The sequence below is a fragment of the Sphaerodactylus townsendi genome, linkage group LG03, assembly GCF_021028975.2.
Source record: "Sphaerodactylus townsendi isolate TG3544 linkage group LG03, MPM_Stown_v2.3, whole genome shotgun sequence".
In the NCBI taxonomy this organism is placed as follows: Eukaryota; Metazoa; Chordata; class Lepidosauria; order Squamata; family Sphaerodactylidae; genus Sphaerodactylus; species Sphaerodactylus townsendi.
Genome location: NC_059427.1, coordinates 122,689,433 through 122,820,450, shown reverse-complemented (window position 1 = coordinate 122,820,450; position 131,018 = coordinate 122,689,433). Strand labels below are relative to the sequence as shown.

General features: G+C 43.4%; 2 protein-coding genes across 5 annotated transcripts; one reads left to right on the top strand and one right to left on the bottom strand.

Annotated features, from left to right (window-relative positions):
* Nucleotides 1-9,338: 9,338 nt before the first annotated feature.
* XYLT2 (xylosyltransferase 2) lies at nucleotides 9,339-72,172 on the bottom strand. 4 transcript variants are annotated; one of them, XM_048490715.1, is made up of 12 exons: nucleotides 71,957-72,172; nucleotides 30,535-31,009; nucleotides 29,327-29,502; nucleotides 27,005-27,207; nucleotides 25,662-25,742; nucleotides 24,086-24,302; nucleotides 19,445-19,522; nucleotides 19,157-19,333; nucleotides 17,073-17,335; nucleotides 15,609-15,804; nucleotides 13,495-13,828; nucleotides 9,339-11,846 (listed from the first exon to the last, which is right to left on the bottom strand). In XM_048490715.1, the coding sequence occupies exons 1-12, from the start codon at nucleotides 72,095-72,097 to the stop codon at nucleotides 11,524-11,526; spliced, it is 2,664 nt and encodes an 887-aa protein (XP_048346672.1). In that variant the 5' UTR covers nucleotides 72,098-72,172; the 3' UTR covers nucleotides 9,339-11,523. The 4 variants fall into 4 exon arrangements, with proteins under 4 accessions (XP_048346672.1, XP_048346674.1, XP_048346675.1 ...); XM_048490717.1 differs by having other exon boundaries at nucleotides 30,535-31,006; XM_048490718.1 differs by lacking the exon at nucleotides 19,445-19,522.
* Nucleotides 72,173-87,596: 15,424 nt separating this feature from the next.
* Nucleotides 87,597-121,247, top strand: HEATR9 (HEAT repeat containing 9). The gene is made up of 15 exons (XM_048492251.1): nucleotides 87,597-87,620; nucleotides 88,391-88,560; nucleotides 93,732-93,828; nucleotides 95,599-95,655; nucleotides 99,346-99,402; nucleotides 104,258-104,318; nucleotides 106,333-106,466; nucleotides 106,617-106,802; nucleotides 111,146-111,238; nucleotides 112,197-112,316; nucleotides 115,727-115,800; nucleotides 116,622-116,673; nucleotides 120,090-120,176; nucleotides 120,277-120,368; nucleotides 121,163-121,247. Exons 1-15 carry the CDS (start codon nucleotides 87,597-87,599, stop codon nucleotides 121,245-121,247), a joined length of 1,389 nt encoding a protein of 462 aa, XP_048348208.1.
* Nucleotides 121,248-131,018: the final 9,771 nt, after the last annotated feature.

The following is a 131,018-nucleotide window of genomic DNA, read 5'->3' as shown; positions in this document are numbered from 1 at the left end:
CATCCCCCTGGGTTATCGGCTCCTGGCAGCGAGAGAAACAAAACCGTCCCGGCGCGCGAACTTTCTCCGAAACGATCACGAGGGGCCTCTCCAACCGAATATTAAAAAATACTCGCAGGGCGCAAAGACGGCGTAGACATCTCCCAACAGTACATCCCCGTCAATTCCGCACAGCAGATTTATAACGAGTTGCGATCGTTATAAATGAACTCGTTTTCCCTTAAAGGGCTCGTTCACGTGCAGTGGATTCTGCACGGCAGCCTCTTTATAACGAGTCGCGATCGTTATAAATGCAAACGTTTCCCCTTAAGGAAATTGTCCCGTTTATTGTGAACTCGTTGCTATATGCATTTGAGTGAAACGGTGCTCGCAGTCACTGCCAAGGGGAGAAAACATGTTTGGGGGATGTTTCTGAAATGACAGGCTATCACACTGGTCGGCATCCTAGCAGAAACGAAATTGACAAGATGTAAGGCAGGAGAATGGGCGGCAGGACAGAAAAAAATTAAGCAGTTTGGTGCCTGTGCCCTTCCCACTGAAGCTGGTTCAACCAGGTGTACATATATATTTTTTAAAAGAGTGATTTTGGCATTTTTTTTAAACGGTTGAGGGAAATATAGTGGGTCAATCCCACTTTGAGGAAGGGACCCATGCGAAGTTCCTGTCCAAACTGGGATATTTCCCTTTGTCAACCCATTATATTTGTACTATGAAGAATCAGACCAGCTGGATTTCCCAGATCCTAGCCCAATACAATAACACCTACATCACCTGAGTTCATCCCTGCTTTTCCTTTGAGCTTTATTCAATCTCTTCTCTTTCTACTGTAAATATTAATAAATTACTTCCTAGAACTGTTACCAGTGAGTGTGTATAGAATCTGTCGGTCCCTGACTGTAATTTGCTTGTCTTTGACTGTAATAAATTGGAATTGAAATACCAGTGAGTGCAACAGGTAGCATAAAACACTCAGCATCAACCAGCTGTATGTGTGTGTATATTTAGTCACATCTATTCTTATTTAGTAACATCCATGTTATTGCTAGACTCTATATGATTTGTCTTCCCAGTTCTTGTTTTTAGTAGTCACAATGGATGCCCAAAGTATAGCACAATGGGTCTTTGCGCCAAGCAATTTACAATCTGAAACCTGAGACTGGGGAAACAATAGGGGGAGAAGGAGGTGGAGGACCGTGTTTGCGTTCACTTTCATGCTTGTTTAGCTGGGGATTAAGGGATGAGGCCTGATTTTTCATTTGTGAATAAAGTGTATTTTAAAAAATACCTGGCCCTGAAATTGCAAAACCCACACCTACAAAAGGCATGACTGGGATGATTAAAAGAAAGGATTCAAAAATTTACAGGCTATGACCAGTTTCCAATGAAAATGGGATTTTAGTCAGCCGTAACTTGCTGAAATTTGGCAAGTGTGGAATCAAGCCAAATAATTATAGTTCTATTTTATGTTAATTGCAGAACAATTTTCACTACAGTGCAGTCTTCTAACCAGTTTTATAAGGAAAATTTAATTGTGAACATACAATTTTGCTTCCTATCAACTCGGGGGGGTGGGGGGTGTCATCTCCTTAAAGCATTTCTCATAAATTGTGTCAGTGGTGGGTGTTACTTTTCCAGACAGTCTAAAATTCTGGTCTTGATGAAATCTCCTGCTGCACTGATGAAAGTAATTAAGATCCCTCACTCAAATTTCAACTCTTCATAAAAGAAAATGCACCATCTGAGTAGACGTAGGACATGGTGATTTATTTTTAATTAAAATATTTATATCAAATCTTTTCAAAGGCATTGAAACAATAACAGGCCAATGGGCAAAAAGAATACAATTAAAATTACAAAAACATAAAATAATATAATTTTGGGATTGTACAGGAAAGGCTCTTTTCTGACCTAACACCTTCAAACAGCCCAACAATTTCAGTTGAAAGCCCTTTGAAATAAGATAGTCTTGCTCATCTTCTTAATGATCAGCCAACTGAAGACAAGTGGACCTCCTCAACTAGGTTCTTCCAGAAAACTGGCCCAATTCCTTAGACTGAGAATGAAGATATCTAGTAGAAAGTGACCAGAGAAATGTAATTGTTTTATTTGAGGAGATGGCAGTCCTTTAGACAGAGTTTCTTTTTCCTGTCACATATCTAAGTCCATTAACATTGAGAACTTGTGAAGATGCCCCAACAGGTCAACTTTCACAAAGATAAAATGGCATCTTTCTCCTGCCTTTTGCTTATGCAACAATTATCAGTCTGAAGTTATAAAGAGCTGCACTGAGGTTTCCTTCCTGAAATATCAGTCAATTCACATTAGTTCTTGAGCCCTACTAGAGGATATTTGCAATTAGTACCACTAAGTACTTGATTTACTACTGCCTACAAGAGGAGCTTTCATGATTCCTATCTGTTCCTCAGAAAACTTGTATGGAATCAGTGACTGAGTAAATAAATGCACATAATACCAGTGGTGTTTGATTCTGTATATTAGAACTATAGTGCAGTAGTGTGTAAGTATTGAGAGAAAGGGTTTGCAACAATCCAGCCATTTTACCTTCCTCTGTTAAGGTAGACATTTAAGTTCAGAGAACTTGGCAAACCAGGCTGTACTGGTCTTAGGACCTCTGGAAGAGAGGGAAATTCCTTTAGTGCATCATTCAGGTGTCACTTTGGTTCTGCAACTGTGACACTCCTACCATAAGCACATCTGCCAGTGGTACTTATTTGAATGTAGCAGTTGCAGTCTCAGGCAGATTCTGCATGGGCCAAAAACACTGGTGTGAAAACAGTATAAACCCTTTTACACCGTTTTAAACCATTTTACACCATTTTACAGCCACTGTCTTTGGCCCATGCGGAATCCGCTTTAGAGAGGTTGCAGGAAATCCTTCTCCTGTTTCTGCTACACCCATATTCAGAATCAAATGATGACCTGCAGATCACCTGTTTATTTGCTTTGCAAATCCCCCCCCCCCCCAGCATCTTCTGCACAGCATGAAACTTGAACTTGCCTGTAGAAATGACACAGGACATTCTAGTAGAGTATACTGGGGAAAATTTCTCAACTTACAATGATCGTGATTGGATAAGGTGGAAAAGAATTAAAGCCTTATAGATTTGTCCTTATCGAGCATATCTTGATTTTATGTATTGATGAAACATAATGCACCATAATTCTTCTCATCCTTTGCCTGTAGCAAAGTGAATTTTACAATATAGGATAGCATAAAGACAGACCCTCACCTGCAGGCCATCTCCTTCCACTGACTGAATTGCTGTGAAACTATTCACGAGCACTTCAACTTCTCAAGGGGAAAGGGCAAAGCAATAGAATGTTAACAGAGACAATTTTACAAAGGGACTTGAAGGTCAGTTTGGCAAGGGAAAAAATCTCCCAAATTGATAGGGACAGAAAAGAATTGTTGGTTGCAATAATGGGAGCAGAGGGGCTGTGGAATGGAAAGTTGAAGGAAATAAGTAGCAGATGCATAGGGGCAAGGCAGTGAATAGAAGGGGAGCAATGGAGAAAGGCCTGCAAAACTGTAATCTGAGAGAAGGGAGAGGAAAGTGTTAAAGAGAAAATTTACATTGGAAGAGCTGTGTCCTATGGTCAGTAATGGAGTGGATACATAAGGGAGTTTTGGCAAGAGGAAAGCTGTGTTCTGATTCACATTTAGAAGTCCTTATGCAAACATTCCTTAAGTTCAGTGCAAGGAGTTAGCTCATTTGCAAGCTAAACAGTGTTGTGATTGAAGGCCTATGTGCATTTTAATAGTGCAGTCCTAAACAAAGTTACACTTTTTAAAGTCCACTGACAGATATGGCTAGACATGTAGCAGTAAAATGGCCAATCTCCAGATGGGGCCTAGAGACCTCCAGGAATCACAACTGATCTACAGACAACAGAAATCAGTTGACCCGGAGAAAAGGGATGCTTTGGAAGGTGGACTCTATGCTATTATTCACCACTGAGATCCCTCCTCTCCACAAACTCCTGCCCTTTGCAAGCTCCATCCCCAAAGCTCTAGAGATTTCCCAAGCTGAGTTTGGCAAACTTAGTGAGCTGGTTTTGACTAAGAAGATCATGGAAGATGCATCAACAGGCCAAAATCAGGGCTGGTCTGGTGTCTTAGTTAAATATGCTAAACAGAATAGAGCGGTCTTGGATAGTAGGAAACAAAGGAGTAATAGACTAATATGGCCATCTCAATGGATGCCCTAGAGTGATAAATGTTTGGGAATGGCAAAAATTCCCAAATACATACAAAAGTTAAAAAAATAAGATATAATACTTGGGTCCGACAGATGTACGAGAACTTGTAATAATTATTTTTAATATTGTGTGTTGCAATAAAAAGTAGGAAGAAAAGTAGGAAGGTTCTCATATATTGTAAGAACCAATTTGATAGTATAGGCAACTTTGTATGGTAGTTGAAGTTATGAGATTATTAGCCAAGACTATATGTGACCTATCAGGTGGGACAGCTACCTATTGCTGTGGAATGATTTTGAAAACTTATAAACTTGGGAGAAAGAACTGATCTGGGGCATCTTTGAAGATGCTCCTTGCTTGAAACCGCCTTACTATTTGTAAGAAATAATTAATAGGTTCAAATAATTGTTTTCCTTCAATGATCTATGCAATATCATATTTAGAAAGTCAATATTAAAGATATGGTAATGTTTTAATTTTAAAAATGGAGACAAGATTCTCTGATAATATTTTTACTAGTGTACTGGACCTAAAATAAACAAAAATGCTGTCGTAGTATACCTCTTGCCAGGAGATTAATGGTCTAATATAGGAAACTTAACTAGAGGCCAAGGGCTTCTTAAGAACCCCCCTATATCTGAAATCATGATTAACCAGATAAATCTGGAACTCTTCAATGGACTTAGAAGGACACAGTGTACTTCGTATTGCACATGAGTCACACAGGTGGATAGTTAGCTGCTTTGACACATACCTTGTTTCACTATAAGGCTCAGCATTCTATAAGATTTTGATTCCTTTCACCAGTAAAGATTGCTCTTTTTCAGAATGTATTCAAGAAACTATTTCATACTGCACTTAAGAGATCTAATAGGCAGCTTTAAGAGTGACCAGAATGCTCCATTATCTCCATAAGCCTAATTATGCTGAAAGCTCAATAATAGCAACAATACATCTGGAACACCAAAGAAAGAAAATTGCGACTGCAAAACCCTGGGGCACTAGATGCACATTATAATAAGCCATGGAGAGAATATCAGTCAAATAAAAAGCACGGCACATGATCATGTATGCAAGGTGACATAAGAATTTGTTTTGCTACAGTTACTGAGATGGATTAGCAACAGACAGATGGACTGCCAGTTTTGTGCATGAAATTAACATGCCATACTCCATCTACCACACATCACCTGCTTTTGTCAGCATCAAGGTGATCAGCCTGCAAGGAAAATGTTATATGCAACCTTCATATCCCATGTTAAATCTGCTATCACAAGAGCAGTTGGTGTACACTTTTAATTTAGAATATCACCAAATGCCCCAGGATTGTGATTAATCCGAATGCTGACAAAACTCCCAAATATCCTGGTGCATCTGGAGATATGCCAGTGCCCCCAAGTGGTACCACTGTGAAAACAACAGTGTCAGTGGCATATCTAGAACAGAGAAGGGTTTAGTTTGCATTGAAACCGTGCTCAGCCTGCATCAATCCCTAGCATTGGCAACATGCCACCAATAACTCGGATGTATCTTTTACAAATCCCATTATAACACATGGCGAATAAAATATAAGCTTTGGCTTATATTTGGCAATATGCATATATATATTGGTTTTGGCTCCCCATTTGTCCCCAAACTCAAATGCAGTATAGGATTCTAACTGTGCAGCCATTCCCAGCCCTCATATTCAATATAAAACGCTCAACCAAACACTCATAACTCACAATAGGACGCAAGCCATGAGTCCATCTCTCTTTGGCTTCATGTTTTGCACACTTAAAACATATGGGGGTCTTATGTAAAGGGAACTCTAGAGAAAGGGGATTTTGCACAAGGGAGCACTGTGCATGACCAGGCAAAGGTGAAACCAAACATTGTTGCAGTGTATATTTAACACTTCTCTGCTTAATTCCTTTGTGGCATTCCACCTCTTTAAAGAAATACCCAAGGGGAGCATCTACTTCTCTCACTAGGATGTAAGGACATTTCACTCCATACAGGTAAGCTGTACCTGCACATTTCCACCGCTCTGTGCCTTTATTCGCACTCCTCCCTGCCATGATCTGTTCTACTGGGGGACTCTTAATGCCCTGTGTTGTATCTGGTTCCTGTATGGTCAGTTGGGTTTGGGTTAGAGGATTGCTCCTGAGCACATGCAATGCGTGTTCCAATCTGACCTATTTCATTGAGGTAATTGGCCTATTGGTGGCCAAAAAGTGGGCTTTGCCTTCTTGGTGGCATCTTCCCTTAGTGGGATTCAAACTCTGTATTTCTTTGCCTGGGAAAAGACTGGTATTCCTTAGCTGCCACCCCAAGGCTTGAACCTCATGCCGAAAAGGTCTTTGGCATTTTCTCTGGGCTGCCAAATGGCAAGGTGGCTGCAGAGGCAAGGAGTGCTGTGGCTAGATTTTTCACTCTGTGTGTGCACCTGTCCATAGTAAGTGGTGAAAAAGCTGGAGATGTTCCTACTAGAATACCTTCAGGTCATGTCATGGCCCTTGTGTGTGTGTGTGTGGGTGTGTGTGGGGGTGCATTGTGTTCCCTCCCTTTGTTTTATTCTGCATGTGGGTAAAAGCTGGTCACGGCATGTTTGCTAACTGGCTAACTGTCCTGGGGCTTGGTGTTCCATGGCTGGTAGGTGCCGTGGGCACTCCATGGACTGTTGCTATGTTTTCAGCACATACTTGTAAGGACTATAATACCTCTCCTGCAGAGCAGGCCTACCATAGTAACATCAGCATTGGAGGTCCTAAGATGAGACTGCCAGCAACGTGTAATCATTCTTTCTGAGTCTCTCCTCAAAACAGGAATTCAGCAACACGCGCACATTCTTTCATGCTGCTTTATAGTGAAGGGAAAATAATCCCTCAGTAAATCCCCAAATGGAGTTTGATCAATCTGACTAATGAGAATTACCCAAATCATCCAATACTCTGTGACACAAAATTGACAGACCAATTGCCGCCATTAATTTCAAACATGTGTGCGCATGCAAACAGTTGTGCAATATAGCCCAATTAAGATCTTTCCAGGCCTGTAATTTACATGGAATCAATTAATTTAGAACAAGGATGGCTAATTTCCTACACCTGTAGGTAAAAACCTCTTTCCAGCCAAGCTGCTGGGGGACCAGAACACCCCCAGGTGTGACAGTCTTAGGAACGGACTATGAGGAGAGGGGAAAGATGGCTTTAATGTCCTCCTCTATCCTTGCATCTCCTTTGAGTACTTCTATGAGCTGCCAGGATGAAGGAAGCCAGGAGGATGCTGAGGTAGCCCTTCTGCCATTACTCAGGTACACCATTACTCAACTTTCCCTCATCTTCCCTTCTAGATCACACTCCATGTTGTTTTTCTACACACTTCGATTATGGCATGCGGGGCAGAAGAGAAAACAAAAGTATTTCCTTCACACATGGCCAGTTCTGACATGTCCCTCAAAACACGGTCTCAAGTAGGAAGGGCTGGACACAGATCCACTGGCAGGTCTAAAGGTGACAAGAAGCATTAACTGTCCTTTCCTGGATGGAAAAAAATGATCACTATGTAGGCCCCAGAGAATTAAACTGTTACTGGGCAAAAGAAGGCATTGTAGCACACCTGTGCCTACCCAGCGTTAAGCAAAAATGTACAAAATACAGAAGCTGTTTTTATTTAACACCCCCCTCTTATTTACCAATAAAAAGAGGCAATCTCTCTGGAGCCGTTACAAAATCTATTTGCTGAATTGGCTTTGGAAAAGTGCCACATTTACTTGATCAGCCCTCATTAGGCTCATTAAAAGATGGTTATAATATCTGAGCGTAGGCAGCCTTGCTCGACCCCCCGGAGTGCAGCAGTGTGCAGGTGGGTAATAAAGGCGATATGGAGAGGTTAATCGCCCTTGACAGTGCTACACCAGTTTTTTATGCAAGGCACCTCAAAGCACTTTGCAAAGATTAATTTGTTCATTTCCTGCACAATGGAGTGGCGACAATCTCATTCACTACTTGTGAACACTTGCTGTGAATCAGTCCAGAACACATCAGTGATGTAGTGAAGAGAACCACAATTCCTGCACCATCTCTTTCATATACTCCTTTCCATCTGTACCCAGCATATCTGCCACTTACCTGTAGACCAGAGTTGGATTTATTTGACACTGAAGATGCATACATTTAGTGTTCTGTTGTTTTGAGCTGGATTTCAAGCCTGTCCCATTCCAAGGGCTCAGGGCAGGTAATAAACAAAAGGGCATGGCCCATCTCATCTGATCACTGTTAATCGTGCCCAAGTTCTACTTCTGAGAGGCACACGTTTTCCACAATCACCATAACTAAAAATCTTCCACTAATTAAAAGCAGAGTGTGTACCCGGAAATTTGATGTTAGGCATCTCCATTCTGTATCGTCAGTGCGAATATAAAACATTACAGTGAAGTTTGTAGCAACAATTTGCTGTGAATTTGAGGAACTGGTGACAAGCCATAGGGGATAATAATATTGCAGATATTTTTAAGGGTATATCCCCCTTACACCCTTCAGGGTAGCAAGCTAAGCTTCAGTACAAGGTAACAAAGTGGTTTACACTTGGGGCCGTATGAATTTTTCACCAAAATGCCCCAAATTTTACAAAATAGGAAATTCAGATTCTAAACTGAGAATACAAACGGATATTAAAATATGTTTAATTTGTATAGTGAAGCTAAGGAAGTTGTATTACCTGTGGAATTTGGGTAGGCAATGTGGGCAAAGAATTGGAAATGTTGGAATCAAGATGAGAGAGCTATGAAGCCCCAGCTAGGAGTTACTCTCGAGCTGGAGAAAGGGGAATGAATGGAACTGCACCTCTCTTTCCCATTCTCAACCACAAAGATTGCGTGGACCCCAAAGAACTTATACTGGAAGTGGTACTGAGTCCGAGACAATATCCAAGTCTCTTCCAGTGAATGAAAAGACAGCTCAGATCAATTGAAGCTGATTTTGACCAGAGGAATCTCTTCCCACAGTATCTTATTCTAGTAGCATGATGCCAACAGGCTGGTTTTCCTCTAGACCATACCATCAGAATGAACTCATTTGGGGGTCTTAAGCATACTTGGCAAAAAAGGAATTGGCTCCAAGAATTCACACTCTTCACACTGTAGAGATATAGATATATTTGTGTTGCATATTTCAGACAACTTTACATAATGCTTCTGACACAAAGCTTTCAGCACTCATTCTTTGGAACAGGTTTTATGCCCTGCCTAGTACTGCCCCTGGATCAGAACACAGAACACGTATCAAGAGTCCACTTTCTAAAGGCGGGGCAAAACACCCTTCATTCCGTGCTATTATTGAAAACAGGGGGTAGTATCCGGTGGGAAGGGGCTTTGGTCCTATGCAGAGATCATGTCAAAGAACCAATCTTCTTCTTTTTCTTCATATAGGAGTTATGGATCTGTCAAACTCCATTCCAAAAGATCACCAATCACTTAAAAATGTTAGCACCACCCAAGCCATCTTGAAGCAAAGGCCAGAGATTGTTTATGATCTAAATGTCTGACCTAGAAAACACTCACGTTTTGAGGAAATGCAGGCAAGCCCTTTCTCATGAAAGGGTCAGTCCAAGCCCTGAGATCCAAACATTCTTAAAATCTTGCCAGGTCTACATCGGAACTCTGAACCTGAGGCCCAAGCTCAATTGAAAATAAAGAGCCATTTTCTAATCTCCTTTGCAGAGGCAGCAACAACAATTCATCTTCATGTCAAGTAGTCTTCGAAGTATTCACTTTGAAATTCGATATGGCACATGTAGTGGGGGGGGGGAGTTGCCCCAGGGGAGTCTCTTTTCTCTTAACACTTTTGTTTCATAACCACTGTTAGCAAAAAGACAATGCCCCCCAGACACTGCTGTCCCCAGTTCAACTGGGGGGGGGGGTGGTTCACTCAGCAACTGGGATGCACATGAAAGATCATATGATTATACACTGGACAACATTAAACACAGAACAGGGACAATGCCAGTAGACAAAAACACTGTTTCTGCATGGAAAGCATTCAGCTTTAGAGCTGGTATGGGGTAGGGGGATAGAGAACACACGAATTATGACTTATTTAACAATGTAAAAAATGAAAACCAAAGCACAGCCAGCAGACTGAGGGAAAGTAGGGGATGGGGAAGTCAGGGTTGACTATTTAATGTGGCAACAATGGCAGGTGCAGAGAGACCTTGGCAACCCAGTGGCAAGAGAATTCATCCTGAAAGTAGTGGAACATAGTGCTTAGCTACAGACATTCCCCACTACCCATTGGACAGGACAGGCACAGCCAGGACCGAGCACTGCGAGAGGCCACCAAATACAGTACCAGTCAGGTTTCAGGCTAACAAAACGAGGAAGAACCAGGTGGGTTTTGAGACATTGTCAAAGGAGCTTGAACAGATACAAAGATTTGGCAGCTCTGTTATTGGGGAGCCTTGACACAGCAGCTGGAGAGACCTGATTCCCCCCAGCATCTAGGTATGTATGTGAGGAGCGGAGGGAGCGACCTTGGGACGGACAAAAAGTGAGAGTCTCCCTCTCTCATCTAATTGTCTTTCGCAAGAGCCAAGCAGTGAGTACCATTGGGATAAGTATTCCACCTCTTCACATGCCTGCAGAATCACCAAGGACAACAAGGGATGTTACAGTATAAAAAAAGAAAATGGAGATATCGAAATCCTCCCTTGGGTAGGGGAGGGGGTGTGGAAATGACTGTGGTTTCTATTGCACTTTGATTTATACATACACATAACATTTATTTAGAAAAATACAAACTAAAAGGACGGGGCAGGAAGATGGGAAATGAATGCCAAGCCAGCACCAGCTGCTCAGAGGACACAGACCCAGCAAATGGCAGCCTGACCGCCTGCATTCCCCACCTACCCTCCCCCATTTCCCAGAATCCTCTGCCAGCAACCATTTGGGAACAAAGAGTCCTGATTTTGTAGGTCATCATCCATGGTTGGGAAGAGCGTGTTGGAGCCTGGCAGCTCACCTGCCAGATCAAAGTTTCCACTGCTTGGACTTGTGAACTGATAAGCTCCTCCCATCCACATGTTCTCGCTGGCCAATCCTGAGAATGGTGGGTGGGACCTCCATCTTTACATCATCTGTGCACCACAGACAAATGAGAGAGCTGTCTTTTGGGAGTCCACTCTTGCATTGCCCAAGTGCATAATCACGGGATGATGTCATTTAGAGTTTTCCCCGTGTGTGTGTTTGCATGGGCAGGGGAACGTACGCCCACCTGCTGTGCGGATGCTTCCTTGCTCCCAGCAATGTGCTGCTGGCTGCCCCTGCTACCTCAGTCGCCCATCAGGCTTGATGGCTCCCAGTTCTGATTTGGGGTCTGGGGACAGTGAACTCCATGAGGTTTTGCTACACAGCTCCAGGGTGGAGCAACTGGAAGGGCTTGCCACGCAGAGGCCAGCTACCGACCAGAAACTGCTGATGCTGCTGTCTGTCCAGTTCTCTAGAGCCTTGCCCGCCAGCGGTGTGTGCTGATAGGCGGCTCGCTCTGTTTCGTCCAATCGTGGCAGGCTCAAGATTCCAGCCAGGCCCTGGAAATTCTGCTCCATGTACTCGTTGCGGGGAGGACCGGAGTGCAGCCATCTGCCGTCATCTGAGCCAGAACACAGAAGGAGAGGTGATTAGAGAGCTCAACTGGGTCCCTGCCCCATGTTTCCCAACTGGAACAGGACAGTTTTATTTTCCCCTTACTAGAATCACCCCCTCCTGTTGTATAATATTAACAGCCCTGCTGAGGGATTTGGGAGAGAAAGCACCCTGTTTTCAAATGGATTTTTACATTTTCTAATCGATTTTTGGGAAAAATGGAAACAAAACAAAATAAATAATTAAAAAAACCAATATTAGAAATAGAATTTAACTTCCTGGGAGTCATAATTTTCATTTTAAAACAGAAATCGATGTCCTTAAAAGAAATGGATCACAGTCATGCTTGTACAGTTGCAAAGAAAGATAGGTAGACAGGTATTGCTTATTGAAGACTCAGAACCCTCTTGTTGTTAACAATACTAACAATATCCCAAGAACAACACCACTACCTTCTGTAACTAGAACTGTGTAGGCCTTCCAGTGTTCAAAGGGTAAGAACAATGTCCTGTTACTAAGAGCAGAAGAATAAGAGGAGAACTAAAACAGATTCAGATTTGCTTAATTTATCTAGATAATATGTTTGAACTTCATTTTTGGTGCAGTGTTTTTTTCCTTAGGGCTGAATACACATACACAGACCTGAAAACATCTACCACATCCTGCAATAAATCCCTTATAAGAAACTTATAGAATTCAACTGTGTCATTAACAATACTATTTTTTAATAATAAATGTAATAGTATTGTTAAATTTTCCAGCATAGGTTAACGACACAGGTTGTTTCTAGAATTTCTTCTGTTTCACCTTTTAGGGTTGCAATCTCTTTCTTGTTTTATGTAATAAAAACTCAATAGGAAAAAAAAAGAACTTCCACTAAGGATTCTGCATCTCAAAAATGAAACCCTTTATGACAATCATACCTAATCTTTTTGATTCTGTGGCCCCCTTGGAATTCCGATGCAACATGGTAGGCCACACACAAAATGGCTACCAACCACAAAGTGTCAAGAAATGAGGCATGCGTAGGCTCTAATAGTAACTCTGCGATGTTTCAGGCAGAAGTTTAATAGGATGCCTTTTAAAATGAACATATCGTTTTAAAATATTTTCTTGCATACTAAAAGTTTATCTTCAGTCACACAGTCAAGGTTTTTAGGCTTTTGGTGACAGTTGCTGTAAACACAACTTCTTTAGAACCTGCACAGCCAATTAGATCTCTATTTACCAATCAGAAACCCTGCTGGGCAAAAGTTCTACCTGGCTTCACGCACTTCCTGAAAACCCTTGGCAGGCAAGAAAAGGTATCAGCAGGCACCATGGTGTCCACAGGCTGGGGACCTTTGCCTCAAAGATTGGCAAATTTTGCCTTGTTTTCCATGAGTGGATTAAAAAAAACCTCATACCCTGTTTTCTAGGCATACAAGGAAGATTTTTGAAAGTCAGTCAAGCGTATATTTTGGATAAATGGGTACATTTATCACAGAGCCAGGACTGGCTGGTACTACCTGTTGAATACACCTCTGGTGGCAAACGTTAAGCTTGTTGCCAGCGAATGTGCCAAAAGGTCCAGCACCTTTAGTGCTAAAGATCTTGCCACCCGGCCCATGAATAGCTGCCAGGTGACAGCTCCATTCTTAGCACAGTCCGCTCACCATTCCTGAGAGGCTGTTTGCGATTGAAGGTCTGTGGGACCACCAAGAACTGGCTCTCTCCCAGGGGTTCCCAGAACTGGAGGAGACGGATGGTCCACACACCAGGGCGAAGGGGCCGATTCAGGGGTGGCTTGTACTGTGTGAACTCTGCCTCTGCGTCGACAGTGATATCGTACGATGTAGCAATGATGTAGGTGGGATCAATCCAAACCACAGTGGCTGTGAGGTTGGGGCCCCGTGACCATTTCTGCATAGCCACTGGCTCATCAAAAGGCCCAATCAGACCACCAAAGTTGCGGAAGATCCTCTCCTTGGGATCCCACTCGGTCCCGACCTGTGGGAGGAAAGAGAGAGAAGAAAACAGGCACTCAAGCTAGGAAAGAACAGACGGTCCAGTGTAGAAAATATTAAAACCTGCTGTTTTCAGCTTACTCTTGTAGATCTTCCAGGATGTTCTCTTTTCATCAAATGAGAACTAGGGGTAGCTAACCTTTTGGGCCAAGTGCTAGAGAAATACAACATTCACTTGTGATGATGTTGACGTGCCAGCAAACAAAATTGGGGGGAGGGGGATGATTACTGTACTTGGTTGAATGTGCTTATAGCGACTCAAGCCCCACTGGTGCTGCAAGCATCTTGGGGATTTGCCTTGAGTTTGGCTAGTGGTTGTGATGGTATGGTAGGTGAAGCAGGCATAAGCCATACTTGTTGCCCTCTCCCTCACATACTGGTCCTAGCAGCATTGCCAGAGCCTCAATTGCTTAGGCACAGATCTGGCCATGAGAGTCAAGCAAAATGGCCTGCAGTGCCACTGTCAGCACATGTGCCTGGAGTGGTCCACCCTAGATTTAGAACTAATTTTGCTATAAGGGTATGGGACTAAAAACATAGCTGGCTACTCAAAAATACCCATTCAAAAACACATTTTATGCCAAAATATGTTACACCAAACCACTTCCTAAGCCATACCAAATGCTTCGTGGGAATTCTTGATCTTATCAGGAAGACAGTCTTTCCCTGAAATTCTCTTCCGCACGCTCAAAAAGTAATTTCTCCACGATTCTCTTCAATTGTGGGTATTTTTCACTGAGTTCATTTTTACTAGTCATATTTATTACATATTTATTACATATTTATTACAACATTGTTTTGATAGATTCCCCCTTACAAAGCCAAAAAGGAGACTTTAAAACCTTAGACTTGGCTAGATATAATCAGGAGACATCACTCTTGTTATCTCTATTTAAAAAGAAAGGACTATAAAGAGCTTATGAAGCCTTTCACTATCGGAAGGACCTCTTCCTATCAACCTATTAACTAGCTTAGGTTCTCCCACCAGTAGTTACTTGCAATGTCCTGTTTTATGTGGTCCCCCATGGCTAAATTTTGGCTCTCAGTGATGGTCCCTACACTGCAGAATAGTTTTCCAAAGGAGATCCATAGGATACCCTCGTTGCTAGCCTTCCAGAAGTAGAGTGAGACAGTCTCTGATTCAGAGTGTATTTGCAGGACAAACTTAGTTTAAGTCCCGGAGTTTGCATTTTGTGGCTAGTGCACTGAATTTTAATGGGATGGCTGTCCTCTAATCGTTGGATTATAGATCACTGTTATAGGGTTTTTTTGTACTGTAAACTGCTTTGAACAAATAAGTTGGACATAATTTTGTATTAAATGAATGGAAGCAATCTCCTAGGAATTTCAGGACCAAATTCTTTCAGAAAAAGTTCCACCTAATCTGGCAGACAGAATTGGCACACAATTGTCTCCAGGAGCCAGTTAATACAATCTGTCCCATGATGCACTCTGAAACTTTGATAAAGGGCTAACACCACTTTATCCGTAAGAGGAAGTGCTGCAAATTCTGAGGCCATGAGGAACTCTACAGCTTGCTCAGTAGCTTCAATCTATGCACATTTCCCCGCTCTCACTAGAGGGATATTTGCCTATTGGAAACCAAATCCATTCTGCATCTTAATGGATACCCTTTTTATTTCAGATGCTTTCATATTGGTATTACGGGTGTCCTAGGACAGAAAGCATATATACATGTGCACACTTTGAGAGATTTGAGCCAGAAGAGTTCATCAACAGAAAAGAAGGAACAGGAGGCTTACCTCCAGATTCTGTAGACGATTAGTCTGCCTCCCATGACCTGCTAGTTTGAGAGTCCCTCGGGGCATTATCCACATCTCTAGAGACTCCGTCTGCTGTGTTACAGAGTTCTCCACCTCCTGAGTCACCAAGTAACCCTGGAAATGGTCATCATAGAAATACAGATGCACACTGGATGGGAAGCCCTGTGGCTCAAATCTAGAGGGGAAAAAAAGGAGGAAGGAATGTTGCGATGACGTTACAATATCAGAATCAGAAATCACAGGATCTTCTAGCCTCTTTGAGCTTGAGGCCTATTAATCAAGGTGGACTTATTAGGCTAATGCTATTAATCAAGGTGGACTTATTAGGCTAATTTTGATTTCCCATAAAACTGCCTCTGTTATTGAAATTCACTGCCTTTATACCATCTTATCCTGGGCAACCATTGTCATATAAATGCATGAAGGTGCTTTATAAAAAAAAAAGCAGGATAAAGGCCAGCAGTTCATCTAGCTCAACACTTTCTACTTCAATTGGCAACAGTTCCCCAAGGTCCATTCCAGACCTTCTGCCCAAAGTCTTTAATCTGGAGATACCAGCCACCGAACCCAAGACTTCCTGTTTGCACAGCATGTGCTCAGCTACTGAGCTGTTTGTTTATTTCTGTGTTTATATCCTGCCTTCCTACCATGTATGGTGGCTCAAGGTGGCTTACAAAAGGCAAATAAGCAAGTAACAGAGTCATTAAAACCACAAAACAAGCTAATTATAACCAGTGGCATATTTGCCTAGGGGACATGGGGTACCCCATGTTCCCGGGCGCGCCCTAGTGGAGGGTGCAAAAATTTCAGGTTCGCTTGTGTGTGTTTTTGTATTTTTTAGTGTTTGTTCAGTTTTCGGCCTGCAGGGGGTGCAGTTTTTAGGCTAGCAGCACCACAATTTCAGGGATTTTTCAGGAGACTCTCCTGATGATACCACCCAAGTTAGGTGAGGTTCAGTTCAGTGGGTCCAAAGTTATGGACTCCCAAAGGGGGCATCTTTAGGAGACTCTCCTGATGATACCACCCAGGGTTGGTGAAGTTTGGTTCAGGGGTTCCTAAGTTATGGACCCTCAAAGGTGTAGCCCCCATCTCACCTAACTAATCCAATTCCTCAAGGAAAGTGTTCTGAGTGACAAACACCATTACTGAAGAAGAATGAATCCAAGCAGTAGCTAGGCATGATAATATTAAAGGAGGGAAGCCTGAAAAGATCTCAGGTGGCAAATGGGTCACAGGGAGAACGATGGCTCTTCTCCAAAATTACAGTGTCTTGTAATCCCCACAGCAGAAGAAACACCCCAGGAAGTCAATCACCAGAATTTCTACTCAACAGGGGTGGCTTTCCCTGCAAGCCAAGAGGCCGTACATGTCTAGGAATTCATACCAAAGCTCCCATAACCCAACCATTCTACAGCCCTGGTATTTTACAGTAGGTGAAGCTACCTGCAAAGTCTTTCATCTTTCTGTGCCTGCGTAGATGCCACTTTCTGAAGCCCCAGCCTGGAGAAGGATGTGTACACAGTCAGGGTGACGTCGCTGAGCCCACTCAGCCCATCCACGCGATCATAGACACTCTCCCAATAGGCCTTGAGGGCTGGCATGTTAGATGGGTAGTTACCATAGAGATGGGAGTCCAAGATCTCCAGCACCTCCTGATTGATGGTTGATTCAAACTTCCTGGCAAAGAAGGTGGGTCTGGAGAGTTGCTGCAAAGACAGAAGAGGCAGATTTACATTCCAAATCCTGAGTTTTTTGGGCTAGTCAAGAGAAAACAATAGAAACTAAGAACTGCCCAATGAGCTTGGAGTAAAAGCAGAAAAATGTCTTTCCTTGACAAATATCTACAGATTCCATGTCAAACAAGTGCTTGTGGAAAATTAGAATGCAATGTATACCACTGCAATGGGATCATTTGTCTTCTACTGTGGGGCCGCTAGAAACACCTGATGGTTGCACATTCTTATCTAGAAAGCTGGCATGGTATAGTGGTTGGGAGCAGATGGACTCCAATCTGAAGAACCGGGTTTGATTCCTCACTCCTCCACATAAGCAGCAGACTCTTATTTGGTGAACTAGGTTCGTTTCCCCACTCCTAAGCATGAAGTCTGCATGGTGACCTTGGGCTAGTCACAGTTCTCTCTCAACTCTCTCAGACCTACCTACCTCACAATCTATCTGAAGTGGGGAAAAAAATGGAAGGAGTTTGTTAACTGCTTTGACACTCCTTACAGGAGAAAGGCATGGTATAAATCCAAACTCTTCTTCTAAAGTATAATCAGGCAATGTTTTGAAGAGAGGAGAGCCCTTTTGGAAGGCAACAGTGGGGTGGTGAGTCACAGAAACGTTTTACCATGTGCTGCTACTGCAGCACCATGCAAGACTCAACTGAATTTGACCTCTTGGATATGTGGGCTAATGGGCATCTCTACACTCCTAACTGCAGGTTGATCGTGCTGATAGAAGTTCTGTAGTGAATCTCAAAGGTTATGCCTGCATAGCTTCAAGCTCCTCCAGGAAAGCCATCTGCCTTCCAAGAACATTTCCAGTCAGGTGGCATATCTCAGAAACTGTCATCAGTATTGCACTCGCATACTTTTGTGAGAATATGTTCGCCAATATGGCTTGCTCATAGATTCTAACAACGCGAGTCCATGATGAATCACCGAATCGCAGAAGTTTTTCAAAGGTTGGGGTTATCATCAAAGCATGAACAAGGCATCTTAACCATGCAATCCTATGCAGAGTGACTCCAGCTGAAGCCTTTTTGAAATAACTGAAATCATGATATAGGACTGTACTATAACCAGAGGCTTAGCGGCAAAGGGGGCAGAGGGGTGCGCAACGCACCGGGCACGTCCCTGTGGGAGGTATGGCAAGGGTGTGGCGGGGCATTCCGGGGGCGTGGCGTGGTCGTTCTTGGGTGGGGCAGGGGTATTCCAGGGTGGGACAGGGGTGGAGGATGCCTGGTGCACCGGGTGCTTTCCCCCTTGCTACGCCTCTGACTATAACTATTTTGTTGCTTCCCCCCAGATTACCATTTCACATGTCCATAGCTAAACTTCCTTAAAGTCCTCGATCTGCTTCCTCCTCATGCTATGTACTGATTTCAAGGTTGCCCACAACAAAGCACTCCAACATTGGGGCGAGACTTTCAGGGCAAGTCTGTCTTCCCTCTGGACCTCTTTTCACCCTCTCCATTTCCCTCAAGCACATCTCCTCCCATTCCCTAATGCCTCCCTCCCTTCCATTTCTACCTCTGTGCCTTCTATCATGTTACTCATAGTGCTTGGCACTGCCCTTCAGCTGTTAGCTTCCCTACTTCCTTCTCCCTTCACCGTCAGCCCCTGAGCTATACCCTGGGGTGGTGTGTCTTCTCCATTCTTGACAACACACAACCAGGCAGTGGCAGAAGTACTACTTCACCTAAACAGAGCTACCAGTCAGAGAAGCCAAGCTACTTGTCAAAGCAAGGTGAGGGGAGAAAAAAGGCAGAGGGAAGCCAAAAAGAAAAGAGAGGTCTCCATCACCTGTAGTCGCAAGAAGTCCTGTGGCTTGAAGTCATTTGGTGAGCAGCCGCACCAGTCCACAATGTGCTTATACTGGCACTTACAGCCCAGCTTGCGGTTCCAGTTGGTTACCCGGAGGTTGTTGTCTACCAGGGTATCACAGGCATGGCTATTCTCCAGGACGGTATGGAAAAAGGACTGTACACAGACACAGAGAAAGCAATGGCTATGGTGAGCAATGGGGGCAGCCCCTTCTGAGTGACAACCACTGCCCACCTCACCCCAAGTACACCATGTTCTAGCACTGACCATAATATAAAGTGCAGGTCTGTGGGTGCTGAGTGTGCTGCAAATACTTCCACATTCTGAAAGAAGAAAAGCCACACTCTGCAAGAAGAAACCTCAAACTTATGTGATCAGAATATTTTAGCCAACATAAGCAAACCATGCCTAAGTGTTTAAGGTATCAACTTCTAGGTGGAAAGACTGTGTCATCTCCTCTCTGCATTCCCTTTTGCAGACACCTGGAAAATGGAGGTAAATATGGAATCGGGCAATGGTACTACTGGAGACTTCTAGCACAGAGTATCTGTCAAGACTTAGGGTTTATCATTCTGTACCTAATGTTGTCAGGATTGTCCAGGAATTCTCTGAAAAACCATAACATAAACACATCTGCTAGATACTGCCTATGTATTTTTGCGTATTTCACAAAATGCTGTTTGTTAAATGGAAGATGATCAGTCTTCATGTCCTTAAAGCTACAGATCTGTCCTACATCTTTGAAGTTTAGTGAAGCATCGGCAGCATCAACCATATCTGCCAAATCCACCACAGGAAAGTCAGGATGGTGCACTGGACAGAGACTTTGAGAGGGATGTGAGAGAACTGGATCAAAGTATTTTTCTAAAGTGCTGCTGGAATTCCTTTGGTGTTTATCAGGCATTCTTTAACAAGCAGACCTATCATCCAAGTAAAGAAATCTTAGTTGATTACTTGTATTAAGGACTACACAGAAGAGATGAAAGAATGACAGATGCCTTTCAAGTAGAATCTTTTGAAGAACTACAGTTTTAGAAAACAAAGTGATGGTGGCTCTGGGAGCAATTGTGAGAAACAAATCACCAGGAACAAATAGGTTATCAATAAAACTATTCCAAGCCCAGAAACAGAATCTATCACAAAACTCGACAAGAATATGCCAACAAATATGGAAAACACAACAATGGCCCACAGACTTAAAACTCTCACTCTACATTCCAATTTCCCAAAAGGAGATGTTAAAGGTTGCAGCAACTATTGGACTATCGCATAAATTTCATACATGAGTAAAGTGATGCTCAAAATCTTACAACAAATGCTCAAAATCTTACAACCGTATACGGAACAAAAAATGTTTGATGTTCAAGATGATTCAGAAAAGGAAGAGGCACTAAAGATCACATTGCAAATTTACTTTGGTTACTGCAGCATACGAGAGAATTGCAGAAAAAAATCAGCTTGTGTTTCATGGATTACACCAAAGCTTCTGACTGTGTGGATCATGAAAAGCCATGGCTGGTTTTAAAGGAAATGGGTGCCAGAGCATCTGATAGTTTTGATGTGCAACCTGTACTCTGGAAAGAGGCTACTGTTAGGACAGAATATGGAGATACAGGATGGTTTGTAATATGCAAAAATGTTAGACAAAATGTGTATAATCTCTTTATCTCTTCAATCTGTATGCAGAACACAGCAGGAGGAAAGCTGGATTAGATTTAGATGAAGATAGAGTGAAAATTGGTTGGAGGAATATGAACAATTTGGCTATGCCGCTGATGCTATAATACTGGCAGAAAATAGCAAGACTTGAAACAACTACTGCTGAAAGTTAGAGAAAGTGCCAAAGCAGGACTACGGATGAACATCGACAAAAGTAATGACTACTGGAGAATTACCCAACCTTAGGATGGATGAGGAAACTGTTGAAGACTTTCTATTCCTTGGCTCCAGCATCAACCAAAAGGGAGAATAACCAAGAAATCGGAAAGAGACTGAGACTAGAAAGGGCAGCCTTGAGGGAGTAGAAAAGATTCTTAAGTGTAAGGAGGTGTCACTGGCAACTACGATCAAGTTAAGTCTTGCCGTACTATTTCCTATTATTATGTGTGGGTGTGAAAGCTGGACAATGAAGACAGCTGAGAGGAAGAAAATGGACTCCTTTGAAATGAGTATTTGAAGAAAGTATTATGGATAATATGGGCTGCCAAAACAAATAAATAAATAGGTTCTAGATCAAGTCAAGCCTGAACTGTCCCTAGAAGCTAAAATGTCTAAACTGAAGCTGTTATACTTTGGTCACATTATGAGAAGACAGGACTCACTGGAAAAGACAATAATGCTAGGAAAAGTAGAAGGCTGCAGGAAAAGCGGAAGAACCAACATTAGATAGACTGACCCTATAAAGGAAGCCATAGCTCTCAGTTTGCAAGACTTGAGCAAGCCAGTTACCAATAGGACATTTGGGAAGACACTGATTTTTAGGGTCACCATGAGTCAGAAGTAACTTGACGGCACTTAACATACATACAACTAAATAGATTAACACCGCAGTCCTAAAGCACTGTTTTGTAAGCCTATAGATTTCAGTGGATTTAGAAGGGTGACATTCTGCCTAGCGGTGCATAATAAAGGTGCTGAAATATGTGTATGAATAAAAGAAATACATCTGAAGGAAGACAGCATACTTTCTGTATTTCAACAGGATGCCTATGTATTAGGAAAAGTAGTGGTGTAGTAGTTAAGAGCAGGTCCATTCTAATCTGGAGGAACTGGGTTTGATTCCCTGCCACTAGAGCTTTGGAGGCTTAACTGGGGAATTCAGATTAGCCTGTGCACTCCCACACACGCCAGCTGGGTGACCTTGGACTAGTCAGCTTTTCAGAGCTTTCTCAGCCCCATTCACCTCACAGGGTGTTTGTTGTGAGGAGGAAGGGCAAGGAGATTGTAAGCCCCTTTGAGTCTCCTACAGAAGAAAAAAGGGGATGTAAATACAAACTCTTCTTCTTCCTCTTCTTCCTCTTCTTATTGATGTTGGGAGTATGTATCTTCTGAGATAAAAGGCCTAAATCTTTTTTGTAGGTAGAAGGGGTATGTGCAATTTTTGTCAGTTCCTCCCTTCTGCTGCAGACCTCCAACTCCCCCTCAGCAGAAATATTTCCGTGAGCATTTTGAGAAGCAATAGGAAGGGGGTAACGAGAAGGTTGTGCTTTTCTGATGGAAATCCTTCTGTAGGTAGTGATTTTCGGTAAGCAGATGTCTACTTCCCAGGGAATTACTCTTACAGCAAAATAATTAGCTTCTGTCTTTTTTTACAAGGAAGAGACTCCCCTGAAAGTAGTCTCATCATTACTGGTCTGCCCCCGCAGTCCTCAATGTATTCTAGAGCAACAGTGTTCACACAGGGTTATGGCAAGACTCAAGAAGCTTGGTCAATGTCTTGCTTGGACAGAATGTGTGGCAGAATCTCTCATTGTATTCAGAGACTTTAAGTCAGTTTGGAAATAGGTCTTCAATTATAGCCAGTTTGAAAACCACCACTTTAAACCTGCTGGGTTTTTTTGCAAGGATGACAAAGGAAAATATTGTTACATGCTATGAGTCATAATGATGAAATAGGCTCTAAGTAAAAATAATTTTTAAAATTATCCCAGGGGTTCAGATTTCTGGAAAATCCATCCATGAATCCTTTTCTCCTTCCATCCTCAACCACATATATAGTTTTTTGTCCCTCCATGCATGAACTAACTATCAAATGTTAGCAGAGATGTGGTGATTCACACACTTGCCCTCTGCAATGTCAAAAAAGCCTACTGAAACAGATGGAATATTTTAATAGACGTTTGCATTGGAGTGACTTTCTTCTTCAATTGGAACTTTGTTTGTTTGCAGAGACCAACTTGTCTGCCTGTTGCACGACACAGAGGAAACACATGACAAAAACCAGCCTCCCTTTGTGCCAATAGAACTTGCCAGGTGACCATATTTAAGATAATTAGTACCCGATATTGAAAAAATAAAAGGGGCTGCATAAACGGCATCTGTTCACTCAGGTATCCTACAGCTCTTCAGCACCAGCAATGGTAGCAGAACAAGTGTCCAGACCTATCATATCTATCTAGAAGAAAGGTAGTATCTATTGCACTACAATGAACACTGATCTACCTGCACATGTTTGTCGTTTAATGGTCTCTAGTGCAGTCAGAAATAGAATGGGAGAGAAGTAAGGCTAATTTCCCCCCAGTGTTTACACAGTGTTCTCAAACTCCTAATTCACTGAGAGTTTTCTTCTGAGAAGCAAAGGTATTTCATTAGAGACATTATTGTCGAAGGCTTTCACTGCCAGAATCACTGGGGTGCTGTGTGGTTTCCGGGCTGTATGGCCGTGTTCTAGCAGCATTCTCTCCTGACGTTTCGCCTGCATCTGTGGCTGGCATCTTCAGAGGATCTTCAGAGGATTCAGATCCTCTGAAGATGCCAGCCACAGATGCAGGCGAAACGTCAGGAGAGAATGCTGCTAGAACATGGCCATACAGCCCGGAAACCACACAGAACCCCAGAGACATTATCGTTTTACTGCCTCAAAGAACACCAATATATTCATGGCAGTATATTTATGACACTGCTATGGCAGGGAGAGAAGAAGTGACTCCTCTAAGGGTACTGAATGACGCTTAAGAGAACCATAGGCTCATTCCGCACATGCAGAATAATGCACTTTCAAACTGCTTTCAGTGCTCTTTGAAGCGGTGCAGAATAGCAAAATCCACTTGCAAACAGCTGTGAAAGTGGTTTGAAAACGCATTATTTTGCATGTGCGGAAGGGGTCTTAGTCCCATACCAGAGTACTATTCACTACGCCATATAACTCTAAGCCCGAGTCCCTTGATTGAGTGCCAGCCAGGAACCCACCTCTGCTGGGAGAAGCGTGTAAGTGTAGAACTGCCGCAGCTGGGAGACCAGTTTGTCGGTGGTGTAGATCGCGTATTCCACGAAACTGCGAGTGAGGGCAAACCAATCAGAGCCACCATCCACCACAATTCCCTCGGGGATCTGCCGTTCACCCAGCCGCCACATATGTGAGTCACATTCGTGGAAAAGTCTGTCTAGTCCCTGCTTCTTGATGAACCTGTGCAAGGATGAAGGCCTCAGATTCATTAGGAAAGCAATACGGAGTTTCCTGCACTGAGATCACAGTGAAAAGGGGTGGTGTAGAATGCTATACTAAAACTCCAGACTCTGCCGGTAGAGACTCTACACAGTCTACAAATGTACATTTATTTTGCCTAGTTCATCACTAGCTGAACATTAACTTTATCTGCAAGGGCCTAAAAGGATGCAGAAACAGCAAAGCCAGCCTAGCTTAGGTGACTTGTCAGACATTTCAACAATTACCATGAGTCTGCCAATCCTTGTTCTTCAAGCGAGCAGAACTTTTCTATAATAGCCTCTCTAGCAGTTCTCAGATGAAGCCGGCAACAGAATCACTTGAGAAAAATCCATGAACAAAAGACAAGCATTGGCAGAAGGCTGCGAAGAGTTTCAGGTTATTCATTTACAGCAGAAATGTCTTATTTACAACCTTTGCACTGGGATAAATGTTTATCCATTATTGCAAGTCTCTGTGGTGAAAATGGCAGGGTAAAAATATTCAAATTCTGAAGTTCTTCTGTTTTTGGCAATCACAGCCACTGTGACATTATTGGCAAAAGGACTGGGACTAGGAACTAGGCAGGATAAGAGAAAATCTCAAGTAAAAAGGCCCTTTTAATTTTCCAAGCTTCTAGAATAAGTGTGCACATATTTTAAAGCCCTTTTTTAAAAGGTCTAGAATCTTGACTTTTAAAAGAAAGTTAACAAAAGAATGTACTGTCGAAGCCTTTCATGGCCAGATTCAACAGGTTGTGGTGGGTTTTCTGGGCTGTATAGTCGAGGTCTGGTAGATCTTGTTCCTAATGTTTCGCTTGCATCTGTGGCTGGCATCTTCAGAAGTATATCGCAGAGGGAAGTCTGTTACACACTGTGTCATGCAGGCAAAACATTAGAAACATTAGGACCTGTTTTCCGGGCTGTGTGACCGTGACTTGTTCCAGATCTACCAGACCACGGCCACACAGCCCAGAAAACCCACAACAACCAGTTAACAAAAGAAGTCAACAGTGGACTTTATAAAGTGGAATTCTGAAAATATTTGGAAGCTAAATTTCCAAACAGTCAAATTTCACAATTCATGGTTGTGCCCATATATTGGACTGGTACATGCACCTCATTATAGCCATGTACTTGGGAACAAATACCATTCAATTAACTTGGCCCCATTAGATCAGTAAAGCTGCAGTAGCTCTTTTGAAATGAGTCACAGGTATTGTGCTACAGAAATGCAACGTAACAACAGCTGATAATCATGTGATTATTTTATCTCCACCCACTTTTGCCCACTGCTTGTTTCAAACTCATCCCCAATGCCAAGCCTCATTGAAACAATTACCTGGCGTTATCTCGGCCGTGAGACTTCAGGAAGTTCTTGTCTCGGTATTTCGACAAGAATGTCACCAGCTCCTCATTGGTCCTGCAGGGGGCAGTAAATCAAAGGAAAAATTAATAGAAATGTGTGCGGGAAGGGGATTGTGGCTCGACCAAGTCACCTTTCAAAAAGATAATTGCAAGAGAGATATTAGGCAACCAAAATTGTATTAGTATAATTTCTAAATGAACAGAGAATTCACCGATTAAAAGAGAAGATGAATAAGTGAATATGACCAAACAAATGGACATTGAATAGCAGCATGGATTTACATATATAAAGTATGCACTACAGGAATTTCACCTAACTTTAAATGGCACTAGTTGATTTAAAATCTTCAACATGTGCAAAGGCTGTTTAAAGCAGGTCCAACCTTTTCGTGAAGGCCATAAGATGGACCATAGAGCCCCGTCTGCTAGGCTGTCAGCCCTGAAGAGCTGCCATTTTTTGGTCCATCGGGGAAGGATGTATTGCCAAGTGCCTTCTTTCTCTTCTCCCTTCAGTACAGTCCAAACACTCCCCCGCCATCCCAGTTAGTCTTCTCATGTCCTGTGCATTTGTGTACTGTCACTAGCAGGTCATATATCTTCCTCTTCCTGTCACATGATTTTCTCACATGCTCCCAACTCTGTGGGATTCATACTACTGTTGGGTAGTTAAAGGTGGGTTTAGAAAAAGTAGAACACAACTGACCTAGATACTGAGTTAGAGGGACCAATTGTATCATTCAGTATGGGATGGCTTCCTGGACTCAACCTCATGTTCCATCATGATCTGTCAGAAGGTGGCACTTGACTGTTGTACATCTTTCACATATTCTCCTCCCCCCAGAAGTCCTTTCCAACAGTGGAAAAGTTTATTCCCAGGGTCTTTGGACGTATGTGGTCTAATACTCATGCAAGTCATCAGTCTGCAGTGGAAATACACCCTTTCATAAATAGGTGTTTCAAAATGAAACACTTCCTACAAAAGTCATCATGATAAAGGCTGTCCCTTAAAAATCTGGGTAGTGCTCCCCAGTCAAGTCCCACTGCATTTCTACCCTTGGGTCTCCTTTACCACCTTTCTCTCATCCATTTAATGAGCCTTGGGTTTTTTTTGCCTTCTGCAGTGAAGAACAGTCTGTTTACTCTGTATTTTTCCATATTCAGCTTCTCCAGTAAGTGAGGTAAGGAAAAGAACGAATCCCTTCTGGTCAAGTGAGGCCTTCTCAGAATCCTACAGTGTGAGACAGCTAAACCCAAACAGTGATATCCAGTTAAGCCTATCCAACAGGCCTGCCTTGCCTTCCCCTGTGCCTCACTAACCTTGTAGGGTAGTCTGTGGCACTCAAGTTGATGAAATAGTCCCAAGGCCAGTCCATCATCTCTAGCAGATCTTTCATGCTGCGCAGGTACATCTTCAGCAGGCTAGCCCCACCCCAGATGGTGACCATATTCCAAGGGGTGACCCGTATGTTGGAATAATGCTGGGCCACCTCCAACACTTCACGGTGTAGGTAAGTGGAGCGCTGCAGGGGACAAGAACCAGGAGAAAAAACTGAGTGCCAAGGAGGATCACAGTTCAGTCCGTTCCCTCCCTTTCAAGAAGTGATTAAGAATATGCACGGCAGTACAAAACTCCAAACTGCAGTGAAGAGCTGCCAAAACAGGACAACTTTCCTTCACAATACTTCTAGTTCTCTTTAGCTGAAAAGAAAAATGCAAAACTATCCAGTCTTGGTTGTTGTTTTTTAAGGATAAAACAAACAAACAAAAGCCAAACAAAAGAGCCCTTCGGGGGTAGGGCGGTTTATCAAATCGAATAAATAATAATAATAATAACAACAACAACAACAACTTCCAGTGGTCAGCAAAAAAAGCTATTTATTATAATTGTATTTAAAATATTCCTATGCACCTTCCCATCCAAATGGAGTCGCCAATGCAGCAAACATAAAAAAATTAAAACATTTCAACATTAAAAAAAGCATTTCAAAATATGAAACTATTTAAACCATTCACTAAAATGTATTGTCGAAGGCTTTCACGGGTGGATTCAACTGGTTGTGATGGGTTTTCTGGGCTGTGTGGTCGTGGTCTTGTAGTTTTTGTTCTTAATGTTTCGCCTGCATTTGTGGCTGGCATCTTCAGAGGTGTATCGCAGAGAAAGTCTGTTTCACACTGTGTCTAGTGAGAAGGGAAAGTTTAGTGGGGTACATTAGTTCCCTACCCTGGAACATGGACAATATACCCCACTAAACTTTCCCTTCTCGCTAGACACAGTGTGAAACAGACTTTCTCTGCGAGACACCTCTGAAGATGTCAACCACAGATGCAGGCGAAATGTTAGGAACAAGATCTACCAGACCACAGCCACACAGCTAGGAAAACCCACCACAACCAGCATTCACTAAAAGATATAAGAACATAAACACATGAAACAACACCATCAAGGAGGACAGCAGTGTGGGAATGCCAAACAAAACACAAAAGTCTTCACCTGCTGGTGGAAGACAATGACAGAGGGAGACAGATGAATTTCCCTGGGAGAGAACTCTGAAGCTTCAGCACCACAACCCATAAGTTCCCTCCTTAGGTTGCTGCTGATCAACCTGAGATGGAGGGGGCACCCACTGCAGGGCCTCCAAAAATGACCACAGTGGGTGGCTAGGTCCATACAGGAAAAGGCAATCCTTAAGATATTCTGGCCTCAAGACATTTAGAAATGTAAAGGTCAACATGAGCATCTTGGGCCCAGAAAAAAAACTGGAAGCCAGTGCAGATGCAGCAAGACCCTACAGCCCACCCAACCTGTATTGTGCCTTCCCCAGCTATTCTTCCTCAAGTTATATGAGCTTCTAGTTCCTGCCCACTATTCTCAATTTTTTAAGTCCTTCCACTATAATCCCTACCTTAGGAACCTACCTGGGTGCAAAGGCGGTAGAAACGAAATAAAACAATCAAGCAAATATAGGAAGGGAGCTAATTTACTTTGAAAACAAGAGGGCTATGAAAACATGAAAACCAAGAATTCCATGCGTACTTTTACAACTAGAATAAGTATTGCAAAGTATAATATAACCAACAATAATATAGTCAGTGGCCTCAAAAATCAGAGCAGCTATAAGTGATGTCCTGTCCAAAGTCGTTCAAGGAATCTGTAGTAAAATTGCAAACTACCTTCACATTAGCCTCTGGGCTACATGCCTCTACATCTACCACTCTTTTCCTACAAAAGAATTTTACCAACTGCAAGCCCCATCAGAAAAGCATTCGAGTGCAGTCCTCCTCTCATGCCATATTTTTTATTAGGAAAGATGTCACAGGCATCCCTCCAGCTGTTCCTTTCCTTCACCAGAACACAATTCAAACACAACTCAGAATTTGGAGCGGTGGGGGGGGGGGGGGAGAGGGGAGGGAGAGACAAGGCATTTTCAGGAAGGCCAGAGTGGTAGAAGTCACTGCCTCTCATTAAATGCCAGCAGGAGATAAAAGCACAGTGGGGCCCATGTTCTCTGCAATTAACACACTGAAGATTTAGGGGAGATTTTTGTGTGTACTAGATGTCACCTGGGAAGAAGGGCAGTTGTCCTGGGAACCTGCTGAGAGATCTGTGGACTCCTCATACTGCCATGCCCACCTACCCACCTTGTCAACATGGATGTAGAAGAAATGTTGCTGATGGTACACTGCCTTGATGAGTCGCTTCAGCTGGCGGATGGCTCGCCCATGAACCACCAACATGTATGCAATCCGGACTGGCTTGGTCACTGAGACCTGGAGCATCCTGCTCTCATCCCACTGGATCACAGGGCTGACTTTCCCTGCAGAGACCACACATGGAATAATCATTATTTCAGCAGGCAGGGCTAAACCTGTTCCCACAGAGAAGAGGAGGGGGAGCTGTTGCCACACTCTCTCTTGAAGGCAAAATGAACTTTTGAACAGAAGTAAGGCTCTAGGTTCACCTAATATATTGTATTGGTTTTAAATATTATATTAGATAGTAAACTGTGTTGTGCGCTGCCCTGAGCCCTTTGGGGGAGGGCAGCAAATAAATCTAAAGTATAAAAATAAATAATGGCCAAACCTAACTGTGTGGAAAACCAACCAAAAGTAGCAATTAATTTGCTATCAGCTGCCACTTGAATGTTATTTGAGCTCTTAGGAGGTAAATATTGTAATGGGATTGCTGTTTGATTACTGCAATATGGTCTTTATGGTCTGGATTCAACTATGGCATCATGGCCATAGTTGCATTACATGCATTAAATGACAGGAAAGAGAGTTGTCATTTAAAGCTGTCCCTCTAGCTGTCTACAACTCAGTGTGATTTGTAATAAATACTGGGTAATTTTTTTAACCTCCGTGCAGTGATAAGTTCCATCCATTCCCACACATTAAACCTCAATTAAAAGGACAAAATATTCTTTTCCTGGCCAGTAAATGCTTCCTCAATGGGAACTGTCAGAAGATGGTCTAAACTCTCTTATGGTCTTGTTCAGGGAGGTGTCAGAAAGAGAGAGACAGAAGCTATGAATTGCATGAAAGGGACAGCTGTTGGAAAAACCAAAGTGTAGTCCACAAACAGTGACAGCTTTTACCCAGGAATACCCAGTACATGCCTGTTTCATAGCACGTGGGGACAAAGTTTTTTGGGTAGTATGACCCATCATGATCAATAGCACTTGGCTTGATGAAGCACTGATTCAACTTTGCATAAGGCAGCTTCATGTGCATGCACAAAGAAATGGTCAGCTGTGCTCTCAGAGAGTATGTGTAAACGCCTCTGAGACAAGGGAATCCAGAGCATCTGCAAAGTGATGATAATGCTCCAAGGTAAATTCTGTGCTCACCTGAGAACTGGCACTGCCGGGGCAGAGAGTGTGGCATTAGATTTCCTGCTTGGTGCAGGCACACCACATTAGCAATCTCCTGCTGACACTGCTTACTGCTGGCTCTGGCTAATGCAGACAGTGCATCCTTGCCTGCGATCTCACACTTGGGAATGAAGTTGTTCTCGGTGGGCTGTGGTGCCCCTTCCACACTTCCTGTGTCCCCATGTTGGAACACTGCCAGCTGGGCATCCCCTCTGAGCTCTGTCAGGTTCCTCTGGCTTGAGGAATCCAGGTAGACTGGAATCCTACGCCCAGGCTTGTGCTTCACCGTGACAGCTCGCACCACCTTGGCCACCAAGACACCTGGATTGTCTGGGTGACTCTTCCATCGTCCGTGCTTTCGGCTCAGGCTTCCCCGTCGGCCGGCTGAGCTGTCTGAATCCCTTGATCCTTCCCCATTTCCAAGTATCTGAGCCTTCTTCTGCAGTCCCTTCTCCAGTTTCAATCACACAAAGGAAAAAGCGGGGGAGAGAAGGAGAATTGAGGGATCAGTACTAAGTTACCACACTTTAAACAACAGCCCCCAGCTCTTTTTAAGTAAAAGCAAACATTTCAATAGCCCAATGAACCATGCGTAGTACAAAGTGCTATGACATTTATTGTTGTCAGCTTCTTCTGCTATGAAAAAAACAACCTGAGCCATTAATGGAAATTTTTCTGGAATTAGTACAACATTCTCTTGATCAACACAGCAACAAAGTACACTGATGGGTCTATAAAGCACTATGAGTGATGAAACTTGCTTATAAATAAATATTCTGGCTTTACTCCACTTCTTCTATAGCAGAGGGAATTCATTTGTTCCGGCTGCATTAAGAATCTTTAATGCAAAGATTGAATCCCAACTACTTTACATGGTCCCCATTTGGATCCAAGCAGTGAACCATGCTCTGAACGTCCCTCAATCTAAGTTTTTTTCACCAAATAATGGGAGTCCCAAACTGTGTTCCTTACACAGCTTTGTGCTTAGAACTGGGGCAAAACACTCTAGAACTCAAAGCATGGCTTAGAGCCTTTAGCTTCTGGCTCCACCATCATTACCTTCCATCCGAACACTTCCTTGTCTCCTTGATACTTCAGGACACGCAGGCTAACCCCTGGTTCTCTTTAATCGAGAGGAAGATCATATCCATTGGCTTGCCTCTCGAATCACTCTATTTAATGTCCTGTTCAGAAGTGTTCAATACGCTTAAAGACCGGCTTCTAGATCTGGATTTTGCAAATTTACATCTAGCAGCCAAACAAACCTGCTCCCCTCCTCAATTCTTAATTCCATTCGAGCAGAGCCGCATGGCAAATTACTTTTATGTTCTAACGAACCCCTGTGCAAGGAGAGCTCTTACCATTGCGCGATTCAATGTTATGCCCTCTGCCCTATTAAAGGGTACATTTAGTAACCTAGAAAAATCTGCAAGGTTATGCAGCTGCAAATCCAATGTGGTTGAAACCCTGGTCCACCAACTTCTGAACTGCACCAGATTTGTTAAAATCTGATCCAAATATATCAATTTATATCCTCTTTTCCAATCTGGGTTGTCAGATCGGATTAGGTTATCTTTATTGCTGAATAACTCTGACCCTGGTTTTTGTGAAGAGGTCACCAATTTTATTATGGAGATAGCTGAGAGTATCTAATAGTATGTATCTGTTATGGTCCTTTTGGGGCTTTTTTGCTTTTATTACCGATGTATTTATTTTGCTTTCTGATTATGCCAATAAAGGCTAATGTATATGTATACTCTGGATTTACATTGAATTTTCATATGGTAATTAATAGACAGACAGATATAGATATAGTTAGCACATTTAGTTTACCACCTGCTTTTGCTCTTCCTTTGTAAAGCTGGCAATTGTCATTCCCATTTTACAAGAAGGAAACTGAGGCTGAAAAACAAGGGTGATCTTGCTGAATCAAAGACATACATACATTTACTGGGAACTGAACAAGCCAATGTGTTAAATGGTAAACTGGCCCCTTATTGGGGAAGATTAGGTGAAAATAGTCAACATTCTGTTCAGAATTGTAAAATGTGTTTTACTTATGAGAGAGACATGGGCTTAGATCCTAAGTGCTATGAGTGAAGTTTCACTACAGAAAGGTAACTTCCCCGCTGTCTTTCAGTACAGTGCTTTTGTGGGACATTGGACCAGAAGAACAATATACATGGATCAACATAGGAGTCTGCCGAAAGGACCAATTGGCAAAAATCTCCCTTCCCTCCAAAGCAGATGCAAAAGCTGTTGTGCTGGGCTGACATAATGGCATCTTAGGCCGCAAACCATGGAGTCAGATTTCCAAATAAATCTTTGATTCTTGTGCTGCCTTTTTCCAACAGATATTTACACAGATGCAAGTCCCCCCAAGATTGGTTCTGTAAGGGTGGGGGTTAGTGCGATCCCCCGCCCGACTCATCCTTGGCACATTCCTTGTCCTGGGCTTGCTGCCCGGAGTACTGACCTTGCTATGCTTATGCTTATCATATCTGTGTGAAACTTACTTTCGCTTTTCTGTGTGAAACTATGCTTGGGAACTATACCAGGGGGAGGGGCAGTGCTCTCGTCTGTAAAAACGACGATTCTAGCCGAGGGGGGCCAGTTCTCGCATGGCGTGTATCGTGTTCATTGAAGTTTATGGAATAAACGACCTGTCCTAAGTCGCTTTGTTTCAAGTCCTTCGAGTTCCTTACATTATGCGAGAACTCACAAATCAACCCCCAAGTTTGCTATGAGTTTGAGCCTCTACACTCAACCACTCTGTGAATCTTTGGTGTTCTTCAACATGCAGAGATTGTCTTTCAAGGGTCCGTTGAACGATGAGTACGAGGAGACTGCGGTAGCCCCCATAGAGGGCTCCCTCTCTACCACCCATTCGACGGTCCCTGTCGAGGAGCCAACGGAACCAGCTTCCCTGGTGACCCTCTCCAGGCCTCGGCTCAGCCCGAAAGTGGCCTTCCTCCAACTACAAGAGCAGATGGAGGAAGCTCCCACTGATCTTTCGGCCGCGCGGTTTCGGCGAGACGTCCCGAAAGTGCGTCAGGAATTCTTCGACCCTGGTGGAGGAGTATCGATGGATCGTGCTCCCATAGAGAAACACATCACCACCCGCCACCATGTGGATTACAAACCCGATGATGCGTACTGTTCGAGAGGAAATCGGGTATCAGCCATCCACGGAGATACCCAAGAATGCGTTAAGCGAAATATATGGACCAATACTGGCGAGGACCCCCCACCCACGCACCACTGGCAAAAGCATGCGGTGCTCCCGAAAACCACGTCGGGGTCCCGACAGTCCATAGAAAGTGTCTTGGACCTACCGGAGGGTCAAAGCGCAGACTAACTTTTTGCGGATGATGGCGTGCCCACGACCCCCGACCCTCGTGGACTTCTAGGGGCAACTGCAGGAGCCACCGAGGATTCGCGAAGCGGGGGGGTCGGAGTTAGATCTGGACGATTGGGAAGAATAGCGTGCAGCTTTAGCCAGAGCCAAACAGGACTGGGAGCTGAACGCCGAGGCTCTCGAGAGGGAACGCGAGGCTCTGAAATTAGAGCGGGAACAGTTTCACATGACGTGATGCGGAAATAGCCCAGGAGAAAGAAATGCTCCAGAACAATTCCTGAAAGACCCGGAATCGAGCCACGCATGGTTTTGGACCACACCAAACAAGATCTTGAGCGCCAACGCTAATGTGTGAAGGCTCTTAAGACCCAGGGAGAAGCTTCCATCGCCGCCTTGCAACGGCAGGAACAGCGAGGTCTCCGTCAAGAATGGGAAGCACTTGCGCCACGAGAGAGATTCATGACAGGGGAAGACGCTTACTCGACGCGTGAAGTTAGAGCACCGGGCTGGCACCCGTCACGGGACCGACGGAGCTGCTCGCCCAGGCTCACCCCTTCCTCGCCCTCGGTTGGGCCCCAAAGGGAGCTCCCGTGCCACAGCGAAGGACCCTTCCCCGCCACAACCCCCGCCACCTGTTGTCGCGAAGTTCAACCGGGCCTCGCACCTGCCCCAGCTCCTCGCCCCAAGCGGCCCCAGTTGCTGGTAGAGGCCATCCTAGGCCCCCATTCCCAAGACGCTTTGATGGCACCGCCCCGATTGCCCTACTTTATACTGCAATTGACGCGCGACATGCTTCGGGTTGATGATCTTTACCGCATCCGGTAGGAAAGGTGCGGACATTGGTCGGTATTGGATGGTGGACGCTGCTGAATGGTTTGTGGAAATTCATGAAATGGAGGGAGCTCCTGAACTGCAAACTGTAGCCGCTTTACTCCAAAGCCTTAGACTGGCGCTTTTCAAGATCCCGGCGAAGCAAACAGCCAGCAGAACCATTAAAACCATCAAACAAGGGAACAGACCTTTCGTCGACTTCACCGAGAATTCGATTAGCGGTAAATAAACTTCCAGACTGGCCTGAACGTATGAAATGCGAGTATTTTCTCGATGCCATCAACCCGGAAATCCGCACCTGGGCAGACATGAAACGCCAGCCCCAAACCATTGCGGAATGGATTACAACTGGTAACTACATTGCATCCCGACTCAACCGGCTAAGATGGGAAAAGCCCCCAACCAAGCCAACGGAAAAACCCGCGATCAGCCGCCCGTTCAGCCAGCACATTCATAAAGGGACCCCATCGGGCCACATCTGATGCGTCGCCGTCGTCTTGGCTTACGCTTGTATTGTGGGGCCAAGGCCACCGCAGCCAACTGCCCTAAAAGCCTAAGACTCCCGTCCCCCGCCACGAAGATCCACGCCAGGACCCCTGTAAACCGGTCCGGAAGAGCCTCAGGAGCTGCCCGCAGCCTGGAGTGAGGACCACTCAGGATGACAGCTTAAGAGACCGACTTTGGTGGAGTAAGCCTACCATCAGGCCCAGCGATGAACAGACGGGCGCTCGATGCGGTGAGTGAAGAAGCCCCATAACCATTATGGCCACTTTAACTAATTCAGCAACGGCACTCCATATCTTAGCCTGGGCTTTAGTGGACTCAGGCTGCTCTCATTGTTGAATGATACCTCACGTAACATAACAGCTAGGTTTCGAACGGATAGCGCCAGCCAAGCCCATTCCCTTTCCTCAGATGGATGGTAGCCCTTGGGATCAGAGGGCCTCGCCTGTTCAAAACCCAACCAGTGCTTCTACGCTATACTGAAAGCATTGGAGAGGCGCAGCTTCATTTTGGCTCCAGTCGCCAAACACCCCATCGCTTTGGCATGCCTTGGCTCCTGTCCCATGAACCCACCATTCTCTGGGGCAACGCATCGTTAGATTCACGGATCCACCTGTGGAGGCCATATGCATGAGGGAGAACCACCTGATCTAACCCTAGAAACCCCACTCACAAAATTCGCTGACCCTTAAAGTTGCCCCTTGTGCCCTGAACTCGACAGGGATCCCAGAGCAGTACTGATCTGGCTAAAGTGTTTGAAGAGCTGGAATGCATCAGCCCCATAGAGATACAGATTGCAAGATCCTCTTAGTCCCAGGAGCACAACTGCCAAAAGGAAGAATATATCCAATGAGTCCCTTGAACAAAAAAGGAGCTCAGGTTTCTTGATAAAATCTTGCTAGGGGTTTCATCCAAGGGCAACCAAAAGCACCCACGCTGCCTCCGTATTGTTTGTGAAGAAGAAAGATGGCTCCCTCAATTTTGCACCGCATCTATCGAGGTTTGAACGCTATCTCACTCTCTCCAACAAATACCCTTGCCTTTAATTAAAGATTTGCTCGACGCTTTGGGTACAGGACGATTTTCACCAAATTGGACTTAATACGAGGCTTACTACCGCAGAGAATTGCTGAAGGTTATGAGAGAGCTGCACAGCGCTTTAACACCAAATCGACAATATGAATATTGTGTAATGCCATTCGTTTAGCCGGGGCTTTCTGGGCGCGTCTTTAATCAATGATGTTTACAAGACTTTTTATTCAAGGAGTAGTGGTCTTTAGATGATGTTCTGATATACTCGCACACAGTGGAGGAGCATGAAAAGTTGGTCAGGGCGGTGTTGCAACGCCTTCTTGACAATTCTCTATTTGTCAAACTATCGAAATGTGCATTTCACCAAACATCCCTGGACTATTTGGGCTATCGGATCTCGCCCGAGGGACTAGGAAATGGACCCTGCTAAGGTAGCAGCCGTCGCTGACTGGCCCATTCCCACCACTCGTAAGGAACTCCAATCTTTTCTGGGTTTTGCCAACTTCTATCGAGACTTTATTCCCCAGTTTGCTCAGCTAGCCCTTGCCATTGACGGATTCTACCACGCACTAAAGGAAAAAGGTCCTCAGGCTGCCTAAACCAGGAGCTCCTCTTCCCTGGTCTGAGGGATTGTCAAACTGCATTTCAGTCCCTTAAAGTTGCGCTCACCATTGAGCCTATTCTAAAACACCCGGATCCCAGCTTGCCTTTCATAGTACATGTCGATGCTCGGATAAAGCTTTGGGGGCTGCCCCTCCTGCAGAGAAATAAAGATAATAAACTTGTCCCGTGTGCTTACTTGTCAAAAAAAGCTTTCTGGCCCTGAATTGAACTGGACGGTGGGGACAAGGGAGACACGCCTTCATCAAGGAAGCTCTTTCCACTTTGGCGGCACTGGCTGGAGGGGCTGCCCACCCATTCCAGGTGTGGTCCGCCACCATAAGAATCTAGTTGCCTTGTCCACCCCCTCAAAATGTCGGGCTAAACAGCTGCGATGGGCCAATTTCTTCTCCAGGTTTGCATTTACAGTCCATTTCTTCCCAGGCAACAGCAACAAGTTGGGCCGATGCTTTGTCCCGGCCAGCCAAAGGTGGACACCTTAACACCCTCGGACTATCCTTTTTCCCCTCCCCAATTGGGACTGGCGGTCACTCGATCCCAAACGATTGCCCCGCCTCACTCCCATCAGGTATTCCAGACGAAAGTGGTTTTAGCCTTTCCTCCGCCAGTTAGAGGAGGCAGGACAACAGGACATCCCGAAGAGGAGTCGGATCCTCTTTGCAATTACGAGGCGGAGTTTGGAGGCGGGTGACTGCTGGTACGCGTCACCGTCCCTACGCTAGTGTTGGTTCTGCAGAAGCGGGCATGATGCTCGCCAAGCAGGGCACTTTGGATTTTGAAAACTCTACACCTACTTAGGCTTATTAATTTTGGTGGCGCTCTATGCTAAGGATATTGAGTCTTACATTAAGGGGTGTTACAGCGGAAGCCAAGGGAATCCCTGAAAGCCCCAGCATGACTGTTGCATCCCATTCCTCCAGCTGCTGCCAGACCTTGGTGTCATATCCATGGACTTTATAACAGATCTGCCTGAGAGTTATGGGAATGCAAGCCTGGGTAGTGGTAGACCTTTTTTTCAAGCAAGCTCACTTCCTCGCTCCTTGCCCCACCATCCGGCCAGCTTCTGGTTAGCCAAGTTGTTTATTCAACATGTGTATCGCTTGCACTCAGCTCCTCGAAAGAGAGTAATTTCGGATAGGGGCCCCAAATTTGTCTCAAAATTTTGGAAGGCTTGGACATTCTAGGAACCACCCTCGGCGGTCGCCGCTCTACCACGCGCTTAAAGTGACGGCCAGACCAACGGACCAACAGAACACTGGAACAATATCTATGTTGTTACACCAATTACCATCAAAACAACTGGGTCGAAGCAGTTCTTCGCTGAATATGTTATAATAATGCGCGTGCATAGTAGCACCAATAAAACGCTTTTCAAATAGTGTCTGGTCGCTTCGCTTCCCCTCTACCTGAACTCGCACCTCTGCTTGCAGCCCCAGAATTTGGAGATTGGATTAAGTACTTAGCTGAAGGTTGGAAGTCTGTTTCTACTCTCCTTTCAAGCGCAAGAGGCTCAAAGTGTCCAAGCAGACAAACATAGAGTTGATTTTCCTTTGCACGCGGGATGCCTGGGTTTATCTTTCTACCAGAAACCTGAGAGATGTGCACAAATATTCCAAGCTAGGCAAGAAATTCATAGGGCCATTCAGAATCTCTGCTAATTAATCGCGGACCGTGACGCTTGGAACTGCCTAACTCACTAAGTAACATTCATCTGTTTTTCACTTAGTCTACTCAAGCAGGCTTCCGCTTCAGATGCCTGGCACGCATCTAACGGAGGCTCCCTCGCTGGTGATCGTTGATGGCCACAAGCATTACGTAGATCGCTTATTCTGGACTCTCGCTATGTTCGCATCGGCTGCAATATTTGGTCTCTTGGGTGGGATATCCTCTGGTCATAATCAATGGATTTATGTGGAAAATATTGATGGCCCCTTGATCTCGGCACCATAGCCTTCCTCCTCGGCAAGCCTGGGGAAGGGGGTTTTAGGGGAGCATGAATGTAAGGGTGGGGTTAGCATCCCCCCCTCGCCCTAATTCGCCCTGGCACATTCCTTGTCCTGGGCTTGCTGCCCTGAGTACCGACCTTGCTATGCTTATGCTACCGGCATGGTGTGAAACTTACTTTCGCTTTTTCTGTGTGAAACTATGCTTGGGAACTATACCAGGGGGAGGGGCAGTGCTCTCGTCTGTAAAAATGACGATTCTAGCCGAGGGGGGCCAGTTCTCGCATGGCGTGTATCGTGTTCATTGAAGTTTATGGAATAAACGAGCTGTCCTAAGTCGCTTTGTTTCAAGTCCTTCGAGTTCCTTACAGGTTCACTCTCATATAAGTAAGCGCTGGATGGCAACCTGAATGGACATGTTACAGCTTCTACTGACTGATTGTGTGCCGCTATTTTATGCTACACCTTCTTGGGCAAGTCATTATCAGTCCATGGCCAAGGTAGAATCTGAACCCAGGACTCATAAGAGCAGCTTTTAATCTGCTGAACTATACCAACTTAGAAGTGCTCGGGTGTGTGTGTGTGTGTGTGTGTGTGTGTGTGTGTGTGTGTGTGTGTGTGTGTGTGTGTGTGTGTCAAGGTGGGGACATCACTGATACATCCTTAATCCCCCTCATGGTAAATTGATAGCTTCCCAGCCAACTAAAACAATGAGGGCAATGACAGTATCTCAGAGATGGTTGCCTGAACACACACTGAGTTTGTGTCCCAACATGTCTTCAGCAAAACTGGTTTTGCAGATCTCACAGTGCTTCCAGCAGTATCCTGGGAAAAGTCAAAACTACCCCCGGAGGTACTGTTAGAGCTGCTGCAATAGAAAGATGCATGTTTGGGTGTGGCTAGCGTATGTGCCAACTGGATAGTGTCCATGACAAGCAGCACAGGTCCATGATCACCATTCCATGCCCAGAGCAGCCGAGGGATCTTAACATTTTATTTTTGATTTTTAGGCAACAAGTTACAACACACATTTTCATTCAGCCCTCTCATCCTACTCATATTTTCAAAATTATAAGATTGCTTTGTGCATATCAAAAGATGTAAAAAGGTTTTATACATATTTATGATAGTATGCAAGAAATACAAGGTTACTAACACTCTCAAAGCAATGCCCCGCCCTTCCAAGAACATTTTCTACTTATTTTAGTAAAATTTTATTGCATGTAATTTCTCCCTCTCGGCAAGAGAATAAGCACTTCTCCCAGCGCAATAAGCTACATCCCCGGAGTGAAACAAACTGGACTAGAAACATCTTAGTAGTTACGTTCATCAAATCTTGGAAGCTAAGCAGCTGTGGTAAGTATTTGGATGGGAGATCAGCAATGGCAAACCACCTCACACAGAGGCCATCTTCATTCATTGGAGTGGATTCAGATGTTAAAACATCCCTGAAGGAAATACAGTTAAGCGGCCTCTGAAGTACTACCGTGTTTCCCCAAAAATAAGACAGTGACTTATATTAATTTTTGCTCCCAAAGATGCACTATGTCTTATTTTCAGGGGATGTCTTATTTTTCTGTGTTCTGTTCGTTGGGCATGCTTCCAAACAAAAACGTTGCTATGTCTTACTTTCAGGGGATGCCTTATATTTCGCACTTCAGCAAAACCTCTACTACGTCTTATTTTCTGGGGATGTCTTATATTCGGGGAAACAGGGTAGCAGTGCCACTTGGTTCTGCGGTGAGGCACAGCAGCAGTGACAATGGGAGGTTTGCCACACCCATTGCCATAGTAGTTGCATTGTATTCAAGTGGCCCTTAGGGCACTGCTTGTTCCTCAGTATCTACTTGGTACAGCTTGCAGATGTCCATCAGTAGTCCTGTGGCACAGCAGCCCTCCAGGAATTTTCCCAGTAAGTCAAACAGCCATTTCATTCCAACTTTTGTCACACCCTGATTCAGGTTCAATAAACTCAACCACAACCTGTTACAGTAAGCAGGGAGAAATTGTGTCTTTCCTTGCTGGGAAACTCCCTTAGGGCAAGGGTTCTTTGGAAAACATCCTATGAACCTGACACCACTATTCGATACCTACTAAGAACATGTAGACTGACCCACTGAGAAGGTATCCTTTTATTGTAGTACTAGAGCAATAACAAAGTAACAGGACAGAAACCTGGAAAACACCTTATAACCACCTATGTTGCACCTTTGCAATCAAACATGAGGGGAAGAGATTGAGCAAAATATCCCAGAGAAGTAAATTGTTTAGGTGAAACCCTCCAACCCCCCTCCCCAGTCTTCTTTAAAAAGTTTGAAATACAAGAGAGGGGGGAGGGGGAAGGAAAAAAGAAAAAGGAATAGTTGGATTCCAAAAAGTGATGGAGCAAGAGTGACACATAACATACAGAGAAAGCACACATCACAGAACAAGGATGTTCAAATAAAGGACAATACAGCTGATATTGCCAAGCCAAATGCTCACTAAGTTGCAACAGGTTTCCCAGACTATGTCTGAAGTTCCTTGCAGTAATGGGATGTTGGAAGAGTCCTTAACCCCTAAACAACCTCTTATGGACCCAGTTTCTTCTGAAAACTGAAGACTAAGGAAAGTCCCAAAGGTCCAGAAATGTATGATCAATAGAACTGGACCTTTCTAACATCCTCCTCTAAAACAGTGATGGGCTGATTTCTCCAGTCCCATGCATATTCCCATCTCTGATGTCAGAGGCTACTGTTACTAAAGTGAACCCACCCCATCTAGCATCTGGTAATGGTGCTGAGCTTCCGTGACAAATAGGTGGTTTGGCCCCAAACAGATTGTCCTTTGTCCTAATATCTCTGGCAGGATGGTCCAATGCAGAATGGAAATGAATGGGACGTTCTAATGTAAACCCCAGGAGTTCAAAGGCCCTGAATGACTAGGTCAGGGGTGGCCAACCTATGGCACTCCAGATGTTCATGGACTACAATTCCCATCAGACTCTGCCAGCATGGCCAATTGGTCATGCTGGCAGGGGCTGATGGGAATTGTAGTCCATGAACATCTGGAGCGCCACAGGTTGCAAACCCCTGTGCTAGATCATAGTGGTCTAATTTTCAACCAACCACATTCGGCCTCCATTTACCTTTGGGCCAGTAGAATGATTTGAGTACCTGGGCTCAAGAGACTATACAAGAGACTATACTTAAGCTTGCAGAGTTTCCCCTGCTACAGCCTGTTTATCAAAATGGTACTTGTGTTGGTAAAACACACAGCACTTGGCCCCCACTGCGATCTTCAAAAAGATTAAAGCAGGCACAACTGCATAAAATTGGACTGTCAGCCAATCAGGGCCCAGGGCCAGGAGCCAGGCTTAGCCCGACTTCTAGATTTAGAACCAACCAGCCGAAAAGTTAACTTTGAAGCCGATGATTCCAGGTGGGATATTAATTACTCAAGATGCATGGGGATGTGACTATATGGCAGTGGCTGTCTCAACAATTTCCACTTAACTAGGCATTTATCTGTCTGGAAGAAACTGTGTTGTGACTGCTGGGACAATGGTGTGTGACAGTCCGCTCCGGGCACATTTGCCTGTTCCGGAATGTGATTGACCCACCATGCTCTCATAGCAACCTTGAGGTATCAAAACATGCCCTAAAGGGGGTTTCTGCACCACAATCAATTAATTTAAGATGATTGAGGCTAATTTGCTTCTATTAAGTAATCAAGCAGGCAGAAACAGGGAAGCAGGAGTAAGCGAGAGAGGAAGCTGAAATCTGGCAGAGGACAACTGAAGAGAATTCTGCAGAGATTCTGGAGGAAGAACAGCAGCCTGCCCATACAGGACAATGACACAAGGTGGCTGTTATCCATCACTAGCCCAATTGTATATGCCCATTCTCATATAGGCGGATAAGCAGCAAGAAAACACAGGAAACCTTCAGGCCAGAAACTAAGTATTGCCTTCATGTTTAAATATATATTCTATCTGTTTCTTCCAGCTACCAGCATTGGTTGCTTTACAGAAAAAGAGAAACCACAGAGCAATTATGGGCTGAGTCAAGACCCATCCATAAGGATGTCACCCACATGTATCAGCTAATTGCTAGTGATGGGTCACCCTGAAGCCATTTCTCTATGTCTGTTCTAATGTATTGCAATTTACAATGGAATAGGTCTCCTTCCCCTCTCCACAGATACAGAAGTATCTGGCAGATACAACAAATTATATCATCGGGCCTCACAGATCATCACACACACACACACACACACACACACACACACACACACACACACACACACACACACACACACACACACACACACACACACACACACACACACACACACACACACACACACACACACACACACTAATACAATCAATTTATATTTTAAAAGGAATGTATAAATTTTACAATACATCAAAATTCATTAAAATGTGTGTGTTAATATGTATTAAAATATGTATTAAAATATCCTAATTTCCACAACAGAAGAGATGAAGTTGGAAAAGTGTGGTTAGGGGTAATTAATCTCTGCAGTTGTCATCAAAAGGCCAAACGTGATGTACTTCAGCTGCTGTGCAAATGACATTTGTATGTAAAAATCAGAGCACATTGCCCAGATACACGAAACCATAATTGAACACGATTTCTTTGCAAGAGACACATTCTCCCACCCATCAATGAAAACACTTGCAGAGTAAGGATGCAAATCTGCAATAAACCCCTTGGGGCAAGACTGTTCACATAAATACAACCTCAGAAACAAAGTCACTTTGGATGTACATCATCAGCATTACAAGAAAACTAATTTTCTCACAGAACCTCAGCCACCATAATACTGGCTAGAGGGTTAGGATGACTGATATCTTTGAAGACTGTAGGTCAATTCAGCTTGCAGTGCAATTGTATGCAAACGTACTCCACTCTAAAAACATGGAAATGAAAGGCCTTCTACTGGAGTAACTCTGTAGAATTGCACTGTTGCCAACATGGTAGAGTGATTCAGGTGTCGGACTAGGATCTGAGGAACCCAGGTTTGAATCTCCACTCTGCTGTGGGAACTTGCTGGGTGACCTTGAGCCAGTCACACACACTCAGCCTTGACCCTGGCAAGTACTTGGATGGGAGCTCTCCAAGGAATACAAGGAGTATCACGCAGGCAGGCAATGGCAAACCACCTCTAAACATCTCTTGCCTTGAAAACTCTACAGGGTCGCCATAGATCAGTGGTGACTTGATGGCAAAAAAGGTCAATACAATGCATGTTTGCTCAGAAGTAAGTCCAGTAACGTAGCTACAATGGGGACATCAGGGGACAAACGCCCCAGGTGCCCCCACATTCCTCCCCCTTCCCCCGCCAGAAGGTTTTCAGCCAGCTGCTCTTTGCAACCGGCTGAACTAAGGTAAGTGGGTGGGGCAAGGGGGAGGGGCAAGGGGCTGCAGGGGAAGGGTGGGGGGCACGGTGGGGGGCAGGGACTGTGGAGTCTGGGTGCATTTTGCCCTGGGCACCATTCCCTCCCCCCCCCCCCCATGCCTCAGAGTAAGTCCCACTGTATTTACTGGTTTTGACTCCTGGAAAAGAGTGCACAGGGTTGTGAACAATGCATACTGAATGACTAATAGTGCCATCTTAAACAGAATTTCGCTAATCTATACCCACTGGTTTCAATAGACCTGGAAAGGTGCAATTTTTCTTTGACTGTGTGTTCCTGCAAGGCAGGGGGGCGGACTTGATAGCCCTTGTGGTCTCTTCCAACTCTATGATTCTATGCTTCGGCCTTTATGTGTCCTTGATCTACCTGAACTTCTAAACAGTCAGATATAAAACTGAAAATGCCTTCCTTTTACAATTTAAAGAGACAAAGAGTATAATGAAAGTGAGAAGCCTATTTTGCCATACAATTTGCCTTCTCTTTGGCCAGTCAAGCTCTGCAGCCACTGTCCAGCTGTAACAGTTAATAGAGTGCTGAGCTGATGAACTACTGCGGTATTTAGCCCTGGCCATCTTTGTTGGAAGCTGGGGAAGAGGTGCCCTTTAAAACACAAATACAGGATGCCTTTGGGGAAGACTTCAAGGCTCTCTGATAACAAGAAAGCACAAGCCAATAGTCATTAGAGTGAGGTACAGCAAGTATCCCAGCCTGCTACAAAAGAAATAATTCTAATATTTTAAAAACAGAAGCCCAAGTGCCACAAATCAGAAGCATTTCTACCGACTAGCCTTTCTTACACACGCTTCTCATCTGAGCTCAAGGCCTAACTGGCCAACTTCTACTGTGCTTATTTTTAAGCAGAGATTCCATGTTTTTAAAACAGGTTATGTACAAACAACGATCAAACACTTCCCTGGGTTTCCACTTCAAACACGTATCCTAGAGAGAGGCCAGAACACGGAGAGATAACAGCTCATTAGTCACCAGCCTGAGCCATCTGTTCAGAGACTTACAAACCTGTTTTCTCTGCTCAGGAGGTTGAAAAATGAGGAGGAGACGAGTAAACAAGGAAAGTTCTGCTCCCCTTTCAAATCCACACATCCTGGAAGGGTCAGCCACACATCCTCAGGAAGGAGATGCTTAGGGGCTTGAGGTCCAGAATATATTATCTCTCTCTCTCTCTCCCGAGCAAAGTCATTTTGTTTATCTGAGATTTACATTCCCACTAGATCTGAGTGCCTCTGCTCCTTGCCAGCATGCCCCCTTAACCATCATACAGCCAAGCCCCTTTGTATCCTCTTTCCAAATGAAGGCACCCTTCAGGACAAAGCTAGTGATGGGGCAAGGAGGAGGATGCATTCTGCTGGAACACCAGCGTGGTGTAGCGGTTAAGAGCAGGTGCACTCTAATCTGGAGAATCGGGTTTGATTCCCCACTCTGCCACTTGAGCTATCTGGTGAATCAGATTAGCTTCTGCACTCCAACACATGCCAGCTGGGTGACCTTGGGCTAGTCACAGTTCTTTGGAGATCTCCCAGCCCCACCTACCTCACAAGGTGTTTGCTGTGAGGGGAAAAGGGAAAGGAGATTGTAAGCCCCTTTGTGTCTCCTTACAGGAGAGAAAGGGGGGATATAAATCTAAAATCTTCTTCAAACCCTTCCTTCCGCAGTGCACATGGCTGAGCATTAAGACAGGCCTCCTAACAACACAGTTTATGGTTGATTCATCTCTTCTCCCAGAAGGAGCTCTTCATCTTCTAGCCCGTGACAGTTGAGAGCACAATCTTCCCATCCCAGTCCTCTCTCAGCTGCCACTATATGAACTCAGTGATTCCTAATAGTTACAAAGGACTGATGCAATCCCCTCTGCATCAGCCACAGGGAAAGAAAAGTTTCTCCCAACTTCTTTTGCACAGCTTTTTGGCACATTCTCTGTTCCTCATGCCACCTGCATTCTCCTGTGCGCTTTGTCCTCCTTCATTCTGCTTCTTTTGGGACAAATGCACTTAACTAGCTGCAGCAAAGTCACAAGGGAAGGTATATTAGTAAAATCATAATCCTGGGGAATGGATTCTCTTTTGAGCTCCCAAGACAGCCATCATCTCTTATTACCTACAGGGAGGTATAATATGGGCCATCATAGTTTCCTCTTTACAGGACATCACAGTCCTAATTTGCTCTGGGACAGACTTCTTTAAAATGTAGTTATTTGGTCAAATTACTCAGTGTAAAATCCTCAGCATGTTATTACAAAGGGCCATTTTTTCATACAGGAGTTACTTCAGCCTATTACAGTCTGCATTCACACATAATCATGCATTGTCAGCTCCGGAAATCTTCCTCTCGTGTGTTCCTCCTCTCATTCCCACTCACTGCACACCTCTAATATTGACGCTTTCCTTGTATACAGTAAATCTGAGTTTGTTGTTACGTCTGAATCACAAGCCACAGTTTGTTGTAAAGCAGGAAGTCTTTAGTTGCATGCAGTGGGAGGAGGGAGTGTGCCAAGAGAGACCTTCCAAGGCTCATTCCGTTAGCAACAAACCACAGTTTGTAATTACATCAAACATTAATGCTCAATGCCACTTTTCTCATTTAGGAAAGAATCTCACAAATCCCCCTGCCAAAAAAGAACAGCACGATAACCAACCCTCATAGAATGGAAGGGGAAGTGTGGTGGAGAGCATAGGCAAATTGATAATCACCACTAAAGGTGGGCCTTCATATAGACCTGAGCTGAAAATTAACCTGGAAGTTTCATTGGTAGTTTTCGAGTATATTTGGGCTTGCGAAAATATATCTGGGAATTTTCCAGAATAGCGGAAAAAACAGTCCCCAAAATCCGAGAAACATTTGGGTGTGCAGGCTCCTAAATATTTTTTTCTGTTTTCACTTTGGCCTTTTCCACATGAGTTGTTTACAACTTACCTTGTTGCCAAATGCCACATTCTGCATGTATTTTTTGGTTCCAGAAATGTTTCTTCTTCATTTTTCTTCCACTGTTTTCTGGAGCACTTTGACCACAATGGGATTTTTTAATCTGTTTGACCATGATGGGGTTTTTAAAAATCTGTTTCTGAGCCAGCTTCCCTTGAGCATGCAATCATGTTGAAACCCTACCCCAAACCTGGTCCTTATCCAAAACCTGGCCATTATCCATGCCCCCATGTAGTTGTCCAATCACCACTTCAATCATTGTCTCCTCTTCCTCCCTCCTCTGTTTTCAAAAGGATTTAAAGAATGTTTTCTCTTTGTTATATTGAATCAGAGATGGAACATTGAAGCAGAGATATAAACTACTGTAGTCGATTCAATCAGTTTTGGCAATTTCAAACCAAACTATGGGCAGAGAGCAATTTTGAAGGTGGGGGCAATCGAAAAGAGTACTAAGAGTTCTCGCCGCATGTAATCAGGGAGTGCTGCAGTAACAATCATGCATTACTGCAGATCAAATCTGGCTGGAAAATGTGATTCTTTGTGTGTGGGGGGGAGGCTATGCATTTCTGTTTCATCAAGTAATAGCACCTACTCCAAGAGTTGTTTTGGCTTCCATTTTGAGTTGGCAATTCTCAGTAGTAGAAATTGAGACGGAGACATTTTTGAACTGCTGTTTAAAAATGTAACTGCGTAGTAAGACTAGAGCACCTATGCAAAAGGAAAAAAAGGAGAGGGTTGTATCTTCTGCATCACATATGACATCTCACCACCATCAGGAATAATACACTTTCAGCAGTAGCATGTGGAATGAAACTGAAGAGTAGGGAAACAGCAGTGGGGAAAGAAGGTGTGCGGAATGATTTCACAGAAGAAGCTTCCAAGACACAAGGTTTGGCCACTGGAAAAATATGGGGTAAGCAGTTCATGCAGAAAAGGTCTTTGTTTCTGTGTTTCAGTGGGCTTCCCAGACTGCTTGTGACAATTTGAAGTGTGTCTGTCTGTTTCAAGAGAGTTTTTTCATCTTTGTGGGAGTTGCTTTGTGCCCCTTTGTGGTTTTTAAAATGTTGTGCAGCACTGGCAAAATCCCCACCTCCTAGGATTTGTTCTGCTATGGTTTTATTTTGGTTCTGTTGAGCTTGCACCACATGGATTTGTTTTGCTGTGATTTTCAGGTTTGACATTAGTCCTGTTGAGGTGGCACTGCCACAGTGGATGTGGGTTCTGCTGCACTTGTGTACACTGCAATTGGTTCTTAAGGGCTTGCAAAAGTGCCCCTACCTTCAGGTGCACTGTAGAGATTCACTAGTTTGATTGGTTTCATTAGATGTGCACTACCACAATGGCACAGGATTCTGCTGGGCTTCTGTACAATGCAATTTGTTCTGCTGGGCTTCAAAACTTCCACCCCCAACTTGAGTTTCTTCTGGGTTCTGAAATAGTTCTGTTGAGCTTCTTGTTGGCTCTTCCACAAGATACATGTGACTAGCAATTGCAGCGTGTAGGTATGGATTTATCCTGGAAGCAGCTTGGAGCTCACCCCCACCAGGGAATAATGGAGGATAGTTGAGGTCATCCTGTTTAGGGGTCCATAGAATTAGATCCCTGGGTCCAATCTGCTTGAAATTTGGGTGTCATTTAAAGGCACCAGCAGCTCCATGACAATTTTGGTTTTCATTCCCTTAAAAACACCCCAAGCCACCTGGGGAAATAATTTTTTTAAAAAAAAACCTGGAAAAAACTGAATTAAAATACCATACCAGTATTTGGTGCTCAGGAATACTGAAGAAGAAGAAGAAGAAGAAGAAGAAGAAGAAGAAGAAGAAGAAGAAGAAGAAGAAGAAGAAGAAGAGGAGGAGGAGGAGGAGGAGGAGTTTGGATTTATATCCCCCCTTTCTCTCCTGTAGGAGACTCAAAGGGGCTTACAATCTCCTTGCCCTTCCCCCATCACAACAAACACCCTGTGAGGTGGGTGGGCCTGAGAGAGCTCCGAGAAGCTGTGACTAGCCCAAGGTCACCCAGCTGGCGTGTGTGGGAGTATACAGGCTAATCTGAATTCCCCAGATAAACTTCCACAACTCAAGTGGCAGAGCGGGGAATCAAACCCGGTTCCTCTAGATCAGAGTGCACCTGCTCTTAGGGGCCTCTACTGAGGGTTTAATATACCCAAAGCTGAAAAATACAGAATTTTTTTTGGAAACCCCTATTCACTCCCCATTTACAAAAACTTAAAAAACTTAGGCCCAATATGGATTCCAACACTAAAGAAGGGAAGCACTCAGCCTTCAGAAGAACTAAATAACATTTATTTTTAAAAGATGACAGAATAGTGGAGTGTTGTTGTGTGTGGTGATGGGGGTGGGGACCTAACATTGCTGCTGTTCACTACTTTAAGGTTAGACAAGTGCTCTTGTGCTGAAGTGCTCTCAACTTTTGAAGTGCAAATGAAATACAATTCACTGAGCATTGCATGGGAGGGGAAAGAGAAGAGCTATGTCACCAGGGACATCACAGGCACTCTCACATAAGGATCTGTGACACTCATGGGCATTCACTCTGTAGCATCACAGCTACTGAAGGAGCTGCAGCAGCTATGGTTTCTCTTCCCTGTTGTATTTCCATTCCTTCCATTCCTTCTCTCTCCTCCTACAGCAAGCAGGACTCCAGGTGCATTCAAGGCAACCTGCAGGGTAGGAAAGGGAGGGGGGAGGTAATGGAAGTATGAGGGAAAAACAAAAGGGAGCAGCCACGCTTGTTCTTTTATTGTACCGCTGGTAGTTTCAAGAGTTCAGAACAAACCTCTTGGTTGCCAACCTGTCAATGCTATTCACCACCAGGGAAGAATGCCATGTTCCCAGGGATGAAATATTGCCACTTGAAACCAGATTTAAGCTACCTGAAACAGAAACACAATTCTGAAAGACAATGTCATGGTCATGTGGAATAAACGAACAACAGTTAACACTTCTCCTTTGAAAACAAAAGAAAGATTTGTTTGGAACAGCCCCAATAAACTATTGGTAGGAATGTTTCCCAGGCACTCTAACTGCTAGTTTGGAAGGGTAAACTGTATAGCCAAGAGAGAAGGCAGATGTAACAACTTAAGTGTGCTAGAAGCGGTTTGAATACATATTGTGGAATGCATTTTCAATTCCCAGCATGTTTTTTCAGGACAGCAAATACATGTGTAATTCATTTCTATCACACTTTGATTATAATGTCTGTCTTCACTCAAAGATACCAGACTAATAAATATTGGTATTACATTCGATATTGTCCTCCTTACCATATCATTGATTAATCACCATGATTAAAATATACTGCTAAATAAATAACCAGAGGAGATGAACAGATGGACAAGCACCACCTATCTGGGCAACAGCAGCATTCCTAATGTAAAGGAGAATTGTGGAAGGTTAGGATGAAAACTTGTAGGCGACAGCCATGATCAAGAGCAGTGGATCTAGAGCAGTGGTTCTCAACCTGTGGGTCGCGACTCCTTTCACAGGGGTCGCCTAAGACTCTCTGCATCAGTGTTCAACATCTGTAAAATGGATATATGTTAGGGTTGGGGGTCACCACAACATGAGGAACTGTATTAAAGGGTCGCAGCATTAGGAAAGTTGAGAACCACTGATCTAGAGACTTCATATATGTACAGAGCTCCTGCTGCCAAACATGTCAACCTCAGCTGCTATTTCAGTTCAAAACCCAGAAAACGTCCCTGGAACAATGCAAATAGATGCTTCAATGCTTTTTCTAGCCCTGATACCAGAGACCTGTTTAACAAGAGATGCTGGAGATCAAATGGAAGGCTTTCCATCTGAAAATCATATGTTCCAACACAGGGATCTGGCTCTGAGGGCAGGGGGAAAGATGAGAACGTGGCTCCTGAGGATAGGATAAAAGTTAATTCAATTCCTCTGTTTCTCAGATCAGTCATGAGCATAGCAATTTATGTTCCCCAGTCTCTCTTGGCTTGGTCTGGAGAAAAATGCTGTGTCCCATTAATAGAGTCTTGGGCCCATTATGCACCAGACATCCTCTGCACGGAAGGGGAGAATGTAAGTTGCAGCAAGATTTCTTGTATGGATGTATTTCCCTGAGCCTCACTTTCAATTTCCATTCTCAACATGCCAAGAGACACCCCTTCTAGAGTGACTTTAATTTTCTTCACCACCAGATTGAGAGATTGAGTACAGCTTTGCCCTGGACATCTCTACGCCCAGGACCAGCTCGTCCCACTCCCTCACACTTCTGTGCACACTCCCTCTTCCCCCTTTTTAAATTTGTTATTACTTCAATACTTATTATATTGATACCAAGCAGAGAATCACTGCAAAATAGACAACAATACACTTGAGACATCATTATTCCTAGGAATAGTTCACAAGCTAAGTAAGAAACTGAGGGAATCTGAGCCATCAGCATCATTATGTATCTATTATGAGTGGAGCATGTCATGTACCAACAGAAGGACTAGTAAGGCCTTTGAATCTCAAAAAGGGGATGCCAAGGGTTGTGTGATGCATGTATATGAAAGGTCATACCATATGGATGCTCATTTCAAAGAGAGGAAAACAAGATACGCCACCATTTTCTTCCCCTTCTGACAATACAGGTTTGGGATGCTGTGTGGTTTCCGGGCTGTATGGTTGTGTTCTAGCAGCATTCTCTCCTGATGTTTTGCCTGCATCTGTGGCTGGCATCTTCAGAAGATCCTCTGAAGATGCCAGCCACAGATGCAGGCAAAACGTCAGGAGAGAATGCTGCTAGAACACGGCCATACAGCCTGGAAACCACACAGCACCCCAGTGATTCCGGCCGTGAAAGTCTTCGACAATACAATACAGGCTTTATTTTCATGGAAGATCTGCTATTGGAATAAGTAGGAGAGACCGTTTTTGCCTTCTTTTTCCTCCTCAGCATGATTGCCTATTCTGTGCAGCAGACATTTACACTGTCTCTCAGTCTCTAATGGTACCTTTCTAAGGTTTGCAGGGAGCTGTTGGAGGAAGGGGAAAGAGAAGATAGGGAATGTTCAGCTTCCACCAGCATCTTATGCAGGTTATGCCTAGGATCCAATCCAATGTCAATCAATAGAGAGAACTAAAATCATATTAGTGATGATCGTAAGATTATCTAAGGGAATAGAGACAAGAGATATGCCAATAACACACATTGAAATCCAGGTTTCATAAGGAGATGAAAGATAAGGATTCCATAGATATATGAAAACCCAAACAAGGAAATTCTGTAATGCATAAGTACAGCCTCTTCATTACTAAAGACATTACTAATGTATTGCTGTTGTAGACTTCCATCTGCCCATGAACAGAAAACAACTCAATTTTTGAAAAGGTACTGAAGGTTCATCCTTACACACTTTGTGAAATAATCTGGGAAACCATCTGCCCCCCATACTTTGCCCAACTTTAAGTCCTTAAATGCTTCTAACACTTCAGACAGAATAATTGAGGAGTTTAGAATACCTTTTCGTCCTTCTGAAATGTCAATATTTGAGTTCTTAGTCAAAAATTCCTATATTTTGAAGGAATCCCTTCTAGATTCATAGAATGAAGCTTATATTACTCTTATCCCAAAAGGTGATGATCAAATTAGTGTTAAAAATTATAGGCCTACATCACTATTAAATATAGATTATAAAATCTCTGCATCAATTTTGGCCAATAGAGTGTTGAATGAACAGAGTGTTGAATGAGATTATAGAGAAAGAACAATATGGTTTCCTTCCAGAACGGAAATTAAGTGATAATGTAAGAATTATGGTAGACATTATAGAATACTTATATTTACACATAAACAGCACTAATATTTATTGATGCTGAAAAGGCTTTTGATCACATATTATAATAAATATTTTATAAAATTTGGAGATAGGCGATAAAGGCAATACATACAAGACAATTTGCTAGAATTAAAGTTAATGATCAGAATTCTGAAAAATACTATATTAATAAAAGAACTAGACAAAGCTGCCTTCTATAGCCACTATTGTTTATACTGAGTATTGGGAGTTTAATAAGGAAGATGAAATTTGAAAGTGAAATTAGTGCACTGAGAGTAAAATCAGAAGAATACAAATCTGTGCCTTTGCAGATTATTTAGTAGTATGTATAGAAGATCACCTAACTTCAACTCCCTTTTCATTCAACAGATTATATGAATTTGGAGAAATATCAGGGTTTAAAGCAAATAAACAAAAACCTAGAATCTTGGCATGGAATGTGTCTAAACTACAATCAGGGGATTTACAGTCCCATCCAAGAGGCTGGCCTCCCATGGAGGCTTCCCAGAGGAGTGGGGAAGATTGCAAAGTAGAAAAGCCTCCCCTGCCACCAGGAAGCCCCCACTGGGCTCAATGGACTAACGCTACCTTTTGGTGGTGTAAATCCCAAGTGTGGGCCACTGGCACAATGGCGGCAGTGGCCACGAGGGGGCCAACAAGCATTGGTTCCTCCCCTGACAACACCCCAGCTACACAGGTAACCATGGGAAAATTAAAAAGATCAAATATTGGGGAGTGAAATTGTCCAACAAGAACTATTCTTTATTTGACTCTATTCACTAGAGAACCTGGAAAGAAATTACAGTCCTCTTAAAGAAATTGGGAAATTTCAGTTATCTCTACTAGGAAGAACTGGTGCAATAAAAATGTCAGAATTGCCAAAAATGATTTTTTTCCTTTCAAACATTGCCAATTATTAATTCTAAAAAAATTATTGAATGGCAGCTGACAAATTTTATTTGGCATTAGAGGAAACCAAAGATTAAATTTAAAAATATGTATGACACTAAAGAAAGAGGAGGTTTAGGACCTCCAAATTTATAACTGTATTATGAAGTACTGGCTTTTGTATGATTGAGAGAATGGTTTATGTTAAAGGATAGTTATTAAATTAAATTGGAGGACCATGATTTATGTTTTGGCTGGCATGCACATGTTGGTTATGGCAAAGTAAAGATCAATAGAGAATTTTGAAACCATTATATAAGAGGTTCTTTGTATAAGGTTTGGATGAGATATAAAAAAATACTTTTAAAGAAAATTCCAAAATGGTTTTCATCTCATGAAGCTCTATTTAGTAAATTATCTATTGGCCATAAAGAACAAAATGGCAGGGACCAGCCACCATTTTCCCCTGAGCGCCATTTGCCCCCTTTACACCTCTGTGTCAGATAACTAGTTAGTTTGACTTTGCTGAAATGGATAAACTATCATCTTTGGTGAGAAACCAGAATTGGGACTTACATGCAGAAACTTGGAAAACATTAATAACCTTCCAAAAATCAAGATTTCCTTCTCTACCAACATCAGGTTTTCAACTGCAGGAGGTAGGTGAATCCAGTTAGACATGCTTTTTTGTATAATCTAAATAAGTAAGCTAAGAAATACTTCAATGTAAGTTTATTTCTTGTGTTTCCTGTGTTTTGTATTTTAGGACAAGCCCCAAATTTGGAATGTTCAATATTTGGAAATAGTAAGTAAGGGACTTCATTTTCTTTCTGGTATGGTAACTATTTCTCAGTGATTTCTGAGTCATTTACTGAACAAGCTGTTTGGGGGCAAAGGTTATTGCCATGTTATTGTGGAACAAAAATGTACAATTGTAGACCTTAAATTGTTGATGTATATTGGTGGACTTGTAATTGAAGATTTTGTTTTGACCTTGTGTTTAATAAAGATGTTTAAAAGAAACAAAAAAAGAAGACCTGGAAATTTTTTTACAGTAGCTTTCCATTGGCAAATAATTCAAGTATTTCTCATACCTGATATATACTGCCAGACATTTAATCACTATAGTAAATATAGTTATAACTCCTCCAAACTCTTGCTGCAAACAATCACCTTTGTAGCACTTTAAATCTTTCTTGCTCTGCCACTTTTGAACAATGAGTTGTAGAGTTTTTTGACCACTTCATCACAAATTTGCACTATCATGCCCAACATCCAGAGACTAGAGCAGGGGTTTCCAGTGTGTTGCTGGTGGGTGCCTTGGGGGCCACTGACACCTATCTTGGGGCCTACTGAGTGTTTTTAGATAGCAGATGGGGCCAGGTAGGGTTCTTATCCAGCAAGGCTTCTGGACTGGCCACTGAAAAGTTGATTGCGCAGGTTGAAATGATAGTGTTTCAGTGGCAGCTTTCATCATAGTGTTGTTTTATTTTCTCTTGGTCCTCTCTCCTAGTGTATTTTTAAAGAACTCCTCTTTCCCTGTGCATTTGAGCTTTCCATGCGTGTGGCTCCACCTCCTTAAGTAGCTGTTTTGTGGTTGCTCCCAGCACACTACCCTGTGTCAAAATTTCAAAGGTACCCAAGATATTTTCTGCTTTCAGGAGGAGGAGGAGGAGGAGGAGAAGGAGGAGGAGTATGGATTTATATCCCAACTTTCTCTCCTGTAAGGAGACACAAGGTGGCTTACAAGCTCTTTTCCCTTCCTCTCCCCACAACAGACACCTTGTGAGGTAGGTGGGGCTGTGAGAGTTCCAAAGAACTGTGACTAGCCCAAGGTCTCCCAGCAGGAATGTAGAAGTGTAGAAACACATGTAGTTTAGGTGGAAGGGAGTTTTGACACATTTATATATAAATCAGAGAAATCCAATCATTCATAACAAGATCTATCATGAACTGTCTGGCCCAGGGGTCTGCAACCCGCGGCTCCGGAGCCGCATGCGGCTCTTTCAGTCTTATACTGCGGCTCCACATGGCCTGGAGGTCGGAGGGTAGCGTGGGCGTGTCCCTCTAGCCCTCCAGAGCAGCGCTGGAAGGAAAGGTGAGTTGAGGGGCCGAACCGAAGGCGGCTCCGTGTGTAAGGGCGCCACTTGTTGTGTCCCCTCCACTCACCTCTCCTTCCAGTGCTGCTGTGGAGGGCTGGAGGGACACGCCCATGCTGCCCTCCAACCCTTGAAGGTCAGAGGGTAGCGTGGGCATGTCCCTCCAGAGCAGCCGCCATCCCCCCCTGCCATCCCCACAGCTGCCGTTCCCCCTCTGTCCCACGGCAGAGCGGGTTTCCCTTCCTGGCACCTCTGTCTCCTAGCGCTGGAAGGAAAGGTGAGTGGAGGGGTCGAACCAGAGACGGCTCCGTGTGGAGATGCCTTTCCGGCTCGGTAGATCTTCAGGGTTGTGGAAAATGGGTCCAAATGGCTCTTTGGGTGGTAAAGGTTGCCAGCCCCTGGTCTGGCCAATAGACAATTTTATAGCACAAAATTGATCTGCTTGGCCTTTGACAGTTTCAGCCCTATTAGTCTAAAAGCCCTATATACTGCATTCATGACTAGTCAGTGCCAACACTCCAAATTAACAGGGGGATTGTAAATAAAAACGGTCCACTCCAGCATCGATCCATAGTTCTGTGAATTGGCCTGCTCGCCATTATGACTATCCCTTTCTGCACTAAGACATCCCTACATTCTACCCTACATTGCCTTCTACCCTACCCTACCCTACCCTACATAAGAAGAGAAACTAAAAAGTATAAATGAAGACAATATGCATAAATATAAATACTCTTGTATTACCCTTTAGACTATTTTTACACAATTGAGAGATGGTTTTGTACAGAGAAAGAAGAATTGGATTTATATCCCCCCTTTCTCTCCTGTAAGGAGACTCAAAGGAGCTTACAAACTCCTTTCCTTCCCCCCCTTACAACAAATACCCTGGGAGGCAGGTGGGGCTGAGAGAGCTCCGAGAAGCTGCGACTAGCCCAAGGTCACCCAGCTGGCATGTGTTGGAGTGCACAAGCAAATCTACTTCACCAGATAAACCTCTACAGCTCAGGTGGCAGAGTGGGGAATCAAACCTGGTTCTCCAGATTAGAGTGCACCTGCTCTTAACCACTACATCACACTGGCTCCTGAAACATGATACTCAGCATAAGGCCACGTGCATAGTATAGGGAAGGGAATACAAGGAGATACAGAGCCAGGTCAGCATTATGGGTTGGCTATGTCTGAATCTAAGTTTGGGGAACAGTCCTTGAATTCAGCTGCTAAAATATAAAATGAAGCCCAAGCCAGGCAAAAGGTCATACTTCTAGTGCATTAGGCCTGGCTAATCAACAGTTTCACACTGCATGCCAAATGCAGCAGACAACATTGCCCAATTGTACTTTATGAGAAGAGAGCTTTGAGATTTGACCACAAATTGCTAATCTGATCACAATAAGCCTATTTCTATCCTCAGACTCAAGGTTCCCATTTCAAACCACAGGATTCCCAACCTACTGGGGAGGAAGTGTCAGTGATGAGGTAAAGGGTAAGTATTCAGATTATCATACCACTTCACAGACAACCACTTCACAGATCTTTCTGATTTTTGAGCCATCAGCAAACACTGCCCACATATTTTCAACATTTCTCCACAGCCATCAGGCCTAGAAACAAATGAGATAGCCTCAGGGTTTTTATATCAAGGCTGAAAATAAATCCCAAACTGGCTGCTGAACTTCAATGAAAATAATTAAGAATTGGAAAATTCTGCCAAAACTAAAAATGAAGGTAGTAACAAAAAGCAGGAGCTTATTCTTTTTTAAAATTATTAATTGGTTAGGAGTTATATTTTTAATGTTTATGGAATGTTTTATATTATGTTGTAACCTGCCCAGAGCTCTTTGGGGATAGGGCAGGATATCAATCAATCAATCTATCAAGTATATACTTCTAGTCTCATCTTAGACAATACCAGTTTCTACACTGCACAATACAACTATGACAAAGATTTTTTTTTTAAAAAAAGAAAGAACAAAATCCATCTCCTCCCATCCTCCAGTATATATGTGACATCAAATCTTCACACAAGGACCACTTTACAATGCAAAATTCCATTTATATTACCCATGACATTCACATTTAAATGTTCTTAACTGCATTTTTTACCATCCAGTCACAACTGATGTACAGCAACCCTTTTAGTGGGTTTTTTAGGACAAGAGATGTTCAGAAGTGGTTTGCCATGGCCTGTATCCATGTCACAACCCTGGTATTCTTTGGAGGTCTCCCCTCCAAATACTTGCCAGGGTCAATCCTGATTACCTTCTGAGATCTGATGAGATCAAGCTAGCCTCCACAGATATCTCACTGTAGTGGATTCTGCATGGGCCAAAAACAGTGGTGTGAAAACGGTGTAAAATGGTTTAAAACAGTGTAAAAAGGTTTACACTGTTTTCACACCACTGTTTTTGGCCCATGCGGAATCTGCCAATGTAAAAGGGTTTATACTGTTTTCACACTGCTGTTTTTGGCCCATATGGAATCTACCTGTATGTGCATATGCTGAAATACTATGGCTGGATGTAGTTTCCCAGCACATGTATACTATTTCCATGTATAAGGCAAATTTGAAAACATGGAAAGTGGCTCTGAGTTCCAAAGACTAACCATGTTGTAAAAGTGCTTCCCCCTCCCCAATCACTGCTGTTTATTCTTCTGTTAATTGTTCCCTGATTCTTGGCTACCGAATACATTAACAGAGCAAAAGCAACTATTTATCTTCTTGCTAACCCCTTTGGTACAACATTGTTTTCCTCAAGCATAGAAACAAATACTTCTGCTGACTTTAATTGAATTAATGTTTATTTCCAAACGATCTGCCTTTATACCACCTGTGCTCTTCACAGCCACATTTCATCTACTACAGTTCACAGATATGAGACTCTTGTTGGATTCTTTGACTTAAACATGTTTGTACAGAAGATGTTAGATCTCAAAAAGAATGGACAATCATATCATGTGGATCCATGCAAAATACAAAGGTGGTGAAGGACAGGAATGACTAATCTATACATATAAACGCAAAATACCACTGACTCACTGACTCATCAACAGAACTCAAAAACCACCGAAGCCACACACATGAAATTTGGCACACCTGTTCCTTACGTACTCCAGGTGCTCACTAAGAAAGGATTTCCCAAAATATTCATTTCCACCCAATTTATTACCTACTTACTGTTTTCACTGCTTATCTCTGGCCGTCTGTGCGAACATTCTAAGGGCAAACCAACCGCTCAGTCCACAGACATGCTGCACAAACATTCTAAGGGTAACAGTTCAACACCAACAGCTTCATGTCCTTCACCATGGTGCGCCAAATGCACTCTAACACCGCCCTCCACACCGCATGCGAACCTATCCCTTCTGCTGAAACCGCTACAGGGAGAAGAGGAATTAAACACAGAAAGCGCTTTACACACTGCATTATAAAAAGACAACTACAGGAAGCTGCTGCAAAATATGCGAAAACAAACCCATCAGTCCACAGACAGGCTGTGAGGAAATATGCTGCATGTCACCCCAAAGTTCACAAACAGGCTGTAAAGAAGTATGTTGAATGTCACCCCGAAATTCATAGAGAGCCTGTGATGAAGTATGCGTAGCGAAGCATGGGTGCCCTGCTAGTTCTATATAGAGGGAGAGGAGCTTGTAAACCACGTTGAGTCTCCTTACAGGAGAGAAAGGTGGGATATAAATCCAAACTCTTCTTCTTCTTCCAACACAGTGGTTTCAAGATACCATACTGATTTCTAAAAACATAAGGAAGGGGAAGCAATTTTTGCCAATTCGTCCCTCCAGCAGCAGCCCAGATTGCTGCTCCTGGTGGTAGGGGGGACCACAGGAATAGCTGGGGAGAATTTGTGAAAATCACCCCCCTCTTGTATCTGCAGAAACCTATGTGGGATCCAAGCCATTACTTAAGAATCTTGATTGAGTCCATTTTTTTTCTGTGTCTGAGAATGTATGAGGAGACAATACTGACATAAACTTCTGTAAGCTTTCTCTTACAATGTAATATTAGTTACATGACAGGCATTAAGGGTGCTTGGAAATGATCTTTATATCCTTCTGAACAATGAACAAATAATGTTTTAGATTACACAAAGAATACAGTAATTATGTATTTTGTACACATGAATCTCTGCTGGCCTAATGGCCGTAATAAAACTGAACTGAACTGAATCTCTGAATGTTTATAGTTTGATCTCAACCAAGCTTTCTTGGAAGTCCATATCTGATTATCAGTGAGATTTACTTCCAAGTAAGGTTTAGGATTACAGCTTGATACTGTAAATCTTTCCTTGGAATAAAGTTCTACTTATTTGCATTCAAAGGACCGTTTGCCTTGGTCACTTGCCTATTTCTGTTTGGCTTTAACTATGTTGCACAGATAAGTTTACCCCTAGAGAGTCCTATGAACCCAGAACATGTCATTTGGCCTGGACAATAAATATCTTCAAGAAATATGTTTCCCCTATGTTTGACACATAGGCGATTTGTACTCTTGTGAATTAGTAGGATGGAAAGAAATAAAAAAGAACTCTATGCCACCAACAAAAGTAACTTCCTTCTCATTTCTATATTTCATGTTCAAGCTAGGACTTTTTAGTTCTTCTTTGAGCCTTTTCAAGAATTGTCTTCAAAAGACCAGCCTCTTTTGCTTGCTTCAGTGCCCCCTGTCCCTTTCTACAACCTGGCATACCGAGTGGGTTTTATATTGATTCTTTAGATGGAAGCTCTTGATCTTTTCTCCTTTATAATACTTAGCAGCTACATACTATCTTTCTCCAAAAAACCCAGAACTTCCAGAAGTTAAGGAGGAAGGAAACGGGTACCAAGGGAGGCTGTCTGAAAACAGGATTAAAGATACAAAGCCCTGCTCTAAACTTCAAGGAGCAACTACCTCTACCTCTTTAGGGAAAATATGGTTGCAGGCTGAAGAAGCCCAAGGATTTTTCTACATATCATAGAAACAATGCCAGATCAAGGACACCTGGAAGAAGATTTTGTTGTACTTAACTTCTCTCCTCAGAAACCTCTGGGATTGAAGCTTCAGAAAATTAAAAATAAAGTCACGGGCACTTTTCTGGAATCAAACAGCAGGAGGTTGTAGCTCAGGCCAAAATTGCCAGTTGGACAAGATGACAATGTCTATTTCTGTGTTTTCCAGTTACTGCCAATTATCCAGTTTCCCCACAATTGTTAATTTTACAAAAGCCATCAATTATTCAAATATCTTGCTTGTAAGTGATTGAAAATAAATGTAGTTGATTTTAACGATGTAGCAGTAAAAACAGTGACCATTTATTATCGGATAACAGCCTGTTACAAATGCACTGCATGACTCAAGGAAAACTCAAAATCAAAATCTGATAAAATCACTACCAAAGTGGCTCTATAGTTGATTGGGGTAATCAATCAGCTAATGCTTTCAGTGCTGTATTTTACATTCCGCGAAATTCAGACCTATATTGGACGAATTCCAAAGTATCACCCAACAATGGGAGGATGTCCTATGGTTTCTTTAGTCTAGAAATGGACTCCATTTATAAATTATTGGATAATGCACATTTATAAATTATTGGAATATGAATGGATAACACTTTTTTGCAATTATATGGAGAAGTCTCAAGATAATTGTATTTTATTTTGCTGTTTCCAGGATTTGTACATATAAACATTATAAATTTAAAAAATGGCCTCTCTGGCTTTTAGCCCTCTAGTGAAAGCAGAGGAAGTTCATCCAATTGGCCTGTCTCTTTTTGGCCACTTTTCACTGCTTGCTGATTTGAGTCTCAAAGGGGAGGGGAATACCAGGATCTACCTTGTGAAAGTAAAGAAGGATCGGGTGATATACAAGGGCAAAACCTCTATTAACCTCACCCAAGTGAGAAAGGAAATATGATAGTGGGGAGAAGAAGGGAGTATTGGAATAGCAATAGCAATGAGTCACACACTATAGAAGTGGAGAAGTAATCAGATATTTAATTAACTTACAAAGTTATTCAATAGCTAGTGGAAGGGTGATGTCATCTAGTAACTAATTGGGGCCTAGAAGTTTTTTCTAGTTTCCGTTTTACTTGTACCATCCTTGTGTGCTTGCTGGATCTGTTGCAGATGAGGAGACAGGTCTGCACTGTACCTGCGTTGTCATCTTTTCTGTGGGTCTGAAAGTTAAGTAAAGATTTTGCTTCTTGAAAGAATGTTCAGTTTAGAGTTATGTTTATTTGCAAAACTGCAACATCAATTTGGCTCTAAACCTGACAGATAGTAACATGTTCCTGGCAGTGGATCTCCCCACCTTCTGTACCTCCATTATCCTGCTTGCTGTCTCTCTTTATACCTTCTCTCCTGAGAACGAATTGGGATTTTAATGGTATACTGTGCTCCTCACTGCCTATCAGACTACATACCTAACTTGGTATTGGCACTGGTGCTAGAACTTGCCCAGCCAAGGAGTCATGACAGTTAATATGGTGTGCTGGTTAGTAACAAGTATCTGAAAAATCAACGCTGACATGGAAATTCATTGGGTAGTGTTGGACTCTCTCAGCCTAACATCCTCACAGGTTTGTTGCTATGAGGATAAAATGAAGAAGCTAAGAATGATGGTGTAAACTACCTTGGATTCCCATTGGGGAGAAAAGAAAAATATAAATACCTAAAACAAGGCCCTGCTAACTGTAGCAGCTCAGACTCTCATGGCCACAGTAACAACTATGAATGTCAAGCCTGATGGATATTGCAGGTCCCACAGACTTTGATGCTCTGGGAAAGTGAGGATAATGATTTAGAGGTGGGGAGATTCGTATGACTCCACTGTCAGGAAAGGTCAGGTTTAGTGCCAAACTAAGTGGCATCTACGTACCTGACTTGTAACCACCAATGCCGTTTTAGAACTGAATTTGGACATTTAACAATGCCACAAGGGCCAGACTTCTGGTATGAAATTAGCTTTGGGAGGACATTTCTGGAGTTGCTCCAGACAATGAAGCTCAAATGAGCAGTCCTAAGGGCTGTCAAGCCTCTCTGGATGAACGAGAGAGCAAGAGACAGCCACATGAGTTACTGTGGCAATCTCCTCTAGCTGCGATTTATGTGGAGAACACTCACAGTAGTGATTCATAGAGTTGAGAAGCCAGAGCAAAGTGGCATCGCCATCTTATCCAGTTTGAGTTGCCAATCTTCCAATGGGAGAAAACATCCAAGCTGAGCACCTCAGAAGAAATGAATGAAGACTGAAAAAGACTAAATGAGAAATCCAATCACCGCTGCTGATAGCCAAATGGAAAGCACAAGATTTTCCCAAAAGGTACACAACCAATGGAAAAAGATAAATCTAATTATTTGAACTGATATGAAGTTAAAATAAAAAGGACTCCCAGTAGAAAAGACTTTAGAAGGTTTTAAAAATTAGAAATACTCTTGATCTTTTTTCTCCCAGCTGGCAAAAAAAAAAAGACTGGAAAAGAAGATCGATACGTCACCAGCCAGAAAGAGGGAAGAAGGGAAGTAGGTGGTGTCTGTGTAAAGACTTGCTAAACCATAGTAAGCTGTAAAAGCAGTGTCATCTACTGGGTGAAAATGGCATCTACATGCAAGAGTTCAATCGTGGAAATTGCAGAATTGTCAAACAATTTGAAAATGATATCAATTTGCAGAGTCTTAAAGTAGAAGTGGACTCATTGAAGGACAGTATTAATAAGAATTTGCCAACAATGAATTCAGAACGTATGAAAGAAATTAAGGAAATAAAGACGGATTTTAACAAAATGTACAACTGGAGGAAAATATGGAGCAAACTAAGGAGGAAGTGAAAATCAACAAGAAAATAGAGGACTCCATTCAATCTGAACTTAAATTGCAGGACCAACTCATTCTTTGTTTATAATATTTCATTAAAAAAGGGTTGTAAGAGGACAAAGATCCATAAAAACTTTTGACTAAGAAGATTTCCTCAGCCTTAGCCAACTATATAAAGATAAATGAAGAAGACTTGGTGTCAAAGATTGAAAAAATCTACAGAGTCTCACTGAAAAGTCCAAAGTCAAAAGGATTATGCAGAGATATTGTCATCTATTTCTCCTCCAATAAAATGAAAGAGCAAATTTTGGAAGTACACAGGAAATCAACAATCAAGATAGAAGACACAGACAACACTGTAATGAGAGAGATACCTTTAAAAATTCTATGAAAAAGGAAAGAGTATGCTTTTTTGGAAACATTTTAAAGAAAAACCAGGTAAGATTTTCTTGGCTCAAGCGGGAAGGTGTTTACCTATAAGGGACAACAGCAGAGAATAACTTCTGTAAAGCTATTAAAAAGATCTTCAAGAAGATTTAAAAAGAGTTCTCTAAAAATGGGCAGTCAGCTTAAATACAGATTGCCTTTGAATAAGATGCTATGTTAAGTCCTCTAAAGTTTCAAACAGATGTTATTTTAAACATATCCAAAGTTGGGGTAGAAATGTAAAATATATGCAATGAGAAGAAAGATAATGGTAGAGGGTAAAATTAAAGCGTTGTAGAAATAACGTTAAATGTAATTTTAAATACTGAGAAAATAAGTTAGGAAGAGTGTGTGTTTTTTTGTAACATGTGGGTATCACTTAACTTCATGTTCTAAGGCTGAGATAAAGAAGATTTTATGTTGGGCATGAGATTTTTATTTTTGTAAACAAGACAAAAAGACTATGGATAATTTTGACAGCAGTGTTTGGGTGGAATGTCATACAGTTGTATGTAGGTATAAGTTCTTATGTTTGCTGTATTGTCTTTATTTCTATTTATTTTTTGGATGTAAATTATGGCAGATTGATCACCATTGTTCTTTTTCTTCCTTTGTTTCTTGTTAGATCTAAAAATGTAATTAAAAATAATACCAAAAAATCCACTCAGTGCCACAAGGGCCCAATCCTGATTGGGTATAGGCAATCTTGTTTCCTCCTCCATGTCTTTTCAAGTGCTGAAACTGTTGTATGAAGCTTGTTGTGCCTGGGCCCCTCCAAGTAAGCTGAGGATGTTTCAGAAAATCCCCATGATCAAATTGCTAAACACTTCAAGGACAAAAATCACTTATATTAGCTTTTAGGTCACAGAAATTCAGAATGTTCTTGTGTCATCCTTTAGACAGTTTTCTAGGGATTCCTTTTAGTTGTTACAAGTTGAAGATGGGAACAAAATAATTGGAACACTAAGGTGTACCACACAGACCTTTGCACCTCATGATTAATTAAATGAGCAATAAGGCTATCCTCATAGATACTATGTTTCACCACTGTGTCCCTAACAAGAAGTTTAGTTTCTACATCTTTTAAAGAACAGGCAGGTGTTAACCCTTTACTGAACAAACATCAACTCCAATAAGGGTTTTGGGAAGGTAGCAGTGATGTAGCTCCAGGTATTTCTGGAGGATACTTATTTTTATCTCTTGTATCTTTTGCTATGATCATTAACCAGAAACAGATATGGTTGCCCTGATGGATGATGATTTACTCCAGTTCTTTGTTGTTTTTCCTGGATCTCTCAGCAGCTTTCAATTCCACTAAGTATGGTAACCTTCTGAATAGTCTAGCAGAGATTAACCTTAACTAGTGCTATGATAAGTTCAATCAAAGGCGGGTTTCAGAAGGTGGTGCTTCAAGACTTCTGCTCAGCCTCATGGCCACTGACCTACAGAGTCCCACAAGATTCCATTTTTTCTCCTCTAAAACCACTAGGAGAGATCATATGTGGATTTGGAGCACAGTATCACCAGTATCTGGACAATACACAACTCTGGCCCAGGGGTCTGCAACCTGTGGCTATCCAAATGTTCATGGACTACAAATCCCATCAGCCCCTGCCAGCATGGCCAATTGGCCATGCTGGCAGGGGCTGATGGGATTTGTAGTCCATAAACATCTGGAGAACTGCAGGTTGCAGACCCCTGCTCTGGCCTTTCAGGCAACATTCACAGAAGTAGATTATCTTAATCGCTAACTGAAAACTGTAAGGAGCTGGACAAGGGTGGATAGCCCAAGTTAGACTGATTTTGTCAGATCTCAAAAGTTAAGCGGGGTCAACTATGGCTACTATTTGATTGGGAGACCTTCAAGGAATAGCAGGGTCATTTGATGGAGGCAGGCAAAGACAAACCACCTGAAAACATCTCTTGCTGTGAAAACCACCATAACCACCATGCTCACCATAAGCCAGCTGTGACATGATGGCAAAAAAGAAGAAGCTTAAAATGAAATCCAGATAAAGTGAAGATAATATGGATTGAGGATAAAAAATGATCCGGGAGAGGTGGTAAACTTGCACTGGAGAAAGCTGTATTCCCCAGAAAGAGCAAGGTCTCAGGAGTATTCCCCTGAAAGAGAAAGCTCTCTCTTGCATGCCTCACTCACCCTGGATGCCCAGGTGACAGAGGTAGCCAAGATCTCATATTTCCAACATAGGTTGATTCAGCAGCTGCAGCATTTTCTAAGAAAGGCCGACTTGGCTACAGTGAGAATTGGCTATCATTCAGTTTGGAGTACTGTGATGTGGTATTTGTTGGGCTACTTTTGAGTTGATTTGGAAGCTTTAGTATGTTCAGAGCGGTTACAGCAAACACATTATTATGACCTTGTGCCACTTTTATTAGCTGTCACGGTGTTTCCAGGCCCAATACAAAGTTCCTGGCTTTAACTTTTAAGAACTTAAATAGTTTGGGTCAAAGGTACTTGGCAGACCACCTCCACCATCTCATACCAGTTCATGCTCAAAGGAAGATTCGCTGCTGGAACCTCCTATTGGAGAAACCCTATTAATGGGAATCTGAAAGAGTGAATTTGGAAATCAGCCCTGACAGTATCTATCCCCAGTGCTTGTTGGTTCAGGGTCAGAGACTTACCTGCCCTGGCAGGTGGGGCCTTCAGGTGGCCTCCATGGTGCAGGAAGGCATCTGGACACTCCCTCATCAAGCAGCATGCTCAGGAACCACTGACTACTGCTGTGACTAGAACCAGCGACGGGTCTAACATCTCAGAGAATTAGAGATTTTTGTGATAGGTCAAAAGCCTCCACTGGGCATGGGTGATTTGCTGCTCACTTCATAAGAGGGCTGGATTGGTCTTTGAGGAACATTAGGCAAGTATTTCTAGCTACAGAAAATGGATGATTGGTTGCAGGAAGAGAACAGATGGGTCACCACAGTGGCTCCAGTGCTGAGTCTTCAGGAAAGGGCCATTGACCCCCCCAGACCCTATGCTTTTGACTCTTCTTTACAGATTTTAATATCGTAGGCCACTATTAGTATTTATTTCAGATTGTGTGTGTGTGTGTGTATGGGGGGAAGGAATAGATATTCAAGTGAACAAAAGCAAACATGTAGTCCTAAAAAGCAGATGTGGCGTAGTGGTTAAGAGCAGGTGCATTCTAATCTGGAGGAACCGGGTTTGATTCCCTGCTCTGCCGCTTGAGCTGTGGAGGCTTATCTGGGAAATTCAGATTAGCCTGTACACTCCCACACATGCCAGCTGGGTGACTTTGGGCTAGTCACAGTTCTTCTGAGCTCTCTCAGCCCCACCTACCTCACAGGGTGTTTGTTGTGAGGGGGGAAGGGCAAGGAGATTGTAAGCCCCTTTGAGTCTCCTACAGGAGCGAAAGTGGGGATATAAATCCAAACTCTTCTCTTCTTCTCTTCTAAATCAGGTGAAAGTAATGTTCCTGTAGCTTTGGCATGAGAGAAACACAGAATGAAGGAAATGTGAAGGCCATTTAGTTCAAGGTGTGTCTGTCTACATATTTTCTCCCCCCCCCTTTTTTTTTTACAAAAACCACACCTGCAATTTGCCCAAATCTTGCTGCAGTTTATTCTCTCTTATACATACAACAATGGACTGTAGAAAAAAGGAATGAATGATTCCAGGAAAGGAACAGTTTTCAGAATAATCCAAAGGTCAGACAGGAATCAGCTATTGTGTGTAAAGAGCTATCAAGCCACAGATGACTTATAGCAACCCAGTAAGGTTTTCAAGGTAAGAGACGTTCAGAGGTGATTTGCCATTGTCTTCCTCTGCATTGTGACCCTTATATTCCTTGGCTGTCACCCATCTGAGTACTAGTCAGGACTGACCCTGCTTAACTTCTAAAATCTGACGAGATGAGCTATTGCACAAACACACACACAGACAAAAGCAAAACTTCCCTCTCTGGATATTAGCCTGTTCAAGCGGATTTTTTTTACCACACCTTGAACAAGTTTTGTTCAACATATTCAGATAAATCTTATGGCTGAGCCTTACCATTTAGAGTACAATTGACTGAGATGTTATCCTTTCCTTACCCATGGAAAGCTGGCATGGCATAGTGAAAAATTTACAGTTCTGGAGGGCATGGTTCTGTGGAATACGGTTCTGCTGAAAATGTAGGTCAGCTTCAAGCCAGCAAAATCCATCTAAGATGTTCTCAATAAAACGTTTCTGTGGCCAAGCAGTGGAAGTTTACCAGTCGAATATTTGATCTTGAACATAAGCCCACCAATCGAATATTTGATCTTGAACAGCAGAATGTAGTTCTCCTGAAAACATTACAGTACATATTTGATGCAAAAAAATTCCTTTATTTATGCCTTAGTACTATGGGTTGTCCCGCTGAAGTCTAACTGTGCAATCCACAGAGTGGTGCGGAGAGAAAGGGTTGTGGAGCTGGTGTGACCCCGATGCTGGTGTTGTTGCCAGTCCATGCAGCTTTAGTGGCACTTACACTGCTGCGGGGCCATTTATGTTCACGGCAGGAAGCTGCACAGCAATGCATCACCCAGGCACTACCACAGCAGCTGCACCAGTGGTCCTCTGCCTCAGGAGCCCATGCCAGCCCTGATGGAGACATTCTCAGGGGCAGAGCTGACTTTAGTCAGGCCTTCCAGTCTGGAACACCAGCCCCTTTTGCTGGGGACAATTATAGCCCATTGGCCTGGATAGCACCTTCTCAGATCACCAGGTAAGTTTAGTTTTTGTTTTTCCCCTGCCACGCCACTGGGAACCTCTGGATGCTGTGCAACTACACTTTCCCCCTCCACCACCACCTACCCTCACTCTTTAGACTGGGTTGAAAATCTAGAAGAAAATGGTACTATTGTAAAATACTAATGCATTCGGTTCCTCTGAACTCATAAATGGGTTCACATTCTCATAAAATGTTCTAGATATGGGTTAGGTCTTAAAAAATATCAACTGTACTTTTCACGTTAGGGGGTAAATAGCAAGAGATTAGTCAGCCCAACTACACTGTTTCTTGACCAGGAAATGTTTGAAATATGTTTCCCTTTAACTATTAAGAAACACAATTTTTAAAAAACCCTTCTATCTTGTTTCCCAAGAAGAACATGCTACTGACTTGCAACCAACTATGGAGACTCCATCCATGGGACATTCCAGTTAAAAGACAAGAGAGGCAATTTGCCATGAAGCAACCCCAGTCTTTGTATTGTCAAAGGCTTTCATGGCTGGAATCAACTTGCTATTGTGGATTTTCTGGGCTCCGTGGCCTGGCCCCTATAGTTTTTTCTCCTAAAGTTTCGCTCACATCTACAGCTAGCATCTTCAGAGGTACGTCATATGCCATGGAGAGAAACACATCTCGCTATGAAATACCTCTGAAGATGCCAGCCATAGATGGGGGGAGAAATGTTAGAAACAAAAAGTACCAGACTATGACCACACAGCCGGGAAAACCAACAGCACCCAACCCCGGTCTTCCTTGAAAGTCTCCCATCCAAGTACTAGCTGTGGCCTATCCTGCTTAGCTTCCAAATTCTAATGAGTTTGGGCAAAACTGGGCTAACTAGATTTCCCAAAGTAAGGAGTAAATATCTCAATTAATACTCATTCAAATTTACATACTCAAAAAACAAATGATCTTGATCACCGTAGCTCATGACACATTTCCAAGAATGCCCTTGGCACCAACTGTCCAGCCCCACTGATATTAATACTAATGAAACAGGTCTTTTTTGGCAGGCGTTGCAATGTACTGAGCTGCTTGCAGACATGGATAGGGAGGTTTTCTCCACTGTCTGCAAAAGAGGCAGGAACTGTGGCACAAAAAGGATTTCTGAGAGTTGTGATGAAGACTCCTGCCACTGCTGTCCCTGCAGTTCTTTACCAATTCCTGCAAAGATGAAGTTCGAACAGCTTGGACTTTCTGTACCCTCTTTTTGGGGGCTTCTTTAAAGGTGATATTTATATTTCAAACTGCTTTTTGAAAGTTAGGCTGCTTTGAATGCCAATACTGACACAGAGGTGAGGGCATAACAGTGTAATTATCAGCAGAGGTACATTCATTGATTCCAATGGAATTAGAAGGTAATAGTGCTTAAGGTTGCTCAGTAAATATTTCACATAACTAAAAATGATCTCTTTTTTATCATTTTTAAAATGTTTTAAAACATTTTTTAAAAATGTTTTTTAAACATGAATAGGCTTTATATTACGGCAAAATAATAATCAGATGCATGTAGTTGGTTTCTTTGTGCAAATCACCAGTCACACAGTACCTTTTGCCTCACTGACCAGTTTAAACCAGCCCTCTAACATCTCCCAGACATTTTCACTTCCAGGATAATCAGAATAAATCAATCCACACAATATCTTAATCCCCACCTTTAACTTCTTGGTCTGAAAGCACTTCACACTCCACCCTATCCTCTTACATTTCCCAAATCCAGGGGAGGGGACATACCTTAATAGCACAGCACTGCTTCTCATGACCATTGTCCTAGCATCTCTAATCAGAAGACACAGCAGAGCCAAGAAAGGTCTTCCTTGAAGCATCTGGCTGGCCAGAAAGAGGATGTCAGACTAGGACAAGGGTCTGCTACGGCTCTCCAGATGTTCATGGACTACAATTCCCATCAGCCCTGCCACTTAGCCATGCTGGCAGGGGCTGATGGAAATTGTAGTCCATGAACATCTGGAGAGCTGTAGGTTGCAGACCCCTGGACTAGGATGACTCTTGGTTTGATCTCACAGGTCTCTTCTCATGCTCGTGTTACAGAAATCCAGGGAACTGTGTCATCCACCCCTGAAGCCTGAACAGACATTGCAAGTTTTGGAAATGGGCACACTGGTGTCATATTTTGCCCCCAACTCTTATCTAAGGCATCAAAAAAACCCACTACCAAGCACTGGGAAACCCAAGCCTTTATGGACTCCTCCCTAACATCATCTTCAGACCTCTGACTCAATAACTTCCTAACATTGTTCTCCTGTTCAGATGCACTGAGATGGCAATTTTATGCACACCTACTTGGCAGGAAGGTCTGCTGAACTTAGCGGCAGTTTTATCGGAGTAAACATGTACAGGATCGACTTTCACAGACCTTTTCCAAGCTTCACGCTCCACTTCCTATGTCAAGCACCCCCTTGCCAAGTCCTTTTTTGAAAAATATAATATCTTCCCACATCCAGGCCCTGACACGCACCCGCGAGTTACCACGCCTAAAACAATCAGCAGCACCGAACTACTACCTAGCCCTCCGGACTTTACCGCACCATCGCCTTATAGTAAATCCTTGCAAATGCCCAATGCACCATCACCCTCACTTCGTGGCCAGGCAGGCGCCCAGCCTCGTAATGCACCTACCGTCCCCAACGGCGGATGCATGCACCCCACCCCATTTCCCAACCACTACTCAGACTGCCCCACCGAACCCAAAGCCAGACCTCCCCCCACGCCGCCCCTGGTAGAAGACTGGCACTCTTTGCTTCTTGAGAGCACCATCACATATACACACGTCTGCCCCAGACTGACCCGATGCGCTGCTAGCGGTACCCCCAGCCCCAAACCTTGCTTGCAAATGCTCCCGCCCGCCCTCGACCCCAAGGCGCCCACTCCCCTCCGATGGCTGTCTCCCCTCCAGGCTGCGCCCCGTCTCCTTGCCCTCTTGCGTGACCGCTGCAAGCTCCCGTTTTTGCCCTGCCCTTACCTCCCCCTGGTCGTCCTCCTCCAAGCTGCTGAAGCTCCACACCACCAGGCCCTGGATGAGCAGGATGGCCAGCGCCGTGGCGATCGCCAGCTTGTACCGGCGGACCAGCTTCTGCACCCGGACACTCGCCACCATCTTCATTCCAGGCGGCCGCGCTGGGAGGGAGGGAGCGAGCGAAAGAAAGAGGGCGGCAGAGTTGAGAACCCTGCAGACCGCGGGCACGCGCACGCTCGGCGCGGCCAGGTCCCGAGCACGCGCACGCGGGGGAGGGGGGGCGGAAGAAAGGGGGAGAGGCGCTTGCCATCTCGGTTGTAAACAGGGCTCACCAAGTGGGCAAGTGGGTTGTGTTGCGTGTATATATAGAGAAGAGACAGGTTCTCAGTGGCTTTTTATATACGAGTTTACTAACTATAAAGGGAGGGTTACATGGAGATAAAATAAGACATTCTTTCCTGTTCCACATCTACATTACTGTATGTTTGGTTAGATGTTGCTACCTATCTGCTGTCTCATATGATGTCGTCTACCTTCTCCTCTCTGGTGTTGTGTCTGCTCAAACAGAGTTAACTTTATAGCTTCAAATGTTACGTGCTCACTAATATCTAAGGCGCAATGGCTATCTGACTGATCAATAGCTAATCAATAGATCAGGTCATAAACAGTGACTTCAGTCAGCAACTTGTTTACAGGTAACCCCTTTATAACTGAGTTGTGGTAGACACTTGCAAAATCCCAACAGTTAGCAAAGGGCATCGAGCCATCACACCCCGCCCCCTCCCAGGTCTTGAAGGAGGCTTCTGAACTCTTGGGGATAGGGGAGAAAAACCAGGTGTTAATTTAACACGATATCAGCCGAATTCAATGTGGAGGAGTAATGCTTGACTGCAAAATTGATTTTAGCAGACAGGGACGGAGGGACTCCCCTTTAAGCAGGATATTCAGTTCTGATGCTTTCTCAAAATCTACCTCACAAGTCTCAAGATAGCATGAATAAAAAGGGATACCCACCATGCTCTTAAATTTTGGGAGGAAAGGTGGGGTAAAAACACGATCAGCCACTTTATGCAGCTTGTCTGTACCCCTTTTTGATGCAGAAACCCCCCCCTGTGGTTTCCCCCCCTCAAAATGTGAATTGGGGTTGACTTCTTGATATGTATGTATTGGGAATGGGGAGAAATGACTGGCACAGCCATTCTGAAGTTACACTTACATATGATGCTGAACATATGAAAATGGTGTATTGTTTATGGAAAAATTGTCAGTGGGAGTGCATTTTGTGATTGATCTGATGGTCTCGTCTAATCATTTGGAGATATCCTGGGCCACATCTCAGCAACAATGTGGTTCTCCATTTTCTTTTTTTCATATTGAGTTCTTCCTGATGTTCAAAGTAGTCCATAAGTGGTGAAATGTGTCATGCAGTAATGTGAGTTACTGGAATCTCGGTGGAGCTCAGCCATAAGGTTAGCAAACTACAGGATCATCATGTGTCGCTTTGTGGTTAGGATTTGAGAAGAGATGTAAAAATAATTCCTTTAGGACCTTGGATAAGAGAGGACCTTGGATAAGCTCAGGTAATTTATGTAAGGGACACCATGTGTGAGGGACCTGACATGGTTACTTCCCACACCGATGATGCCTGGCTGCTCTGAAGGTGGCATTGTTGATGTGGGAAGTATCGTGTCATATGCTCCCATTATATATATTAGCTGAGCAGCAGGAAAAGGAACTATTCAGGTGTAGTTTTAAAATAGCTGCTTTTTAAATAGCTGCTACAAGATCCTATGTTAGAAATAAATATAAATCCAGAAGAATGTAAGCATGTTTGCATGAGGGAATCCTGTCAGTCTAGTCTTCAGATGGAATCACCTTCTAAAGAAGCATGTCAATTGAGAGCTCAGTTATATAAAGGAGGACCAGAGCTTCAGGATCAAGTAGTCAAAAAGACAAGAATTAGAAAATAATGAGCTTGTCCAGGGATGGGCTGCCTCACTTGGCAGCCTGTTCCATCACCCTCCTTGTCACAAATACCCACACAGGGACCCTGGAGCACCCCACAACGAACAGCCCCACCCCTGGACATACCACAAGGAGCAGGGACCTCCAGGAAGCCAGCAGGTGAGCCTGAGCAGCAAGACCAAGCCTCAGCAGTTTCAAGAAACAAGGCGGAGGCAATACAGACCTAGCCAAGTTGCAATCAGCAGTCCTCAGCAGCCTTCAAGAGTGGGGCGGGGCCAGCACAGCTCTAGCCAGGCTGCAACCAAGGACGAGGGCCAGGAAAGCTGAAGGGCCAATCTCAGGCTGGTAGGGCAAGACAGGTCACTAGAAGGTTGGAGCAAGGAACTCCCAGGAGGGAGGGAACCTCCTGAGAGGGATAAAATGGAAGCAGGGCAAGAGTGTGAGTGTTAGTGTGGTACAGGGGCTTAAGCTTGCTGTTAACTACCTGATGCAAGTAAAGAGCTTATGAACTGGAGCTGGAGTTGGCTGATGCTGAGCTGCTGCAAGGCCAAGGGGGCCTTTCTGGCAGGGGTGACCAGCAGGGAGGTGCTCACAGATGTTATAGATTCCTTGCTCATAACAACTAGCCAATTACAGGGTAATCTTTTATTTTTAATTTTTGCTCTACCTCTCTTGCTGCAGATGAGTATTGATATTAACCTTGGGCTTTTGGCATTAATTGTATCAAAGGCAGAATTCTCTGTGGCAAGACTGAAGGAATTACCCATGTGAAACTGAATGCCTTTTCAGTCACTGCATGTGTAACATAAGCATCCCAACCATTTGTAGCCTTGGTGGCCCTTGTGCTGCCACACTATTAACATGGTACACGTAGTAGTGCAGAATATGCAAAATGATGCTGAACAGTTGTGGAGGTGCTTGTGTGTAACTTCTGCCCCACCAAACCCCATGCATAAATCTGGTTTTATCTTGGGGAAAGGAGAGTGATACCTGAAAGCCTCTTGGAAATTCTCTTGCTCCATTATTTATGAGGATAAATTAAAAATATGTTTGTTAGTACCTGACATAGGCTAAGCTGGATTCCTTATTTAAATGAGGTAGTATTACTAGCTGAAATTCCTTATGGAAATGACATGACTGCTGTGTCTAGGCAGGATTATCACATGTTGCAGGAAGGATAACTAGTGCATGTTTTCCAGAGGTGGTAAACATTGGTTTTGGATTTATCACTTCAAACTGCATATGGGGGTTAACATGACTCTGTGTGCCCCCCCCCCCCACACCCCTGTACATAGAAGACAGGAAGAATTGTTCTAGCCTAATCCTCTCCCTGATATTTAGTTTTCTACATGGGATATGTGTATCAAGGGAGCTTCTTCAACAATTCAAACACCCATCTGCAATGGTACCTTGGAGACACAAGGTTGACATCTCAGTGAGAACCAGACCATAGATTTTTGGATAGGCTTTATTCAGGGCTGACATACTAGGAAATTTTTGTGACTTGGGCAGTAAACTCTGTATCTTAAACTTGTTGAACAAAATGGCAGATATTGGAGTGTTCTATAAATATGCAAGTTGTGAAGCTATTACAAATGACACATTGTGAATTGAGAAGTCAAAAATTAATGAATTACACATTATGAATTAATGAACTGTGAATTATGAATTATCAAAATTATTCAGTGTTCAGTCACAGTTCATTGAGGTTTTCAGAGGGCACGATTTGGAGTCCTCCAAGCAGCTCTCAAAGGAAATGAATTCTCAGATCTGACCGACAGATTTGAAATGCTCTGTTAATTTCAATGGTTTTATGGTAATTCATTCTATTATCCTGGGCTGGCTATTGTTTTGGTTATGTTTGCTGAGACTCTGTACCTTGATCAAGATTTTCAAATTAAAGATTAATGTACCAGAGTGAGAAGAAATGCAGATATGGTTAGATAGCGAGGCATATAATGTAATGAGCTCCATATAAACTAAACCAGAGTACATAAAGTTGATGTCACGTAGTGACTAGATGTAGGAACCCAGGACTGATGACATTGTTGGTGCTACACAAGTGCCACAAGTCAGTATCCTGTGCTCACTCAACAAAGAAGAAATCTGCAGAAGAGACACCTCTCAAAAAAGCAGAGAACATAAGAATTGCCCTGGAGTCTATAGCAATCCCACTGCAATCCAGCAATCATGGAGCAGTATGCCAGTTATACCTCCATTACAGTCAGCCAGCATACACTGAAGTGGACATGTCCCCACCCCCTACAAAAACTCACTGCTGCCCACATGGACAATATAAATGACAAGGGGGGGGGGGGACAAAGGAAAGCATCCACTGGAAGGGATAGGCATGGTTTGATGGGGGAAGGAGCTTTTGTGTAACCAGGGAGATCTGCAGATGCAAGTCCTTCAAGTCCTTTCCTGCCACCATGTTCCTTTTTGCCAGATGCATGTACAAGGAAGAATACATAGCCACAGTACTGTGGAACCCCAGTAAAGGAACCCCAGTAAAACAGCCAAGACCTGGGAGGGGGTTGGAACACTAGCACCAATTTTTTTGCCTGGCAAAGAATATGCAGCAGCAAACACACATCCTAATCCAACACCCTAGTCACAACTCCACCCTGGCTGTCACCACACTGCAATGCTGCAATGCTGACACAAAGGCAAAAACTACTCTGTATTGTTTCCAATGGAGAAAAAATTGTGTTCCATAAAATTGGACCCCCGACCCAGTCTTCACCAAACTTAGGGATTCTTATTACTGTGCATATTTGTTGTCTCCAACTGCCCCCCCCCAAAAAAAACAACCCCTTGCAAAGATTTCCCAATAGTTTCCTACGGCAAGAAAAATGCTGTCTGTAACTCTCAGCTCCGGTATAGCTCAATGTTATGTTAATGAGATATTTTTGCAGTACTGTAGCGGGGGGGCTGTTTTTCAAGATAGAAAAACCAAATTTGCAGCATAGCTGCTGGTGATTCTCCTTACATAAACCCTTGACTTCGGTGAAGATTGAGTCAGGGGGTCTAACCTTGTGGGGTCCCATTTTTTCTCCATTTGAAAAAATGGAGAATGGATGGGGCACTCTCTTTGGGGGCTCATAAAATTAAAACTTGGGGTGAAGAAGAAGAAGAAGAAGAAGAAGAAGAAGAAGAAGAAGAAGAAGAAGAAGAAGAAGAAGAAGAAGAAGAAAAAGGAGAGGAGGAGGAGGAGGAGTTGAGTTTATATTCCCCCCTTTCACTCCTGTAAGGCGACTCAAAGGGGTTCACAATCTCCTTTTCCTTCCCCCCACACAACAAACACCCTGTGAGGTAGGTGTGGCTGAGAGTGCTCAGAAGAACTGTGACTAGCCCAAGGTCACCCCGCTGGTGTCTCTTGAAGCTATACTGCAAATTTGATGACTCTACCTCAAAACACAGCCTGCCCAGTGACTCACAAAGATTCCCCGGCCTAGGGTAAAATGGACCTGACCACCCTCCCACCCCCCGAAAAAAAAACAACCCTGGGAAAATCGGCTTTTTCTGATTTGTCTTTTTGGTTGCTTTGAAATGGTGTCTGTGATGGAGAGATTCTATTGCTGAAGCAAGGAAATCACACAAGGATGGTAAAGGGCTTTGATCCCAGGAAATGCCATTCAAATTTGACCAGTAGAAGTCAAAAGCTTAGATTTACCTCATGGCAGGGTGGAGTTTTCCTGGGAAGGTAAAAACAAAGGATTGAAGATTCCACCTGAGGGGTTTGACTAGGAAGCATCTCTCTACCAGGGGCTCCTGGAAGAGAGGACAATGACATTTTTAAAGGAACTTATTTTGCTAAGAGAACTGTACTAAGATTTTGTTATTTTAACTTGAAATAAAAGCTTATGAAACTTAGCAGGCTGGAGTGCTGGATGGGAAAAGAATCCACAAACGATTGCCGGATTGCAACCCCCAATCCAAGGGCAAGATCGTGACAGTGTCTTTGTTCTGTTTGGCATATCCAAATGCATACTCCTAGTCTAGCATAATAATTAAAAAACGTAGGGCTCTGCTATATTTTTGGATTATAGATTTGTCTTTATATTCATCTATACTATGTATCCATAAGTTCTATACATAAAGATTCACATTTTTTATGGTACTATAACCCAAACAGAAAATTCTCAGGAGGTTTAAGGAACAAACATTTCTAGGTTTTCAGGTTTGTTTACACAGGGTTTCCATTTTGTTATAATCAAGATTACATAAAGTAACAAAGCCTCTGGCATTGTTCCCTTTGCACAGTTTAACAGTTAGTAAATAGCAGTATATATAGATCCAGGACCCAATTTTGTTTCAGGACTCCCTTGTCTAAATTAAAATGAACAAATTCCTTCTTGTTTTCATCTGAAAGTAAACAGACCCATGGTGCTGAACAAATAGAGCAACAGCAAAATACCAAAAGAAATGATTTAAAAGGTACTCATTACTTTTGTGCATTGTAAGACTGTATTTTGAAAAGAAGTGAGACCCTATCATTTGGCAAGACCGAGGTGTTAACAGAAGAGAGTTCAACTCAGTTGTGGCCAAGATGTTGTGCCATGTCTAGGGCCTCTGGGAAACTTGCCATGGGACAGGAGATCCCATGCAACTCTTTGGTTTTGCACAACTTTGCAACTGGAAATTAATCCCTGCAACCACAAAAGGACAGTGTGAACTGCCATTTGCTAAGCTCCCCAAGTTCACGATTGTCCATCTCCCGATGTGCTGTAAACCCAAGCGTCAAGACCGACGTGCTTTTCCCAGTGCAGAGGCGTAGCTGGGCCAAACTGCACCCAGTGCGCATTCTAATTTTTTGCCCATTGGCGCCCTCCCCTTGGGGCCCTCTGCGAAGTCCCCCCTTCCCCGCTTCCCCCCTTCCCACACTTACCTTAGTTCCTTTCCCTTTTCAGAACTTTTTCAGGCTGCAAAAGGCCTTTTCTCAGTAAAAATGACCTGATGGGAACTACACTTCCCAGGAGACCATGTGAGCCCCAAGGTCTCCTGGGAACTGTAGTTCCTCAGGCCGTTTTTACTGCAAACAGGCCTTTTGCAGCCTGAAAAAGTTCTGAAAATGGAAAGGAACTAAGGCAAGTGTAGGAAGGGGGGCGCTGAGGGGGGAGGGGAAAGGGGGAGGGGCCTGGGGAGATTTTCCACAACCCCCCAGGTGTGCGCCTGGTGCACAACGCACCCCCCCATCCCCTTGTAGCTTCGCGACTGTCCCGATGTGGTCTGAAATCACTGATTGCTTGTGTATAAATCTATGAGGCTGGTGACGTCCCAGTTTGTTGATCAAATGCAGGGGCAAATCGGATGTTTGGACTGATGGACTAGTCTTATTACCTTTACATTGTTTAGTGTTAGTATCAATTTATTGATTGATCTATATGGTTATTTTTTAAAAAAATCTAAAGACATGCAGGAGAGGGAAGGCCATGGACAATGGAAATGATACAACAGGACAAGAAGCAGGAAGTGGTTGGCAACAGGAAAAAGTGCAAGGGGGAAGCATGCAAAGCAGCAAGAGGGAGTGTGTGTGTGTGTGTGGGGGGGGTAAGTCTAGGCAGGCTGACTGCAGGAGGGACGAGGTCCAGGGCAAAGCTGAGCCCACAGGCAAATCTTTCCTGCTCTGGCAGCAAAGCAAAATTAAAATCATGCTATAAGTGGATTTACTTGCCATGGAAAGAGTGGAAAGTGAAAGCAGGGCTAGAGGAAATACATCCGTGCAAGAAATCTTGTCATGGCAGAAATTCACCTCCACCATGTATAATCAGTCATAAAACAGCTTTAGAGAGTGGACTCTATAGCATTATATTCTGCTGAGTTCCCTCCCCTCCTCAAACCCACATCCCCAGGCTCCACCCCCAAATCTCCACAAATTTCCCACTTTGGAGATGGCAGCCCTATGCCCTGATGCATCTTCTCTCAAAGGCCATAATAGTTCTGGAAAGGACAATGCCCCCTCCCCCACCCTTTTACTGACTGAAATTAAGGCTTGAATTTTGGCAACACTGTTTGTTGTCTTTCACTGGCAACTGAGGACATTAGTTTCTGAAAATTACAGGTGCTATAGGTTACTCCCCACCCTAATGTATTTTTGTTAATTGCATATTTTTGTGCAAGCCTCAGGTTTGTAGGAAGGTCTGTCTTGTATGTTCATGGCTCCAAAGATCCTCAGTATCCACAGATTTAGCCAGGTTGAGTGTCCTTGTTGCTGTATTTATGTAATTTAAGCCCCACTTTTCTCCCCAATGGGAAGCCACAGTGGCTTACATAATTCTTCTCTCCATTTTTATCTTCACACCAACCCTGTGAGGTATGCTAGGCTGACAGAATGTGACTGGCCCAACTTCAGCTTCCATGAAGAGAGGGGATTCAAACCTGGGTCTTCCAGATCCTAGTCTGTTACTCTGTTACGTAAAGCTGTACTCCAGCATCCCCTAACACTCCTTAGTCATTCCTGAGGACGCCCCCTTGGCAGTGGTGGGATTCAAAATTTTTAGTAACAGGTTCCTATGGTGGTGGGATTCAAACAGTGGTGTAACGCCAATGACGCTAGGCGGGGCACAATGGGGGTGTGGCCAGGCATTCCAGGGGCGGGGCGTTCCTGGGCGGGGCTGTGGCAAGAACGCAGGGCATGCACGCCCCAGATGCATTTCCCCTTCGCCCCGCCTCTAGATTCAAATAATGACTGCTTAAAGTATTAAAAAAGGAATATACTGAAAGGTAGTGTATTATTTCTTTTTAATATAATTATATTGATTGATTTTAAATAACAACATAAGTAAGGAGAGAAACCAAAAACTGTTTACAATTGTTAACATATTACAAACATATCTAATTGCCTCTCTCAACCCCCCAACTAAAACATCCTATGTTGCCTCCCTCCTTCCCATATTTCCCTCCCTCCCTACTTTCTACTTCCCCTTCAGATTTCTATAACTACTTTATCTATTCCACTTGAAAGAAAACAGAGGGAGAGATTCAAAATCCTTAATCTAAAAGAGTAGTTTAAACTCCTCTCTTTCCAATGTAAATTTCAAGGGAAAAAAAGAAAATGAAAAATCTTTACCTATAATACTTTCCCAACCTTTATACCAATGAACAAAAAATAGAATTACTATATATTGTAATATTTCATAGGCCGCCTGCACCCCCCCCCCCCCGCCTCATACCCCAGTGGTGGTGGATTTTGCATCCCCACTTGGACGAGTATCTACAGCTTGTATCCCCAGGGACAGAGATTACCCCCTTGTCCCTAGAGGAGTTAATCATTAATTACCAGTTCTCTGGACTGAGAAAATTTTAGTAACTGGTTCTACCGAATAGGTGCGAATAGGCTGCATCCCTCCTCTGCCCCTTGGAATGTATGCTGGTTTACTAGAGATCCTAAAAATATTGCCAGCCCAAGCTTTAGTGAGAGTCTGTATAGCAGGGGTCCCCAAACTACGGCCCCGGGGCCAAATGTGGCCCCTGAAGGCATTTATCCGGCCCGCCAGGCATGGCGGCGATGGCTCCATTCATGTGCAGTGGAAGCTCGAGGGAGAGGAGGAACCGGCCCCAACGGCTGTTGATTGCAGTTACATGATGGCACCCCCAAATCTCCATGAATTTTCTGACCCAGAGTTGGAAACCTTACATGTGGCAACGCCTGCTCCGCCCTTTCCTCTCAGCTACTCCATGTGTTGCTCTCAGGCTTTCTGTTCCGCCTCACTCCCATTGGCATCAGCCAGGCTGGCGAATCGCTCGCTGGCTGCTAGGGAGGAAAGAACCCAGGAAGATACCTGATCCTGGGTTAGATGGAATGTTTCATTGGGAAAGTTCTGTTTTTTTGTTTTTTTTTACAGGGGAAGGTATTCCACAGCCTCCCCAACAATATTTGGAGCCCACCCTGTACTTGACATACTTTGGTCACTGTTCTAAAAATAGACCATGACAGAAAGGCTGAAAGGTGAAATCAAACATTTTACAATCATTTGTGCATAGGAATTTGTTCATAGTTTTTTTTAGTCCGGCCCTCCAACAGTCTGAGGGACAGTGAACTGGCCCACTGTTTAAAAAGTTTGGGGACCCCTGCTGTATAGGCTCTGAGTGGAGCTTTTTACCAAAAGGGCTCATGCTAGCTAGCCTCTACATAATATTGCTTAACAATACTTTTCCTGGAAAATACCTATTGGCTCAGTCCCATCATTGTTTCATGTCCTTAGATTTCCCCGTGCTTGTTCCGTCTTGATCTTCTGGCTTCTAGCATGCCACACCGATAAATGGAGAATGCAAGCAAATGGTGTCCTGCTTACTCCCCCAACAGAAGTTTAACTTAACACTACATATCACCCTGTAGCGGTGGCTATGATACCACTACTGTTTTCTTGCTGAATTTTCATGTTAACTGAGAGTTCATGAACTTTTTAACTGTCAAAGAACTCTTAGAACTACTTTCATCGTGGACCTTTAGATGAAAGTTACAGAAAAGTTAGATTAATTAATTAATTAAAAGGTTAATAGTTGAGATTTATCTTCTTAACTTGGTATATCAGATAGACTCATATGCACATTCTGATTGGGTTAGTTGCACTTAGGTGGATTATCTCATAAACTAATCTGTTATTTGGATATGACCATATGATTATAATAGATCAGATCTAGAGAAAGATAAGACTGATATCTGGCTGTTATAGGTTTTCTAGGCTGTGTGGCTGTGGTCTAATAGTTTTTGCTCCTAATGATTCACTTTCATCTATGACCTGCATTTTCAGAGGCATGTCATGGTAAGCTGTGCTTCTCTCAATGGAACAGTGTAAATGTAAGACTGTGTAATATAGGACTGATGTTTTTCTATAAATATGCACTCCTGTGACAAGCAAATCAGATTTATCTGAATGGAAGTCACAAGAAGATTAGGTGAGATTTCTTGGTTGGATAACTTGGTTTTTTTGGTAATTCCTAAAAGCAGTGAGACAAAAGCTGAAACCTGATTTACTTTTTAAATGATTACTTGTTATAATTTGATTAAGCAATGCTAGGAACGTTGCTATAATTTTAGCACTGATCATCACAATAACTGTAGAATTAAATTAAACTGTAGAATTAAATTAAATTAAATTGCTGATGCTTTTTTTTCTGTCATGGTCAATAAATATAATATTTTAATATAATAATATAAAAATAAGGGTTGCTAGCAGGCCTAAAGAAAAGTGTCCTGTCCCTTTAAAAGAGGCTTTGTGTGTGGATATGGGAAGCTGAAGATTTTCATAGGATGGAGGTTAAATAACATCACCTGGTAAACAGCATCCAATTAAATCTCTGGCTGAATGCCTACTGAGAATTAAAGACAGATACAACCAGGATTTAAAAGAAACAAAGCCTTTTCATTCAGGTTTCTCTCTTCTCACTGCAGCATATTTCTAGTGAAGACATCTGTCTATCACGGATTCAAACAATATGACAATCCCCACGCACACGCAATCGTCTCCGCAGGTCTGTTCTGATTGGCTGTCATGTTGTGTTGGGGTGGGAACTTTTTTTGTCACAAAAATACATGGTAACGTGAGCATGTAAGCGCATATGCACAATATTCCTGCCTATGTAGCTTTCTTCTGATTGGCTATCGTGTTGTGCGGCAACTGTACTGCTCAGTTTCGTGGCCGCATTGATGTGTTGGCATGTTGGCACAGAACGCACTGAACACAGTTTTGTAACCTCCAGTTCCCTCGTTCCCCGCAAAACAAAACAAAAGACTGCGCGCTCATTGCGCACAGCCCGCCACGCTCTAATTGGCTGGAAGGCCTCTGCGTCACTCTCTATGGCGGGAAATTTGAATCCACATTAGACCCTCGAACCACCCCACCAATCTGGATTGGACACGTGTTTTTTTGAAAAGGTGTACTTCCTTGCAGGTTCTTAAAAAACATGTGATAAGGGGGAAAGGGAGCACCAGAACCGGGATGAATCTGTGTTTGGTGGTTCCGCTGTGGGGAGTTTGTTGTGAAACCTGGATATTTCGCATGAGTATCATGTGATTAATCGGCAGTGGGGATTCCACCCGTTAAAGGAATAGTCCAGTTTACTCCAGGCAATTGACAGCTCTAGCAATAGTTGCACAGTATCCAGTCAGTGAGGAAAAAGTCATGGTTTCCTCCCATTTTATAACAATCCCATGAAGCATGCTGATACATTAGATTACAGCCCATCACTTAATATCTTTCTTACATTTAGCTAGATTGGTGGTAAATTTTGATTTTTGTTTCTTTGTGAAGAATGACTTGCTGAGCCTTTATTTTCCCACCAGTTTCTCTGTCCTTGTATGTTTCTTCTCTTACACTTAAGTGCAATTACCGTTAAGTGCATTTTTCAATTCTATTTCTTTGCTTCTGAATGGTATAAAACTAGATCCACATAAATAGTGTCAAATTCTTTACAAATTACATACAAATGGTATAAAAGAATCACTAGCAGCAGCAAAGAAATCAAAGTAGACAGCAACCAGTGAGAATAACAGTCTAGGCTGCAATTCTAAGAATATTTGTTCTGGGATTTAGTTCCCCTGAAAAACCTTGAACTTACTGCTGAGAAGACCTGCAAAGGCTCGCTCCAGTAGGGAACAAAAAATGTATGAAAATGGCTATATTGGTTCATCCCATGGTGTGAAGCAAATATGGTAATTGATGCCCACAATATTTCTAGTCATCTTTCCCAAATTTTAATACTTAAAATAGCTAGTTAAACATTTCAGTTTTTTTTCCAGTTAAGAATGGAGAGGGAGTTAATATTCAGTAGTTCTCCATTAATTTAAATAACCCCAACCTACATTTTTTTCCTTTCCCCAAAAACAACCTGGGATTTCTTTGTGGTATAAATACATAAATACATTCAATTTGAGATTGAAGTTTTGTGAATTCAAAAGGAACTACAATTGACAATCCCCCTGAACACCTGATCCTAGAGAAAGATCGTGAAAGATTGGTACATGACAGGGATGGCGAACCTTTTCGAGACCGAGTGCCCAAATTGCAACCCAAAACCCATTTGTTTATTGTAAAGTGCCAACATGGCAATTTAACCTGAATGCTGGGGTTTTAGTTTAGAAAAAATGGTTGGTTCCGAGGCGCATGTTACTTGGGAGTAAGCTTGGTGAAGCAACTGTGCAACGCTTCGAATGGGTGAATAACGACCCTAAGAGGGTTTACTCAAAAGCAAGTCCCATTGCCAGCAACCGAGCTTCCTCCCAGATAAAGGATCATGCCCAGGCTAGCATAGATGTGTTTGTGTGTGTGTGTGTGGGGGGGTGATTTCCCCCCCCCCCATGATGAACTCTGTGCACATGTGCCCACAGAAAGGGCTCTGAGTGCCACCTCTGGCACTCGTGCCATAGGTTCGCCACCTCTGGTATATGATTACATTCTTATACCATCCTAATGCCCACCTTGTATTATTACTGGGAGGTAGGTGAGATTGAGAAACAGTGGCTCTAAATCAACCTGAGGAGATTTAAACACAGAACACAGATTTAAACTCACATTTTCTCATTCTTCATTTAGGTACACTACCCTGGCTCTCTAGAGGCTTTCTGAATTCCCTAAGTCACATACACTAGAGAAGTTGGAGTGAAGTGTGGTTTCCGGGCATGTTATAGTAGCATTTTCTCCTGACATTTCGCCTGCATCTGTGGCTGGCATCTTCCCCACACAACATTCCAGTGATTCTGGCCGTGAAAGCCTTTGACAATACTAGAGAAATTGTTTCCAACTAAATGTCACTGAGATTATTTTGGTAGGAACAGTGTAGGGTTGCCAATCTCCAGGTATGGCCTGGAGATCTCCCACAATTATGTGTGATTTCCAGACTACAAAGATCAGTTCCCCTGGGAAAATGGCTGTTCCAGAGGAGGGAGTCTGTAAACCTGTTGGCCCTAGGCTCTACCTCCATATCTCCTAGAATTTTCTCAGAGTTAACTACTTTAGAGCAGTAAGATTTGAGGTTTGATCATTACAGACCATGTCCTAAATATAGAAAAATCATTTCTCACTGAAGTCATTTGATTATGTTTGGGGACATATGTAAAATGTCATCATAGTAGTGGCTTATGACATCACTCCTTGCTCCTGAGTTAGGAAAAATGGGTTTTCAAGCAGGATCAGAAGATCACTGTAGTGTCTTTTGGCCTACCTATTTTTCTGAGGAATCCTTTCGGAAAAGCCAGGCCTATAGTAAAATCCCCCAAAAAGAAATGGTAGGATTAATTATGATCCCCAGGATCACTAATCGTGCCAAAACATCTCAGTTATCGTGGAGCTCTATGATTGAAAAATCAGAGGAAATAGGTGAGTTACAGCTTTGGAAAATAATGTGATGGGGAGGGGGGGGTAGGGTTGTCAGATCCAGGTTAGGGACTTCAGTCCATCCATTTTTTCTAGGGGTACTGATTTCCGTAGTCTGGAGATCAGCTGTAATTCTGGGGGTTTTCCAGGTCCCATCTGGATCCTGGCATCCCTAATCACCATAAGTTGATTGAACTAGGAATAGGCGGGATACACAAATTTTAAAAATCGAAATGAAACTATAGACACACAGTTATATCCTCTCTTGCTGGGCTACTGTCCTGACTGTAAGCCTGAGGTTTGGGAGCAGAGCAGCCTGGAGACCTCAAGACAACTTTTCCATTACCCTCAGGTCTGGCTGCTAATTTCCCTGAAGGTGTACATTTCCCAGGCACCTTCCAAGCTTTAGGATTGGACTAGAGAAAAATGTAGATAAAATTAACAGCAATCACTGTCAAGGAGGCAGAGCTCTAACAAACAGCTTGTAAAGGCTCCGCTTGGAGAGGGAATGTGGGGGTGTGGATTCACTCAATGAAACCAAGCAGCAGTGGGGCTGCTTTTGGAGTAAGTTGATCCCTCACTCCACTGTGGGAGTGAGTTTGGCCTACCAGGTTTTGGTAGGGAAATGGAGCAGGACTTAAATGAGGCAATTGCATCAGGGACTTTGTTTAGGATTGCACTATAAATGCATTACCCGGTAAGGTGCTATGTGACTTGGTAATTACTCACTGCTTTTCAGTATATAAAACAGAAGCTTTCCTCAGAGCAGTTTGAATTCTGCAGCCTAGGCAGTTAAAAAAGTACACTAATAACAGCTGGATTCTGCAACCCACAATTATACAAATTAAGTAAATTTGCAGTTTCTCTTAGTGTGTGTGCTATGTTTTCTATTCTGGAAAATGTATTCTGCTATCTCTGCTGCTGCTGCAGCTACTACTAGCATTTACAAGAGTTCATAGCTCTTCACATACATGATAATCCTTACTATGGTTATGAAAAGCAGGCTAATATGATTATTCCCATACAGTCATAATGAGAAGGAGGAATCATGAAAGGCCTGATGGTCCATCCCAAACAGCTTAAAATATTAATGCATCTCACTGCCTTTTGAGATTATTGCTGATACTTTGACCTCACACTTAGTTGTTTCTTCTTCTTCTTCTTCTTCTTCTTCTTCTTCTTCTTCTTCTTCTTCTTCTTCTTCTTCTTCTTCTTCTTCTTCTTCTTCTTCTTCTTCTTCTTCTTCTTCTTCTTCTTCTTCTTCTTCTTCTTCTTCTTTTTCTCCTCCTCCTCCTCCTCCTCCTCCTCCTCCTCCTCCTTCTTCTCCTTCTTCTTCTTTAGAAGCCAGGAGGAATCGACTCCACCAGATGCCAAAGGATTCCTTCCACCAGGTATGGTATCTACAACCAAAAGGGAGTCCATGATGGGTCTGATAGTTATCAATGGCTTCTGTTTGAGTTCTCTATAGGAAGAAGTAAATTATATAAACTATGAAAACCTTCTAGAATTGCATTTCAGGAGTAGGCTGTGGCATTCTGAAACACTGGCTAAGGTGAAAGAGAATGCTTTAGGCCCCTTCCACACGGGCCAATAAAAGCGGGCTAACCACGGTATAAAACCTGTGGTGGTGGTGGTGGTGGGGACTTTGCATGGATCCTGCTCCTAACTCGAGTCCGTTTTGTATTTCCCCCACAACCCGGGTTTTTAAGAATTGCGCTATCTGCAATTCTTTTGTTTTAATGTGGATTGCAGCCACGGCCGAGCGAAAGGCTGGCCTGGGAAGCATGTTATTTGGAAGTGCTTCCCTTTTTTTCAGTCCCCACCTCTCTGCTGCATAGCTACGGAGGGCACAGGGATGGCAACATGGCTGTGGAGGTCCATGCTGGCCAAGCTTTGGAGCTACACAGTGGAGGGAGGTGAGTGAAAAAAAGCGCCTCCGCTCCCTGACCATGGGACGCTCAGCCATGAACCAGGACTATGACGGGTTCATTTGTCCCATCTGCAACCCGTTTTATGTTTGCTGTGCAGAAAAGGTCTTAGGCCAGTCTTGTCCTTAAGCAATCGTGGTTTGTAATCAAATTCTGAAGGAAAATGTATTTTTGATAATGAGATCATGTTGCTTATATTGCAATCCTGGTGATTTAACATTGTTTTCTCCTAGACTCCTCATATAACATACCCACAATCTCCTTCATTGTGGAGAACATCCACTCCTCCACCTCATTCTATCCAGCCTAGGATAACTGAGCAGCCTGATGCAACTAGTTTGAAGCATCCATGTATGTATCGAAAGAAGCTGGACAAGGAGAAATCCAAGGCCCAAAAGAAAAAGTAAGCGATGCTACGTTACGTTTCCTGAAGACAAAGCACGGCAAACTAAGTACACATTAGCAATTTCAATTAAAAATTGCAGAGTATTCCCTGAGATTATTGAAGAACAGAAGAGCTAACCTGCTGGATCAGACCAGTGGCCCATCTAATCTAGTCCAGTGCCATGTTTCACAAAATGGCCACTCAGTTGCCCTTGATGGTCAAACAGAAGCCAAGGTCTTCCCCTTATGACTGATGCTGCCTCCTGTCAGAGGCATATGGGGGGGGGGGGATGGTGCCCGGTAACAACTCCTTCTCCGCCCCCCCTGCACCATCTGTGCTTGGGGGTGGAGATGGCTTCTATCCTTCCCAGAGCCTGGAGAGTGCCGGAGCTGGCCTCCAGGGACATGCTTTTAAAAGGAGGGCAGAAGCCAGGCTGCAGGGAACCTGGGGAGCAGGGCTGAGGGGGGGGGGGGACACTGCCACCTGCTGTGGCACCTTCCCCCCCATTTCTGGAGGCCGGCAAGGGGGGGCGGAGTGCCGTGGAGGATGCATGCCATTTCGTCACATGGGGGGCATCTGGCGCTCCCCCCCACATGACCAAAAGGTTTGCGCTCGGGGACATGTATGTCTCCATATCCCTAGGCCGGTACGCCCCTGCCTCCTGTGACTGCTATTCAGAAGTTTGCTACTTCTGAATACGGAGATTCTCTTCAGTCTCTATGGGTCGTAGCTGTTGATGGACCCATCCACCATGAATCTATGTAATCTTTTTTTGGAAGAGGGCAGTTCAAGCATCTTATAACACCACCTGGATATCCACATCAACACCATTTTCCTTCCATTAGCCTGTCATGGCCAACATTTTCCCTTTCATGCCACCAATCCACAGGTCTAATCTTTTTAAACAAGCCATTTAAAAAAAACTTTAATTATGAATACCTGGAGGCATTTTTTCCAATAAAGTTAATCTGGAATTACTTCTTATCTCCAGGCTACAGTTTCCAATAAGGAAATGGCAGCTTTATGTACTTTAGGGCATCACACCCCCATCTCTGCCCCCCAGATTACGCTCTCCCCCAGCACTGCCTCAAATCTCCAAGACTGTCCCAGAATTGGCAACCCTATCTTCCAAAGACAGGCAGGAATTGTTGCCATTTCCTCTTGCACACTGCAGATCACTATTTTGACTCATATTCTTTTCTTGAGCATTCACTGTTGCCCAGGGAAAAAATATGGAGGGTGGAGTTAAGTTGGCTGGAAAGGAGCCCTATCTGGATCACTATATTCATACTATTGTATGTCTTGACTCATTAAATTCTTTTTTAAACTTGGGAAATAGTAGGGAGGTTTCAAAGCTACATGTGGCGCTTTCATGAACTTCTCAGGTGCTATTTATCCTGTGTTATGATACTTCACCATCTACCAGGCTTTCATCAGAAGCCTAAGCTTCTGCATTCCTTTCTTCCTTGAGTGTTTGCTCTGTCCTCGAAACCTCATTTTGCTGCTCCTTTCTTCATCCAGTAGATGGTGCTAACATATCATAGATTTTTTAAAAAATGTTTGTTTTAGGGGGATAACTTGGGCACGGTCCCCATTTGGGTATTAACACTATGAAGAGTGAACTGTGTCTTCTGTGGGCATCTTGTCAGGGATTTTTTTGTATTCAACTGGCCCCTCTGACTTCAATATTAATAGAGTACCCCAAATTCTAATAATACACTATACAGAAAAAAAAAATTAAACTCCAGAACACAATCCCCATAATTTTTTTTGTGCCATCAAGTCACAGCTGACTTATGGCAGTCCCGTACAGTTTTCTAACCAAATGACACAACACAGTGCAAACCTTTGAGTTCTGCAGAACTCTTCTTCAGGCAGCATGTTACAAAAAATCGAGAAAGAAAAATATTTCAGGACATCGTGTTTTGGGGAGGCTGCCAGCTCCAGCATTTGAAATTCCTGGAAATTTGGGGATGATGGCTGCACAGGCAGGAATTCCAGGAGGGATTTCAGCTAGCAGTGAGCAGCAGTGCATGAGAGGCAAGTTAAGAGAGTCATGTATTCAATCTGGAGGAACTGGCTCTGATCTCCCAGCTCTGCCGCCTGATCTCTGCAGGCTTATCTGGGGAATTCAAATTAGCCTGTACACTCCCACACACGCAAGCTGGGTGACCTTGGGCTAGTCACAGCTTCTCGGAGCTCTCTCAGCCCCACCTACCTCACAGGGTGTTTGTTGTGAGGGGGGAAGGGCAAGGAGATTGTCAGCCCCTTTGAGCCTCCTGCAGGAGAGAAAGGGGGGATATAAATTCAAACTCTCCTCCTCCTCCTCCTCCTCCTCCTCCTCCTTCTTCTAGCATTTGCCCTTTGAAGCTGCTATTTTCTTCAAGGGAACTGTTCTCTGTAGTCTGGAGGTCAATTGTCATTCTGGGAGAGTTCCAGGCCCCACCTGGGGTTTGACAGCCCTATGTTCAGGTGCTACTAGGCTTCTGTTTTATTTTGCTGCAACAGACTAACATGGCTGCTTCTCTGAATTTAATATCATGTGCTTCTGTTGTTAAATTCATCACCATTTAAATTGTTTTTAAAGGCTACACATAACATAACTACACATAACATTTTCTGTTTGTCTACCATAGGGACTTTTAATCAGGCATCAGATGTGAGTTCACCACTGGGAATTCAACTCCAAGTGCATGGGGCCCCACCATTTTAGAAAAGCAGGTATCCTCTCTGTTAGATTTCGTTTAGAGTCATGGATATGCCCAGTAGTGTGTGTGAATGCAGTTTATAGAAACTTCTACAGAGACATAAATGTAAAAGGTAAAACTTACATTTATTCAATTATCTTCAGTTTACAACTTTGTTCCAAGAAAAGGTAGATAGAAAGAACCCTAGTCTAAAGAGATTACTTTCTCTATGACAAGTGGGCACAACTAACACGCCATCACGTGTGTGGAAGTGAGTGAATGCTGCAGTGGGAAAGGCCCCACTGAGCAGGCTGCCATTGACCATGCGCTCGGGTCAAAGGCTAGAGCAGAAGTGAGGCTAGCATGGGGAAGAAAGGAAGTTAGCGGGCAGTCTCCTGGCCCAGACAAGGAGGGCAAACAAGAGAGGCAACATCACAGTTAGAGTGATATACAGCACCCCCCAGTGTCCAGGCATGCAGAAGTCGCTTATTCCAACACTCTCTCCCTGTGTGTCACAGCCCCAATCTGAGTTGGGGCCCTGCATGCTTGAGAATCGAGTTTTCAATGGGAAATTCATAGCAGGTATCTGACGAAAACTATTTGTGGCAGTTAGGCCCTTTTACGTTTACAGGATAATGTAAAGACATTAAATCTGGTCCTTATTCGAATGAGAGTTCACCTTATGCTTGCATTAAAACGTCAAGTACCTTATTTTCAACATCTCGCATATCTTGTACGGTATTTCTAGCATTTCCCACAAAATACAAAAATTCTAAGTTCTGCATTTTCTATAAATGCATGACTTTTCAATACTGCTCAGCTATAGCCATTCCTCAATTTCCACCAGTTTGGGTAATTATTAGCCACTGCTTGATTGCTAACATGATGGAGTATGTTGGTACATGACTCACATCTGTTTTGGATCTAGTGCAAGTCAGGCTGAAACATTTGTCTACATGATGGATGAGGTAGATTCATGGGCTGTACTGAGCTTGGTAATCTTCACTCTCTCTAAGATTGTCATTTCATTGTCCACAAACAGTCCTCAGTCGTTTAGATACTCTCCCATTTTTAGCCTCGCATTAACCTAGGAACTAGTGAAAAGACAAAAGAGGATTTGATTTTGAGAGCCACTCTGGCCAGGCATTTCTGTGGCTTAGTGAGTGGCTGAGAGCCATTTCATGGAACACCAGGATTAGATCTGGATGCTTTGTCTGTCATGCAAAACTATTGTTATGACTAGCAGTGGTCAATAAATCAGCTCCTCACCATGGTTTCAGATCCTGGTTTGATGTACTGTAACTGACTGTAGCTTGAGAAGTGACCTGCATTCTAATGATCACGTTAACCTTAGCTAGCTTGATTAAACCAACCTCTTTTCAGCTCAGAGTAGACTGGTTGGCAATCTAGGAATTCACTTTTCTTTATCTCACTTTTTTCAAGGCAGCGTAGCCAACAGCACAAATCTGACAGCAATATTAATTCAAGAAATACATTTAAAAGAGCTGTTCCACCGGGCCTTTGGGGAGCCTAGCCGTTGATAGGGGCCCCCTCCCTCTCCTCCTCTCCTCCCTCTCCTTTATTATAACATCAAGTGGATCCACCGCCTCATCCTCCCTCTGGGGCTCTGGGTGAACTGAAGCTGGCGCCATCTTGTTTTAATGTTAGTTTAATGCTAAGTTTAATAATGTTGTATTTTTAATAAGATAGGGTTTATTATTAGAGCCATATTAACTTATATTTATTGGATTTTAATGTATTATTGTGCTCTGTTATATGTTGTTCACCGCCCTGAGCCCTTCGGGGGAGGGCGGTCTATAAACCCAATAATAATAATAATAATAATAATAATAATAATAATAATAATAATAATAATAATAATAATAATAATAATAATAATAATAATAATAAAACTCAAGAGTTAAAAATGGTACAACACAATACACAAACCATCTGCCATATAAAACCACATCCCAAAAATGTTTGTATGAATTGGCTCTAAGCTGATGAGCTCTTCTTACAACCTGGGCAAGATGGAGTAGTAGCTTTGAAAGAAGACAAAAAGTTAAAATAAGCACTAGGAAGTAGTGTTGTCAACTTCCAGGTGGTGGCTGGAGATTTCCCACTATTGCAACTAAACTCCAAGTCATAGGGATTTAATTCACCTGAAGAAAATTGCTGCTTTTAAAGGTCGAATTTATGGCATTAAATCCCATCGATGTCCCCCCTTTCCCAAACCTCTCCCTCCTCAGACTCCACCCAACAAATCTTCTGATATTTTCCCACCTGGAACTGGCAATCCTACCTGGAAATGATCTTTGTGGTATAGGGGGTTTGTCTATATACTGCTGTGAAGACCATAGTATTTATAGGCAGAAAGGAGACTCTTGAGCCCATAGCACTGAAGTTAGGTCACACCTTCAGCCCCAAAACTTAACCAGTCTGAGTATATTGAAAAGCAACTTGTAAACAATTTGTAACTGTCTCTCTTCTCTTACCCAGGTCTGAATTTTCCCTCTCAAAGTATGTCAAGTCAGCAAAACTCAAGGAGAAAGAGCTTTACCCATGGAATGAAAAATTGAAACCAGAAAGGATAAAGGTCAGAAACCGAAGTTTCTGGCTTGCAACATGGCATCAGTCAAAATCAGTTTAGGAATCTTACCCTCTTGTTTAACCTTGCATTCTTCCTGCCCACGAATGAGGAATGTCTTTTTGGTCAGGATGGTGAGGGATGCAGAACCTTTTATTGTGTGGACCCCAATGCTGATTCAAAAAATGGCTATGATCCCCCCCCACTCCAAATACTACTTTTTTTTCTTTTCCATGAGAGACTTTCCCCGTCACATTTATAAGGTTACTTATTTAATTTTATGTGAAATGGGTGAGCTTCTTGGTTCTGTTTCAGAATGTTTTTTATTTAATGATCTTGTTTTGTATTTAAGACACAGCACTATGGAAGGTTGCACAGATTGAAAAGTGCATGGTCCTGTATTGGTTGTTGATAATGTGTGCATCATCAACTTTGTTTGAGATCTTTGAAACAATTTATACTCATTTTTTAAAACATGTAGCTTGTATTCCAGGTCCTGTGTTTTTAACAAACTTATTGTGTACACTAGAAAGTAAATACTGTTATTTTGTTATAGATTTTATAGTTTCCAGCTCAAGCTTTGAGGCTTCCTGGTTTAAAAGTCCACAATGAATCCATGGCAAAGGAGAATGTAGGTCCAAACAAAAATCCAAAAACAATCAAAATTTAAACAAGAGTGCATGTTTTTGAGATCTCCTGAACTCTTCATCAGGTTGAATGTTAACACAAACAAAAAGAGGTGGGGAAATTTAAAAAAATGTTACAGACCATAATGTTAGGCTTCAGTCTGCATCTTTTGTAGGCCATGGGTGTAGACTTCAGCCATTTCCGTATGGCACAATTGATATCTTACAATCTGGCTCTATTTCATCACAGTTTCTCCCTTCACATGGCTGCGCAGAAGCGACTTTCATGAGGTAAGGTGGAGCTGGTATCATACTGCACCTTTGCCTTATTGGGCAAAGAAATGTGGGAAAGACAATATTTGGTTGTCTCCGTAGAGCCAGGCTTGTGGGCTTGCATCGGCATGATTGATGCTGATGCAAGCCCTGAAGCTGTTCGCATGAACAGCCTCACAGGCTGTGCTGCTGGCGGAGAAGGCTCCGCACAGCCGCACAGCCCCCCAAACAGCTGCCTACATTTTCCCTGCCTTCTGTTGCTCTGAGAAGGCCAGGGGACACATCCCCTGGCCAGAGTGATGGCTGAAGAGATGGAGGCAAGGAGGCGTGTCCCTTTCCCTCCTCAGAGCGACAGAAGGCAGGGAAAAGGTAGGCAGCTGTTCAGGAGCGCTACGGGAATACACCAGCTTCCACCTGCTGCTGTTCTCTCGGCAACGGGTGGCAGCCGGTGTGTTCCAAAAAACTCGCCCCTTAAGCGAGCTTTAGAAGCGGCGTCTTCATGCCGCTTTGCGGGGGGGGGGCAAGGACGGCGCTGCTGCGATGCAGCAGTGCCTCCTATGTGAACAGCACCCCAGGGACTGTGTTTTTTCTGCTCTTAGGGCGCTGTTTTTTGGCCGTGCGGAAACAGCCTTCGAAAATATATCTGACGTCGATCAGATTTTTCTTTAGTGACAAATGGAGTACAGAGGTGAACTCTGCCTGCCCAAAAGACAACAACAATTTAGATCTATTGATCTTCGCAGGACAAGTTTGTATGAAGAGTCAGGAGTTTTCTGGATGTCAAGACCACTTCCAGGAGAACTGTAAACCAACACAAATGTATTCATTCCCTTCTTCCTCCCCTGTTAATACAGCTGTATTCTTTATTCGTGACTTGCAGGCACTCATCAAGGACATAACTTCCTCTGATGAAACTGGACAACTCTATGCAGCTCAGGTGATGTAATACCTTCCTTTGAACTGATTCAGCCCTTGTTCTTCCACCATATGGAAATAATACTGATAGGGATGCCAATCCCCAGGAGGGGGCTGGTGATCTCCTGGAGTTACAACTGATCTCTAGACTATATAAATCACTTATTTCCATCCATCCATCCATCCATCCATCCATCCATCCATCCATCCATCCATCCATCCATCCATCCATCCATCCATCCATCCATCCATCTCCATCCATCCATCCATCCATCCATCTCCATCCATCTCCATCCATCCATCCATCCATCCATCTCCATCCATCCATCCATCCATCCATCCATCCATCCATCCATCCATCCATCCATCCATCCATCTCCATCCATCCATCCATCCATCCATCCATCTATCATCATGTCCATTCATTCATTATCTATCTATCTATCTGTATCTCCATTCATTCATCCTATCCTATCTATCTATCTATCTATCTATCTATCTATCTATCTATCTATCTATCTATCTATCTATCTATCTATCTATCATTTCTCCTGGAAAAAATGGCTGCTTTGGAAGGTGGACTGCATGGCATAATGCCCTATGAAGTTTCCCTTCTCCCTAAACTCCTCTGACCTAGGCCCCATCTTCAAGTCTCCAGGTATTTCCAGATCTGCAGTCGGCAACCCTACCTGTAGACCTCAGTGAAGTGCCAGCCTCACGCTAGGGATTGTAGTAATTGTGACTCTTTTCATTGGTGCTAATTGGAAATGTGGCTCTTCACGAGATGCAGAGTGAGCGCCACTGCTTTAAAGGTTCATATCCATGTGTGTGCATCAGATGAAACATTGCAGGGACCTTGTTTTTCATATTTGAGTTTCCTTAAGCATGATTTATTTGTTTAATTTCTTATGCACTGTTCAGTCCCATGAGCGGGGGTCACTTCATGCATATTTTGTCCAACTCTCTGCCTTGGTTCCCAAAGAGCTTGCAATTAAGTATTTAGCCAAGAGTAACAAGGGAGGGCAAATGAAAAAAAATGCTTTTTAAATTGCCCATTACTTTGTTCTTTCTCAAAATCAAAGTATGTCACTTGTTTCTACTTCTGTTTCTCTCTTACTACTAAGACCACCAAGAAAAAGACCCCTCCCATTTCTACTTTTAAAAAAGTTTTATTGGTCCTTAAATACTTTTGGCAACAGGCCTACAAGAAAGTAGAGGTTTAATGGACTGTTATTTCCCAGGTGATATCATTTACCTCCATGCCATGAAAAACTTCAGTAGCCCATTTCCACACCTAAAGCCTTTATTAAAGGGACACTGTTCTTCAAGTGATGTGTTTTCCCCACGGCCAATATATCCTGGGATAAGGAAGTGAACCATCCCAGTTTGGGCATGAATTCTGCAAAAATGATAAAATTAGCAGTTCTTTTCGAAAAGCGCATGCCGATCCCACACCCATGCAAACACCACAGGATATGGGCCGGTTTATTTTTCCAGCATCGCTGCCTCTTCTCCCCGCCCCTTAACTGCAACCAATCAGAACGTTGGAAAAACAGAATCTACGTAAACTTGTAAACATATGCAAACATAAACTACATAAATGTATGCAAATTATGCAACCTATATAAGCAATGTAAACGTAAACGTTCATGTGGAAAATGAAAATAAACCAGGGGCTCATGCATAATTCACTGGAGTTCTTCCTCCCAGCCTGAATGCGCTGATGTGCAGCTGTGCAAAAGGAGAGAGAAACTGGGATAAAAACACCCTAGGATATCTGATCCCGGGTCTATCCCAGGATATTTTGTCTGTGGGGAAAACGCCTTAAAGGCACTTACATGCACACATATAAACAGAGAGAACAGATGTGCCTAGGGTCTGTGAGAGACCTGTGGTGATAGCAGGAAGAGAACCTTGGTGAAAGAAGTGACCCTACTCTAGCCAAGGAAGGGAATTTACTTCTAGGGAGAGAAAATTCCTAGCACAGGTTCTATGAGCAGAGTTAATTCATCATCTGGATAGAGCAGGTAGAATGGAAGGAACTGACAGCAAAATAGTTTGTTTCAGAAGGGTACTATTCTCTAGTCAGAAGGGGAATTTACACTGCATGTGGGAGAAGATTTCCCTTCCCTAGTTTTTTTAGAAGGATTTACTTCAAACCCCATGAAGTGATCCTAAAGTTTGGGAACTCTGAAGGGAAACCAAGTTGGGAGAATACTCCTTTCCATATAGTTTACAGGCACCAGAATTAACACATGAACCTCTGAGTGCTAGGTTGGGTAACATCATGAAACATCTTGTAATTCTATCATATTTTACAGCATTAAGAACTCTGTGACCAACTGAAATCTTAACAATCGGCCAAACACCATCTGTGCTGAACTTTGAAAACATCTTAATAACTGTAAATAAGTTTCCTTATTAACAATATTCCCTTCTAACCTGTTCCCCTGAAGTGTTCAATGAAATTCTAATATTTATTTGTTGAACTTTAAAAAGTTTATTGTGTGGTTATCTGAGGTAAAACAGAGAGAGAATGGAAGGGGGGGATCACCTCAGTTCCCTAAACTGGTTCAGATATACATTTATTTTAAAGAGGTACAGGGTGGACAACTGAACAGAACCCCCAAGAGGTTATATAAGAAGATCATAGGAGAAACAGAGAAGATTCTTTGCCTTTGGGTGTAAGGAAGGTGGGAGTTTTACCCCTCATAATCCCCTGCCTTCACAGTTGGAAATTACATCTTTGTTAACTGGCTGCTTCTGGATTTGATTGCAACTTTATACTGCTTGGTTGCTGTGGGGGTGCCTTTCTGTGATATTCATTGCACCTTGTTCTCCATCTGTGGAAAGCACAGCATCATACATTTTTAAAATCCTTATTTTTTATAGGATGATCTCATGGCTATCAAGCCTGGAATCTTCTTATAGTGCTAATCTCTGGCCAATTACAGATGGGGCTCACTAGGAGCTGAAGTGTGTCGAGGCAAGATTTCTTGTCCCAACATACTTCCTCTTGCCCACCAGTGCTTCTTGCTTTCCCCCGTGGAAAGCGAGAGCACTTCTAGTGCGATTTTTCTTGCTAGAGCAAGACAAGAGTTGGCTGTAGGTGACTGGCCACTAAAAATCAACGTTTCCTCAAATTTTGTTTTGAAGCTTATGTTTTCTTAGCAATAGCAGCTTTAACCCACAGGTGTTGTAAAGTCTGGTAAAATCACTTTTGTTATATTTACTTATCTAAGCCTGCTCTTTTTGAAGATTATAGATAGAAAACAATGGACAAAGCCACTACAACTTTCGGCCATGCCCCACTTCCCCTCCTTTCCCCATGACAGAAGCAGGAAAATGCAGCTCCAGTACCCTCCCTTACCTTTCACTAACTCCTAAAGGGTATAGCTGCCTGCAGGCCCAGTGCATACATATTGGGGCATGGAGGTATATTTCAGTTCATAGAAGTGATGATTCTGAATGCTGAATAGCTATTAAAATGGATGGGAGACTGTGTAACTGAGCATGGAATGTACACCTTTTCACTGCACTGTCACAAAACAGTTCTGTAAATTGTCCTATGGTTATATTTTTTTTCCAAGGTGGAAATAACATCTATCTGAGGTTTCCTTTTCTTCTTCTCAGTTGAACTGAAACCCTGTAACAAATGGTCTGCCCTAATGATTGCTCTGATTTTCATAATCCCTTTGGTTGGTCTCTCTAGGCCCTTGGGAATCTTGGAGTAGCTGAAGAAGATGTTATCTCTGCACTTTATAAAACAGTGAGTACAGCCCCTGTGGACACTTGTTCTCTTGCGATGCATGATTAGAAAGTTTTCAAAGGCTAAGTAGATGTTATGGGAGATCTGTGGTTGCCGCTGACCTGCATTTCGCCCCATGTGTTTCCTTGGTAACAGCTAGGAAAAGACACACATCATGGACTGTCCTAACATTTAGCATTTCCCCATCACGATTCTAATTGACTGATTGCTACTTGCAGGGGTGGCGAAACTCTGGATGTGATTCTGTTTAATGGATGGTGCTGGAGAGCTCTTCGAGGAAGATATGAGTCAGCTTTAATGTCTAGTTAATGTCTAGTTAGCTTTAATGTCTAGTTAGTCATCACTTTTAGCTGATGGTAATGGCTGTGCCTGCAAGATTAGGAACAGCCTATATGAACAGTGGCCATCTTGGGTTTTTTTGTTGTTGTTGGTAATATTGAGTTGAAGCCTGTACCTGTACATCTAGAAAGTATTTTAGTCTGTCCTGAGCTGCAGAAATAAATATCTAGTATCCTTCAATATTTATCAGAATGTATGTTTAGCCTGCCCTATATCCAAAGATCTCAGGACAGGTTACAACACAAGATAAAAATAATAAAATATCAATAAGCCTAAAAACAATTATAATATATAACGAAGGTCATAACGAAGAGCTGGACCCACCTTTGGTGGGGGGTCTGGTTTAGTCAGGCTTTGGGTGAGAGGAGGTTGGCAGAGTTATGGGGGCACCAACTTTGGGGCTAGGGATCCCAGTGCTGATGGGACGGGGAAGATATTGCGGTAGGCGGTGGCCATATGATAGAAGGCGCACGAGATATGGCTATGCTCGTTCGCCTTCTGACCTCCGACCTATCCCGAAGTACGAAGGTGGCTGGGATGAGGGATACTCTGCTTCGTCTTTGGTGTTGATCAACGCCAGGTCCATTAACAACAAGACCAAAGTGCTCCAGGATTTTCTTGGGGCCCAGCAGGTGGACCTGGCGTGTGTCACCGAAACCTGGAGTCGCGAGAAGGGTGAGACCGTGCGCCTTGTGCTTGAGGTGCAGCTCCACCAGGTTTAAGCGTGTCTCCATCAATTCGCGAACCACCAGGGCCGGGGTGGGGTGGGGTGGCTCTGTTGCGCCGGTTGAAGATCTATCCCTTTTAGGGGCAGTCCCGTCCCGGAGATCGCCCGGCATGGAATCGCGTCGTACCTCGGAAGTGGTTGGCGTGGAGAGGCTGGCCACGTTCTTCTGGTGTACGGGATCGCCCTAAGCGCTGCCCGGAGGCGGCCACTACTGCTGGCTGCTGGAGGTGGTGTCGGACTGGGCGCTGCTTGGTTCCCCAGGCTTGGCATTGTCTTGCAGGGGACTTCAAGCGTCCATGTTGGCCTTACGCCGCCTCATGTCACGGTGGCTGCCCGGACCTGCAATTGTCATCCATGTGGCGACGCTAGAGCCTCTCCTTAATAAATTCTGGCCCCACCCAGCGAAGATGGCGGGCATCTGCGGCTGGACTTGGTCTTGAATTCGGGGGGTAAATCTGGTTTTATCCTCTGTTAGCAGAGTGCCATGCGTCCGACCATTATGCCCTGAAAGAGAATCGGGTGGACTACGCGCGCAACACCCTGTCTAGGCTGACCGGGCCAATTTATGCCTGCCCGCGAGGAGACTTATGGATCCCACTTGGTTTCCTGAATGATATACGGGACCCTGAACCAGCCGGTACACTTTCGATGAGCAGGTGGAGGACTGGAATTCCCGGCTCTCCGATGCCATCGAGGTTGTTGCCCCCCGGCGTCCTCTACGCCCCCGTTCTCGGCACGCTCTCTGGTATACTGAGGAGTTGCGCCATATGAAACAGGTGCTTAGACGTCTAAAGCCCCGAGTGTGGAGGAAAATCTGCGTGTGAGATACCTTGAACATCTTATAGGGCGTTTATGAAAGCCTATGAGGTGGCGACGAAGGAGGGGAAGAGAGCTTTCTTCTCCTCCACTCTCACATCCACTTTAGCTCTGCGCCCAGCACACAATTATTCCGTTATAATGGTCGGTCTTTGACCTCCCTATTGGAGAGGTCCTCAAATCCACTGAGTGAGCATCAGCTGTGAGGCTCTTATATGAGCTTTACAGCGGATAAAGATCGCGTCGCTCCGCTCATGGGACCCAACTTCCCCGCGTTGGATACAATTAATAGTGAACTGGAGGCTCCCTTTGCCCGCGTCTTCCAGGCCCTTGTTTTTTGTTTGCCCAGCTTTTCCTTGCTCTCTGAAGCCGCTGTCGACAGAACCTTAGCTGCTGTTAGACCTACTACCTGTCCTCTGGATCCGCGCCCATCCTGGGCTTGTAAAAACCTGCAGGGTGGAGCCTCACGACCCCATCTGTTGAGAGTATCATCAATGGCTCCCTCGAGCAAGGAGTCTTCGGATGGGTTGGAAGGGAGGCAGTGGTCCGCCCACTCTTAAAAAAAAGACCACCGTTAGATCCGAGGGATCTGGCCAATTACCGCCCAAGTTTAGAATCTTTTCGTTTCTGGGGAAGGTGCAATTGAGAGAGTGGTGTTAAGGAGCAGCTTCAAGGTTTCCTGGATGACGCATCGGCTTTCGACCTCCCCCCTTCCAGTCCGGCTTCCGTGCTGGAGCACAGGGACGAGAGACTGTTCTCCGTCGCCCGTCACAGACATGCTCCGTATTCAGCTCGACCGAGGCGGATCGGCGCTGCTGGTATTAGTTAGATCTTACCGCAGCTGATGACACGCAGCTCATTCTGTTGATGGAGGGGGGAACAGTCACCGCGCTTCCTGCAGCTCTCCAGCACTGTTTGGAAGGCGGTTGCTGGTTGGTTCGCGACAGAGCGGAAGGTTAAAACTGAATCCATCGAAGACGAGGAGATCCCTCTGGCTTGGCGGCGGGGAGGACAGGATTTTCCAGCCACCGGTGTGGGAGGGGGCCACATTGGCGCCGACCCCCTCCGTGCGCATTTTCCTGGGGGTCCACCTGGATTTGTCTCTCTCAATGGAGACCCAGGTGGCCCATACAACCCGGGCTGCCTTTTTCCACCTTCGTCAGGCCCGGAGGCTGGCTCCTTTCCTCTCCCAAGCAGACCTAGCCACTGTGATCCATGCAACGGTCACCTCCAGATTAGACTATTGTAACTCGCTCTACGCGGGTCTTCCCTTGCGTTTGATCCGGAGACTAAAGCTGGTCCAGCATGCAGCGGCGCGGCTACTTACAGGCAGCGCCATCTATGATCATATTCAGCCTGTATTACGCCAGCTGCACTGGCTTCCGGTGGAGTTCCGGATCATCTTCAAGGTGCTGGTGTTGACCTTCAAGGCCTTACGCGGCCTGGGGCCCTCGTACCTTCGAGACCGCATCACCCCGTATGTCTCTGCACGGCCTCTCCGCTCAACGGAGGCTAATTTATTAGTGGTTCCTGGCCCCTCAATGATGCGGCTGGCCTCCACGCGGGCCAGGGCCTTTATGGCCCTGGCCCCGGCCTGGTGGAACACCCTCCCTCCGGCTGTTCGGGCCCTGCGGGACCTTAATGAGTTCCGCAGGGCCTGTAAAACGGAGTTGTTCCGCCGGGCCTTTGGAGGGACCAGCCGCTGAAATGGTGCCCCAGCCGGCCTGTCATCTAGGCTACCATCTGATGTGGCTCGCTGCCCTCCCCCCCCGCTTTTCCCCCGGGAGAATTTTAACGAAAAACGGGGCTGGTTGGACGCCTTCCTATTATTACTATTATTAGTATTGTGTTACCGCTGTTTTAAAGATTTTAATAATTTATTTATTATGTTTTAAGTTGTTGTACACCGCCCAGAGCCCCTAGGGGATGGGGCGGTATAAAAGTGTGAACAATAAATAAATAAAAATAAATAAAACCTATTAAAACCTACCAGAATTTTAAAAAATTAAAATTAATATAAACCTGTTAAAAAATTTACAAAACCTATTTAAAAATTCATATTACCAGAAGGGGGAAACCATTGCTTCAGCCAAAGGCCAGGGAAAATAGGTGCATTTTTACTAGTTTTCTAAATGCATATAAAGAAGATGCTTGACATACCTCTAGTGGGAGATCATGCCACAGTTTTGGGGCCACCACTGAAAAAGCTCTACCTCAGTTCTCCAACTTTTGAACCACTTTTGAACCATACTTTTTTATCAAACCAGTCTTGCAACATGGTTCTTTCATATCAACGTCCATTTAAAATTGTGAACATTTATTCCACTGAGGTTTAATAATTATATATTTTAAGAAAATATATGAAAATGGCTTCTTTTAAAATATTTGTGTCCTGCTTTTCAAGATGGCTTACACAGGACTACATAGGACTACAATATTTATGGTGTTTTACAACCATAAAATATTCAACAACATGAATCCCAGCTTCTGAATTTCAGAAAACTGCCTCTGAGGAAGAAGTGCACTGTGTCCACTTCTTTAGAAATCAATTGGCTTGGTGATCGTTAAGGACAGAGTTTATAACAAAGTTGATGTAAAAAATGAGGGTTGGTGGATGTTGCTTAGATTTGGGATCATAACAATTGCTGTACTGAAAAAGATTTTGCTTCCAAGTAATGTGAGCTGGATACCTTGTGGTGCATGCTTTCTCTTGCAGCATCTAACTTGTCTTAATTGCTTGAATCATGCACGGCTATTTGCTCTGTAAGCACTGTCCTACTATGTGCTTCCTCTGTCCTTATGGTATATGTTATTCTAGATTGTATAGGGGTGATGACTGGATACTCCTGTCATTCAGTATTGGTATTCGACCAGATGGTATCTGGAATCTTTCTGTTACTGGGATTGTATCTCAGATGTTTTTGTATACATGTTGTTTCCAACTGGGCTATGATACGTACTTATTCTCTCTAGTTTCAGGAATGTAAAAGTCTGCCCTTGCAATATGAAGCAGCTCGATCCCTGGCTTTGTTGGGTGAGTTGCTGTCTTCCACAGACCACTGACATGAATACTAGCAGCAAGGTCCTTAATGGGACATTAGATTTTATGGTATTGTTGATAGATTATTTCAGTAATAGAAATATCTCTAGCTGTCCTTGCAGTTCTTGCAGCAAATAATTTCAGAGGCAAGGTTGCTACTGCAGATTGTTTTTTTATTTAGTAAATCGACCAAGTGCAGATATGTTGAGCCTACTGTTATGACAATTTTGGCAAGTGGAGAAAATGGATAAAGGATGGCTGATGTGGGCCTTTAACCTTTGAGGTAGGTTGCCATTTGCCTAGTGATAGTGGGCAATCTCTCACCTCCGCTCTCAATCCCCCATTCTTGATCATTTAAGAAGCAGGAGAAAAAAGTGTGTGCGCGTGTGGCATTGAGTGTGATGCTTTAGGAATTCCCCACAGTCTCTGTATTAAAGACTGGAGGAATGGCTAGCACATCTCCAGTAAGTGACTTCATGTCCATTGCTCCTTCACCTAGAAGTGACATCACATTCTCCATACCGTTCTATGAATTTCTCCCAACCTCTATATTGAAGATTATAGAGATAGGAGAAATGTCTAGAGCATTACCTGGAAATGATGTTATATCTATTGTTCCTTCACTCAGACGGATTCCGCATGGGCCTGTAAATGATACCAGTGGAACCCTGGGGCCATTCGCATGCTTCCGGCAAGCGGCCCCGGAGTGGCTGTGGTCCCTGGAGGCGTGTTTGTCTTTTAAACTTCCCTTCCCTTCCCTAAGTAGCTCCACAGGGAGGAAGAGACACGCTCCTGTGGCCATGGCAACACCTGGGGGTTGGAGGGCAGGAGGTGTGTCCCTTCCTCCCTGCAGAGCTATGCCAGAGGCGCCTAAAAGCGGTGCCTCCAACCTGGTGCCATTAGCCCGGCACCAAGTGCACAACGCTGTTTCCGAAATGACTCACTAGTTTAGCAAATCACGGAAACACCCTTGTCCCACTGGTTGGAGGGAGAAAGCATGGCGCGGCCTCATTTCAGAGGCGATGGCTGTGCAAAGCTTTCTTCCCAACCGGTGTTTTTACTGGCCCCGCACCTGTGATTTTGGCCTGTGCAGAATCTGCCCCAGAAGTGACATCATCTCCTCCATGATGCCCCATAAATCTTCCCAGTCTCTATAGTAAAGATTGAGTAAATTTCTAGAACATGAGCTGGAAGAGACATCAAATTCCCCTGAAACTCTACCCTTCCCAGGCACCACACTCCACAAATCTCCTAGCATTTGCCAGTATGGGTCTAACAACCCTACTTGGATTATAAGCAAATATATGACATTAAAAGAAAGAGAAGAACAGGACATGCAAATTGAGATGACAACTAAGCATCTTTTTGTACTGTCACATAGACACCCATGAAGCATGTTCCATCCTGTTGATCGTATGAAATCAAGTGAGAAAGACTGATTATAAATTATGTAAATAAAATAAGTTCCTTCCAAAATACAACAATGTTGCTTAAACAGATATCACTATAGGTGACTTACAATACCACACTAAGCAGAGTTATAGCCTTCTAAGTCCCTTGATTTTAATGGACTTACAAGTAAATGTGCATGAGAATCAGCTGTGAATTTCTAAGTAATTATTCTGCTTTGAAGTTTGAAATCTAACATTTGTAGGAAAAGCTTAACTTAAACAGTGGGACTCTTCCTGGAATATCAGAAGTAATGGTACACAGTAACAATATGCAATCAGAAGTCCCTTTTGTCCGCTTGTATTAACGACAGCCATCCTCAGAACAACTGGTATTAGGGGGTAGGTTTTAGTTTCTAGACAATCAGGAAGGTCTGAGCCTGCTATGTCTATGTTGATGGAGTTTTTATATATCTCCCTGCAATCTACAAGGTATCTGTGAGTTTCCCTGGGATGCTTGCTTTTCTTTGAACAGTTGATGCATTTTCCCCTTGGTTTTCCCAGATCTTGCAAAAAGGGAGTTTTGCTTTGAACTGTGACCTCTTGATTCTCTGGCATAGGTTGCCTGGAGAAAGCCTCTGTAATGAAATTACTGATTAGAAACTTGAAGGAGAAGAGCCTGAACCGGAGAGAAGATGTCTTATCTGCTCTGAAAGTGTCTTTGCATGCATGGTCAATGCTACCAAAGTCTGAGGTAACATCTGGAGCTATAAACAAAATACTGAAACTCTGGTGTGCTTGGATATATGCTCTGCCAGACCCTTCCATTTCTGGACAACAGCAATTTTATTGAAATGGCGCTCAGACAGGGCCATTCCTACACAGCTGCTCTTTTTTTTTCTAGAATTGCATAGGTGCCCAGTCCAGTTTGATCCGGAATCTACAACGGTTGGTGGAATTGCAGGAACCCATGGACAATGTAGCCTTTAATGCAGCCATTTGCTTGGGATACCTGGATGAGTCCAACCAAACTGCCCAAATGACAATGTTTTGGTGCCTGACCAAGAAGGACAGGAAGAAGAAAATGGAGGTGGGGATGCTGCATAAGTGAACAGAGACGTGTGTGTGTGTGTGCTGCCCTGCCTTCTTTTTCCAACAGTGAGACAAGGGTGGAGTTGCAATCCAATCTGTTTCCCATGGTGTTCCCTTTCCAAGTAATGGTACTCTAATGTGATTTACCTGTCACATTAAAAAATGCTATTTACAAGCATGCTTGGGACTGTGTACCATATGCAAGAAATGAAAAGAAACAGTAACTTTATCCAGACTGTGAGATATAGCCCACGTATCAAAGTGCGAGAAACTATAGGTGTTTCCCCAGATAGTCTGTAGGAAGGCTGATGGGTTTGCAATCTGGTAGGCAAAGAATTAGATTCAGAGAATCTATCAGGAAATGAGTTAAACAAGTCTGGTCAGGTAAAAGCAGGTGCAAATCTAGGCAAGGAACAAATCTTAGATACTGGAAATTTGGCCCTTAAAATGTGCTAGTTCTGCTCCTTTAAAAAAATACTAAAGCTCAGATTTGTGTTGCGCCTCCAGCCAATGGTGACTGGAAGCCCTGATCCTGTTCTCATTCATACTACTATTAATAGGTGGCTGAATTCTACAACCAGGAAACTTCTTCAGTTTCTTTTAGATAGTTTTCCATTCTTTTTTATTATGTTTGAGTGGAATTTTTCACCAATTGCATATGAAGCTGCCATACCAAGACAGACCAATGTTTCAACTAGTTCAGCACTGTCTACTCTGTCTGTCAGCAAACAAAAGGACATTTAAAGCATAGCATTCTGGAGTCAATAGGGAAACATCTCAATGTCTTCTGCATCAATGTTTCCTGGATATAGAGGACAAATTCTGTTCACATCTCCATCCTCATCCAGCAGGATTTAGAATATGACATAGTGGTCTGTTTGGTGAGAAGGGTTTCTTGGGCCCTAGTTCTAATGGGCATTTCAGAGTTTTCAACTTGTCCTCTGAAGCAGTTCTAGCATAGAGCAGGACTATTGCATGAAAAGAGGCTTCTAAAAATGAAATATTGACAGGAACAGTTTTCAAAAGTTTGTCACTCCAAGCAAGGTATCCTTGTTATCTCCTGAACACATATTGTCGACAAATGGGTTGACCCCAAGTGTTGGCAGCAATGCTGCCGGGGTTCAGTTTACACCCAACTGACAGCATAATAGGCCTAGGAAATGATGCCAATTATCTCTTGTACCACTGATGGCTGGGAGGAAGCCAAGCTCTGGCAGTATATTCGTATATTCTTCATTGTGCCACCTCAAGCAGTCACTTTAGTGGCTTAGCCAGACTCCCCAACCTGTTGCGTTGGTCTTGGAACAAAAGACAAGGGAAAGCTGTTGCATACTATTGATTTTTTTCCTGCTCATTCCCCTCACTACCATTTTTTAAATCCTTTTATCCCTGCTAAATATATACATATATATTTATCTTTGGGGTCTTGTCAGTATGGTCTGGTGGCTGATTTCTTCAGCAATGCATGCATGTGATTCTCCTCTTTACTACAGTGGGCAGTCATCTGGGGAGATACTGCGGCATTTCTAAAGGGAAATGATCCCTTCTTTTGAGCAGCCCAGTTTAAGCAGGTTAGACCATCTCAGGAAGAAGAATCAATAAAAGGTGGTAAAAAGTTCAGAATGTAAGGTTGAAAGCGTAAAAGATTGATTGCAGTTACCAACTATGATTAGAGCTGGCTGGGCAAATCCAAATTTTGCACTCTGAATCAATGATGCAAATCATGAATTTTTGCATTTAATCTACTTCATCTGCATTATTTATTTTGGCTGCAGTGTTCTCAGAAGTACGATTGTACTGTTGTGATTGGCAAAATGCAAGAAAGGGTGATGAGCTGTACATGGTAAAAAGGAGGAGGCATGGAAGGAAGATGGAAAGCTATGCAGAGTGTAGGATGCCCAGTCTCTGGGTTGGATCCAGATAACTTTTTCATTCAATCTCACTAAATGTCCCTTTTCACTACATCCTCTGCCCTCATGGCTTTTGTGCATTCTGGTCCCATGATACCCAGCATAGACTTTTTTTGGTGCATACCCCTCCTTTCTTTCTCATTAGCAGAAAATCTGGTAGGATCTAACCCCCTGAATACTCATTTGCTCCAGGTTTTCTTTAGCTTCTGATTGTATTCTTCCAATGTTTGTCCATGAGGAACTTGCACAAGATGCTTTCTTTATAGAAAGAGGAGTGATAAAGATTTTTGAGGACACATATAAAGAATTTATCATGGTCAAGGCACTTTTCTGCATAGCCCAAATATAACTTCTTCAGAATGTTATTAAAAGATCTGTTTTCATTTGTTGTGTTCACATGGTGCCTTTCATAACGTTCTGCATAACATTCTGTTAAGCTCCTGAAAATAATTCATGTTGTTTTGGTTCCTCTGCACAGAAAACATTTTTTTTATTTACCACAAAGTCACAAAGACAGGAATCTTTGTATTCATGCTGACTTTCCAGCAATCTGATTGGCTGTCACTTGTTGCTGGTGCTCTGATTACATGTATCCGTTGCTCCCTGTCTCCTTTGCTTCTATTGTTTCCTGCCCTCAGATGAGAGAAGACTTCTAATTGGTAGTGACTTTCTACAGCAGAACTCAGTTGTCCAACCAGTACCTCCCTACAGTACAGTACAGTATAAAGAATTCCCCATCCCCTATCCTTCTTAAAATTAATTATATAATCAATAAAAAATATCATGTTAATACACATGAGAAATTTCCCCGTCCCCTCACAAATGCCCTGTCATGGCTACCCTCATATGCAACTTCGTAACTTTGCATTTTTAACAAACATTTTTTTTTAAAAAAAGGGGAAAGGGCACTTTTATAAAAATGTCACTGAACTTTGCTGAGGGAAATGACAGACAACATTTCTGCCAGGGGAGAAAATGTGCTTGGAGAACTTCAGAAAATTTAGGCAAAGAGGCTGCCTAAAATGGCAGGCAACAGTAAAAACCTAAGTAGCAGAGTGGAAGGGGAGTGGGAGGCTTCAAATTTGGGCAGGAGAAATTACCCAGGAGAAATAAGATATTTCCTGCCTGCCTTGTTCACATAGCACAAGCAGGAAACATCTTCATCCAGGCTTGGATGAAAAAGATCACTTGTTTAGCAATTTTTGGAAAACTGGGTTGAGAAAAATGAAATGACATGAAAAATTGGGGGGGGGGAGAGCTGTGTGAACTTCCTCCCCAAAAGCGCTTTTAATAGCATCCCCAAGACGTTACATTTGTATTGTGCTGAAAGGACCAAGGACCAGCAAAATAAAAATATATTAGCAGAGCAGTTATATGAATATATTATATACTATCTTGCATTTTAAAAATATAAACAGCAAGTATGTATCAATAAATCAACACTGTACCTCAATAGACTTTGGCAGTTGCACAAATCTGGCAACTCTATCTGAGAGGTTCAGGATCCAAGGTCTGCAAGAAGAAAGAAGGTATATCATTCTTCCAGTCTTCACAGGTGTTTTATTTGGAGGGTAGGTGTACTAAATATTTATCTAAGAACATTATAGAAGGGACAATGCAGCAGCACATGTCCAGGCATTTCAATTTTCCCGGTATGACAAGGCCATAAATGCTTATGAAGTGGAATACCACAGTATCCACTAAGTATTCTACTAAGCAGATAGAAGAATATAGAAATGGGCCAGAGTGAAATCAGTGCTGTGTTTGGGAACTGATAAATTAGCTAGAAAGTTTGACAACTCCGGTTTCTTCTTCTTGAAGTGATGATATTTTGCAGCAGAACTTAAATGGTGTTGTAGTTCACTGTCCCAAACCCTTTACTTGATATAAGATTGAGCTTTCACATTTAGGATAAAGATGACAGGATTTAAATGTTACAAAGCTAGGCTACCAATTTTAACTGTTTTTCATTTTACAAATAGTTTGGCAATGGGGAAAATTTCTTTAAAAAGTTTTAAATTCTTTTTTTCTGGATGCGTATAAGGAGTGATTGGATAAAAATGTGTGAGGGTTGTTTTTAGACAGAGGCGTAGCTCCAAGGGAATGGAGTGCGTGCAACGCACCGGGCATGCACCCCTGTGGAGGTGTGGTGAGGGCGTTCCGGGGGCGTTCCTGGGGTGTGTGTGGGGGGCATGTTGGGGGTGTTCCAGGGCGGGGGCGGAGGACGCACCAGTGCACCAGGCATTTTCCCCCCTTGCTATGCCTCTGATTTTAGACAAAGAGAACCCTGCTTTAGCACAGAAGAATTAGATGTTATGAGAGTCTTTGCATTCTGTATGTGCACCATGTGATTATATATGGGGCAACCCAAATTACCCATTTCTTTTTCTTCTGAACTTGAGCCCCCTCCACCCACATCTTCATTGTGCAGGCTTTGGGCATGTTGGTATGTCGGATGAGGATTGTGGATGCTGTTATCCTGCAGACTGTTCTTGAGCAGCTTCGGTGTTCCCCTGTGTACAAAGTAGGTGGCCTTTGTTCTATGGAGTATTGAGCCAATCTCATTCCTGAATGTATTTCCCTCCTATTATTTTTCTTGCCAATGGGACTGTATTCAGAATCTCCCCTACTATTCCCCATAGATCTGTTCTTGTTTGAGCTTGGTTGTTCAGGTAAGAATGGGATGGAGAGTGTAGTAAGAAAGGGAATCAGACAAGATTTGAGTTAAAATATTGGTTGGATCCAACATTTGGCCAGTTTTTACAGGTAGTTCAAAAAGGTGCAAAACTAGCAGAGCTTGCAACTTTTTAATGTTTTTTCCTGGAAGCAAGTCTAACTGAATGTAGAGGGATTTACTTTTATTTTTATTCATTCATTCATTCATTCATTCATTCATTCATTCATTCATTCATTCATTCATTCATTTATTATTTTTATCCTGCCCATTCCCCGAGGGGCTCTGGGTGGCCACAACAACAAGATAATACATTTAAAATTCCAGTAAATAGATTAAAACAATAAAACAGTTTAAAACAAACTAACTAGACTAGACTTTATTTCTAAGTAAATATGCATAGGATCAGGCTGCATGTGTTGTACTCTTGCAAAAGAACTACTTAGCTCAGGCCTTTTTCTGATCAGGAATGTTATCAGGGCGTATTTCACATAGAGATTTTGCTCCATGTGGATCCTAGATGCTTGGGAGCTGCCACATGATATGCGTAAATGGCCTGTGTCTCTTGTTACTGCTTCCAATAGTGGGAGGCACCCTTTTGAACATATGTGTGGAATGTCCCTAGGTTTATCATTGCTCTTGTGGGTACAATACTAATAATAGATGGGATTAGGAGTAAGAAGATGATAGATGCAATTCAACCTTGCTTTAGGGAGGAGTGGGCTGAAGGGAGGGTTGCATTGTAGTACCAAAAGAATGAACTCGGTGAACAATCCGTGCTGTCTTGATGCTACCTCTTTCCATCCAGCATCGTGTGGACTCTGCAAAACTTTTGGCTTTCATAGGGCTGGAAACAATCCAACAGGAAAGCCTGGAGGAGGATGTTTTTAATGTTCTTCTGGAAAAATTGTATGAGGAACCATTTCTGGTGAGTTTAAAAACTTGTAGGACCACTTCTTGCATTTCACTAGGTACAACATCATATTGACATTCTGCTGACTGAAGGTGATCTTTTCATGCCTTTCTGTTCTCCAAGTATCCCTCCGTGTCCCCTGAGTTAGCATTGCTGGGGGGGTTGAAGGGCCTTCAGAGACAAACACAGGACGGGAAGTGTAGTGAGTAAAGAATCATGTGATATTACTTCCTCCCTCTTCTGTCAGTGGAATACTGTCAGGATCCAATCCTATATCATTGCTAAGGAGACACTGCAGGATATGAACCCACTGGTTTCTCATTAACAGCCTTTTAAAAATCCAGACTGCTCAAGTAGCTTATAAACTGCACAAGTCAAGGCCAATAAGGTGCTATACCATAAGAACATAAGAACTAGCCTGCTGGATCAGACCAGAGTCCATCTAGTGCAGCATTCTGCTACTCGCAGTGGCCCACCAGGTTCCTTTGGGAGCTCACATGCAGGATGTGAAAGCAATGGCCTTCTGCTGCTGCTGCTGCTCCTGAGCACCTGGTCTGCTAAGGCATTTGCAATCTGAGATCAAGGAGGATCAAGATTGGTAGCCATAGATTGACTTCTCCTCCATAAATCTGTCCAAGCCCTTTTTAAAGCTATCCAGGTTAGTGGCCATCACCACCTCCTGTGGCAGCATATTCCAAACACCAATCACACGTAGCGTGAAGAAGTGTTTCCTTTTATTAGTCCTAATTCTTCCCCCCAGCATTTTCAATGAATGCCCCCTGGTTCTAGTATTGTGAGAAAGAGAGAAAAATTTCTCTCTGTCAACATTTTCTACCCCATGCATAATTTTATAGACTTCGATCATATCCCCCCTCAGACGTCTCCTCTCCAAACTAAAGAGTCCCAAACGCTGCAGCCTCTCCTCATAAGGAAGGTGCTCCAATCCTTCAATCATCCTCATTGCCCTTCTCTGCACTTTTTCTATCTCTTCGATATCCTTTTTGAGATGTGGCGACCAGTCTGAGGAGTGGGTGTACAGCTACTTCTATCACAGCCATGTGAAAGTCTAGCGACAGAAGTTGTCACTCAATGTGGTGAGGCATGCCTTGAAAAAGAGGTGGTGATCTTAAAACCTGCTTGTACTGTGTAGAGGAGCTAGTCAGACAACTACTGTACCAGTTTACATGTTATATATGTGTACTCAGACTATTGGGTCTTTTCAATGGAAAAAGTCTCTTAGGATTCAACTGCTGGGCTGCTTCATGTTAATTCTATGTGCTTTTCCCCATGCTCACCTTACCACAGATTTTCCCAGTGTCAAACCTTGTGTCTTCAAAATGTTTTCTTATTCCCACCACAGCAATTTCGGTGATAGGGGGTAAAGAAGTACACAGATAAATTAAATAAATAAATGAGGCCTTCCTTCAAAGCACCCAAAATGCATACACCGTCAACCACCCAGGTATTACATCCCTAATGTAACTGCATTAGAGGCACGATGGAATGGGAACAGGTAACTAAAAATACAAGAAAGTAGGGGAATAATCCTTGGATTGGACTGTGGTTTCAGTTAAAAATCACAATATTTGGACTGTTATAGAGAAACAACAGGCATGAGATTAATCTAAGGTGTAATCCTCTAGACATTTTTCTTTTTCTTACTACATACACACCCTATTCACACAATACACTTACTACATACACACCCAATTCACACAACTGTTGGAATGAGCGACTTCTGCATGCCTGGACACTGGGTTGTTGCCTCTTTTGCCTGCCCTCTCTTGCCTTTCTTGCCTGCCCTCCTTGTCTGGGCCAGGAAACCGCCCAATAACTTCGGCCATTTCCGCACGGCCTCCATTCGCCCCCACGCCGCCAAGAGTTCTGGCGGCGTGGGGGCGGAAGCCCGTTCGCATGCAAGCATGCGAACGGGCCAAGCAGAGGCCGACAGACGGCAGGCGGCTCCGCACGGAGCCGCCTCTTCTCCCTTCTGCGCCCCACTCACGATGTCCTCGTCGTCGCCTGCTGGGCGTCGAAGCCCATACGCTGCCCTCCGACCCCTGGAGGTGGGAGGACAGTGTGAAGCGAGTGCCACGCCCAGCAGACGACGCACGAGGACATCGTGGGACAGAAGGGAGACAGCGTCTTCCCGGCGGCGCGGTTCGCACCGCGCCACCGGGAAGACGCTTCCTCCCCAACAACAACCCTTTAAAGGGTTGTTGTTTAGGGCGGCCTGAGGCCGCCCTGGGGGGAGGGAAGCGGAGTCAGGTCGCCGCTGCTGCGTTGCAGCAGCGGCGCCTGTGCGAACGGCGGCCTGGGAGCGGCGTTTTTAGCGCCCCCGGGCCGTCGTTAATGGGCCGTGCGGAAACGGCCTTCCTTTCTTCTCCATGCTGCAGCCACACACTTCCTTCCTGTCCTTTGTCTTGAGCGCATAGGCAATAGCTCTCTGCCTCTGTGGACCTTTTCCACAGAAGCAACTCTTACTTCCACACACATGATGGCGCGTTAGAGTGCCCACTTGTCTTAGGGAAAGTAATTCCTCAGATTAGGGTTTCTTTCTATCTACCTCTTACCTGAAACAAACCTGTGAACTGAAGATACTTAAATAAATGCAAGTTGTTCCTTTTACATTTATTTCTTGGGAAGTTTCTATAATTGCACTCACACACAGGACTGGGCTGATCCATAATTAACTAAATCCAACACATACTACCATGACTCATCCCACCACAGTTAGAGTCTTGGACTAGGAGTGGGTCGACTCAGGTCCAAATCCTCAGGTTCAAAGCTTGCTGGACGACCTTGGGCCAGTCATACACGCATAGCCTAACCCAGGGGTAGGGAACCTGCGGCTCGAGAGCCGCATGCGGCTCTTCTGCCCTTGCACTGCGGCTCCACGAGTTGAGCCGCTGGCCCTATCCTTGCCCGCCCTGCACGCAGCAGGGCGGGGAGTAACTAACTGCCCATGTCGGCTAATGCAAGGCCAAGGGTTTTCCTCTTGTCCGCCTCTGTTGGAGCGGGCGGAATTTCCGTGGTCGGCGAGGGCCGAGCCGTTATCTCTTCATCTCTGCAGGCAGGGCTGGCGATCCATGCGCTTCTCAGTATGAGTGGAGTAAAAGGTAAACCCTCCCCCCCAATATATACAGTGTTATCTTTATTTTAAATGTCAAAAATTATTTGCGGCTCCAAGTGTTTTCTTTTCCCGTGGAAAACGGGTCCAAATGGCTCTTTGATTGTTAAAGGTTCCCTACCCCTGGCCTAACCTGTCTCACACAGTTGTTATGAGGATAAAATGGAGGAGAGAAGAACACCATAAGTTGCTTTGGTTCCCTGCTGAAGAGGAAGGTGGAGTATAAATGAAGTTTAAAAAGTGTGCACTTAATTCCTCCTAGCCTGTCTTCCTGTCTCTCACATTCTGCATCCAGGTGGTAAGGCAGTCAGTGGCCTTGACTGTTGAAGATCTGAATATGAAGAAGCGAATCTGGGACATTGTGGAGAAGTAAGTTTGCAAGCAAAGGAGTAAGAAAATGTAACTATTTGCAGTTCTTTGGCAAATTTTGGTGAGGACAGCATTTGTTTGTGGAGATGTTTTTGAGACATATTTAAGATCTGGCCTTTATAATATTTTGAATGCTTATGCATTATAAATGTATATCTTTCGTTTTCTTCCAGTACTAGCAAGCTTTCATTGCACCACAAACAATGCAGGGTATCTCTGGTCTAATTAGCTTTTGTACCTGTATGTTGGGGAAGCTAAAAATAGCTTCCTGGAGCACTGGCAGAATCTCTAGGGAACGCATTTTGATGTATCTTTCAGGTATAGTGTATGGTCTCATGGGGATATATGTGGAATGTTATCGTATAGGCCAGCCTCATCAGATCTCGGAAGCTAAGAGGGTACGTGTATGGGAGACCACCAAAGAAGACTGTGTAGAGGAAGGCCATGGCAACCACCTCTGCTTAATCACTTGCCTTGAACAAGTGCTGCCTCATTTATGTATATACACTTAATCCTGATTCTAGCTGAGGCATTGAAGGCTATGCAACCCAAGCTTATGCATGTTTACTTGGATGTGAATCCCACTATATTCCATTTAAGTAGCAACCATTGAATCACCTGTTACTTGGTAAGTAGGCATAGGACTGCAGGCTGGTATTTGGCATTTACTGTCCAAGTATGGAAGCATAAAACAAAAAGGGTTTTGCTATAGTTGAACTGAAACGGACAGAAACAACTGCTCAATAGAACGAAACTTTCCTGTCCTCCTTTTTTTGAAGAATGTCCTTTTCCTATTTCAGTTAATGTTTTTCAACCCACAGACAGCTGAAGGAGGAGAATGAGGAGACCAGAAGGAAGGCTGTCATTTCATTAGTAAGGCATCCTTTGTTTCTGTCCATATAGCCTCTGAGTTTGCAGGTTGAACCTCCAAATGTTATGCAGAGAGAAGTCATGGGCTCTATTTTTGTCTTTTGGAGTTGTCACAATAGCTTTGTCTCAAGCAATTTTATTTTCCCCAAAATCAGATGTGAGTAAGCACCAGGTACCATGTATTCACTAGGATTGCTACTTGTCTTGCTTCGCTTTCCCCAGATCAAACACAAGGCTGGATTAACCATTAGGTCAAGTAGGCTACTACAGCATTAGGTCTTCACACATTCAGGCTTTTTCTTGCACAGTGGAGTCATAAAGTTCATTGGGTGACCTTGTACCAGTCACTGTCATTCAGCTTAACCATCCTCACAGATTTGGTGAGAGGATGAGGGGGAAGAGAAATCCTTGAATACTTATCTGAGCCCCTTGAAGTAGGTTACCTGGCTTGGGTTGGGAATTGGACTGGAGATTAGAGGGTACAGCCTGAGAAATGCAGGGCTTGGCTAGGAGAAGGACCTCAGCATTGTAAAATGCCATATGGCATCTATTCTCTAAAGCGGCCATTTTGTACAGGAGAACTGTCTCTGTAGCCTGGGATCAGTAGTAATTCTGGGGAATCTCCAGGCCCCATCTGGAGATTAGCAACCTTATCTTGGGGGGTATGCAATAACTATAATGATTTAAAAATAGAAGACTGGCTCAATAATAAACTATGATGTATGAAAATGCTCTTTAGCTATAAGGGGTTTACAACTGCACAGACTCAAGGATGGTTCTGGGGAAGATATTTTAGACCTCAGCAATTCATTTAGGAGTTTAGACAGTATGCCTACATCTTCCCCTCTCTAGCAATTAAAGTGTCCTCCCTCAGCCAAAGAGGTCTTCCTTGGTCCCGGAAGACTGGGGCATGAGACTTCCCCTAATGGTGTCCTATGATGCAGTGATATCAATTCTAATTATGCAGCTGGACATAATATTGCAGGACACCATTTCACCACCACTCCATTTCTCCCCTGCTGCTACATTTAGTGCTGTCAGGTGATGGGAGAGTGCAGGTGGTGGTGGTGGTGGGGGTCAAATGGCAACCCTGGGTCACCCCCCTTCCCACCCTGTTGGTTCTACATTGCAAAAAGACACTATCATAATATAACAGTGAGATAGTAAAAGTGTTGTAATTAATTATTTCTCTCCAGAGAGAAGGAAAGTGTCTCGCTGCTCCCATTTCTGAGTGATGCTGTGTATTTCTTTAACTGACTGCAACTATAAAATATCAGGAAAAAGACTGGTGAAACTTTCTCCTGTAGAAAGGGTTGGAGAGTGTCATTTGTAATACTAAAAGTCCACAAATGTGCTCAACTGCCTGAAGTGTGGCAGCATCAGAGATACTTACAATTCATGTATTAAGAGTCTCTTTTCACTCAAAACATCTCATAGTACTTGTGGTTCCATGTACTTGTGGTACATAGTACTCATTAAGAAAAAATAGTGCGAGGGTTGAATTCTTCTCCCCTTTTTCATACTAGATTTTAAAAATACCTTCCCATCACTGTAAATATCTTTAATTTATTTCCTCCAATATTTTAGAGTCTTCTTAGAATTCTACTCAAGATTCAATGGGGCTTACTCCCAAGAAAGTGTTCTTAGACTTGCACTGTTTCTCGCATTGTCAAAATCTCCCTTTTGTTTTTTTGTCATGTCATTCAGTGATGGATTATTTGACAATCGTGAAATTATAACAGAGCTTGCTTGTAAATTGTGTATTTATGGTGTTTTCCGCACAGTCCAAATATTCTGGGATGGGGAGGTGAAATATCCAGGTTTGTGTATGATTTTCGCACGGCTTCCAGTCCTAAATCGGAGCTGCCCCGTGAGATTTCCCTTATCCTGGGGTTTTCAAAAATTGCTACATTGGCGGTTCTTTTCAAATATCCCATGCTGATCCCACTGCCATGCAAACACTGCGGGAGCAGGGTCAGCTTATTTTTCCTGCCTTGGCGCCTGCTCTCCTCACCCCTGCGCCTGTCTAGGGTCGCTCCCTCCTCCTCCGCCCCCATTCCTCTTCATCTTGGCAAACAATGAGCTGGACATTGTCCCGTTGAAGGGGCAGGGTTGCGCCTTCCTCCTCCTCCTCTCCTTCCTGCACTCAGATCAGTGGCGGTGGCGCGGTGGGGGTGGGGAGCCAAGCAAAAGGAAGAAGCCAAGGCGGATGATCAGGTGGTGGCAGCAGTGAAGGGAGCACCTGGCGGGAAACCCCACCACCCATTTGCTTTGTAAATACAAATAGGCAGGGGGCTCATGCAAAATTAACTGGAGTACTTCAACTTGATTCCATCATGGAAATGCACAGCCATGTGAAGGGAGAAACCAAGATAAAAACAACCCGGTATGTATGATCCTGGTTCTACCCCGGGGTAATTGTGGCGTGTGGAAAATGCCTATGTGTGAGTTGGTTTAGTAAAAAAAAAATAACCTTTTAACTATTTATGTACAAGATTTCTTACCTGCTTTTCAGTTGCTGCTCTCAAAGCGATGTTCAAAAGAATGAGGTAGAACTTCTTAAAATCAGACACAGGGAATTAGTATCAATACTAAACCCAGTGCAAACACACAGTGGGTCTAAGTACCAGATTTTTTGTTGAACTGTTTCCAGAATTGCATATGTGTGTGTGTGTGTGTGTGTGTGTGTGTGTGAGAGAGAGAGAGAGAGAGAGAGAGAGAGAGAGAGAGAGAGAGACTCAGCTCACATACAAGCGTTCCAGAATGTCAGCCAAGAACCACATGCTGGTTTTTGTGGAGACCAATTTGTGGAGGAGGTATTTCTGGTTCAAAAAAGACCCTTTAATTTCATTTAGGGGATTTCTACCCTACCTTTTTACAAAAAATAAGAGTCAAGACAGCTTGCATGTAACACAAGAATAAAGCCTCCCCCCAAGTAACAGGAGCATAACAACATTTAGTCATAAAACAGCAATAAAATACTGCAGCACTGGTAAAACCTTATAGAACTTTAAATTAAAACCAGCATCTAAGAACTGGGTTTGTCAACAATCTGGTAACCAATGTAATTATATAGATGGCATGTAAAGATGCTGGCTTATCCTAAGTAATTGGGCAATGGCATTCTTCACCAATCAAAGTTTCCAAATCATTCCTAACAAATCTGTGTCCACCTAAGAGATCCTTAGACTGGGCAGATGTTTCTCTAGCATTCTACTATGGCTTGTGTGGCTTGTGAGTGCCCAGTTTCATTTCATTTAAACACAGAGTGCATGCAGTACCGCATGTGTAAGTTCCTCTTGCTCATGAATATCACTTTTAAATTGGGCCAAGGTACTAAAGAGCAAACTGGAATCATTATCCATCTTGTGCACCTTATGTAGTGGCAAAGTGACCTACGCTCCTTGATCTCTTTCTAGGGTGTCCTGGGTTTCCGCCATAAGAATATGTTTTTTGCTTTGCTGGAAATGCTGGACCTGGACACTAGTGAGGAAGTCCGCATACAGGTTGGTCATGGGGTACTCCAGAATTCGTAATGTGTCATACAAACTTCTGGCTGCACATTGACTAACATCTTTTTGGGGGGGGGGACTGCACTCATTGTAGATTATCAGGACTTTTTCTACTCTGGGAATGAACAACACACATGTGATGAAGAATCTGAAGCACAAGGCAGAGGCAGATGGGAGACTAGGAAGGTATTGCACCCGACAGACTGCCACTTTGGTCCTGCAAAATATTTTGTACCTCAAAAAGAAGGGATGATGCAACCTGGGGCAACCTAACATCAGTCAGTGCTGCTTCTGCAGGCATTATGGGTTGTGTTGGCATTGGCTGCCCAACTTGTTAGCAGTGTAGTTCCTTGAGCTCTGAACTGAGGTTGGGGCTGATTCCACAGGGTAGTTGTGTTCCTCCATGGTGCAAACTTTCTTCTGCATACATTCTCATAGACACCATAAATGGACATAAGATGTATTAGCTTTAGCCTCTGCGAAGGTAGAAAGAGAACAAAACCCTTCAGGAAGGTGAGGACGGGGGAAGGAAGTGATAACAAGATGAAGGTCTTGAAAACAGTAGGAAAAAGCATATCAGAAGTAAATGAGGGCAAGGCAAAGGCAGACTGTAACCCGCAAATGCAGATCCCCATCTTTCTCAGGCCAGCTAGCCAGATTCAGATGTTTCATAAGAATGTAATGCCTCACCTGAACCCAAAAGTCTAAAGAGCCTTCCGTGGCTGATGTCTCCTGTCTCCTCCTTTGCTTGGAGCTGGGTACTTATGCACAGACTGAACCCTTTCCTTGATTGTTGGTTGTTAGTTGTAAGGGCCTCATCTTGAGGGTCGTGAATCCTTGTGTGTGAACCTTCTAAGCCCACTGAAGTAATTGAAGGATAATCCTCTTTAGCATTGCAGTGTTAGAAATATATGCCCTCAAGGAAGCCTAAGCTCACAAACTTCTCTTCTTTTTTTGCAATTTCTCCACCTCCTTTCCAGAGAAAGTGTCAAAGCCTTGAAGTTACTGGATAAAGTCCCTGTTCTCCGGAAAGACTGGATGCTGCAATCTTTTTGCCTCCACTGACACCTCTAAACATTTTGGGTGACGAAGGTGGCATAAGGGTGCATTGGATGGCTAGAAACATGGTCTCTGGTGTACCAACATGTACAAAATAAGGGCAAGCAACACGAGCCTTTCTTGGAGTGTGTCTCTTTACTGAGTGCATTTCTTCAGCAGTTACTTCCTGATTGAGAAGTCAAATTGATGTCATACTTATAGTCTCCAGTTTAAGTTTAACTTTCTACTGACTGGTTGGCTCCTAGCCACTTGGTTGGGATGTTTGCAAGTCATATTGCATCTGAATGTTTACCCCGGGTCCTTTTAATCAAATCAGCAAGACCAGTTTCTTCTCTTGGACCTTTTGGGACCAGAATTAGACATCATGGGGAGGGAGGGATCTGTCAGTGCAAGGTACACATTTTTCATCTCTTTGCTATTCGAAGTCTTGCCCAAAGTTCTTTGTTGGCCTTTAAAATCAACTTTTTCAAATATTTTTCTGTTTCCATGAGAAGAAGGAATGCTCTTGTTTTGCCAGGGAAGCCACAGAGCTCAGGGTGTTACCGCGCTGCCTGGGTAACTTTTATTCTCCCAGATCCACCAGCTCTCAGCAGCACAGAGGAAAAGAAACAGGACCCAACACAGTGAGAATAGTGAAAATAAAAATGAGTTTATTGAGATGCTGACCTAAGTGTCAGCACCTCCACACCACACCATGGCAACTGCAACTGCCTAGCAGCTTTACAACAACTTAAATACACTTTCTCCCGCCCGGGAGTCCGGGGGAATACAGGACAGCCTACAACCATTCATTTACAGATACACAGCAACCAATTAGAGTCCGGAGGGCAGTCCCTTCTTGAATTTTGCAGCAGAAGCAGGGCGAGGCGATGACGTAGGCACAGGCGGGAAAAACACAAAAGAGTCCCTTGGGTGCTTGGGATCAGGAAACGAAACCTAACGACGACGGCACCCTTATCTGCCTGCTGGTGGGATTAGGCAGATGGGGTCATACATACATAAAACCTTTATTAGGCATAATACCAATATAACAACCAGCATTATCAAGGCAAATGTTCCATACACAAAACCATCACAGGTATTATTCCAAAGTTCCTAAAAGGAACCTAGCTACAGATTTTAAAATCACAGAAGAAGAGTTGTTTAGTAAGAATGCAACCTTCCCAGCAACAGAGTATTCCTTAAACTTAGCAGGAAGGAAAGTCAAAAGCCTGGTCCTAGCTTCCTCGTATTTGGGGCAGTTAAGCATTATATGTTCCATGGATTGCACCACTATAGTACAGTGGGGGGCATTTCCGCTCTTGCGAGTCAATTTTAAGAAGCCTCCCTTGAAGTACGGAACAAGGGAAGGAATTTCAACGAGCCCTTGTGTATATCCATCTAAGCTTGGGCTCTTCAGGGGTCTCTTTTGTCAGGCGTTCATTCATGGTTTTAGCACATGAAAAGGGACGTGCCCAGGTGGAGCAGGGGTGGACTCCTGCCTTGAGCAAGGGAGGTTCCACACAGATACAAACACAAAACACAACTGCAATTCCTACTTTCTATCTAATACAACTTATTCCTATCTAACTTATAAAGAAATAAAACATAATTTCACCTTTATTAGAATGTCAGATCAGAAACGGAATGATTCATTTCTGACTCCGCTATCAAGGGGAAGAGTCTCTGCTTTGTTTGCAGAAGGGCCCAGGTTCACTCCGCAGCATCTCCTGTTTTAAAAAAAAAAGATCAGGCAGCAGGTGAACTGAAAGGCCCTGAAACACTGCAGAGCTCTTGCTACGATGAGTAGCCTGACCTTGATGGGCCAATGGTCTGATTCAATACAGGGAAGCTTCATTGCAACTCAGATTCAAACTGTTCATCGCATGATGCAGATAACACAGGACCCTGTGTTTTCAAGGTGCAATGAAGGTAAAATGCCTGTTCCAATGAGGTTTACCGTTTTGGCATGTACCTTCCTGCCTTGTGTAGCTCCAGCGGCAGAGATCCAATATTTTTCTCCCATTACTAAAGAGTAGCATCACTTTGCTTTCATTCTGCAGATCACCAGCAGGTGGCCATCCAGAGTTACTTCAGAACAAAGAACAGTGATGTGATTCTGTTTTATTGCTCACTGCACTATGAGCAAAATAGTGGTTCTAATTCAAATTGCTGTTCCATACAAAAAGAGAAGCAGAGGTGTAATGAGGCAAACTGTAGCCCTGGGCAAAACCTGAGTTGGATGCCCCCCCCCCCCCTCCATGGGCGGCCACTCCACCACAACCAAAAATTTTTTGTACCAGGACATTGGTGCCTGCAGGGGGTGCATTTTTAGACATATCAGCACCAGAATTTCAGCGTATCATCAGGAGACTGTCCTTATGCTACTCCCCATGTTTTGTGAGGTTTGGTTCAAGGAGTCCAAAGTTATGGACTCCCAAAGGGGGTGCCCATCCCCCATTGTTTCCAATGGGAGCTAATAGGAGATGGGGGCTACAGTTTTGAGGGTCCATAACTTTGGCCCCCCTGAACCAAACTGCACCGAACCAGGGGGTATCATTAGGGCAGTCTCCTTATGAGACCCTGAAAGTTTTGAGACGGTGCCTTCAGAAATGTGCCCCCCCAGCCTGCAACCCCCATTGACAGCAATGCAGAAAACTCAATGCAGAACAAAGATTCTTAGGCAAATTTCTGGGATGTTCCTGCAGGGGGTGCATTTTTGGATGTATCAGCACCAAAATTTCCGGGTATCATCAGGAGACTGCCCTAATGATACCCCCCAAGTTTGGTGAGGTTTGGTTCAGGGAGTCCAAAGTTATGGACTCCCAAAGGGGGTGCCCCTATCCCCCATTGTTTCCAATGGGAGCTAATAGGAGATGGGGGCTACAGTTTTGGATGTATCAGCACCAACATTTCAGCATATCATCTGGAAATTGTCCTTATGGGACCACCCAAGTTTGGTGCAGTTTGGTTTAGGGGGGTCAAAGTTATGGACCCTCAAAACTGTAACCCCCATCTCCTATTAGCTCCCATTGGAAAGGGCTGGTGGGAATTGTAGTCCATAACATCTGGAGTGCCAGAGGTTCTCCACCACTGATTAAGGGGTCCAAAGTTATGGACCCTCAAAGGGGGTGCCCCATCTCCCATTCTTTGCTAAGGAAATGGGGCTACCCTTTTGAGGGTCCAATAACTTTGGACCCCCTAAACCAAACTGCACCAAACTTGGGGGGTATCATAAGGGCAGTCTCCAGATGATACCCTGAAATTTTGGTGCTGATACGTCCAAGAATGCCCTCTCTTCAAGAACATCCCGAAATTTGCCCAAGAATCTTTGTTCTGCATTGAGTTTTCTACATTGCTGTCAATGGGGGTTGCAAGCTGGGCGGGGGGCACATTTCTGAAGGCACAGTCTCAAAATTTTCATGATCTCATCAGGAGACTGCCCTAATGATACCCCCCAGGTTTGGTGCAGTTTGGTTCAGGGGGGTCAAAGTTATGGACCCTCAAAACTGTAGCCCCCATCTCCTATTAGCTCCCATTGGAAACAATGGGGATAGGGGCACCCCCTTTGGGTGTCCATAACTTTGGACTCCGTGAACCAAACCTCACCAATCTTGGGGGGTATCATAAGGACAGTCTCCTGATGATACGCCGAAATTTTGGTGCTGCTAGCCTAAAAGTTGCGCCCCCTGCAGGCCAAATATGGAAAACCACTAAATATACCCAGAAATGAACTCTGCATTTTGATGCCCCCCACAAGGTGATGCCCTGGGCAGCTGCCCACCTTGCCCAATGGGCATTACGCCTATGAAGAGAAGCATTTTGCAGGATTTATTTTTTATATTGTTTTGTAGCTCTGTTAGCCACCTCTGTTGAAAAGTCTTCCTCAGACTTTGTGAAGACTGGGCTGGGAACAAAATCTGTGTTGGCATAGATGAACTCGTGTTGTGGATCTGAAATATCCAGTGTGGCATAAACAAGATTATCTCTGTTGCCTGGACTCTGAAATAAAAACAATGAAATTAAAATACTAGCAAACTTAGAATTGCAACGAGCGTCGCACAGTTTGCAGGCAACCCAAGAGCATTCTCCTTGCAGAAGGGAATTATGCAGCTCTCAACCTGTCTGGACCTGAAACTTAAAGTGTTGCAGGGGGGTATCAGAAGGATACACTGGACATTGCTGTAAGTCCATGCTCAAATTATTTTCCTTCTTTCTTTGTTCAAATGCTGATAGTTAAATTTAACCTAACTATTGTACTTGGCATGTACCTTCCTTACCTTAATACTTTGAAGAATTCATTTTAAATAAGTTTGAAAACTTGTCAAATCCAAAAAAGTAGCAAAGATAAATTAATTTCTATCTGATTTATGTTTTTTTCAGTAGGCATTTAGTATAATGTAAAATATACATGTTGAGGCAAAGGTGTAAGTCTGCGTTATACATAATTGTTAGTGAATGTAAGAAATGGTTTGTTAATCTGAATTTTTGATTTTATTTTATTGTGTTCATGTAATTTAATTCAATAAAAACTTGATATAAAAATAAGTCAGTGCCCAAACTGAAAGCACTTTGTCTAATGAAGTTTAAATAATTTTAGTACAATTAAAATTCATTTTAATACTATTGGGAAAACATTGGCTGTTCTACTGATTTTGCCTTCCTCTCTTCCTCTTCCCCAGCATGGGACACTGGGAAGCTGCCTTACTGCTTAGCAAGTCATTGAGCAGGTTACTGCCTGAATGTTACCATAAAAATATCTCCATAAACACATGTGCCCAACACAAATCTTTTAAAATAAAAGCTCAAAACCTAGAGCTGGATTATCCTTTGGGGAAAGACACTCCTCTCTCCAGTGGCTGAGGTTGGCAACAATTTCAAACAGATGGTATGAGGTCACTTCCTGAGCTATCACACTGCTTCAGTGGTGGTAAGTTTTTTTCATTCCAGGGGAAGGGGATATGTCCCCGCAGATCTAAAGGTTTTCAACTCCAAAGTAGTTCAGCAACTTCTCTATGGAGTTCCCCTATGGATGGAGCATGGAACAACTCAGTTGAAATAATACAATCTGGCTTCCTCTACAAAATACTTGGGTTACCACACTCTGTACCATATGCTGTACTATGCTTAGAAACTGATCAGAACCTACTTGAAACAAGAGCATGGGTGAATACATTCAAGTATTGGATCAAACTATGTTTTAACTCTGATGAGCACAGTTTAACATACATTGTGGGCCCAGACCTATTTGCCTCCAAATAGTATCAACTTTGCAAACCTTAAAAAGCAGGCTTCTAGAACAGGAATACCATAACTTGTTGGGACAAGCAAATAAATCATGCTCCCCCCTCTCTGTTGGAATAATACTGGAACAGGGGCACATAGCCAAATATCTTGAACCATTAACTGAACCCCAACAGAGATGGATTATTACAAGGGCCAGATGCAATACTTTTCCATCGGCCATTACAAAGGGTTGCTACTTAACTATCCCTCTCCAGGATCGGGTCTGTCTACACTGTAAAAACCAAGTGGAGACTCTTGCTCACATTATACTAGACTGTGCGAGATATGTGGGTATCAGGAATTTCTCTCCTGTGCTGGTCCTAGACAAATCTAAAAGAGACTCTGACAACTCTGTTGTGGAGCTTTTGTTAAATAATACAGATGCCGTGCTCTTGGAAAAGTAGCAAAATTTCTTTTACAAGTGACAGAACTTTCTAAGTAACGTCCAATGCTAGATACAGCTTCTCTGTCTGAATATGCTTTTGATTTGTACTTCAGAAATGTTTGTAACACTCTAGAGCCTATTTTATATGCCTAATAAAGGTTGCTGTTGTTGTTGGAGGTCACTTCTTGTTACTGTCTTCTTACCTTTTCCTGAGAAGGAAACTCCTCATAGTTATTTTCAGGATGAACTTCCACTATGCTGTAGAGACCTGTTCCATCACTGTCTAATTGGTGATGAGGGATGCTTTGCTCACTGCCAGCATCTGCTGTATTCTGCGCAAGCACCTGAGGAATAATAAGGACATCTTCAGAACTCATGGAGTTCAAACTGAGCTTTGCCAGATAGTGGCTGCTTTTTCTAAGCTAAAAATGAAATTGGACAGGCTGAATTGTGAACCAAACTTAATTTAGAAATCTGAGCAACTATCTGACATACAGAGTTCTGTTATTAAAGCAATGACATTGGCAAAGCTTCCAAAATAATTTTTTTGCTAGAGATTGCTTAGTCTTTTGAAGTGACATAGTGTTTTGCCTTACCGTGCATTCCAGCATTATTTCTTTTTTTGTCTTCCAGCCTAATCCTGAAATAAATGCAACAGTAAGAAAACATGGAAGTTAGATGACAAGTTACGTCTATTTGGTTAAAGTTGGCCTAGAATGAAGTGTATCTATATTTACAATATTAATATATTGATATAGTATTGTAATGATAGCTTAAGCAGGTTCTCTGAATTCCAAGCATTCACTTAATTAAAAAGTAAGCCTCTATCCCCTTGCCTCACAGAGATACAAGAGAGGGAAAAGACTAGAGACTTACTTTTCCTTTAAAGAAAGTCTGGAATTCAAAGACCCTGCATAAAGTATCATAACAACACATTATTGATGTTTCAATGCCTATTCAAAATTGCAGAAATGATATCGGTATGTTAATATAGGCATCAGCACAGTATGAAAGAGGGAAGTGTTTCAACACCACTGATAATGACAGCACTCTCTTGAAAATCCTCATGATCTGCTTTGTGATGGCCATCTAGCCTCTGCTTGAAAACCTCCAAAGAAGGAGAGCCCGCCACCTCCCCAGGAAGTCTGTTTTACTGAGGAATCACTCTGCCAGGAGGTTCTTCCTAATGGCCAATTTGGCCATGCTGGCAGGGGCTGATGGGAATTGTAGTCCATGAACATCTGGAGTGCCATAGGTTCGCCACCACTGGTTTAGGGGGTCCAAAGTTATGGATCCCCAAAGGGGGTGCCCCATCCCCCATTGTTTCCAATGGGAGCTAATGGTAGATGAGGCTTCCCTTTGAGGGTCCATAACTTTGGACCCCCTGAAACAAACTTCACTAAACCTGGGTGGTATCATCAGAATAGTCTCTTGCTGATACCAGCAAGGTTTGGTGAAGTTTGGTTTAGGGGGTCCAAATGTATGGACCCTCAAAGGGGGTGCCCCATCCCCCATTGTTTTCAAAGGGAGCTAATAGTTGTTGGGGCTTCCCTTTGAGGTCCATAACTTTGGACTCCCTTAACCAAACTTCACTAAACCTGGGTGGTATCATCAGGATAGTCTCCTGAATGTAGCCTGAAATTTTGGTACTGCTAACTTAAACATTGCTTCCCTGACAGGCAACCTCAAATTTTCCCTAGATTCTGATCCCTTCTGGTCCCTTCTGAGTGGATTCAAAGATAGAATCTGGGCTCCCTAGATTAAAAAAAAAATTGAAAGTATTGTCGAAGGCTTTCACATATGGATTCAACTGGTTGTTGTGGGTTTTCCGGCCGTGTGTCCGTGATCTGGTAGATCTTGTTCCTAATGTTTCACCTGCATCTGTGGCTGGCATCTTCAGAGGCGTATCACAGAGAGAAGTCTGCAATAAGAGAAGTCTGGACACAGTGTATAACAGACTTCTCTCTGTGATACACCTCTGAAGATGCCAGCCACAGATGCAAGTGAAACATTAGGAACAAGATCTACCAGACCACGGTCACGCAGCCTGGAAAATACACAACAACCAACATTGAAAGTGATGCTGTTTCGGGGGTGGGTGGGTGGGGAATCTACCCTGAAATAGCATCATTTTCAACGTTGTTTAAACTAGGGAGCCCAGATTCTTCCCTTAAGGTGGATTTAAAAGGAGAATCTGGGCTCTCTAAACAACATTGAAAGTGATGCTGTTTCAGGATGGATCCCCCCCCCCCCCCGCCCGCCAAACAGCATCACTTTCAATGTTGTTTGAACTAAGGAGCCAAGATTTGTGAATTGGGGCATGTGTTCAGATTTGTGAGTTGGGGCATGTTCTATAATGTGATTGTGACTTTGAGATGACATGGTGCAAAAATTGTTCTTTGGTTGTAGTGGGGGAGGGCGGCCTTTGGTCATGCGGAGGCCGTCCACACTGGGGGGGGGGGCACAAAACTCAGATTTTGCACCAGGCTCCATTTTCTCCAGCTACGCCTCTGCAACAGATGACAACTCCACACCATCCTCTAAATGACAACCTTTGAAAAACTTGAAAGGCTATCGTATCATCTCTCAGTCATCTCCTCTGCAAGCTACACATACCCAGCTCCCTCAACCTTTTATGATAGGCCTTGATTTCCAGACCCCTCACCATCTTCGTAGCCCTCATTTGAACACATTCCAGCTTGTCAACATTCTTCTTAAACTGTGGTTCTGAAAACTGAACACAATATTCAAAGTGAGGTCTAACCAGCACAAAGTGACACCATCACTTCACTTGATCTGGACTCTACAGTTCTGTTGATGATAAAAAGCTTTCCTGTGCCCAATTGTTTTGCCTTTTTGTTATACCAGTGAATGATATGGCCCTTCTTCTGGCTATAATTCATCAATCCCTGAACACATGATTACTCCCAAATAACTGGGTCTCAAAAAAGTGTGCATACATTATAGTCAAACTGAATGCAGTCACTTGGAAACAGGTCTCACTGCATTTAGTGGAGCTTACTCCCAAATACAGTCTGAGACTTGTTTACAAGAACACAGTAGAGAGAAAAATGATTTAGTGAATGTTGTGGAAGAAATGCAAAGAGAATAGTTAGTAGCAGAGCAATATCCAGACTCATCCGTAACTTACTAAAGTTTCAAAGTTAATGCTAACCTTTTTTCTTCCTTGAGATTATAAGCAACACAGCAGCTGCAGCTATGAGTAGGAGAATCAGCGGGATTGTACAGTATTTCAAAATGGAGAGCTTTTGGTCCTTGAACCTAAAGAAAGACATATTGCCTGTTTCTACATATTCTCTTTCTGTAATCAGTCTCATATTACAGACATAAAAGGAACAAATACAATTTTTGTGGTTGTGGCCAGTTTAGCAGTAAGGCAAAATTGTATTCGGACCACATCAAACAGAAACCAAAATTTAGAGCGCTTTAGAATTCCATATTTCTGAGTGAAATCAAATCTTAAACTGGAAAGCCCAATCTGTGATCAATATATATGATGCAAGCTCTTCCATATAATGTAATTTAATTCTTGGATTTTTTTTTATAGTAGACATGGTCTTTCTTTCCCTGCTTCTTGATGATTTGTTTTAGTAGACGTTGGTGAAAGGGAAAAAGTAGGAAACAAGTGGAGGCAACAGAACTATAACTATCACACTGCTTTATGTCATGTTTATGCCATCCCCTTTACCTTTCCCGATTGTTTTATGAGTGCTTGCATACATTCAGTATTGTTCTATAATGAACAAAAGTGTGCCATTTACACACAACCCCAGTCTCACTGACAGAGGGCTGCATTCAACCATTTGTGGACACTACACTGGACACTGCACTGTTGAAGAACCAAGCAAATGAAAACAACTAGTAGGTGCAGTGGAAACAAACTAAAATAACCTAAAATGAACCTACTACACTACAGCTACACACAGCTGTTATGAAAATAAATCCATAATGTGCTCATTTAAAAGCCAGGTGGCATGTGTAACACCATAGAGTCAGAGGGGTCCAGCAACAGCTTTACCACTGCCAAAAGAGCCGAACAGGTTGGACCCACGGTTTTCCGTGGCCATGAAGATCTACCGAGCTGGAGAGGCGGCTTCGCATGGAGC

Bases quoted from the DNA above. Each gene is read 5' to 3' on its own strand.
- XYLT2 (XM_048490715.1), bottom strand. From the start codon at position 72,097: ATGAAGATGGTGGCGAGTGTCCGGGTGCAGAAGCTGGTCCGCCGGTAC. The intron at 19,523-24,085 runs GTGGGTTCCTGG...TTCTTCTTGCAG, and splicing joins ACACGCTTCTCCCAGCAGAG to AGTGTGGCTTTTCTTCTTTC. The intron at 19,334-19,444 runs GTCAGTGCTAGA...GTCTGTGTACAG, and splicing joins GACCTGCACTTTATATTATG to TCCTTTTTCCATACCGTCCT.
- HEATR9 (XM_048492251.1), top strand. From the start codon at position 87,597: ATGCCAAAGGATTCCTTCCACCAG. The intron at 104,319-106,332 runs GTGAGTTGCTGT...TCTCTGGCATAG, and splicing joins TCGATCCCTGGCTTTGTTGG to GTTGCCTGGAGAAAGCCTCT. The intron at 120,177-120,276 runs GTTGGTCATGGG...CACTCATTGTAG, and splicing joins GTGAGGAAGTCCGCATACAG to ATTATCAGGACTTTTTCTAC.